The sequence below is a fragment of the Saccopteryx bilineata genome, chromosome X (assembly GCF_036850765.1).
Source record: "Saccopteryx bilineata isolate mSacBil1 chromosome X, mSacBil1_pri_phased_curated, whole genome shotgun sequence".
Taxonomy (NCBI): Eukaryota; Metazoa; Chordata; class Mammalia; order Chiroptera; family Emballonuridae; genus Saccopteryx; species Saccopteryx bilineata.
The window spans coordinates 29561513-29679855 of record NC_089502.1 but is presented as its reverse complement, the minus strand read 5'-3'; the positions used below and the strand labels follow the sequence as shown (position 1 = coordinate 29679855).

The 118343-nt window shown below is 46.4% G+C and overlaps 1 protein-coding gene across 4 annotated transcripts; it reads right to left on the bottom strand.

Moving 5' to 3' along the window:
• Positions 1 to 8808: 8808 nt before the first annotated feature.
• SEPTIN6 (septin 6) lies at positions 8809 to 89565 on the bottom strand. Of its 4 annotated transcripts, none has more exons than XM_066249697.1 (11): positions 82993 to 83056; positions 72172 to 72286; positions 63660 to 63855; positions 46080 to 46266; positions 41965 to 42126; positions 34759 to 34855; positions 33518 to 33686; positions 22983 to 23115; positions 20567 to 20757; positions 18296 to 18340; positions 8809 to 9847 (listed from the first exon to the last, which is right to left on the bottom strand). In XM_066249697.1, exons 1-10 carry the CDS (start codon positions 83050 to 83052, stop codon positions 18337 to 18339), a joined length of 1314 nt encoding a protein of 437 aa, XP_066105794.1. In that variant the 5' UTR covers positions 83053 to 83056; the 3' UTR covers positions 8809 to 9847; positions 18296 to 18336. The 4 variants fall into 4 exon arrangements, with proteins under 4 accessions (XP_066105794.1, XP_066105793.1, XP_066105792.1 ...); XM_066249696.1 differs by lacking the exon at positions 8809 to 9847 and adding an exon at positions 12272 to 12655; XM_066249693.1 differs by lacking the exons at positions 8809 to 9847; positions 18296 to 18340; positions 82993 to 83056 and adding exons at positions 19591 to 19764; positions 89069 to 89168; positions 89547 to 89565.
• Between the last annotated feature and the right edge of the window lie 28778 nt (positions 89566 to 118343).

Below are 118343 nucleotides of genomic sequence, written 5' to 3'. Positions count from 1 at the left end.
ATGGGTTTTACACTTTTTAAAAAATGTTAGCTCTCCTATGCTCCTTTTCTTCAAAGGATAGCTTGAAAAGTTATGTGCGTTGTGCCTCATTAGCTTTGCATTCATTCTATTGTGAAAACATGGAAGATGAAATACTTAAAGACGCCCATCCATAGCGCCACTCCTCCAGTCAACCACTTTTTATCGTACATGCGCCATTCCTACTGGTGACAGCGACACCATGTTTATACAGCTCTGATCATGATTGTAAGTAAATCAGCATTTTCTGTGCCAATTTAAAACGTCCATAATATTACAAAGTGGCAAAAGGGGCCCCAAGGAGACTCAAAAACTGCACAAAACAAATGATAAAATTACTCTGCAGCTGAACATATCACTACTGTAGAGTTCCAGGTAGTTCCCTTCAATCCCAGTCTGTCAACCTGTGTTACTAAAGTTGTAATCAGCGAGTGTCTGTCAGCTGGAATTTACACAGCACCTACTGTGTGCCCAATAAGTATACGAGAAAAAGGAAAAAGAAACTGAGTTTTCACGGTTGTCCTAGAACTGATTAAAATCTTGGTGGAGAGAAACAGCCTGGCATTTCTCAGTGTCCCATTGTCAGCAAGATCATGGGATGAGGTGGCTTCGACCTATTGCCTTAACTTTTTAATGGCATATTTCCATTATAAGACACATCTTACATGTAGAGATGTATTGGACTGAGAAGAGCAGAAGATAGTAGCATCTCTTTTCACACTGTTTTATAATGATTTAGTTCCATGTCTGTCTCACCCATTTTGTAGTGAGTGTTTAGTCTTTGACCCTGTGGTAGGCATTCGTGTTCACTGAAGTACTGGCAGTCTCTGAACCATCAAATCAAAACATGATACCAAGTAGGAAGCTTGGAGATCATTAATTCCAGTCATCCTTGTGTGAACAAGAAAATTAAGGCTGGAGAGGTGACTTGCTGAAGACTAGAGAACTAGCAAAGCTGAGATCATAATCTAAGTAACCTGGCTCTGCATTCAGTGCTTCCCCAGCCATTTGCCATTACACTGTCCTGGGGGGTTTTGTTTGTTTGTTTGTTTTTTAAATTTTATCATCGTTTGAACTTTTTAAAAAACAGCTTGACTGCCCTTCTCCCCCAAACCTGGTGTCAGGTCCATGAGAACAAGAAATCTTGCTTTTAGTACCTATGCCAGGTTACTGTGGGTACTCCATATACATACATATATATATACATATATATATATATGTATATATATATATATATATTTTTACAGAGACAGAGAGAGAGAGTCAGAGAGAGGGATAGATAGAGACAGACAGACAGGAATGGAGAGAGATGGGAAGCATCAATCATTAGTTTTTTGTTGCGACACCTTAGTTGTTCATTGATTGCTTTCTCATATGTGCCTTGACTGAGGGGCTACAGCAGACCAAGTAACCCCTTACTCAAGCCAGCGACCTTGGGTCCAAGCTGGTGAGCTTTGCTCAAACCAGATGAGCCCGCGCTTAAGCTGACGACCTCAAGGTCTCACACCTGGGTCCTCCACATCCCAGTCCGATGCTCTTTCCACTGCGCCACCACCTGGTCAGGCCATAGATATTTCTTGAATTAAATGACTGACTTAACGAATGAATGAAGGCTCTTCCCATTGTCCCACTGTTAGAAAATTTATTTTCTTGGAGCCTACGTTTTAAGCTAATTTTTTATAATTTTTATTTTATTTATTCATTTTAGAGAGGAGAGAGAGAGGGAGAGAGAGACAGAGACAGGGGGGAGGAGCTGGAAGCATCGATTCCCGTATATGCCTTGACCAGGCAAGCCCAGGGTTTTGAACCGGCGACCTTAGCATTTCCAGGTCGACGCTTTATCCACTGCGCCACCACAGGTCAGGCATATTTTTTAAAGATTTTTTTGATTGATTGATTTCAGTGGGGAGGAGAGTGGGAAGCATCAACTCATATTTGCTTCTTGTATATGCCTTGACCTGGCAAGCCCAGGGTTTTTTTTTTTTTTTTTTTAGATTTTTTTATTTATTCATTTTTTTAGAGAGAGGAGACAGAGAGAGAAGGAGGGAGGAGCAGAAAGCATCAACTCCCATATGTGCCTTGACCGGGCAAGCCTGGGGTTTTGAACCAGAGACTTCAGCGTTCCAGGTCAATGCTTTTACCCACTGCACCTTGCAGGTCAGGCAAGCCCAGGGTTTTGAACCAGTGACCTCAGCATTCCAGGTCGTCGCTCTATCCACTGCACCACCACAGTCTGATTTGTTATTTTACAGTTGGATTAATTTCACCCTGAGCTGCCAGCCTTCATCAATGACAGCATTACTATCAGTAGACAGCTTTCCTAGAAAAAGATTTGAGGAAATAAAAATTATATCCTCTCGCCTGACCTGTGGTGGCGCAGTGGGATAAAGCATCAACCTGGAACACTGAGGTTGCCGGTTTGAAACCTTGGGCTTGTCAGGTCAAGGCACATATAGGAGTTGATGCTTCCTGCTCCTCCCCTTTCTCTCTCTCTCTCCCCCCCTCCCCCCTCTAAAAATCAATAAATTTAAAAAAATGATATCCTCTCAACTTGGATGAAAACTTGTGCATCACATAGGAACAAATAATTACAATATGACTTTTGAACTTAGACTACAAAATGGAAGGCAATGAAACTGATGTTAGAGTCCATTTATGGACTCTTGCTATATAATTATTATATATAATAAGGTCTATATACGACCTTATTTCACTAGAAATTCTTTTTATCAAAAAAATCCTACAGTCAACTTACCTGAGCCCATTCCCTTCTCACAAGCCACAGATCAGTGGTCCTCAACCTTTTTTGGGCCACGAACAGGCCTTTAGGGTGGGACGGATAAATGTATCACGTGGCCGAGACAAGCGTCAAGAGTGAGTCTTAGACGGATGTAACAGAGGGAATCTGGTCATTTTTAAAAAACGAAACATCGTTCAGACTTAAATATAAATAAAACGGAAATAATGTAAGTTATTTATTCTTTCTCTGCAGACCAGTACCAAATGGTCCACGGACCAGTACCGGTCCACGGACCAGGGGTTGGGCACCACTGCCATAGATGACTTCTCAGTGAGCAAGAATGGAAGCCCCTAAGCAGAAGTAGATAATCTAAAAAATGGTTGAAGATAGGCACAGGGTGGAGTAAGGGCATCCACTGCAATCTGAAAACAGTCCTCCCGTAGCCATCCATCCTCCTCCCCTCTGTCAACTTTCTCTGCTAGGAAACAGGCTTCTGCCACTGTCTTTACACTACACACACACACACACTCACACTCACACTCACTGACAGCTCTGAGCTGCCTGCCCTTTCCTTTTCTATGGAGGAATCAGTGAGTGATCAAAGGAGGAAAACTTGGAGTTTGGCTAAGCACTACCCCTATAAACTAGCCCAGAAATTAGATCACCAAAACTACTTTAAAAAAAATAGACATCCTAAGTTATATGATCTTTCTTTTAAAAAAATTTATTTTGATTGATTTTAGAGAAAGAGGAAAAGAGAGACACAGAGAGAAAAACATCGATCAGTTGTTCCACCCACCCATGCATTAATTGATTGATTCCTGTATATGCTCTGACCGGGGGATCAAACCCGCAACCCTAATGGTATTGCATGACACTCCAAAAGTTCTTGACCAGAATAGTCTCCACTACAATATCCTCTTGAGGAATGTTTACTAACAGATTAAAAACAATAGCCTCTATTTACAATACAATATCATGTGTCAACTGGTAAATATGAACGGAGTGCTGGAGTTGGAAAATCCTCACTTTGTAGATTGCTTCAGGCAAGAATTATGAATAGATACTAAATCTAGTGGGAATTTTTTGATGAGGAGTCAGATATTGCATGGCTTATAGCTTCTCCCCAGAGATGGTCTATTAGCAGCAAAAAAGAAAAAACAAATAAACAGTAATTACATAGTGTGGAAGTTGAGCAGCACCTTGACCCAAAATGAGCACAATCTATTTTATTAATGGGACTTCAAACATATCAATGTCATAAAAGACAAAGAAAGGCTGTTCCAGATTAAAGGATACTAAAGAGAACATAGGCCATAGGCGGTGGCTCAGGTAGAGTGTAGGCCCGGTGTATAGACATCCTGAGTTTGATTCCTGGTCAGGGCACACAGGAGAAGGAACCATCTGCTTCTCCCACCTTCCTCTCACCCCTTTCCCTCTTCCCTTCCTGCAGCTGGTGGCTCAGTTGGTTTGAGAGCATGGGCCCCAAGTGCTGATCGGTTGATCCCAGCAAGTCAGAATCAGGTCCTAAAAATAGCTCAGTTGATTTGAGCATTGGTCCCAGATGAGGTTGCCAGGTGGATCCTGCCCGGCAGGTGTGCATGCAGGAGTGTGCCTCACTAGCTCCCCTCCTCTCACCATAAACAAACAAATAAATAAATAATCAGTGATCCTAACTCAGATCCTATTTGGCAAGAAAAAACTGCTATAAAGCATATTAGTCAATTGATTAAAGTAGTATAACAATATTAAATTTACTGAAGTTGATAATGGTCTGTGGTTATGTAAGGAATATCCTTATTACTAGGGAATAACCACTGGAATATTTAGGGGTAAAGGGCTGTGATACATGTAAATTACCTTCAATGATTCAGAAAGAAAATATGTACATCTCTCTATCTATAATCTATCTAGAAAAGAGGGGGAAGCACAAACGATAAAGCAAATGGGGAAAATGCTATCAATTGGTGAATCTGGGTCAAGAGTATGTGGGTAGACTTTGCACTATTCTTTTAACTTTTTATTTTATTTTATTTATTTTTTACAGAGAGAGTGAGTCAGAGAGAGGGATAGACAGGGACAGACAGGAACAGAGAGATGAGAAGCATCAATCATTAGTTTTTCATTGCGTGTTGTGACTCCTTAGTTGTTCATTGATTGCTTTCTCATATGTGCCTTGACTGTGGGCCTTCAGCAGACCGAATAACCCCTTGCTGGAGCCAGCGACCGTGGGTTCAAGCTGGTGGGATTTTGCTCAAACCAAATGAGCCCACGCTCAAGCTTGTGACCTCGGGGTCTCAAACCTGGGTCCTCTGCATCCCAGTCCGACGCTCTATCCACTGTGCCACTGCCTGGTCAGGCTATTCTTTTAACTTAATTTCAAAATTAAATGCTAGTAAAGTGCAATAGTTCCCTACATTGGTGAAGAATCTCAATCTAGTTGCCTCTTTTTTTGTGTGGCAGAGACAGAGAGAGTCAGAGACAGGGACAGACAGACAGGAAGGGAGAGAGATGAGAGACATCAATTCTTTGTTGCAGTTCCTTAGTTGATCATTGATTGATTTCTCATATGTGCCTTGACTGGGGGGCTTCAGCAGAGCAGGTGACCCCTTGCTCAAGCCAGCGACCTTGGGCTCAAGCTGGTGAGCTTTGCTCAAACCAGATGAGCCTATGCTCAAGCTGACAAGCTCAGGGTCTCGAACCTGGGTCCTCCTCATCCCAGTCCAACACTCTATCCACTGCGCCAATGCCTGGTCAGGCTCTAGCTACCTCTTAATTACCTTTGTTGTGTGTCCAGCACTGTACTGGGCCCCCTAGAGGGCTGTAAATGATGTTTCTCCTCTTAGGAAGCTTGATGTCCATTAAGGAGTGAAGTCCCTCAAACAGAAAGCAGATTATAAAAGTTCTACTAGGAAGGTCAAAAATGGAGATGAGATCAGGATAGGTAGATGGGAGTGAAGAAAGGCTTCAAGGAGAAAGTAAGGCCTTAGCCTCAAAGGCAAATTTAAATCACTAGAGGATATTTCAGACAAAGTCTACAAATTATTTGTGTGACTCAGGGAGAAGCCCTTGCAGAGACTGAGTGTACTAGAAGGGAGACTGGGTATCCAGAAGTACTGGAAAATGGAGTTGAGTAGTCGTCAAGATGGGGCTAGTCTCTGAGTTCCTCAAAAGCAGCGTCTTACCAGATCTCATGCAAAATATCCCCCACAGCATAGGGCACTGGGCCAAACCCATGGGAGATGTTCAATACTGTATACCCTTACTGTTTGATTAAGGAAAATAATTTGATTAAGCTCTAAACCAGGGGTCCCCAAACTATGGCCTGTGGGCTGCATGCGGCCCCCTGAGGCCATTTATCTGGCCCCCGCCGCACTTCCGGAAGGGGCACCTCTTTCATTGGTGGTCAGTGAGAGGAGCATAGTTCCCATTGAAATACTGGTCAGTTTGTTGATTTAAATTTACTTGTTCTTTATTTTAAATATTGTATTTGTTCCCGTTTTGTTTTTTTACTTTAAAATAAGATATGTGCAGTGTGCATAGGGATTTGTTCATAGTTTTTTTTATAGTCCGGCCCTCCAACGGTCTGAGGGACAGTGAACTGGTCCCCTGTGTAAAAAGTTTGGGGTCCCCTGCCCTAAACGGATATAAGGAGTTTGTCCCCAGTCTTATATGTAACAGATATACATATAGTTGCTTATAGGTATTGAGCCCAGAGAAGAGACTTTCTAAAGCTCAAGCCAAACAAGCTGAGGTAGTGGAGGACTTGAATGGACACTGATGGAAGGTAGGCCTAGGTGAGAAACTACTGTGAGGCACTACTGTTCAAATGCACAACTCTTTGAAGGAGTACCCAGATTTTAAAAGAACGACCTGACCAGTGGTGGTGCGGTGGATAGAGGGTCAACCTGGGACGCTGAGGTCCCAGGTTCAAAACCCCAAAGTCTCTGGCTTGAGCATGGGCTCGCTGGCTTGAGCATGGGGTCATCAACATGATCCCATGGTCGCTGGCTCGGCTGGAGCCCAGTGGACAAGGCACAGATGAGAAGCAATCATAAACAACTAAAGTGCCACAACTACAAGTTGGTACTTGTCCTCCCTCTCCCTTCCTGTCTATCTCTCTCACAAAAAAATACATACATACATACATACATAAAATAAAGGCCTTTCAAGAAAGCTGTCCTTTCAATAAGGGATGAATCTTCTGAAGTGGGGCGTTTCAGAAAGGGAGAAAAGGCTTAACCTCAGAGCTTAAACAGGAGCCCTGGGTGTTGGGCCTTTGTGAGGCTATTAGAGTCTTCTTCCTAGAAGTAGACAGCATTCTCACCAGCTCAGCGCCCTGCCCCGAGCAGCTCTCCTCCACACAGCTGGCCCCTGCCATCTATGCATTAGCAAAGCTGTGTTGCAATTTTAACCAAGCCCCGCCCCCCACCCTCAGCCCACCCAACTTGCATGAAAACTTCAGCCATTTGTCTCCCTTTCTGCGTTCTTTGGCCCATCCAGTCGCTTCTAACACCTTCAGAGTGTTGATGCATCAACAAGCACTGAAATGCACTAGAGGTGGGGCGAGCCAACCGCGGCCTGCAGGCCCGATCCAGCCCCATGGCCTGTATTTGTATGCCCCTCCTGCTATGCATCTTTTTTACTTTTTTAATGTTGAAGTGAAACTAATGTGTGGATGTCAATTTCAGTGTCCGGAAATGAAGTTTTACTGGCGCAGTCACACTCATCCTTTTACATACTATCATCTATGCTTTCGGGCTTCAGTGGGAGTTGAATGGTTGCAGAGACCATATGGCCTGCAAAGCCTAAAACACTTCTCAGCTGGCCTTTTACAGAAAAAAGTTTGCTGACCCCTGGTCTAGAGCAATGATTCTCAACATGGGGCTGTTTTGCCCTTCAGGAGACATTTGTCACTGTCCGGAGACATTTTTGGTTGTCATGTCTGGAGGAGGGATGGGGTGATACAGACATCTAGGGTACGGATGCAGTTCAACATACTACAGTGCACAGTTCTCTGCAACAAATAATCTGTCCTCAAATGTCGGTAGTGCTGAGTTTTAAAAACGACAGATTAGAGGAACCTAAGATATTTCTAGTAAAAGGGAAAATGCATCCTTAATAAAGGGTACTGTTTAAGGAACATCCAGATCTTTCATTGACATGAGCTTATATAGCATGATCATCCTGCCAGGGAGTTACTGATATTCTCTTTTTACAGGGAATTTTTTTTTTTTTTTTTTTTTTTACAGGGAACTTTTTAAAACACAATTTGCCCACAGCGCACACGTCTGGCAAAGGTTTCTGGCTCCAGAGACTGTATTTTTCCACACCTCAGTGCCTGCCGCTACTCAGTGACGTCACAGGCTATTGTTGTGTCAGGCGCTGCCCCCTAGTGTACAACCTGTGCAGACGCAGGACATTGTCATTTCCTTCAGGCCTGGGTACCAATAGGATACAGACCACTTTCCTGACCCCAGCGTCTGACAATTTGGGAAACGAAGCCAAGGAAAGCAAACCTCACCTCGATCACAAGCAGATTTATGAAAACTGACCACTCTCCCTCTTGCCCAGTTTAATGCTGTGGCAACGGGGCGAGGACAGGAGCTTCCCTCCCTGGTAGGCCCAGGACACAAAATACTACTTGCTATCTTTAGAATGCCTTTTGAGTTGTAAAGAACGGTCATATCCATACATTTTCGGGATGTTTACACCACAGGATTAAATGAGAGGAGGATCTTGTTTTGTAGGATCTGGCAGTCCACTTCATCTATCATCCCAGATGATAGTCAGCTCAGCAGGTCGGTTCGATCTATGCTAATGAAGGGAAAGTAGTATCTTGTCCACCCCAATCCTTCCCCACCGTGGGAAATTCAAATTCAGACGGAGGAAGGAAGGGGCACCGCAGCCCACATAGGGAGAATGCACATGGGCTGATGGTGCCTCCCGGAGCCCCTCAAAGCGTCTACTCCGAAGGCAGCCATGCACTCCTAAGACATTCCATGGTGGGCCACATCACCTAATGGTTTAAGATCAATTCACACAGCCACTGAGCATTTCTTTGAATTTTATTGAAAACTGACATGGATATTAGAAAGGTATCGAGCTAAACAGTGCTGGTTTTGGGATGTCTCTGCTGATGAATGAAAGCCCCAGAGAGGGGTAGTGACTGGTCACACCTCTGAGCAGAAAGAATAAAGGAGAGGAAAAGAAAAACACACACAGAGTCTGAAAAACATGCAGAGGCTCTCTCAAGAGACACTGGCTAGTGGGATGGCAACGGTTGTAGGGATATACGGGAGTGAGCACACTCGCATGGTATTTTGATGCAAGTTAACCCAATGGATTCAAGGCAGATTTATCAACATTAAAGCTCTCCGGCCAGATCCCAAGTTGAACAGATTTCTCTCTCAGAACACCAACTAGCCTTGGAAAGGTGAAGGAATTAATTTTGCTCTCACTAAGTTTAAATCCCTCCCGTGTTTTCTTTCTCCACTGAGTATTAGTGGCTCCATTTCCCCCCTTGCTTGGGGCCTGCAGAAGGTCTGTGAATGCCGGAGAAGATTCAAATGTCGCTTGACTTTCTCTTCCATATTTAGAAATGGCTAATAGTTGCTGTAGACAGTCAACCTCTTGAACCAGAGAATTTGTATTTAAAAAGAAAATAAAAACTCAAACGAAAACTTGTGCACAGCACTGCCACACCCACAGCTGAGGTCTCCTGCCCCAGTCACTTACACTTGGGTGAGTCGTCCTGCAGTTAGTTGTCTCTCTGAGGTTACACTTGGTCCATTCTCCAGCTCTGACGGCTCTTTTCCTGCCTTGTTACGTTAGGACAAGACACTTCCATTTAAAATACCATGTAAGCCAGGAGAGAGCTTCTTGCCTGGACACAGGGACACATGAACACTTGCTGAGTGTGTGGTGTGTGTGTGTGTGTGTGTGTGCACGCACGTAAGTGCACACAGTTTGGGGAGACAGGGAATTGGTTGGTTTCTGGTTTGAGACAATGTGGAGCCCTAACTCTTCTATAATGGCAGTCTTCTCCTTTAGACTTAGTGCAGCTGCTGAAGACAAGATTAAAAAAAGCTGGAGAGGGAGAGAGAAAAGAGAAAGAAAACATGAAATTAGCCAAGGAAAAAGGACATTCAAAGTAAGACAGGGCAAGGGCAGGGGGCAGTGTGAGGCAGAACAGATTATACTGGCAGAAGACAGGTTAGAAGTGGGGTCACCGATGGACTATCACCACTCGGAAATCTGCTGAGAGATTTTAAGAACACCACACACTGGTTTCAAGTTTCTTGTTTTAATTCAAAACAAACACATATTAACAGCCACAAGGGAATGCCAGATGATTAAAACAGGAAACAAAAACAAAAGTGATTTGCACTACCCCTAGGAAAAGCCAACTTCTTGGCTTAAGAGAAATGGTGTGTGTGTGTGTGTGTGTGTGTGTGTACACATGGGGATGTTTCAGGAAAACCATTCCATTCCAGTCTGGAAAAATAAAAGCGTGGACCATTTCTAATGACTGGTTTTGTTTCACCAAAAGTAAACAGAGTAGTTAATGTAGTATTTTTTTTAAATGGCAAAAAAATTGTACTCATTAGAACACCTTTTCACTGAAGGGGGAAAAAACTTTCTGTCCTCAGTGAGAAAACTACCATTAATAGCACCCCAATAAATTTAACACAATAAAAAAAACTACCCAATAAAATAACTTTAATTCTTTTCATAGAGTTAATTGACTTTCTAAAGGTTTTATGCTTGTTTACCAAACTTTCTTTTTTTGTTTGTTTGTTTTTTGCATTTTTTCCAAAGCTGGAAACTGGGGCGCAGTCAGACAGACTCCCGCATGTGCCTGACCGGGATCCACCCGGCATGCCCACCAGGGGGCGATGCTCTGTTGCATCCAGAGCCATTCTAGCACCTGAGGCAGAGGCCACAGAGCCATCCTCAGCACCTGGGCCATCCCTGCTCCAATGGAGCCCTGGCTGCGGGAGGGGAAGAAAGAGACAGAGAGGAAGGAAAGGGGGAGGGGTGGAGAAGCAGATGGGCGCTTCTCCTGTGTGCCCTGGCCGGGAATCGAACCTGGGACTCCTGCACGCCAGGCCTACGCTCTACCACTGAGCCAACCGGCCAGGGCCTCCAAACTTTCTTGATGGTAAGCATTGTCCAGGGCACCTGTTCAACATATGCATGTGTGGGAGACTGCAAGCTGGCAAAGCCCTCTCAGTTTAAGGCTTAAGCTAAAGGCTAAGCTCTTTCCCCACAACTCCATATTGGCTATGAAGCTGAGTATTTATACTTGTCCCATCCCCCCACCTACTTGTTTAAGTTGCTAGAGGCAACTTACATGCCCTTCCTCTCACCCTTTGTTTGTTCTGATGTAGGTTGATTTCAGTTATGCATGGTGGGGGGATTCCTGTTTACGCCTTAAATGGATTCCTGTTTACGCCTCAGATGTGTGACTTTGTATGGGAGACTTCCTTATTTGCATGTGGCTCTGCACTATGTAATAAAGCTGACCCGGGGCTTTGTTTGGCTCTTGCAAGCTTCCTGCCTTGCAAAGAGACCTCCCGATCCCATCCGAGTTTATTTCTTCATTCCGCAACATTCTCACTGAGGACATGGACAATTACTAGCCGCGCTGGTCCACCGCATGCGTGCCTGGGCTGACCAGCTAACAGGTGCTGGTGACCCTACTGTCAGCAGAAGCACTCCGTTCACGAGCTGGTCTGGAGTCTTCGACTTTGCCCACACCTACCCACCCATCCCTTGGATGTTCTTCTATGGGAAAAAAACCCTCAAAGGCCTTCTGATACTATTCTCTGAGCATCAAAGACCTTGTCTCCGGCAACATATATGAACAGACTGAATCCTTTTGTGAAATGGATCGGGAGTCACAAGCCACTGAGTTTGGCCTGGCTTCTGCCACGAAACAGGACTGGGACCTCTGGCAAGTCCCTTCACTTTTCTGGGCTTCAATTTTTTTCTTACAAAAAGGGTGGGTCATGGCTGTCTTATGGACCAAAATTTCTCCCTTAATGCAAAATTCCTGCCTAGTCTCTGAAATTCTCTCAAAGACTGCTTGGTTCTAAAACTTTTGAAGTTTTCAGAGCTCCTCAAGTACTTAATCTGTAAACAAATGTGAATGAAGGGGCTCAATTTGTGATGCAAATAATTACCCGGGGGATGGAGACCAGTCCTTTGTTTTAAGTCAGGGATGCGTGAGAAGCAGCTGTGAAACTGGACAAGGAAACATCAAAGCTGCAAATCAGATGCCTTTTCCCAGAAGACTTGACAGCCCTAATTTAGCATCTCTCTGAGTTACTGGCCAAGTGTCTAGATTATTTTTTTTTAAAACCCCAAAACTGCTAAGCACTGGTTTTCCTAAAATAACCCAATCTGAGACAAGGGTCTTTCCAGAAACTAGTGTAACCTTTGGCGGCAACCCCTTCGTCCTTGTCTCTGGCCACTACTAGCAAATCAACAACTACCAACAAGAAAAGATAGTATGCATGTTTGCTTTTATTGTTTCTACTATTTGCTTTCTATTTTTATCTATTGTTAAAGAGAGGACAACCCCTCTGCCCATTCTTAGCACTTCAAAAAGGCCTGAATGTTTAGCACAGCCTTCCTAGACTGTGTTTTGGAAAAAAAAAAGTAACAACCACCAAAAAAAAGGTAACGACTTCCTGGTCAGTGCCAGTGACACCAGGAGGCAGAACTCAAAAGAAGTGGTGGGACTTGAAGTACATGGCAGGGGCAGAAGACCCAGCTTCCTGGCGCCCCGAAGGAAAGCTGTCAGTTAAAAAGGAACTTTGGCTTAAAAGGCTAAATGGAGTCCAGTCCAGCTGTAGCGGGGAATACTATTCAGTACACAGCCATGGGTTACTGCAAAGGAAGGGCAGAGAAAGGGCGTGTTAGCCACAGATGATCGCCAGCTCACCTCCAGCTCTCACTATCTCACTGGCCCAACACCAAAGACCATTGGGCATGACAATGGAGCGCTCTATACCTCAGACGGTTTCCCAAAGTCATTGTCAGGTGGCCACCATTATCGATACAAGGATGAAATATTTATAAAATATTAAATAGTTAGACTGGAGATAAAGTTAGGGACCTTCCGAGGAATAACACCTCTTTCTTCTCCAGTTAATAGTGTCACCTCTTCATATGGGGAGGAGGACACGTGTAAAATACAAGTTAAAACTCATTATCACATTCACCAAATAAATAGACCAGAAGAGTCATCGAACCAAAACTGAAAACACTGATTCTTTGACCACTCAGTTTGGCAGTTTATGACACGGGATTATCATACCTGGTCCTGGCCCTGCCTTTTGAGGATGGTGTGGAGCCCGGAGGGAGATTACAGAGGAGGATGCCTCCGAGAATTTCTTAAGCCCATCATTCCAGACACTAGGCTGGTAATATACGTAGTAATATTCAGGTTTATTTCCCCTTCTGCAGGTGTGGGGTGCCCAGAATTATAGAGACAGGAAATCCATGCTATTGTCTTCAGCAGTTGTGTTGTCTGGGAGGGACTTGGTGGAGATAAATTTATTCTGGATTTTTAACACAGCTTAAAGACAGTTACTTTGAATGAATCAAAATTGGAAAGGGCTGGGCTGAGAGGCCAAAAGGAAAAGGCACCAAAAGATCTCCTTCTGGAGGTCTCTGAGAAGGCACTGTGGCTCTGTTAGGAGGTGGAGGGCAACTAGTGAAGAAGGGGGAAAGACTTGTTGACTGGTGCCCAGACAGCCACGGTAGATGCAGATACCTCAGGGAAGCAATCAGCTGTCAGAGCTCGAACAGGGCCGCTGGTGGTGCAGAGTAGCAGATGAGCCCCTGAACATGGTACCGTCTGGGAAAGATGGAGACGGGGAGTGGCTAGCTAGGGACCCTGGGAGGGAAAGTGAGACGCACGGTGCATCATCTCTAAGCCGCATGACTGCTGGCTTCTTGACCGGAGTCCAGACACCATTCTCAGACTCTCGGGCTTCTACAAACTTTGGCAGGAAGAGAGGGGAGGGCACAGGTTGTGTGCCCTCAGTCGTGTCAAGGGGTAATTAAATAAAGGGAGGCTCAGCTCTGTTGTGCAGGAAAAGGGCGTCTACAGGAAGCCCAAACTGAAAATAAAAGGAGAAGTTGGGTTAATGAATGGATGGATTAATATTAGAAAAGGTTAGAAGAAAACTGTCATGATGACTAATGGGTAAATTAGAATATATAGGTAGCTATGTCAGGTGGTCTTAAGGTCCTATATTGCATTGGTTGCTGGGAACATGCTTTCTTGCTCATACACCCACACACACCTCTGAGGGGCAGCAGTAGTGGTATTAGATAGCAAACTAATTATCAACAATCTCAAAGATACTTTCCCTCTCTTCTTAATTACTAGGTCCTGACTAAGGCCCCTAATCTTGTGTAGGAATACCTCCAGCAAATGTCCAGGTGGTGTCAGGTCACTGGAGTGATTGCCTTAGGGAAAGCAGGGGAGGTTGAGCTTTGTCACCTCAGGCAACCTTTGGAACAGTGCCAGACAGCTACGCAGGCACCCTGGGGCAAAAGCAGTCCTAATCAGCTAAGAGGTACCCCCGGGCGAGAGTTTTTAGAGAAGCCTCTGGTTCAGACAACAGTTCCCTGAAAACTTGAACTACAGAAATCCATTATCAGGGCATATCCACACAGCACTCTGACCTTTCTTTCCCTTAAACTTCTGGCAACACAAACAGGACAAGTAGTATCCATCCCCATCTGACGTAGGAGGAGACTGAGGGACACGGGGAAATAAACGGTCTTCCCAGATCACAAAGAAAAAGACACCGCCAGATTTACAGCCTGAACCCCTGGGCTGTTGAATCATACCACAGTGTCCTGGAGGACGCTTGGCCACGGAGCGAAGGCCCTGTTTTTTACCTGAAGAATACATTTATCTCATTAAATAAAGACTATTAGATATTTGGGAGGGATAGTTAAAAGCATATGCATATGTGAGTGCGTTTGTATAGTCACTTCCTCAGAGTGAATACGTTCTTACACCTACGCACACACGCATGTGGACACATGGAAATTTATACTATGAATTAGGAGTTCTACATTCTTGTTCCAGTTCTGCCACCAACTCACTATGTATCCTTGGTTAAGTCTCTTAAATTCCTCCCTTCTCCACTTACTCTTGTCAACTAAAGATTATTTCTTCCCTATCTCATAGGACTGTTGTAAGGCGAAAATGAGATACAGTGGTACCTTGAGATACAAACAGACCAACATATGAATTTTTAAGATACGAGCTGCGACTCGGTCCGTATTTTTGTTTGCGATCCGAGCAAAATTCCAAGATACGAGTCGTGATTTAGGAAGCTGCCGCTAGTTGGTGCGTTGGCGCACAGGTCCAGTATTGGCAGTTTGATATACGAGTTGACTGACTTACGAGTTCGGTTACAGAACAAATTAAATTCATATCTCAAGGTACCACAGTATATGGAAAAGCACTTTGAAAACTATTTAGAATGTCATATGAATGCTCATCTCTTATTTTATTCTTTGTCTACTGCCTAGAGAAAGGACTGCAACAGCCTCTGTTCTGGGCTTCACAGGAGGACTGACGTATTTTGCTACATGTGCACTTGTGCACTCCTCCATTTACTGTGCGCTGCCCAAGTGTCAGGGGCCCGTAACCATTGAGCTATAGTATCTGTAACTGTGTACGGGTCACAGAAGAATTATCTCTCTTACCGTTTCAGGCACACAATAGTGCCTCAAGCAACTTCAAGACCAGTGAGGAACGGTGAGCCTCACTCCAGTTAATGAGAGGTGGCCTTTGTGATCCCCCCCATGAATGAGGGCCTTGGGGAGGGGACAGTTTGCCTTTCCTGCTTTTGGATCCCAGGGAGCCAAGACCTCTCCTCTATTTGCTTTGGAACTGCTCTTGTGGTCCTCTGGGGAGAAGCCTGCCAGCAAAACCCAAACTACTAGAGTTGAGGTTGGCTGTTCCCGCAGTTTGTCAATTTGCCTTTCACTTATCAAGTAAGGTTTAAATTATAGTTTTTCCAGAATTCACTTTAGTAAGGGCCACTAACAATGATTTACTCAGGGAAAGCTGAACCAGATCATGTCAGACCACATTAACTCAGTTTCATCAACTGAAATCTAACTTACTAAAATTGATCTCTTCTACTCTCCTCATGGAAAATGGAGAAACAAAGAAGATACACGTGAGCTGAGCTTCTACGGGTGTCGGATACTTTGCAAGGCACTGGGACCACAGAAGAGGACAGACGCTCTAGGAAGTGGCACTCTTCCTGAGTGGGACTCTGCTGTGTAATTCCAGTCAACTAATAGGGCTCTAAAGACTTGCCTTTGAGCTAGACAATAAATCTTTTCATTGTTCTTTTATGGTTGTTTCTTTTGGCCCAATTTCATGAGCCTTATGTTTTGGAAGCCTCTATGGACTTCCTCTTTGGGACTTGCTTGAAAATAGGATGTTTCGCCAGCTGCCCAAAGTCTCCAATGTAATAGCTGTAGCCATTGGTTTGGTGGTGAACAGCAGGCTCTCTATTTAAATCATAACTACATTGGTGAGTAGGGAGAAGCCCTCTCAATATTTTATATTCTCTGATCCAAACAAAACAAATGCAAAGGCATTTATGAGACAATTGGAGTATTCTGAACACTGACTAGGAATTTTATGTTAATGATTTGTTAATTTTGTAGGTATGATAATGGTGGCATTGTGATTATGTTTTTGTTGTTTGTTTTAAGAATCATTATCTCTCAAAGACCCGTGTTAATGTATTTACAGATGAAATAATGGGGGTTTTGCTTTATAATAACCCAGCAGGTTTGGGGAAATAGGTGAAACAGGATTGGCCTGTGTTGACAGTGGTTGGGGGCTGGGTTGTGGGTACCGGGGCTGCACTGTGCTATCCTCTCTTTGCATCTGTTCCTGTTTAAAGGTTTCTATGGTAAAGTTAAAAAAAAAAAACAGTAATAAGCTTAGCCCTGGCCGGATGCTCAGTCGTTAGAGCCTTGTCTGAAAACACAGAGGTTGCTGGTTTGATCCATGGTCAGGGCACATACAGGAACAGATGTTCCTGTCTCTCTCTCCCTCCCTTCCTCTCTCTAAAAAAATCCATAAAAGAAATATTTAAAAACATTTAAAAATAAGTAAATAGGCCCTGGCCTGTTTGCTCAGTGGATCAAGCATTGGCCAGGCACACAGATGTCCTGGGTTTGATCCCCGGTTCTCCTTTCACGGGAGAAGTGACCATCTCACTTAAAACAATAAAAATAAATAAATAAAATTTAAAAAATAGCAATATGCTTAATTGTGTAAGTTAAACATATTTATGTTCCCAGTCTACTACCTGAGTCTGGTAGAACAGCTACAAGGTGCTTAATCATTGCTATAATCAACCTATAAATTATGTGATGCCAGGGACTGCTTTCTTTTCTTCTGTAGCCCTCAGGAACCCATCCTACCAAAGGTAGGTGTTTATGAAGCTGGTACCTGTAGAATTAAATGTAAGGAGCTCTCTATAATATCTGAAAGCTCTTCAGGTTCTTCTGCTTTCATTATGGATTGGAGGGATTACATAGCCAAAGGGAATTTGAGAATTTGAATAGTTCTGGTAAGAAATAGCCACCAGGGGGAAACAGAGGAACAAGTTCTGTTTAGCTTGGAACTATCTGAAACCTAGGAGTCCATGCCACTGTGGGAATTGCAGGACAGGGCTGCTGAACCCAACAGTCGCCCTCCTCACTACTGTTTAGTTTATTTTGAAAGTAATGATTAAGGCTCTTTAAGAAAAAAAATGGCCAGACTGACCAGGCGGTGGTGCAGTGAATAGAGTGTAGCACTGGGTCGCAGAGGACCCAAGTTTGAAACCCCGAGGTCACTAGCTTGAGCGTGGGCTCACCAGCTTGAGTGCAGAGGTCACTACCTTGAGTGTGGGATCACAGACATGACCCCATGGTCACTGGCTTGAGCCCAAAAGTCGCTGGCTTGATCCCAAACTGGCTTGAGTAAGGGGTCACTCGCTGTGCTGTAGACCCCCAGTCAAGGCACACATGAGAAAGCAATCAATGAACAACTAAGGAGCTGCAACAAAGAACTGATGTTTCTCATCTCCCTCCCTTCCTGTCTGTCTGTCCCTATCTGTCCCTTTCTCTGACTCTGTCTCTGTCAAAAGAATAAAAAAAAGGAAAGAAAGAAAGAAAAAAAGAAGAGAGGAAGAAAGAAAGAAAGAGCCAGAACTGAGCCTCCAATATTGATCCACCGATGCTACCCAGCTGTTCCAGCAGCAGACATCTGAAAATACCCCGTTTTTAATCAGGCAGCAAACATTCCACATGTATGCTTAAAATCACACCAGACTATTTCTCAATATTCTAAGTCACAAGAGGAAACCAGCTAGGACAACAAAGCAGCTTCTTTTAGGATTAGATATGTGTGTTGAGGGGGTTGGGATTTGGGGAGATGTGTTCTAGAAGCCACTGCCAGTTCTATTTAGAGTTAATAAAGCTTACCGGGACCCTGGGTCTCATGCAGCATGCAGCAAACAGCAGAGTTAACTGTAAAACAGTAAGATCTGATGAAGGTGGAGTGAGCTTGAGGAGAAACCAAATATTATGAGTTCACACAAACAATGAAGAGTTAGAGGTCAAAGGAGATATTAGGGGGAATAAGAAGGGAAGAGGGGAGGGTGGGCTGGTAGGGATCCCGATACACAGGTCCTCTTTCTTAACCTCTTTAAGGGCAGCCAAAGGAAATTCTCAGTATGTGACAACTACATCCAACCACCATCTCTCAAGAGAAAATGCCACTATCACTTCTACCCTCCTACCCCGTCACCACCATCATCACTATGGGACCAGAGTGACACAGGTCTCATGATAGGTCTTACAGAAATCAGCTAACTTTGAAAGGAATTATAGTAGAATCCCAGGCCTGGGGCCACTTACGCATCTGGAAGTATGAAACAGAACAGTCTGTTTTGTCAGGCTCTTATTGCTAATTTGAGGTGCCACATGCCAGTAAGGTTGTCACCCACTCAGAATTGGAAAAGGGTACTGTCACCAACCCCAAATACTCCTGGAGACTGGAAAGATGATCTTCTGACTGGGGTTGGGGAAGGGAATCAAGTCATCTGAAGCAACTGGGAGCAAACCTGGTCTGGGAGAAACTTCCACTGACATCAAAGTCGAGAATATTTAGTTTAGTGTCTGTCAGTGGGGTCTGAACAGCGAATTTTCTAATTCCTGCAAGCAGGTTGTGAAACTAGCCCAGGGGCTGAGTAAATAAAACCGCAGGGCTATGAAGGCAGCAGGTTAGAGCTGGAAGACAAATTTAGACTTTTCTGATCTTAAAAATAGGAATCCATTCCTGCTGGCTCAGCTAACACACCATGAGAGATCAGTTAATACACAGTGTTTCCAAAGGGCCTTTTTTTTTTCCTGATGGCTAGTTCCAAATAATACCAGAAAGAGTGAATTAGTGAATCTGACATAGTTTTATGGTTCAGTAACATAAATATCTAGACTACTTGGTGAAAAAGTTCAAATTATACTTTTGAATAAAGAATAATGGGATTGCAAAACTGAGTGCCTTCAAATATAAAATATTTTAATACTGTACAAAAGTCACTGTTTCATTCCTAATTGATAAAGCCAGGCACAGGGGAAAAGACATTTCCTGCTTCTGGCAAATATTCAATAGTTGAGTCAGGAACAAGTGGCTAAGAACAGAGTGCAGTACTGACCATGGACATCTTTCAGATCCTCAGGCCCCTTTAGTAAGGACATTGCCTACCACTCCTTCGGAGGGCTTCCCGAGTCACCGCACAGACAACTACAGAGCACAAAGGACCAAGGGGTTCTGTCCTGCTGTTGGAGAGGTCCCGTGAGAAATGCTTCTCTCTTCTCTGATTCTGGGATGAGGAATGGGTTGGGTCCGGATAACTGGCCCACGCGGTAACCACGAACCCACGCTCTCCTGCCTTACCAAATACCAGGGGGAAGAGAGATTGTAAAATCACTCCCCCGGTTGCGGATGGAGCACCTGGAGTGCACCAGCAGCTGAGGGCTTCCCACCAGGTTCCCCGTACCCCCGGCTGGGAACAGCGGCAGTCAAGAGGATAGACAGCAAAGGGTGAGGAGTCCAAACTGGGCTACAGCTGTCAGCAGCAGCAGCTGGGCCTGCTGCCAGCAGCTAGTGAGAACTGAAGCGGAGAGTGGCTCAGCGGCACGGAGAGGCAGGCGCCGCAGGTGGGGAGCAGCGGGCAGGCCGGGAAGCCCAGCGGGCAGGTGGGGAGTAGCGGCCAAGCCGGGAAGCCCCGCGGGCTCCAGCCACTCAGGGAGACAGCGCGCCCAGAGGCTTCTGCACTTCTCTCTCCCACTGTCCTTTTTGTTCATCTCTTTCTTATAACTTTGCAGCTCTCATCGTTTGCGCCCCTCGTCTTTCTACCCTCTCACATTCCTTTTGCTTTCTATTTCACGTTCCTTCCTTTCCTGTCCTTCCCTTCCCTCTCCTTCTGCAGGAGTTTGCAGGACTTCATTAAGCAGGCTCAACAGAGGGCTGGGCCTCCAGGGTCTACCCTCAGTTCCCGAAGTTCAGGAAACCTGAAGGTCCCACGGGGACACTGAATCCAGTGACAGGTCCCCAAAGCGGGCCAGTGGCCCCCAGCCACCTCTGCTCACCACCCCGCAGCCCCGCAGCCTCCAGGCCGTGCCCTGAGGGGGTAAGCGGGGGGGGGGGGGGGGGGCAGAAGGAAGCCCCACCCAGCGCAGCCTCCCACTTACTTTTTCTTCTCTTTGTCCCTTTTCAGAGTCTGGGAGCCTCCAGCCTGGGAGCCCTGGGACTGAAGCAGCTCAGCCGCTGCCTTTCTCTGTTTGAAAGCGTTCATTTCATCATCCAGGGTTTTCTTCTTATCCTCCAGCTTCTTCTTTTCGTCCTGGTGCAGCTTCTTCAGACGGTCAAACTTCTCGTGCAGCTGGTAAGAAAGCACGGAGTTTGGGGGGAGTGCCCCGTGGGCAGCTCCCAGCCCAGCCGAGCCCAGGGGACAGGGGACTGGCAAGGTTGCGTCCCTGCAGGGCTCCAGGACCTTAGGCGACATTTCTGCCAGAGAGCTATGATGGCACCGTGTTCTCGATAGTCCCCTTCTGCCTTTTTACCTCAAAGTTTCTGCTCCTGAATATGGTCAGGGAACCATGCATTCTGCTTAACCAAATATTCTATTTCAAAGAGTTACCAGACATGGTTAGTAATAATATCAGTGATAATAGTATAGCATTTATTGAGTGTTTACTGTAGGCCAGGCGCTGACTTTTATAAGCACTTTATATGTATACTGCTCACAAAAATCAGGGGATATTTTATCGCTTCATATTCATTTTGAAATATCCCCTAATTTTTGTGAGTATATGAAGTCATTTAATTGTCACAACACTCCTATGAGGTAGATTCTGTTATTATCCATATTTTATGGGGAAACAGAAGGTGAGAGAAGTTAAAGAATTTGCCCAACCAGGGTCCACCCATTCTGTAGAGGGTTATACAATGGGATCCCCCTACAAGTTAGAGGTCCCTGCCGTTTCTGGTCCCCTCCAATCTGGGAGAGGCACCATGGACCACAGAGCTAACTTCAGCAATGCCAAACCTGGTCAAAGGAAGTACTTGTTCTTGGACATGAAAAGAGAATTTTTAAAGTTTTAAAAAATGGAATGAGTGTGGAGACCTCAGCCTTGACTAAGGGAGGCTTAGTACCCAGCCCTGAATGGGGCCAGAGACCAGCAGGAATGTCTTGGACTGTCATTGTGGAAGTGGATGCAGAGGACCAGGTGGTGACAAAGTGGAATGTGACCAACTGTCCGGAACAGCAAGAGCAGACCAAGCATCATTTTACTTCTTTTGAGGCTTCAGGAGACAATTTAGTAATCTGCAGCGCTTGTAGCATACCGTGAAGCGGGCCAGGTCTCTGGATCCTAGAGGTATTTGGGGCCGCCACTTAGGGGTGGTGAAGGACAGACTTGCAGGGTAAGCCAGTTTTTTCTGGTCCCTCGGGGTAGGGTGGTGGAGGCACTACTTATCAGCTGCTTTCCCCTGGCTTTGTCCTTTGGCTTTTCATTCATTTCTGTTTGAGATCCCCTTACCTCTCCTCTTAAAAGTACCAGGTGACATTTTTGTTTTGAAATGTGAAACTGAAAAAAAAAAAAATCAATACCCTTGTCCTGAGCTTTGGAGAGTCACAGCGGATTACGGGGAAGGACACTTGGGAAGTAACGGAGTGCCTCCCTTCATCATGGCTTTCGAGGCCCAGAGGGGTGGAAGCGGTTGTTGAAGCGGTCGGAGCTGGAGCTGAGGGCGTGTAATGTGTTAGCAGTGAGGGAGCTGCTAGGGGCACCCGGACGCAGGGTAGAGGACTGACTGCACTCTGTCAGGCACGGCTTACGTAGAAAACCCCAGAGGGACTGTCAAGCCTTAGTTTAAAAACTTGCTAGAGCTGCCCAGATGTTTCTTTAATGCCACCATGAAATGGAACAGAATATTCAAATGACTAGGGAAATGCCCCAGCTGTTATTGCTTTAGACTTCAACAAGGTACCCAGGACTGCCTTGCACCATCTTTCGCCATAGCCATCAGAGCAGTTGGGATGTGGCCCAACAGCCAAGACAGTCATCAACCGTCCCTTCTCAGCTGCGAACTCCCAGGAAGAGAGAAAAGAATCAGTTCGCACCTGACCTCAAGGGGCTGCGTGAGGTCTTGACTCGAGCAGTGCTGCCCGGCAGAACTTTCTGTGGCGATGGAAATGTTCTACCGTGCTGTCCAATATGACAGCCACGAGGCACATGAGAATTAAGCATTTGAAATGTAGCTAATGTGACTGAGGAACTGAGTTTTAAAGTTTATTTAATTTTAGTTAATTTCAATTTAAATAGCCACATGTAGCTAGCGGCTACTATATGGATAGCGCTACTCTAGAGAATTGAGTAATGTGAACTGAGAAAACATCCCAGCCTTAGGGAATGAAGGATCAAGAAGACACAGATGTCGCCCAGCTTCTTCTGTGGCAGCCGCAGCGGGGCTACAGATTCTGTGCCCCATTCCTGCCTGGAGGCTGCAAGACTCTGGCTGGCTGTGCTTTTGGGGCAGAAGCCCCGGCCTTGTCCAAGCTCAGCTTCCTTTCCCTTCTCGCCAAACACATAGGCTCATATTTACCTCTTTCTCTGCCTCTTTAAGTTCAGCTTCTTTCTCCTTGACTCTTTGGACAAACATCTGTCTCATCTCTTCTTCTTTTTTCTGGAGCTCTCCTAGGAACTCATTCCTTTTGGCCTCATACGTCTCCTGTAAACTGTGAACATGGTCAGGTTAATTCCCCTGCCTTTGGAATGGCTCCTATTTGATAAAAACTGGCCCCAAGAATCCTCCCTTCCCCAGTTTTGGGAGAGGTGTAAAAACAGAACCACAAAGCTGTAGGCAGCTGGGCTGGCATGTGACAGCAGAATTACAGGGCTGTTTGAGGCTGACGGGTGAACTGGAGAGGTACTAGAACTAGGAATGACTTAGAACATCTGCTTCTATATTCCCATTTTATAGGTGAAGAAACAGGCCCAGAGAGGTTAGACAACTTGGTCAAGACCACACAGCTAGTTAGAGGCACAGCTGGGACCAGAAGCTGGTTCTTTTGTCTTTTATTCTGGGCCTTCCCACTCCACTCTGCTGCTAGGTTCTGGCTCTGAAACTGACCACATTTGTGAACCATTGCAATAAACAGTTGATGAGACTCCACCATGTGCTAGGCACAAGACTCAGTGACACTAATGCTGGTCACTCAATATCTAGAGCCAATAGCCTCTGTACCCGCCACTCAGGAACTCAGTCTAATGGGAGATGCCTATGCTAAGTCTTGCTGCTGCCAGCCTGGACTTAGTTTTAAAGAAATAGGAGCCTTGGCTGGTTGGCTTAGTAGACAGAGCACCAGATTGGTGTATGAACTTCCTAGGTTTGATCCCCAGTCGGGGCACACGTGAGAAACGACCATCTGCTTCTCTTCCCCTCCTTCTACCCCTTCTCTCTCTTTTCCCCTAGCAGCCAGTGGCTTGGCTGATCTGAGCATCAGCCCCAGATGGGGGTTGCTGGGAGGATCCTTGTCAGGGTACATGAAATAATCTACCTCCCTCCCTCTGACTTAAAAATAATTAATTAATTGATTTAAAAAGATAAATAAGAAGTATTCTGGTAAAAAAAGAGGAGGAAATATCCTCCAAAGAGAGCAGCATGTTATAAGGCACATGTGGACAGAGACTGGAATACTCGGGAGCCAGACCCAGTCTGACGGAGCTACAGAGTATGCCGTGTGCTGCGGAGTGGTGAGGGCTACAGAGTCAGCCGTGTGCTGCGGGGTGGTGAGGGCTACAGAGTCAGCCGTGTGCTGCGGGGTGGTGAGGGCTAGAGTCAGCCGTGTGCTGCGGGGTGGTGAGGGCTACAGTCTGCCGTGTGCTGCGGGGTGGTGAGGGCTACAGTCTGCCCTGTGCTGCGGAGTGGTGAGGGCTACAGTCTGCCGTGTGCTGCGGAGTGGTGAGGGCTACAGAGTCTGCCCTGTGCTGCGGAGTGGTGAGGGCTACAGTCTGCCCTGTGCTGCGGAGTGGTGAGAGCTACAGTCTGCCCTGTGCTGCGGAGTGGTGAGGGCTACAGAGTCGGCCGTGTGCTGCGGGGTGGTGAGGGCTACAGTCTTCCCTGTGCTGCGGGGTGGTGAGAGCTACAGAGTCAGCCGTGTGCTGCGGGGTGGTGAGAGCTACAGTCTGCCGTGTGCTGCGGGGTGGTGAGAGCTACAGTCTGCCGTGTGCTGCGGGGTGGTGAGAGCTACAGTCTGCCGTGTGCTGCGGGGTGGTGAGAGCTACAGTCTGCCGTGTGCTGCGGGGTGGTGAGAGCTACAGTCTGCCGTGTGCTGCGGGGTGGTGAGAGCTACAGAGTCAGCCGTGTGCTGCGGGGTGGTGAGAGCTACAGTCTGCCGTGTGCTGCGGGGTGGTGAGAGCTACAGAGTCAGCCGTGTGCTGCGGGGTGGTGAGGGCTACAGTCTGCCGTGTGCTGCGGGGTGGTGAGGGCTACAGTCTGCCGTGTGCTGCGGGGTGGTGAGGGCTACAGAGTCGGCCGTGTGCTGCGGGGTGGTGAGGGCTACAGAGTCGGCCGTGTGCTGCGGGGTGGTGAGGGCTACAGTCTGCCCTGTGCTGCGGGGTGGTGAGGGCTACAGTCTGCCGTGTGCTGCGGAGTGGTGAGGGCTACAGAGTCTGCCGTGTGCTGCGGGGTGGTGACGGCTACAGTCTGCCGTGTGCTGCGGGGTGGTGAGAGCTACAGTCTGCCGCGTGCTGCGGGGTGGTGAGAGCTACAGTCTGCCGTGTGCTGCGGGGTGGTGAGAGCTACAGTCTACAGTCTGCCGTGTGCTGCGGGGTGGTGAGAGCTACAGTCTGCCGTGTGCTGCGGGGTGGTGAGAGCTACAGAGTCAGCCGTGTGCTGCGGGGTGGTGAGAGCTACAGTCTACAGTCTGCCGTGTGCTGCGGGGTGGTGAGAGCTACAGTCTGCCGTGTGCTGCGGGGTGGTGAGGGCTACAGTCTGCCGTGTGCTGCGGGGTGGTGAGGGCTACAGTCTACAGTCTGCCGTGTGCTGCGGGGTGGTGAGAGCTACAGTCTGCCGTGTGCTGCGGGGTGGTGAGGGCTACAGTCTGCCGTGTGCTGCGGGGTGGTGAGGGCTACAGTCTACAGTCTGCCGTGTGCTGCGGGGTGGTGAGAGCTACAGTCTGCCGTGTGCTGCGGGGTGGTGAGGGCTACAGTCTGCCGTGTGCTGCGGGGTGGTGAGGGCTACAGTCTGCCGTGTGCTGCGGGGTGGTGAGGGCTACAGTCTGCCGTGTGCTGCGGGGTGGTGAGGGCTACAGTCTGCCGTGTGCTGCGGGGTGGTGAGGGCTACAGTCTGCCGTGTGCTGCGGGGTGGTGAGGGCTACAGTCTGCCGTGTGCTGCGGGGTGGTGAGGGCTACAGTCTGCCCTGTGCTGCGGGGTGGTGAGGGCTACAGAGTCAGCCGTGTGCTGCGGGGTGGTGAGGGCTACAGTCTGCCCTGTGCTGCGGAGTGGTGAGAGCTACAGTCTGCCCTGTGCTGCGGAGTGGTGAGGGCTACAGTCTGCCGTGTGCTGCGGAGTGGTGAGAGCTACAGAGTCAGCCGTGTGCTGCGGGGTGGTGAAGGCTACAGAGTCTGCCGTGTGCTGCGGGGTGGTGAGGGCTACAGTCTGCCCTGTGCTGCGGAGTGGTGAGGGCTACAGTCTGCCGTGTGCTGCGGGGTGGTGAGAGCTACAGTCTGCCGTGTGCTGCGGGGTGGTGAGAGCTACAGTCTGCCGTGTGCTGCGGGGTGGTGAGAGCTACAGTCTGCCGTGTGCTGCGGGGTGGTGAGAGCTACAGAGTCAGCCGTGTGCTGCGGGGTGGTGAGGGCTACAGTCTGCCGTGTGCTGCGGGGTGGTGAGGGCTACAGAGTCGGCCGTGTGCTGCGGGGTGGTGAGGGCTACAGTCTGCCCTGTGCTGCGGAGTGGTGAGGGCTACAGTCTGCCATGTGCTGCGGGGTGGTGAGGGCTACAGAGTCTGCCCTGTGCTGCGGGGTGGTGAGGGCTACAGTCTGCCCTGTGCTGCGGAGTGGTGAGGGCTACAGTCTGCCGTGTGCTGCGGAGTGGTGAGGGCTACAGTCTGCCCTGTGCTGCGGAATGGTGAGAGCTACAGAGTTGGCCGTGTGCTGCGGGGTGGTGAGGGCTACAGTCTGCCCTGTGCTGCGGAGTGGTGAGAGCTACAGAGTCGGCCGTGTGCTGCGGGGTGGTGAGGGCTACAGAGTCTGCCGTGTGCTGCGGGGTGGTGAGGGCTACAGTCTGCCCTGTGCTGCAGAGTGGTGAGGGCTACAGTCTGCCGTGTGCTGCGGGGTGGTGAGGGCTACAGTCTGCCCTGTGCTGCGGAGTGGTGAGAGCTACAGTCTGCCCTGTGCTGCGGAGTGGTGAGGGCTACAGAGTCTGCCGTGTGCTGCGGAGTGGTGAGGGCTACAGAGTCTGCCGTGTGCTGCGGAGTGGTGAGGGCTACAGAGTCAGCCGTGTGCTGCGGAGTGGTGAGGGCTAGAGTCAGCCGTGTGCTGCGGGGTGGTGAGGGCTACAGTCTGCCGTGTGCTGCGGGGTGGTGAGGGCTACAGTCTGCCCTGTGCTGCGGAGTGGTGAGGGCTACAGTCTGCCGTGTGCTGCGGAGTGGTGAGGGCTACAGAGTCTGCCCTGTGCTGCGGAGTGGTGAGGGCTACAGTCTGCCCTGTGCTGCGGAGTGGTGAGAGCTACAGTCTGCCCTGTGCTGCGGAGTGGTGAGGGCTACAGAGTCGGCCGTGTGCTGCGGGGTGGTGAGGGCTACAGTCTTCCCTGTGCTGCGGGGTGGTGAGAGCTACAGAGTCAGCCGTGTGCTGCGGGGTGGTGAGAGCTACAGTCTGCCGTGTGCTGCGGGGTGGTGAGAGCTACAGTCTGCCGTGTGCTGCGGGGTGGTGAGAGCTACAGTCTGCCGTGTGCTGCGGGGTGGTGAGAGCTACAGTCTGCCGTGTGCTGCGGGGTGGTGAGAGCTACAGTCTGCCGTGTGCTGCGGGGTGGTGAGAGCTACAGTCTGCCGTGTGCTGCGGGGTGGTGAGAGCTACAGTCTGCCGTGTGCTGCGGGGTGGTGAGAGCTACAGAGTCAGCCGTGTGCTGCGGGGTGGTGAGGGCTACAGTCTGCCGTGTGCTGCGGGGTGGTGAGGGCTACAGTCTGCCGTGTGCTGCGGGGTGGTGAGGGCTACAGAGTCGGCCGTGTGCTGCGGGGTGGTGAGGGCTACAGAGTCTGCCGTGTGCTGCGGGGTGGTGAGGGCTACAGTCTGCCCTGTGCTGCGGGGTGGTGAGGGCTACAGTCTGCCGTGTGCTGCGGGGTGGTGAGGGCTACAGAGTCGGCCGTGTGCTGCGGGGTGGTGAGGGCTACAGTCTGCCGTGTGCTGCGGGGTGGTGAGGGCTACAGTCGGCCGTGTGCTGCGGGGTGGTGAGGGCTACAGTCTGCCGTGTGCTGCGGGGTGGTGAGGGCTACAGAGTCTGCCGTGTGCTGCGGGGTGGTGAGGGCTACAGTCTGCCGTGTGCTGCGGGGTGGTGAGAGCTACAGTCTGCCGTGTGCTGCGGGGTGGTGAGAGCTACAGTCTGCCGTGTGCTGCGGGGTGGTGAGAGCTACAGTCTGCCGTGTGCTGCGGGGTGGTGAGAGCTACAGAGTCAGCCGTGTGCTGCGGGGTGGTGAGAGCTACAGTCTACAGTCTGCCGTGTGTTGCGGGATGGTGAGGGCTACAGTCTGCCGTGTGCTGCGGGGTGGTGAGGGCTACAGAGTCTGCCCTGTGCTGCGGAGTGGTGAGGGCTACAGTCTGCCCTGTGCTGCGGGGTGATGAGGGCTACAGTCTGCCCTGTGCTGCGGAGTGGTGAGGGCTACAGTCTGCCATGTGCAGCGGGGTGGTGAGGGCTACAGTCTGCCGTGTGCTGCGGGGTGGTGAGGGCTACAGAGTCAGCCGTGTGCTGCGGAGTGGTGAGGGCTACAGAGTCTGCCGTGTGCTGCGGAGTGGTGTGGGCTACAGAGTCTGCCCTGTGCTGCGGAGTGGTGAGGGCTACAGAGTCTGCCGTGTGCTGCGGAGTGGTGAGGGCTACAGAGTCAGCCGTGTGCTGCGGAGTGGTGAGGGCTAGAGTCAGCCGTGTGCTGCGGGGTGGTGAGGGCTACAGTCTGCCGTGTGCTGCGGGGTGGTGAGGGCTACAGTCTGCCGTGTGCTGCGGGGTGGTGAGGGCTACAGAGTCTGCCCTGTGCTGCGGAGTGGTGAGGGCTACAGTCTGCCCTGTGCTGCGGAGTGGTGAGGGCTACAGTCTGCCCTGTGCTGCGGAGTGGTGAGGGCTACAGAGTCGGCCGTGTGCTGCGGAGTGGTGAGGGCTACAGAGTCGGCCGTGTGCTGCGGGGTGGTGAGGGCTACAGTCTGCCCTGTTCTGCGGAGTGGTGAGAGCTACAGAGTCGGCCGTGTGCTGCGGGGTGGTGAGGGCTACAGAGTCTCGTGTGCTGCGGGGTGGTGAGGGCTACAGTCTGCCGTGTGCTGCGGAGTGGTGAGGGCTACAGTCTGCCGTGTGCTGCGGGGTGGTGAGGGCTACAGTCTGCCGTGTGCTGCGGGGTGGTGAGAGCTACAGTCTGCCGTGTGCTGCGGGGTGGTGAGGGCTACAGTCTGCCGTGTGCTGCGGGGTGGTGAGGGCTACAGAGTCAGCCGTGTGCTGCGGGGTGGTGAGGGCTACAGTCTGCCCTGTGCTGCGGGGTGGTGAGGGCTACAGTCTGCCCTGTGCTGCGGGGTGGTGAGGGCTACAGTCTGCCGTGTGCTGCGGAGTGGTGAGGGCTACAGAGTCTGCCGTGTGCTGCGGAGTGGTGAGGGCTACAGAGTCTGCCGTGTGCTGCGGAGTGGGGAGGGCTACAGAGTCAGCCGTGTGCTGCGGAGTGGTGAGGGCTAGAGTCAGCCGTGTGCTGCGGGGTGGTGAGGGCTACAGTCTGCCGTGTGCTGCGGGGTGGTGAGGGCTACAGTCTGCCCTGTGCTGCGGGGTGGTGAGGGCTACAGAGTCTGCCCTGTGCTGCGGGGTGGTGAGGGCTACAGTCTGCCCTGTGCTGCGGAGTGGTGAGGGCTACAGTCTGCCCTGTGCTGCGGAGTGGTGAGGGCTACAGTCTGCCGTGTGCTGCGGAGTGGTGAGGGCTACAGAGTCTGCCGTGTGCTGCGGAGTGGTGAGGGCTACAGAGTCTTCCGTGTGCTGCGGAGTGGTGAGGGCTACAGAGTCAGCCGTGTGCTGCGGAGTGGTGAGGGCTAGAGTCAGCTGTGTGCTGCGGGGTGGTGAGGGCTACAGTCTGCCGTGTGCTGCGGAGTGGTGAGAGCTACAGAGTCGGCCGTGTGCTGCGGGGTGGTGAGGGCTACAGTCTGCCCTGTGCTGCGGAGTGGTGAGAGCTACAGAGTCGGCCGTGTGCTGCGGGGTGGTGAGGGCTACAGAGTCTGCCGTGTGCTGCGGGGTGGTGAGGGCTACAGTCTGCCCTGTGCTGCAGAGTGGTGAGGGCTACAGTCTGCCCTGTGCTGCGGAGTTGTGAGAGCTACAGAGTCGGCCGTGTGCTGCGGGGTGGTGAGGGCTACAGAGTCTGCCGTGTGCTGCGGGGTGGTGAGGGCTACAGTCTGCCCTGTGCTGCGGAGTGGTGAGAGCTACAGAGTCGGCCGTGTGCTGCGGGGTGGTGAGGGCTACAGAGTCTGCCGTGTGCTGCGGGGTGGTGAGGGCTACAGAGTCTGCCGTGTGCTGCGGAGTGGTGAGGGCTACAGAGTCTGCCTGTGCTGCGGAGTGGTGAGAGCTACAGCCTGCCGTGTGCTGCGGAGCCAGACCCAGTCTGACGGAGCTACAGAGTCTGCTGTATGCTGTGGAGTGGTGGGAGGTGTGGTCCCTGAATCTGGCAAGAGAGAGCAGTCATTGGATGTCATATTAGACTTGGACATTTATCCACTCTAAGCTTTTAAGCAAGCCTGACTTGATCCAATTTAAAAATGAGAAAGAGAACTCTGGCTGTTGCATAAAGTGTTTTTCTTTTCCTTTTTAAATTATAGTTATTGATTTTAGTAGGGGGGGAGAGAGAGAAAGAAATAGAGAGAGAAAGAGAGAGAGGTACGATGATCTGTCCCTGCATGTGCCCCAACCAGGATCGAACCAGCAACCTCTCTGTGCTTCAGGACAGTGCTCTAACTAACTGAGCCATCCAATCAGGGCTTAAAGTGGTGTTTTGCAACCACCAGTCCATGAATTGGTCTGCCAGAAATTTCATGCTGGTCTGTGAAAGAGTTAATCACCCTGATGTTGTATGGAGATTATAGACCTAATAATCTTAGGTGAATTAATTTATGCTCAGGATCATTTCTGCATTAGTGGTCCCCGGAATAATTCTCCTATTTTCACTGGTCCCCAAATGTAAAAAGGTTGAAAACCAATTGCATTAAGGACAGACTTTCCAACAATCCAAGTAAAAAATGACAAGATCTTCATGTTAAGAGCTGGTTGGTTCAGTGGTAGAGCAGCGGCTCGGCATGTGGATGTCCCGGGTTTGATTCCCGACTAGGGAACACAGGAGAAGTGCCCATCTGCTTCTCTACTCTCCCCCTCTTGCTTCCCTCTCTATCTCTCTCTTCTCCTCCCCTCCTGCAGCAATGGCTCTAGTGGAGCAAGTTGGCCCCTAGCGCTGAAGATGTCTCCATGGCCTCTGCCTCAAGAGCTAAAAAATGGTTCTGGTTACAATGGAGCAAGGGATCCAGATGGGCAGAGCATCGCCCCCTAGTGGCCTTTCTGGGTGGATCCCTGTTGGGGCACATGTGGAAGTCTGTCTCTGCCTCACCTTGTCTCACTAAATTAAAAAAAAATAAAGAGAGCTGGTAAGGAATGGAGGACCTGAGGGTGAGTAAGGAAAGCAGAAATCCCAGGACCTGGGAGGACTCAAAGATTATTTCAGTTTTTTGGGCTTGGGCAACAAGCTGAGTGGTGGTCCCACGAGCTGTGACATGGAACATTGGCAAAGAAGTATGGCTCAGAGGGAAGAAGGTAACTTCAATTTTAGACAACCCGAGTTTGAAGTGTGTCACCTCTGGAATGTCTGAGCGAAAACATCCAGTATGCAGTTAAATCAATGGGTTTGGAGCTCAAATGTAAGATTTCAGCTTAGGTGGCAATGAGGGCTGCGATAAAAGGAACAAACAGCTGCAAAGAGAATAGAGAGTGAAAAGAGCAGAGACCTAGGAAAGAATCCTGGGGCACCACATTTAAAAGAATCAGGTGAAGAAATATGCCTGCCACCCTGGCTGACTGGCTCAGTGGTGGACCGCTGGCCCAGTGTGTGGATGTCCGAGTTCAGTTACCCAATCAGGGCACACAGGAAAAGCGACCATCTGCTTCTCCCCCCCTACCCCCCCCTCTTCTCTCTTCTCCTCTTCTCCTCCCACAGCCATGGCTTGATTGGTTCAAGCACATCAGCACCGGGTGCTGAAGATGGCTCCGCAGAGCCTTTGCCTCAGGTGCTAAAAATAGGTTGGGTGCGAGCATAGCCCCAGATAGACAGAGCCTCGGCACCAGATGGGGGTCGCTGGGTGAATCCCAGTTAGGGCCCATGCAGGAGCCTGTCTCTTTATGTCCTCTCCTCTCAATTGGAAAAGAAGAAAAATTTAAAAAAAGGAATGAGCCTGCCTACAAAGCTGAGAAGGAATAGCAAGAGAGACGGGACTAAAACCAGCCAGACCAGTGGTAGAAAAGCCAAAGGCAGAAAGAACTTCAGGAAGGAGACATCAAAGAAGGGTATCAAAAGGTGAGATTACAAAAAAAGAAAGATGGGAGTTAGAGGCCACGCTGTAATTGGTCATGAGTGTGTGTTTGTTGACCCTGGAAGGAGGCACTACAGTGGTGTTGGGGTCAGAAGCCAATAAACACAGAGCAGTTTTCTCCTTTCTGTCAGTCAAACTTCTTGACAGGGCAGAGGCTGGTGGGGAGGAGGGGGTAAGGGTGAGTTTCTTTAGGCTGCGAATATTTGCATGCGGCACAGGGAGGAGACAGCAGAGGAGTGCAGAGAGTGAAGGCGCAGGTAACAGGTGGTCAGGATGGAGCAAGGCGCGGGGGAGGGAGCTAGAAGAACAGGCAGAGGCACACCTCCTCCTCCACAGATGCAGAGTGAAGCTGGCGGAGGGAAGGGTAGAGAAAGCCATGAAGGCACCCACTGGAGAGACAAGCATGCCTTGCTCCAGCCCCAGGAGCTCCAGGGGTCCCTGTCCATGACGGGGATTGAGTCTGCCCCTCTGGAACCAGGCAGCCCAGATAGACAGTCTGTGTTTTGCCCCAGGCTGGGTTTCCACCATGAGCAGTGCGAGCAGGTACTGTGGCTCTCAAAGGTCGTCCGACAGCCTTCCCAGCCCACATGCCTCCCCTCACTTGCTTATTAAGGCCTGACATTTCCTGAAAAGAGACTCAGTCCTGGTAAAGGGCACCACATGGCCATCTAAAATGTGAGGCTTTATCAGACATCATGCATACAGACCAGACACTTATACTTGGCACACTGCTCCTTTTAAGCAGAGTAAACTGCTTTCAGAAAATTCATCTTCTCCGGAAGCTTCTTAGATTCTGATTTAAGAAGTATGTCAATGACTATTAATATCCTGTTAGCAAAACAAACTTTGCACTTGACAGTGAATGAAGAGCCTAAAGTTCATCAGTACATGTACAATGACTGTTGCCTGATCCCATCTGGTCTTGATCATGGGCAGGAGGGTAAAGAACACACTGGACACCAGACAGAATAGCAGGAGTCTGATGAAGACAGTGAGGCAGAGGACAGAAACAAATGCCACAGTGGGAAGAAGGCCCCAGCTCAGGCCCCCTCCGGGATAGCTGGCTGTAGCTGCCGGGAATGCGCACTTGGAGCAGTGAGACCGTTGGCCTTGCTGGGCCTCTGGGCCTTCTTCCCGGCCCAGTTTTACCAAGACCGCCTGGCCACAGCTCCCCGGGGAAGGCAGAAAGGGACTGACAGGTGAAACTGGCCAGTGGCTGAGTCCTGCTGCTCCTGGTCTCAGCACCTGCGGCTCACTCCCTTGTGGAGGCTCCAGGATAAGGTTTCTACACCCCCGGGGCTGGCTGGGCGGAGCTGGGCTGGGTTGGCTGAGAGATACCTGAAGGGCTTGCTGTCGGGGTCAGTGTCCTTGAAGCCCATCTCCTCCAGCTTGCAGCGGCGGTACAGCTCGTAGTGCCGGCTGTGCGTCTGCTCCCTGAGGTCCTCCATGTTGACCCGAATCAGCATCTCCCGCAGCTTCACAAAGTCGCAGTGGGCCTCGTTTTCAACTGAAGAGCAGGGTTAGGGGATTGAAAGGATATCGAAAGGAACACCAGAAAGAGCAGAAATGGTGAAACGAGAGGCAAAATGTCTTGCAGCCACATCGCCTTTCGATTTGTATATAGAACCTGCAAATTTGCCTTTTGGGTTTTTTTTTTAATCGATATGGAAAATGAAAAGTTACAAGAATGACAGTAATACCAAAAAAACAAAGAAAAAAACCACACAGCAATACCATTAAAAAAATCCACGAAAACATTTAGTAACATCTCAACCCCAATTCACCAATTAGACATCCCGGGAGTGTTTGCCCCCATCGCTTTTAGGACAACGGGACACGCATATTCAGCCACCTGTTTGGTGAGTATTTGTGGAATCTCAGTTCCCAGTTTTGTATGAGGCACTGAGAATTCAGAAATGAAGCCATGGAGTCTTGCCTTCAGAAGTTTAGTGGAAGAATAGATTAAAAATAGACAAATACAACATGATGCAAAAATTACAGAAAGAAAAGTATATAACCGAGGTGCAATGAAAACCCAGAAGAGGGAAGCCCAAGACCTCATGGGAGACTGAACATTCTACCAGAGAGGTAACTGCTAAGATGACTCTTGAAGGAAGACAGGAATTTATCAGGCAGAGGAAGGAATAGTTTTTACCAGGTCTCAGTGAAGTGGGGCAGGTTATATAGCTAGGAAGTTGTAGGGTTAGGATTGTAATCTAGGTCATCTAAACCAGAGGCAAAGGTCATAACTAGCTGTCAACTCCTAGTTGTGGCACCTTAGTTGTTCATTGATTGCTTCTAATTCGTGCCTTGACCGGGGGGAGGGGCTCCAGCTAAGCCAGTGACCCCTTGCTCAAGCCAGTGGCCTTGGGCTTCAAGTCAGTGACCTTTGGGCTCAAGTACATATGTTTTTTAGGAGAGCTTTCTATATTAGAGACAAAGAGAGCCTGCTCATGGCAAGCCCAAGCTGAAAGAGTCGAGACTGGGAACAAGTTAAGGACTGGTCACACAGTGGCTGGTGTCAAGCAGAGACAGACAGAAGGAGCGCCCTTCTCCCTGTCTCCCGGAGACTCACTCACCCTGCACCGTGCCCCAAGGGTACTGCCGGCCCCTCACCATCTTGTCGCCTATCATGACTTCTTCTGTGCTGCCAACGACAGCAAAAGGCAGGTGGGCCTGAAACGGAAGGCAAACAAAGCCTCAGCCTCCAGGAGAAAGGCAGAGCTCCCACAGTATACAGCTGCTGCTCATCTCCTGGGCCTCAGGCCCTCGCGCTGCAGTGTCCCTCCAGGTTGTCAACATCAAGAGGCATTTCTTAAACTCCCTAGCTGCTGGAGATAAGAAGCTCAGTCCAGGCTTCAGCTGTTCAGAGATTCACAATAAAAGGTAACGATGAACAGCCGAATGCATAGGGAACAAAGATAGAAAATCAGATTAATAAGCAGACTCACAGAGTAGCTAGCTCTTCAGTGTTCACAGCTGCTGAGGGCACGAGCCTTTGGAAGGTGGGTGAGTGGGATGAGGAAGGCTGTGTGGGGATCGAGAGGCTAACGAACAGGCGTACTGGGCCTTGCCCCCGCCCCATGGTGTGAGAGCCCCAAGAACAGGTGTGGACTGAAAGCACACTGCCGACTGAGGTGTGCGGTCCTGTTCTCGTCCTTCCCTGGAGGGGAGCTCACACTGAACTCCTGAGCCTACAGGTCAAGTCCGTAAGCACTGATCCACATATCATGACTGTGCTGGGTTCTGTTTTAGGTGCTGTAAGGGAGACAAAAGCAATACAAGACATACTCCCTCCTCACCCTCTAAGAGCTTACAATCTTGTTGGGGAAGCTCAATTTATATCCCCCAGACTGTATACGACGGAGTATGACCAAGGGCTCAAATATATGTTCTGGTGCACTGTACACAGTAGGTGCTTCATAAATACTGCTTGAATGGCAGTGGCAAGGTCATAGAAACAGGAGAGAGGAAAGAAAGACCAGGTATAAATGGGCCTGAGCTTGGTGCTTACGGGGGTAATCAGGGCTGAGGCCTGGCTCATGAAGGCTGTGTGGGTCAGAGAAAAGGCAGCTGCCCCCAGTTCACGGTATGGGGCCTGGGAAAGTGCCTTTCGGCAGGGAGCTGGCCAGGTCATAAGTACTGAGTGACCATGGGCCAAATGGAACTGCTGAATAAATATAGTTTACAAACCAGGTGATACTGGGCCGGGCTTTACCCAAAAGGACTTTACAAGCACAAGTAAAAAGTCCACTGGAGCTTTCTTAGCCTGCCTGGCAAAACAGGCTTCAATCGCAGGTATTTTCATCCATTGCCTCAATATTCCATTCTAAAAGTATTTACGGAGCTCCTGCTAGACATTAAAAAGAATACAACATTGAACAAGGTCGGCGCCTGCGCACAGAGAGTGCACAGTCTGGTAAGGGAGAGGCATGCCAACAACGATAATACAGTAGGGTCAAGATTATAAACAGAGGCTCAAGGGCTGAAGGAACACAGAGCAGGTAACTTCATGGGAAGTCAAAGCGGGCTTCACAGAGTGGGCAGCAGCATTTATACTAACAGTATTGTAGCTATAGAACTAATATTAGCAGAAGCAATTCACTTCACTCTCTCTACTCCATACCAGGTGTTCTATATTGCATTATCTCATTGGCTATTCATAACAATGTTTGAGGTAGGTATTTTTATTATTCCATTTTACAGAAGAGAAAACTGAGGTTCGGAAGGCTAAGTGACCTACCAGCAGCACACAGTAGTAAGGGGCAGAGTAAGAGGTGGAATACAGGTCTCTCTGACTTAAAAGGCCAGGGTGGACTGGTTGTGCAAAGTCAGGTTATAAGAGGCACTTCAATTCTGGGAAATCCACCACAAATGTGTTTTGTTTGTTTAATCTGTGCACTGATCTCACAACCAATCCTTCCTCTCCATTCTCTTCTAACTGCACCCCAAGAATGTTGTTCAGAGTGAAAAACACAGGACTTCATCAGGAGCTCAGCTCCAGGGCCTCTGCTAATGTCCCCAGGTGCTTGGCCATCTAGCAAAGAGGTGCTCAGAATATCATCTTGGTTCACCCCTCCCCCTCCTCTGACCATCCCTGAAAGAGGGACACAGGAAAGAGGGAAAGAGAAGGTTATGGATGTGGAAGGTGGGGAAGGGGTAGAGGTAAGAAATGTTTCATCAGTCCTAGAAGGGGGATGAATGATCAAGAGGGTCGTTGGGCTTGTGACACATGCGGCATTAGGGGGACAGTGAAATCTCAAAAACTCTGCCCAGTGGTCAGAGATCTCTGAGCTCTGCCATCTAGCTTTGCTGAAGGTCATCTGGGCACAATTCGTTCCTACTCAGGGACCTAAGACATGTCGGGGGCCTCCAATTCACCCTCAAACACTTTCCGGTCCAATGTTGCCCTTCCTGCAGAGACCACAAAGCTTTGGCCACATGACACAAAAAAGCCAGGGGCAGCAATGGCAAAGGGCTGGATGAAGGGCCAGACTGAGGGAGGAGGTGAGAAAGAGAAACTGCATTGCATCATTCTCATATGTCCTGGGCTCTCAACTGAATGTGATGGAGGAAGAGGCTGTGTGAAGTGGGAGGTATTTCTCTCAGCTCAAGAGAAACGAAGAAAAAAAAGAGAAAGCATAAAAAATATCAGTATTCCCTTAGGCCTATTATTTTTATCTCCAAAGGACATTGTTAGGCTGGCCTGTGGTGGTGCAGTGGATACAGCATCAACCTGAAATGCTGAGGTTGCTGGTTCGGAACCCCGGGCTTGCCCAGTTCAAGGCAGATATGAGAAGCAATTATTATGTGTTGATGCTTCCCGCTCCTCCCCCATCACTTTTATCTCTCTCTCTCTTTCTCCTCTCTCTAAAGCCAATAATAAAATCTTTTTAAAAAAGACGTTGTTAGAACGACAGGGTTACTTGCTTTCCCTCTTCCTGAAAACTGCTGTCATGTTATCCCCTTATTCCAAATCACACAGCCCAGGCAGTTCCAGAGGGCTCCAGAGACCTCCCACGGCCCACTCCCGTGCAACTGGCATCAAAGTCTGTTCTGATAAGTATGTGCAAGGATATAATCTCCCAATGCTCCCCGGCAGATTTCACTGGATTCTCACAACAGTCCTACAGGGCAGTTATTATCAATATCAACCCCATTCATAATGTGGGAGAGTTGGCATACAGAAAGATTAAATGAGTTTCCCTGGTCCTTAACTCTTGTGCCCAAATCTTCCCAGGGAGTACCAAGGACACCGTGCTTGAGATGCCAACCTCCTCCAGTCACCCAGGACGGCCTGTACCCTGCCTCCTGGCTTAATGGCATTTGCTGCAATCCTGCTAACCATGAACTGCAAGCAATCTTGGGGACAGGCTCTGGCCCTCCTTCTGCTGCTCTTTAGAGACTGATGACTATGACAACCAGAATGGAGTCAAGAGCAGAGAGAAGGTACCCTCTGCCATCATACCTTGAGGGGTGACACTGGTATGTGTGGGCCCAGGGAGGGAACTCTGAGAGATGCAAGGCAGTGCAGCAGCATGCAGCAGCAGACTCCTCAGGGGAGTCTGTGCAACTCTCTCACCCGGAAGACCTCTGATGAGGCACTCCCAGAGGTCACATGCCCCAGCCTCAGAAACTACAGATAGCTTCTAGCTTCATCTTGTGAGTCTAATGCCAGATTCACTACCTTTCCTGTCTCATGTCTACCTTAAATTCCTCTTGGTGCTTTTCAAAGTGTTTGATGATCTGCCCTGGCTGGATAGCTCTGGTGGTTAGAGCAACAGCCCAAAGTGCAGAAGTTGCCGGTTCGATCCCTGGTCAGGGCACATACAGGAACAAATTGATGTTCTTGTCTCTTTCTTTCTCCCTTCCTCTCCGACTAAAATCAATCAATAAAATTTTTTTAAAAAACTTAAAATAAAGAAATAAAGAAATAAAGTGATGATCCAAGTGGCATGAATTATTCTATTCTGGTTCCGCTACATCCATTATACTTAGGGAGGGTAGATAAACGTTCCCCTCAGCCCAGTGAAATCGAGACTGTCGGGCCCCTCTCTTCTCACCTGACAATATCCCATGTGGGTGTGGCTTTCTCTCAAGGCTGAACAGTGTCTCCCAGGCGTGCTGCTGGTTATGCTTGCCCCATCTCAGGCTCCTACTGGTGACTGAATAAGAGAATGGCAAGATTCTCTCAAGTCAACCCTAGGTGATTCCCACAAAAGCATGTGCCAACAAGGGAAATGGCACTGCTGCCTCAGAAGAAGGGACAGGCTTGTGCCTGTGGGTCTCCTTGTGGCCCTATCAGTCACCTATGTGATCGAATGCCTTTAGGGGGTCAAACTCAAGACCTCACAGGAAGTCAATCAAGTGAGCCAAGTAGAGTAATTGGACCTATTGCCTGGTCCCTAGTCATGGTTTGAGCCGCTCAAACAACAACATTTAATTTGAACAACACAGCAATTTTTAGTATTAAAGTCTACAGCATTGAGAGTTATGGGTTGAGAGTTATGCCACAGATCTCTCACTCCCTCGACTTGCCCGTTCAATTTGAAATCAGGGTTTTCAGAGCTACCCATTCGTCAAGGGGGAAGTTGAGACCTCATTATTTTCATTTCCTGCCATGAAAATCCTTAGTGGTGAGTGGCGGGAGGGTTGTACAGTCTTCTCCACTTAGGCAAGAGGTTTCTTCCACTCTTCTAATCCAGTTCCCATGATAAGCGGCTGGGGTGACTGAGGCTGTGGGGCTGGAGTCAAATCCAGAATTGAAATACCAGCACCCATTCCTCCTACCACCCAAGCCCAGATCTCTGATGATGCAGCTTCATAGACCATGGCTTGTCCAAAGACCCTGTGGACTTCTGACACAGTTGTGACGGTGGCGGACAGGTGAAGGAACCCTGTATGTGCATTTTATAACGGCGACTCCCTATCCTGTCCACCACTGCAACACATATAACACGTAGCACTGGCATGCATGCCCCTGGAGTCCAGGCCCACTAACCGGAGGCCAACCCTCTCTTTCCCACTCAGAAAATCATGGTGGAATGCCAGGGAATGAATGATGAGTGATGTTTTTTTTATAAGGATAACTAACCCTTAATCCACTAAACTACCAGTTATGAAAAAAAAAAAAAGAATCACGATGTCATGTACAGCATAACAAAATAATCAATATTATATTAATAACTTTGTATGGTCAGATGGTTACTAGACTTATGGAGGTGATCACGTCATAAGGAATATATATGTCGAATCACTATGTATGTTGTACATGTGAAACTACCGTATTTCTTCATGTATAAGACGCACCTTCTTTCAAAAAATTTGGGGTCTAAATACTGGGTGCGTCTTATACAGTGGTTGTAGTTTTTTACTTGCATTTCCTGCTTGTTTGAGCTTGCTGAAGAGTTGTATGAATTTTATGATGCATAAACATTGAATTCAATAATTTTATGTAATACAATTGTTTTCAAATTTTGGGCCCCAAAATTAAGGTGTGTCTTATACAAGGGAGCGTCTTATACATGGGGAAATACGGTAATATACTTGAATTTTGAAAATGGAAAAATACTTAAGTTTTTCAAAGTGAAATACTGGCAAACTTCGGACTACTGTAGGACCAGACCCCAAATCCTTTCACAGCCCAAACAGTGTGGTGAGAACTGCTGCTTCCGAGCACAGGACGTTTCCAACCCTGAGTTTGTGCCTGCCCTCGGTCCAAACAGGAGGACGGAGCTGAGCTGAGAGCACAGGCCAGAATGACTGTCGATCCTGACCCACAAAGCAGGGAGATGTAGTGCTGCGTGCCACCTGGAGATTTCTGAGAACTCTCATCCCCTCGCCACCCTCAGCAAAGCAAACTGCAAGCCTGAACGTTGCCTGGTGACTTAGGGAATTCAAGTTTGAAACTATCCCTGCGGCCCTATATTCTGAGGTGACAGGCGCCTCCAGACATCAGTGCCAGTGACACCAAATAATGCTTCTCTCTAGGGTCCCATTTTTCTGCAGGCTACAACCCTTTCAGCTTTTCTCATTGTAACAGAGCCTGGTTTCCATTTAAACATTCTGGCTTCTTGAGAGAATAAACACTAATCTTTTTTTAATTTACGACTGGTCATAGGTATAACTTCACCTAGCATAATACATATTGCTGTCCTCTTGGGCCAGATTTGTCAAAGAGGATGAGGGGCTTCTAGTAGCAAATATATCTCGGATGTACTGATAGGCAGGAGGTCAGGCGAGACCGTGACTGGCTGCCTCACTACGCTGATTGGTCTGCCGCTTCACAGAGGTGGCGGCTGCTGCTGTAATGATAACTTACGGGGCAGCGGCAGCAGGAAAGTTTCTAAAAATTGCTTTTATTACAAGGCTTTCCTGAGTTTGGCGATATCCAGGCATTATGTCATTAGGAAAAAACGGATGCCTTTCAGTAGAAAAAAAGAAATCTGTTCCCAAAGCAGAGGCTTTCTGAAAGCTTCTAGCTGTCTCCTTGAATCATAACATTGAAGATTTCACAGCAACAGCATCAACACATTGGAAAGAAGCAAGAGGAGAGGTTTGAGTCCTTGCCTTCTTCATCACATTCCAGTGGGAGGGAGTGTGGGATGAGCGGCAAGATGGCAAGTCGTTTTTTGTTTTTTGTTTTTGATTCATTCACACTTAATAAACCAAAGCATAACCCTTAAACTTAAAAAAAAATAACATTCCTCTAGTCATCAGAAAAATTGGAGGCCATATATCATTTTTTCTCCCAGAGGCAGAGGGCTTGATTATCTAAGTACAGATTATACTTGAGTGTCCAAAGCCAGCCAACTTTGTTCAGCCTTTCCTTCTTTCACTGCATCAATTGCCGTGGCATTGTTTTGGTCAGAGACAGAGAATGTTGGCATTCTCAGCAGTCCCCTGGGGGCTGCCTGGCATAGACCAGAGCCGCATCAGAGAGGAGGGTGGAAGGACAGGTCTGAATCCCTCCACCTGACGCCAGACTCTTCCTGGAGTCAGCTTTTCCCTCTTTCAGTCTTTGGCTATTAAATCTCTGCGCCCCTGAGGCTTTGAAGCAGCCACCACTAGAAAACAGGAGCTGCTTCGTTCTAGATGGTCTCTCCCCAACACCTGAGACTCAGATAACCAAGAATCGATTACACTAAAATGGGTGGTGAAGATGTCTGACAGCTGTTTCGTCAAAGAAGAAGAAGAAGAAGAACAACAACAACAACCACAACAACGACAACGACAAGAAAGGGCAAACGGCCAGCACACGGAATCCCTGTGCTCCCCCCACTCACGTTCATGGTTCCGTTGATCTCTGCCACTGACTCGTCATCTGTAGGAAACTGGTAGATCTGGACTCCATTGCTGACAAGCTCGCTGGTGATTTTGATTTTGAACTTTGCTAGCTCATTCTTAGAAATGGAATCTGCTTTGGCAATGATGGGAATTATGTTCACCTAAGGAAGGGAGGAGCAGAGTGGGAACATGATTGGCAATCTACAACTACAATAGCAGCACAGCTCAGGACTTTCACCAGCGGCCAGAGGGGCAGCTCAACCCAGCACTCTAGGAGTGGCCACCTCTGTAGCCAAATCATAATATAATCAATGACAATGAGTGCTTACCAAGTGCTGGGCACTGAAGTAAGTGCTTCACACAGACTAACACAATCCTGACAGTAACCCTCCCAACAGGCATCATTACCACTATTTTACCAATGAGAAACTGAGGCATAAAGAGGTTAAATAATTTGTCCAAGGCCACAGAGCAGGTAAGTAGCAGAACTGGGATCCAAATCCAAGTTTAGCTTTATGTCCAACCCCACAGTCTTAACCATGAGCCGTCTACCAGCTCACATCCAAATTGATGAGCTGTGTGATATCTCTGTGTGTGTGTGTGTGTGTGTGTGTGTGTGTGTGTGTGTGTGTGTGATATCTTAATACCAAGGTCACTGCTCTGGTGATTTCAAGTAGAAAGATGACAGTTGGAAATCTGTGGTTGACAAGGGGAAAGATAGCCACTCCTTGCTAACAGTAAACTGTTCCAACCCATCCAGTGCATGCTAGCCCCAGCCAGCATGACAGAGACCCACAGGGCATGGCAGGACGGGGAGGCCACACGGAGCTCAGTGAACATGCACACCTGGACCTCCCTCTGGCAGCAAGCCCTGAGGAATCAGCCCAGTTAGATGAAGACCCTCTCAGTTACCAATTTGATCTCAGACATATTAAAAAAGAGCTATGCTGCCCAAGTCTCATAATTTCTGAATGAAGAAAGCAAGCATAGTCCTGGCTGGGAAGCTCAGTTGGTTAGAATATCAATCTGATACGCCAGGATTGCAGGTTCAATCCACGGTCAAGACACATACAAAAATAACCAATGAATGCAGAAATAACTGGAACAACAAATCAATGTTTCTCTCTCTCTGAAATAAATAAATAAAATTTTAAATAAAAAAAAGTAAGATGCCTGACCAGGCGTGGCACAGTGGATAGAGTGTCGGACTGGGACGTGGAAGACCCAGGTTCGAGACCCCAAGGTCACCAGCTTGAGTGCGGTCTCATCTGGTTTGAGCAAAGCTCACCAGGTTGAGCCCAAGGTCACTGGCTCAAGCAAGGGTCACTAGGTCTGCTGTAGTCCCCCCCCCATCAAGGCACATATGAGAAAGCAATCAATGAACAACTAAGGTGTCTCAACGAAGAATTGATGCTTCTCATCTCTCTCCTTTCCTGTCTGTCTGTCCCTATCTGTCCCTCTGTCTGACTCTGTCACAAAAGAAAAAAAAGGAAGAAAAAAAGTCTGCTCAGGCAGTGACGCAGTGGATACAGCGTCAGCCTAGGATGCTGAGGACCAAGGTTCAAAACCCTGAGGTCACCAGCCTGAGCGCATGGTCACCGGCTTGAGCGTGGGATCCTAGATGTGATCCCATGGTCCCTGGCTTGGGCAAGGGGTCACTCACTCTGCTGTAGCCCCCCGGTCAAGACACATATGAGAAAGCAATCAATGAACAACTAAGGTGCCGCAACAAAGAATTGATGCTTCTCATCTCTTTCCCCTCCTGTCTGTCTGTTCCTCTCTTTCTCTCTCTCGCTAAAAAAAACAAACAAAAAAACAAACCAAAAAATAAGCATAAATGCCTAATTTCAAACAGCAACTTCTGCCCCCAACTTCAAACCATCTGAACCTTGATCCTTAAAATTCCTCCAGAAACGAACAAGGCTTTTACTGGCAGATGATAAACTTGAAATGCACATGGTTTAGTGGACAGAGCACCCCTAAGCTCAGGTTCACAGAGAGAGCACAGTCACTCCTGCCAGCAGCTCCCCTGGGGCGCGGACAGTGCTGCGGCCCTGAAAAGAGATCTGAAAGGGGGTTCTGGGAGCTGTAGGCTTGGAAGGCAAATTTTGCCTCCTTTGTACTTGCCTCAGGAGAGCCTCTAAAGACTGATATCACTCAGGGTTTCAGGTGCCAGGGCAAGGTCTGTGGAGGCGCCTTTTTTGAAATCTTTTTTGGGAGGGTTGGGGGTTCCCCCAAAGCCCTTGCCAAGGGGGAACGGCAGGCAGAGACAATTCTCCTCATTGCTTTTCATCGTGTCTCCATCGGCGCGTTATAAACATATGCCAAAGGCTGCTTACTTAACCTGCCCACTCACCAGGCCACCAGCCGTGAGGCGCTCTGCCGCCCTATGAGGGGCGTGCAGGGTGTGGCGACATTTCCAGAGCAGTCCGTTAGTCATGGGCAGTGAGCTCATGGCTGTGAAAAATGAAAAATTGCTTCTATTTTGATTATAGCTGAAATTCAGCTTTTATAGCGGAAGTGCTACTAAATAACTGCACATACAGGGTGGGGCAAAAGGAGATTTTACAGTTCATTTGGAAAATAATACAATAATTAATAAATAATAAATAACAAACTGTGCTTCTCATACTCATAATTGCCTACCTAGCTTTGCCCCACCCTATAAATTAGTTTAGTAAAACAAAACAAAACAAAGAAACAAACAAACAAAGAAACCCTGGCGTCAGAGAGAGTTCAGTCTGGACCCCGACCCATTACAAGCTGTCTAACACTGAGCAAGATTTTTGACTCTCTGTGCCTCTGTTTCCTCGTGTGTACAATGGAAATACTAACAGTATCCACCACACTGCGTAATTATAAAGATAAGATAAAATAACACATATAAAATGCTCATCACAGTGCCAGGCACCTATTAAATATTAGGGGAAAATGTTCTAGTAATTAGGTTTTTCTAAAGAATTTCATGGTTAATTCTTTTGTACAGCACATAATCCTTAAAATGAAGAGTCGCTATCTAATTTATATCTGGAGTGGGATTTGCATTTTTCCTTTTCTTTTAAAGCAGGACATGCTTGATCCCTGCAGCTATCTCGCTCAGGTAGGGAGGCAACAGAATATGGTGCCAGAGATCTAAATTCCAATCTAGACCCTACCAATACCCAGATAAGTGACAATGGGTAAGTCACTTAACCTCTCAGAGCCTCAATGTTCTCCTCTGTAAAATGGGGGATAACGACAGTGTTTGCTCATAGGGTTGTGAGGATTCAATGAGATGCTCCATGAAGTTATTAGCATAGTTGTGGCCCATGAGAGTGTAACAAATGTTAGCTGCAATTATAAAAAAATCAATATTGATACTAAGAATGGTAACTTTTGGCTCTGGCCAGCTGCTTCAGTGGTAGAGTTGAACCCAGCATGTGGATGTCCCAGGTTAGATTCCCAGTCAGGGCACTCAGAAGTGACCATTTGCTTCTCCACCTCTCCTCTTCCTCCCTTCTTTCCCCTCCCGCAGCTATGGCTCAATTGGTTCCAGTGTCAGCCCCAGACACTGAGGACAGCTCTGTGGAGACTCCACCCCAAGTGCTAAAAATAGCTCCATTGTGAGCATGGCCCCAGACGGGCAGAGCATTGGCCTCAGACAGGGGTTGCTGGGTGGATCCCAGTCAGGGCGCATGTGGGAGTTTATCTCTCTATCTCCCCTCCTTTCACTTGGAAAAGAAGAAGAAAAGAATAATAATTTTATAGTCAATTTTTCAAGTTTAATTTTAGTTCAGCCAAGTTAACATGGGGACAAAGAAAAAACACCTTTCGATTGCCAAAGCCTGAGTCCCTAAACCAGGTCAGCCATCTTGTTTGCATGCACGCTTATGCTCCAGAGGGTCAGGGCAGAAAGATGGCTCAGGGCAAACCTATGCCTTGTGCTGGGAAAACACAGTATTTGGCACTGGTTCTGGATCAATAGAAACATCATTATGGAGGGAGAGAGGATGGAAGAGAGGATAACGAGGCCATAAAACTTCTTCTGCAACCTGGCTTCTACTTTGTGTGAGAGAACAGTAAGAGTGATATGGCTTGCCCAGCCTCCCCCCTGCCTTCTCCCACACCTCCATACCTTACTATCCAGCTTCTTCATCGTCATTAGGTCCAGAGACTTCAGGGAATGGCCCGTGGGGGCAATGAAATACAAGCAGACATGGATGCGGGTGTCATGATAGTCGTGCAGGGCCCTGCGGATCTTCAGCTCCTCCTGCAGGTAGGCTTCGAATTTGTCATCGATGAATTCCACAATGGGCTTGTAGCTAAAGGGGAGAGTAGGAAAACGGTTCAATCATTTCAAAAATGGGGAATTTGGTACAGTCCCTTGTAGAAGTTGAAAATGTCCTTGGTAATCTGACTCTTCCTACCTAGCTGGATTTCTCATCTCTCATCAGTGGGCCAATCCCATTAGATTGGTTACCTCCTTGGTCCCCACAGGAGCCAAACTTATGCCCATCTGTGCGCCTTCCCTCTGGAATGTCCATTTCTCTCTTTTCATCCTAATCTTGCCCTCCCAGACCTCAGGGCTCAGCCGAATGCCCATCTCCTCCATACAGCCTTCCCCAATTATGCCCGAAATCCTTTCTGTGCTGGGCACCCAGTGGTGGCCAGGTCCTCTCCTTGACCCCGCTCCTGGGAAATCTGGTCAGAATGCTCTGGGTCCTACCCAGTCTTGCCAGGTTCAGTGGTGCTACCCACTTGGCTCCCCTAAGGTCCAGATATTTTTCCAGTTCTCATGTCCTCCAAGATTGTGACTTTAAAATCAAAGCACTTTGGCAAAATTTGACAAAGATACTTCCCCCACCACAGCCTTTATTGACATATACACACACCCAAGCTCACTGAGTCTCTACACACAGCCCCATTTGCAACTCTCAGGTCTCTTCAGGACTTCTTGATTGATTGATATGAGATGGAGAGACAGAAACATTGGTCTGTTTCTGTATGTGCTCAGACTGGGGATTGAACCAGTAACCTTTGCATATTAGGTCACTGCTCTAAGCAACTGCTATCTGACCAGGACTCTGCAGGACTTCTTAAACAACAGTCAATCAGTTCTGGGCTCCTCCCTGTCCTGGAAGCTTCTCTCTCTGCCCAGGGCCATTCCTGCGGACCCGGCAGCCTCTTTCTGCCCTCCCCAGGTCAGCTTCACTTCAGCCCTGCCTCTGTTCTGAGCTCTCCGTCTGCTGTCTCTGCATCTGGGGCTTTCTCCCTTCGGGCTGGCCTGGCAGTGAATTTCCAGGTCCCACTGCCAAAGGGAACATGATCAAAGGGGGAGCGGGACCCAGCCAGTGCCTCCTGCCTGCAGGAACCCCTAATCTGAGCTTTTTAAAAAGATCCCCTTTTAGAGAAGGGAAAATAGCTTTTTAAAAAAAGAATCACAGAGTCCTGGATTCCGGGAGCTACATAGAGAGGAAAGGTCCAGGCACAGGGTACTTCTGGAGCCCAAGGCCAAAATTTAAAAATACGCTTCTCTCTTTCTTCTATTGATCCCTCTGAGCCCATCATTGCTCTGAAGGTAATTACATCAAAAAATCTTTGGGTTGCAGGGGTCCTTGGAAGATTCCTGAAGAACTGGGAGTAAGGGTGGGGTGTGCATCCCTTAGACTTACCTAATTAATTTTTGGATGATTGGCTGGTTCGAATTCCCTAATCATGGCGCTGCTTATTTTTTTCTCCATTACATAACTTTTTTTTTTACTTCAGTAACTTGCTTTCCAAAAAGGATCAAAGAAAAGTGTACATTTTTAGCTTTCTTCTTCCCAAATCTCCAGTGGGGGGCCTATCTTTGTGCTGCTGCTTCTGGCTCTTAGGGTCTCTGGGGAGGTGTATGAGTCAGACCAGCCAACCAGCCAATCAGCTGATAGGATTTGGTTCATCTAATCCGAAATAGGTGACTGACTCATCTTTGTCTCTTCAGTGTCCAGCATGGAATCTGGAATATAGTAAGGGTTCCACCTCCGTTCCTAATGTCTCATCATCCTACTCCACTCTGCTGTGCTCACTGGACTCCAGTCTGAGGTAAATAAAAGCCCGTACTTCCATAGGCAATCTCTTCCCAAAATGCTTTCTTCCACTAAGTGACAGCTGTCCCCTGTTCATAGGTGTTGCTTCTCCCATATCCTTCTCAACTGGAAATTGCTACTTCCTTCACAACCAAGTTCCATGAGGGTGAAGGGTAGACAGGGAGCTTTCTTCCAGCTAGTTATTCCCTGGTTTACTATGATCTCTTCCATCTCCTACAAAACCCAGCTCCAACACACCCTGCCCCTCGCCATTATTACCCCTCCCCATTATTACTGTATATCTTTTACTTTTTAGGAAGCAGTTCTTAGACTGGGACCCACAGACCTCTAAGGGGTCACTGGATAGAATTCATAGTATCTATGAATTTGTGGGGTTTTCTTGTTTTTTTTTTGTATTTTTCTGAAGCTGGAAACGGGGAGAGACAGTCAGACAGACCCCCGCATGCGCCCGACTGGGATCCACCCGGCACACACACCAGGGGGCGACGCTCTGCCCACCAGGGGGCGACGCTCTGCCCTTCCGGGGTGTCGCTCTGTCGCGACCAGAGCCACTCTAGCGCCTGGGGCAGAGGCCAAGGAGCCATCCCCAGCGCCCGGGCCATCTTTGCTCCAATGGAGCCTCGCTGCGGGAGGGGAAGAGAGAGACAGAGAGAAAGGAGAGGGGGAGGGGTGGAGAAGTAGATGGGCGCTTCTCCTGTGTGCCCTGGCCGGGAATCGAACCCGGGACTTCTGCACGCCAGGCCGACGCTCTACCACTGAGCCAACCGGCCAGGGCCAGTATGTATGAATTTGGACAGGAAAAACAAGCACACCTTTTTCAATAAGCGTTAACTAAAGTTTAGCATTTTCTTGAGGTACCAATGTAGGTAACAATCTCCAGTAATTTCAGCTGTACCTGCGATTTCATAACCAAAAGAAATCACTGATATTTGTTTCCTATTACAGTTTTAGCAAATATCGCAAAACGGCATATCTACTCATCAAACTTCTAAATTATAATAGTTGTTTATTAGATCAGCTTACAGATATTTTTATTTCAGGAATTAATAGAGAAGTACATGAATTGCTAAATCACAATCTTAATATATTTCAGTATATGTATTTTTGGTATAATTGGTGTATTTTAGGCATTTAAAAATGTTATTCTGAGAATGAGGTCAGAGGACTCTGTAGGTTGTTAAAGGGCTCAAAGGCACAAAACAACCACTGTTCTGGACGTTACTTCTTATTCAGCTCAGTTAGCAATATTTAGTATGAAGACAATAAAATAGGATAATAGGATAAAACGTGACTCAGAGTTCAGCTTCTTTAAATATAGTGATCAGGGAAGTATGTGACATTTGTGCTGCAAAGATGAGAATGACAGAGCCAAGGAGAAGCTGGGATGAGAGCAATGCAGGCAGAGGAACAACAGAGGTCACGGGGCCCTGAGGCAGGTTTGAACAATAGGAAGAGGGCAAGGGAGCTAGGAGTTAGTGAAAACACTTCTCAAGAACAATAAACTATTCACAATAGCCAAAAGGTGAGAACAACCCAAATGCCCATCAACTGATGACTGGATAAACCAAATGCGGACTATTCATGCAATGGACTCTTACTCAGCCATTTAAAGGAAGAAAGAAAATTCTGATATGCGTTGCTTCACGGATGAACCTTGTAAATAGCATGATGAGTGAAAGAAGTCAGTCACAAAAGGACAAACATTGCCTGGCCTGTGGTGGCAGACTGGACAGAGCGTTGACCTGAAATGCCGAGGTGCTGGTTCAAGGCCCTGGGCTTGCTTAATCAAGGCATATACGTACAATGAACAATCAATGGACAACTAAAAAAGTGAAGCAACTATGAGTTGATAGTTCTCATTCCCCACCCCCCATCCACTCTCTCTCCTCTCTGTGGAAATTATTTTTATTATTAATTTTAATGGGGTGACATTGATAAATCAGGGTACATTATGTTCAGAGAGAACATCTCCAGGTTATTTTGACATTTGAATATGTTACATGCCCATCACCCAAAGTCAAATTGTCTTCCGTCACCTTCTATCTGGTTTTCTTTGTGCACCTACCTCTCCCTCTACTCCCCCCGACTCCATAACCACCACACTCCTGTCCATGTCTCTTGAGTCTCATTTTTATGTCCCACCTATGTATGGAATCATATAGTTCTTAGGACAAATACTGCATGATTCCATTTATCTGAGGTCCTAGAATACTCAAATTCATAGAGACAAAAAATAGAATAAGGGTTACTGTGGCTAAGGGGAAGAGAAAATGGGGAGTTTCTATTTAATGGATTTCCTTTTGGGGTGATGAGACTATTTTGAAACTAGACAGAAGTTGGTGGTTGCATAACATTGTGAATGTTATTAAATGCCACTGGATTGTTCACTTTAAAATGGTTAATTTTATGTTATGAGAGTTTCACCTCAATGAAAACAAGAGTAATAAGAGATGAAGCCAGTGACGCAGCAGAGGAGAGATGACGTGGGGTCTTGTGGGTAGGGTACAGTACAGGGTTATTATTATTATTATTTTTTGCTGTGAATGGGGTCTTCTGTTCCATAATGTTTTATAATTGGTTATTGTTCATTGATAAAATGTCTATGGCTATCTGCATGTTTATTTTGATATTGGCTACTGACTGAGTTCATTAGAATTGTTCTTAGTTGATTACCTTGGGTTTGCTAAACAAGCACATTATAGAAAAACAATAATTTTATCTCTCAGTGAACACTTCAGTGTTCATCTTTCTTGAAAATGTGGATCAGTCCCTCCTTGAAACACTCTCCTCTGGCTTCACTGCCACCGTCATGTTCTACCTCTTCCCTCTCACTCGCCTTTCCTTAAATTCTTGGCCTGTTTCTGAAGTTCCATTCTGAACCATCTTCTGTTGTCCTTCTACTCATTACATACATACTGTCTCCGGGTGGTCTCACTTCCTCCCATGGCCTAACTTACCACCATCTTCCTAACCCACTTAGTAGACACCTGGAACTCATCCTCCTATCCCTCCTCCCCCATGTGCCAGCTTTCTGCTAACAGAGCCATCGGAGGCTCCATGTTGGACACCTACAAGACCTGGTCACAGATATTGTACTTGAACACCAACCACCATCTCAGGAACCAAAGTCAGATCTATTGGAACAATGCCAAAAGTGACAACAACTACTTCACTCTATCACCATCGTTCCAGTCACTTCCTCCTCCCTCTCCAGTCATCTCTATTCTGCTCTATTTTTCATGGACTTATCCTCTTCTACCTGTCTTCAAAACATGCCCACTGTGCCCTCTGACACCCCTGAACCATGATAAAATTGCCTGCATGTTTGCCACTCAATGTATGAGAGTATAGCTCTTGGACTAGTAGCCCAAGTATCATCCAAGAGCTTGTCGGAAATGCAGAATCTGCAGTGCCCAGCCCAGACCTACAAGATCAAAATCTGCATCTTATTAGGAGGCTCCAAGACTTGGAGGCAACATTCAAGTTTGAGAAGTGTTACGAATTTCTTAATGGTTCGGGCTCGTGAGGCAAAAGACACACCAGATTCAGATAACTGGGCAGAGGGCTGAAAAACTTAGGAGGAATCAGCCCAGAGAAAATTGCCACTGCATAGTTATTGAGTTCCAAAAGCTCAGCAGATAAAACTAGAAAGTTACACAAGCCTTTTTTCCCATCCGTTTCATCCCCAACCCTGCACGTCTACTGTTTCTTTCATGAACAAGGACAGGAGAAGAGTCAGAGTCCCAGAGCTTATCAATCACAGAGGACATCTGGTTCTTGGAGGCATTCCTCCAAAAATCCTGCGTACTTGCATTCAAGTAACCCAGGCCAGAGTCTCTCCATGGCTAATATACTCCAAGATCTCTTGTCTCCAAGTAACCCTTGCTCTGCAGTTAACTGCTGTTTATATTGGTGCGGGGTCGTCTCCTACAGAGAAGTACTGGCCTATATCATCTGCTTCTTTACAGAACGTGCCTACCTCTTTGCCTTAATGGAAATCTTTCTTCACTGAGAATACCACAACCCTGAGGACGTCAATACCTGGAAGCCCCTTCAGTGCGGGTGTCTCATTCTCCCACAATCGGTGTGCCTTGGTGTCAGTGGGGTGGGCACAAAGGCTCGGAACCACTTTTAATTTTTTTTTTAATTTTTTTTCTTTTTTTATTTTTATTAATTTTTAGAGAGGAGAGAGAGTGAGTGAGAGAGAGAGAGAAGGGGGAGGGAGGAGCAGGAAGCATCAACTCCCATATGTGCCTTGACCAGGCAAGCCCAGGGTTTTGAACCGGCGACCTTAGTGTTCCAGGTCGACGTTTTATCCACTGCGCCACCACAGGTCAGGCTCGGAACCACTTTTAAATTATTACTCCTTTTCCTCAGTATGAAGCCATTTCTTCATCTGAGACCTCTTTCATCCTCTTCTGGTGGCATCTGACCCACAGCCTTTCTCCCCAGTCTGGGTGACCGCACTTTCAACAACCCATCAACCTTCGGCCTCTACTCCTTGACTGTCTCAACCTCACAACCTTCAGCTCCCTCTCCTTCCACCACCTCCACACCTTACCACTAGGCAGACCAGTTTCACCCAAGACAATCTCTCTCCCACGCTCCACTAACTGACCACAATCTCACATTTTCCAGCTCTGTTTTGCCTTCAAACTTCCTAAACCTGATCTTTCCCCCATTGAGTCCTCTGGTACCTTGACTTCTTTATCTCAGAGGACATAAGCCTCTTCCTGGCCTCAGCTCCTTCTCAGCTCAGGCTCAACTCCAAAATTGATTACCTGAACCACTTTTTTTTTTTTTTTACCAACACCCTCATTTCCATTGCACCCCGGCCTTCTAGACTCCTTGCCTAGCAAAACTGCTGTGCTGAATGAATAAACTTTAGGATCGGCTCTCTCCGCTCCTACACCACTGCTGAAGTTGGCTAGAAGCAATTGCAAAACTATGAGTCTTGGCACCACTACAAATTCATGGCCTTCAACCTCATATGGCTTTTAGAGCAAGGGTTGGGAACCTATGGCTCGCGAGCCAGATGTGGCTCTTTTGATGGCTGCATCTGGCTCACAGACAAATCTTTAAAAAAAAAAATAACGTTAAAAATATAAAACAGGCCCTGGCCGGTTGGCTCAGCGGCAGAGCGTCGGCCTGGCGTGCGGGGGACCCGGGTTCGATTCCCAGCCAGGGCACATAGGAGAAGCGCCCATTTGCTTCTCCACCCCCCACCCCCCTACTTCCTCTCTGTCTCTCTCTTCCCCTCCTGCAGCCAAGGCTCCATTGGAGCAAAGATGGCCCAGGCGCTGGGGATGGCTCCTTGGCCTCTGCCCCAGGCGCTAGAGTGGCTCTGGTCACGGCAGAGCGACGCCCCGGAGGGGCAGAGTGTTGCCCCTGGTGGGCGTGCCGGGTGGATCCCGGTTGGGCGCATGCGGGAGTCTGTCTGACCGTCTCTCCCCGTTTCCAGCTTCAGAAAAATACAAAAAAAAAACCCAAACATTCTCATGCATTACAATCCATTCATTTCCTACCACTCATGTTCATGGTTGCGGGTGGCTGGAGCCAATCACAACTGTCCTCCGGGACAACACCAAATTTTTATTGGATAATGCGTTTGTACACCAGTCGTTGTATGGCTCGCATGGAATTACATTTTAAAATATATGGCGTTCATGGCTCTCTCAGCCAAAAAGTTTCCCAACCCCTGGGTTAGAGCAACATGCCAATCCCTTTACTTGGCTTTGATTGGCTCCCTTCCCTTTGCCTTCATTGGCCATTCCAAACTTTTACCACTTTCTTCAAGCTCCAAACCTTATTCATAATCTCTTCAGTCTCACAAGAGGCTTTTTACCTATTTTACCAACAAAATTGAGGCCAGTAGATTCACATTACCCCAACTCCCTGCTTTACTCCTTCCCTCTAAAAATGAACGAACATTTCCTGGTTTCTCTCTAGTCTCTGAGAATACAGTCCTTCATCCTGTCAAGGGCCAGTCACCCCTGTGACCTTGATGTCATCTTTTCAGGTTCTTAGAACCTTGATTTATCTATCAGCTCCTCACTTCTTATTGACTCCTTTTCAACTTATAAACATACTTAAGTCTTCTCTCATCTCAAAAACAAACAAAAAACAAAACAAAAAAAAATCTTTCTTTAACCTGATCCTCTTCACTCACACATTTCTCCCCAAATACTCCTCGATGTTGTTTTTTACTTTAACAGCCAAGTTTGTCTTCTACACCTACCATAGGGCCTGGCTTATAATAGATGCTCAATAAATAGTTAATGGATGGATGCAGATGTTTTTCAAAAGAATAAGCTATTCTTTTTAAAAATGTACTTCTCATTCACTGCTGACACATTATTGATGTTTTCTACCTTTACCAGCATTCTACTTAACACATTCATTGAATACTTTTGTTTTTTTTTTTACAGAGACAAAGAGAGAGAGTCAGAGAGAGGGATAGATAGGAACAGATAGACAGGAATGGAGAAAGATGAGAAGCATCAACCATCAGTTTTTCGTTGTGACACCTTAGTTGTTCATTGATTGCTTTCTCATATGTGCCTTGACTGTGGGCCTTCAGCAGACCAAGTAACCCCTTGCTTGAGCCAGCGACCTTGGGTCCAAGCTGGTGAGCTTTGCTCAAACCAGATGAGCCCACGCTCAAGCTGGCGACCTCGGTATCTCGAACCTGGGTCCTCTGCATCCCAGTCCGACGCTCTATCCACTGCACCACCGCCTGGTCAGGTGAATACTTTTGGTTTTGAATGATGAAAATTTAGAGGCATTCTCTTTAGTGTTTTATTTTTTCTCATCAATGTATACATTATTCATTCATTTGTTCATTCAACAAACATCTACTGAATAGCCACTATATGCCAGCTGACTAACTTACACTCAGCCTACATAACTTCAAGACTTAGTCGAGCCATTCTTGATCCGCTCTTCTTTCCTTTCAGCAACCTCTACCCTACATTTCCACCATCAGGCTTGGCCAGTTGTACTCTTCCTATTCCCACAGCCCCCTTCCACATGCCTCTGTTATAATATTTACACTATGTTAATTTGCATATGTATTTGACCCCTCCTCTGAATTACGTGATCCTTAACTAAAGACTGTGCCTTCTTTCTTAGTATTCCTGGCACTGACACTGTACCTGGCACAGAGTTGACATTTAGTATTTTATAAACTGAATCACACCCCCATCTCAATTTGGTTACTAAGTCTTGTGGATTGTTTCTCTCGCACATGCCCCCTCTGCTCTATTCTTAAAGCTCCTGCTCCCGTACAAGCCTTCGTCATCTCTCCATCCTTAAAAATGTCATTCCTGACCTCGTCTCCCCCGGACATTGCTTTTCCCAGTTCAGAAAAGCTTCTTAAATAAGCAGTCTACACCCACTTCATCACTTTATCTGTTTCTTCTTTTTAAAACTTTACTCTTTCTTATTTTTAAGTGTGTGAGCAATACATGTACTTATTCTCCCCTCCTCAGAGGTCACGACTACTTTTAGTTTGTTGATGATCCTTGCAGACCTTTTTATATGCCTTTATATACACACACACACACACAGAGAGAGAGAGAGAGAGAGAGAGAGAAAGAGAGAGAGAGAGAGAAATGTTTGTTTTATTGGGAAGGGGATGATTTACACAAACGACATCATAATCAATCATATCCTGCAACTTCTTTTTTTACTTAACCACATGTCCACGTGAGTACATATAGATCCATTTCATTCTTTTAAACTTCCAAATAGAATTTCATGGTATAATTTGTACAATAGCTCATTCAGTTGCTCTATTGATGGAAATTAGACTGTTTAATTTTTTTAAATTCCATGAGTCCCCTGGCCAGTTGGCTCAGTAGATAGAATGTTGGCCCAGCATGCAGATGTCTTGTGTTCAATCCCCAGTCAGGCAAAGCTACCATCTGATTCTCTTCCCCTCCCTCTCTCGCTTCTCTCCTTCTTCCCCTCCTGCTGCCGGTGGCTCAAGTGGTTTGAATGTCAGCCCTGGGCACTGATGATAGTTTGGTTGGTTCAAGTATTGGCCCCAGATGGAGGTTGCTGGGTAGATCCCAGTTGAGGTGCATGCAGAAGTCTGTCTCTCCCCCTCTCACTTAAAAAAAAATCCATGATGAATGCTACCATGAACATCTTTTCTGTATGCTTTCCTCCCTCCCTCCCTCCCTTCCTCCCTCCCTCCTTCCCTCCCTCCCTCCCTCCTCCAGCCCTCCTTTCCTTCCTTTCCTTCCTTTCCTTCCTTCCCTTCCTTCCCTTCCTTCCTTCCTCCCTCCCTCCCTCCCTCCCTCCCTCCCTTCCTCCCTCCCTCCCTCCCTCTCCTTCCTCTCCTTCCTCTCTTTCTCTCCTTAAGTGAGAAGAGGGGAGGCAGACAGACAGACTCCTGCATGTGCCCTGACCGGAATTCACCTGGCAAGCCCCTACCAGGCAATGCTTTGCCTATCTGAGCCACTGTTCTGTTGCTCAACAGCCAAGCTATTTTAGCACCTGAGGCAACACCATGGAGCCATCCTCAAGACCCGGGGTCAACTCACTCCAACCAATTGAGCCATGGTTGCTGGAGGGAAAGATAGAGAGAGAGAAATAGCGGGGGGGCAGGGAGGGGAGAAGCAGATGGCTGCTTCTCCTGAGTGCCCTGATCAAAATCGAACCTAGGACTTCAACATGCCAGGCAGATGCTCTACAACTGAGCCAACTGGCCAGGGCCTCTGTATGCTTTTCATGAACACATGCAGTTGTTTTTCTAGGCTGTATACCTAAAAGAACTGCGGGATCATAAGGAATAGATACTGTCAAATCTGCCCTCCAAAAAATCTACATCAATTTACACTCCTAGCAAGATGAATGAAATTACCTGGTGTTAGTGGATACAGGGGGCGTTTAGGTTATGACAGTCTCAATATACGACATTTTGAGTTTATGATGCTCACTTTCATAAAAACTTTAAAAAATTGAGACATGAGTGTTTCAGCTTACGCTGTTAGTGTCATACTTATGACTACGTGGGTGAACTAGTCTGGTTGCGTGTAGCAGAAGAATACTACAGTATATTTATGTCCTTTTCCTTTTTCTGCGGCTTAGTTGTGTTTTTATGTTCTAGATTATGATTTTACAGCTGTGTTAGGATACGTAAGTGACTTTGGCTAGGGTATGTTTTGACTTATACCAAAATTCGGGTTATGTCACTGTTGTAGGAATGGAACTGTGTCGTAACCTGAAGACCCCCTATATTTTTATCCTTAAATTTTGCAAATCTGATGCATAAAAGAATTTTTAGTTTTTCATTTTGCATTTCCCTAACTGTTGGTAAGCATCATTTCATATGCTGATTGGCCGCTTGTATTTCTGTTCTGTTAATGACTGGTTTATTTCTCACTGAATTGTAGAAGATTTTTACATTTTAGAAAAATCTTTTGTCAGTTACATAGGTTGCAAATTTTTTCTCCACATCTGTAATTTGTTTTTACTTTTGTTTATGGTATCTTTCAATATACAAAGAGGTGGGGGGTTTATTTGTTTGTTTGTTTTAATGAATTTAAATTTGTAAGTCTTTTCTTCTACGACTTTTGGATTTCGTGTTACAATTAGAAAAGACTCCTAAGATATTCCCAAAGGTATAAAAATATTCCCCTATATTTTCTCCTTATATTTTTAGAACTAGTTTTGAATCCAACTGGAATCTATTTTTGTGAATGATGTTTGTGTGGGTCTCTTCTTATTTTTTCCTAATGGATAGCCTATTTTCTCAGCATATTTTCGTGAATAGTCAATTCCTTCCCTGCTGACTCACTTATGCTAAATTCTCACATACACATGACTTTGATCTTGGATTCACTTTTCTGTTCTGTTACTCTTTCTGCTATTCTGATGTCTTTACTTCCTTCCTTACCTCCCATTCACTCATGGCAATCTAGTTTCTATTCACAATTTCCCTGGAATTATTGTCCTTAAATGTGTTAATGACTTTCTTGTTGCCAAACGCAATGGATATTTTTCAGTCCTTATCTTCCTTGACACCATTTATCATTTCCACCCATACATTACACGAGACAACTGTCCCTTGACTCTTCTACCAATAAAATCATGATCATAACAACATTTTCTGTTCATTAGTTACTCTGTGCCAAGCACTCACTGTGTAAGCTTTTCATACATGATACATGTCAACTATGCCTCACCACACCCTCTAGGGTAGATAAGTGTTATCATCATCCACACTTTACAGGTGAGAAGACTGAGAGAATTTGTGTCTTGTTGTTTTCTTTTTTATAATGCAAGGCCCTGACTTAAGCTTCAATTGCTAAGGCATCCACTTCAAAGTCAGCTATCTAAATAAACACATCACCAGCCACTTAAAGATAGAGAGTCAGGATGCTGTTACCCCCACCCCAAGCTCCTTTACTTTAGGAATCTTGGTTGATTTTTCTAACTGCACTTTTGTACCACTACTTTTTTCTCTTCCTGAACATTCAATTCTTGCCTTATGTTTTAAATTCACCCATGAAGAGTGAGCACACACAAAACCTTGGCCATACCCTCAACCTCAATTGAAGCACAACTCCAGGCCCATGCTCTCTCTCTCTATCTACAACACTACTGTGTGACCGCTATCATGCACTTTCCAGGACCTGTGAATAATACCCCCCAGGTTTCCTGGTGGTTAATGTTGAGGGTATCTTCCAATCATACTAAGGACCTCAAGGACTAATCCAGCCACGACTTTGATGCTGACACTGGCACAAAACATTTGTCCAAGATCCTTGGGCTAATAAAAGGCAAGATGGGATTTGAACCCATGTCCATCTGAAACGAAAGCCTAAGTTCTTAAGTACACCCCATTCCAGCCACTCCTTCTGTCTCCTTCTCGAGTCCCTTTTGCTTCAGCATCTTTTCAGTGGTGGCTTTCTCCAGGGTATGACATTGACCATTGCTCTTCTCAAGTTAACGCGTGCAACCTGGGTAAAGCAGATGTGCTGACGCTCTGTGTCATGCAGCTGTGCTGACATATATATGCCCAAATGATCCGGTCACTATGGAGAAAACACTTTTTTTTATTACAGACCCCTGAGCTTATTCTGCCTCTGCGCCCCAGCCCAGTTTCAGGGAGGCTTTTTGTTTCTACTTATTTGAGTTTTTATTACTGGAGTACCCCCTTATCCACAGGGCATACATCCAGAACCCCCAGAGGATGCCTGACACTGCGGATAGTACTTAACCCTGTACATACTCTGTTTTTCCTACACATACACACCTGTGATACTTTAATTTATAAATTAGGCACAGTAAGAGATTAACAACAGCCTGATTGGTGGTGATGCAGTGAAGAGTGTCAACCAGAGACACTGAGGTCCCAGATTCGAAAACCTGAGTTCGCCAGCTTGAGCGCAGGCTCACCAGATTGATCGTGGGATCATCAACATGATCCCAAGGTTGCTGGCTTGAGCAAGGGGTTCACTGGCTTGACTGAAGCCCCTTTGTCAAGGCACATATGAGAAAGCAATCAGTGAACTAAAGTGTCACAACTACGACTTGATGCTTTTCATCTCTCTCCCTTCCTGTCTGTCTGTCTCTTTCTCTAAAATAAAAGATCAACAACAGTAACTAATAATAAAATAGAACAATTATAACAATATACCATAATAAGTTATACAAATGTGATACTTCTGTCTCTCAAAATATCTTACTGTCCTTACCTTTGTACTTTTCAGTTTCTCTCTGGTATATCCAAATTGCCAGCATCACTATTCTTGTGTTTTGGGACCATTATTAGGTAAAATAAGTATTACTTGAACACAAGCACTGTCTAAGTGCTTGTGACTACTAAGTGACTAATGAGAGGATAGCATATACATAATGGATACTCTGGACAAAGGGATGAGGCAGGACCGAGTGGAATGATGGGACATTACATCATGCTATTCAGAATAGTGTGAAATTTAAAACTTATGAATTGCTGCCTGAACAGGCAGTAGAGCAGTGGATAGAGCATCAGCCTGGGATGTTGAGGACCCAGGTTCAAAATTCCGAGGTTGCCAGCTTGAGTGTGGTCTCACCAGATTGAGCATGGGGTCGCCAGCTTGAGTGTGGGATCATAAACATGATCCTAAAGTCATTGGCTTAAGCCCAAAGGTTGCTGGCTTGAGCAAGGGGTCACTATCTAGACTGGAGCCCCCTGCCCCGAGTCATATGAAAAGCAATCAATGAATAACTACGTTGCCACAACTATGGGTTGATGTTTCTCATTTCTCTCCTTTCCTGTCTGCCTGTCTTTCTGTCTGTCTGTCTCTCTCATCACAAAAAATTAAAAATAATAAATAACTGAAGTTTATGAATTGCTTATTTCCTGAATTTTCTATTTAATATTTTCAGACTGTGGTTGGCTGCGGGCACCTGAAAGTGGCAAGTGAAAACACAGATAAGGGGGACTACCATATCTGATTTTGTCTGAGTATGTACCATATTTATAATCAGGAAAGACAATAAGGACGTTACAGATATAATGGGAGTAGATTAGCCTCTAAGGGGCTGTATCATTTCAGTCCTCCCAAACCAGTACAAGACGTTTCAGCCTGACCAGTGGTAGCACAGTGAATAGACCGTCAACCGGGAACGCTGAGCTCCCATGATCAAACCCCAAGGTTGCTGGCTTGAGCAAGGGGTCACTGGCTCGGCTGGAGGCCCCCCTTTATCCCATCAAGGCACATATGAGAAACAATCAATGAACAACTAAAGTGAAGAAACTACAAGTTGATGTTTCTCATGCTTCTCCCTCTCTCACTCCCTTTCTCTCTCTCTAACATCTTTTTTTTTAAATAAAAAGATGTTTTTAATGTTAGACGTGCTGAATGTATATTATAGAAAACTGAGAGAAATTTAACTGAGGTGGTCCTGAGCAATGAGCAGTTCAGATCAAGCACTCATATTGTGACCCAAATATCTCCTCTCCTAATTGCCTAATTAATTCTCAAGCAAATAAGATTTGCACAAAAAACAAGCCTATATAAAGCAGGGGTGTCCTTTGCTTAGAATTTCAAACAGAAAACAGCAATCAGTTTAATTTTTAAGAGGGTAAATATAAATACACTTATTCATTATAAGGAAATGAGTGTGGCTGTTGTAACTTTAACGAATAACTAGGAGAATTGAGGATACCGTTCATCTATGAAGGAAGAGAATCCTCAAAGAATGAGTAGACACTTTGCTCAAAATGATGAATGGCATTTTCTGGGAAGAGCACGTGTGATTACCATGTGACATCCTGTTAAATGCAGATGGTGCCTGACCCCCACCCCATCCCTGGCCCCAGCCCACATCATATCCTCATCTCTGAGCTCTCCCCACCCCTCATTCACACACCACTGTCAAACACCTCAGACCTCCTCTTACTTCTCTGCTTATTCCTGCTCTGCCTCTATTTAGGATGTCTTTTCTTTCACCTACTGACTTAACATCCCAAAGTTTTTGTCTTTAGCCTAGTGTTCATATAACTCAACTTTGATTCCTAGGTGATCTTTCATGTATCCACAGTTGGGACATATCATCAACACCTTGTCAACTGAAATCTCTATTCCCAGCCCAGACGGTCATCATGTATCTTGATGGTCCATAGACAACTCAAACTCAACATGTCCAATGCAGCGCTGATTCCTTCTTCTTTTTTTTTTTTACAGAGATAGAGTCAGAGAGAGGGATAGATAGGGACAGACAGACAGACAGGAACGAAGAGAGATGAGAAGCATCAATCATCAATTTTTTGTTGTGGTACTTTAGTTGTTTATTGATTGCTTTCTCATATGTGCCTTGACTGTGGGCCTTCAGCAGACTGAGTAACCCCTTGCTCAAGCCAGCGACCTTGGGTCCAAGCTGGTGAGCTTTGCTCAAACCAGATGAACCTGCAATCAAGCTGGAGACCTCAGGGTCTCGAACCTGGGCCCTCCGCATCCCAGTCCGACACTCTATTCACTGCGCCACCGCCTGGTCAGGCAGAGCTGATTCCTTTAAAAGCTGGTTTTCTTATCCTCTCTTACTGAATGCCTCTACCATCTGTTACTCTTCAAAGCTGGAAATCTAGCCTCATTCTAGATTCCTATTTGCCTTCACAACACCACTCCAAGTCCTATTGATTCTACTGACTCAACATTTTTTTTTTTTTTGAGAGAGAGAGAGAGAGATAGGAAAGGAGAGAGATGAGAAGCACAGATTGCTTCTCATACGTGTTTTGACCCAGGGGCACCATCAAGCAATGACTCCTTGCTCAAGCCAGAGACCATGGGGTCAAGCCAGCAACCATGGGATCATGTAGATAATCCCAAACTCAAGCCAATGACCATGGGATCATGTCGATAATCCCAAACTCACGCCAGTGACCATGGGATCATTTCGATAATCTCACAGTCAAGCCAGTGACCCTGCGCTCAAGCTGGTGACCTCAGGGTTTCAAACCTGGGTCCACAGTCTACACACTATCCACTGCACCACCACCAGTCTGGCTCTACCTACTCAATGTTTATCAAATCTATCTCCTTGTCCCTATCTTATTACCTGATTCACCTCTGGCCTAGTCCAATTGGTCCAATAGTCTTCTAATTGATCTTCTTACTCTCCAGTCTATCTCAAAGTACCTTCTTCAAAGGCCGATCAGATGACATCATTCATTCTACTTCTTTAAAACTTTCAGTGGCTCCACCTGTGCACCTTCTACAAATCCCTCCAGGAGCTGGCTCCTGCTACATCTTCAGGCTCACCTCCCTCCTTTCCCCCAGCTTACTCCAGGCACTAGCTCAGGGGCAGACCCACATTTTGTGGGGTCTTAACCTTATATGAATTGAAGGGCCCCCTAAGAAAGATAATATAACATTATGACTAAAAATTAGTTATAGGACTTTGAAAGGGGGCCTGTGTAAGGGAGGGCCCTGAAGCTTAAGTTTCATTGCTTTACAGTAATTCTGCCTCTGGTCTGGCCAAACAGAGCAACCTTCAGTTCCCTAGAATATGCCACAATCTTCTACACCTCTTTGCCTTTGTACAAGCAGTTTCCCCCACCTGGGATGCCCTCCCCTCCTTGGCCTTGTCTGTCTGGAAAAACAGCTCATTCTTTAAGGGCCAGCTCAGGGAACACCTCGTTTGTGAAGGTTTCCCTGACCTTCGCCACAAGGAATTGACTGTCTTCTCCTTCATGTTCTCATTGTAACTTGTTCTTTATCTTTGTCCTTTACAGACCATATCACACTCATTGTAACTGATTTGTTTAGAACCAGTATTTCCTGTGGGTGCCTCAAGGGCAGAGACAAAGTCATTGTTTTTCAGATTGTTCAGAGCACAGCAGTACCTGACACAAGGTGGGAGTTCAACAAATGCCTGAAAAATGGAATGGAGACCTCACTGGCGCATGCTGTAAAGACAGCCTTCTTTTGGCAAAATGCAAGGAGTAGAACAGTTGCTATAGCAGGGTGCCCAGGGTGGAGATGGCACTTACGAGGGAATCTGCTGCCCACCCACATCATTCTGAGAGGAGGTCTAGGCAGGGCCATGGCATCTGTGATCTCTGGAGGACCGCTGTGGTGAGCTACTCCCAGTGGCCTCCCACCAGCCTCCCCATCCCACCCGCTTCTTACCTGTCTTCTTTGTTGATCTGGTCACCAAAGCCCACCGTGCTAACGATTGTGAGCTTCAGCCCCACATTGCTCTCTTGGAGGTCATAGGTATTGGACTGAAGATGGACACCTGGCTCTGTGTGGGTGGCCGGCTCCCCATCGAACTTAGTGTTGAACAAGGTGTTCATGAGTGTGGACTTGCCCAAACCTGTCTCTCCTGAAAAGCAAAAGAATGGATTACGGTCCATTCGCACAGTGACAGTAAAGCTAGTCCACATCACATTTTGGATGCATATTCATTAACATGAGGAAGAGGACATGATAAGACACTAAGTAAAGACCATATAGAACTGCATGGATTGTTTGATCTCAGATAAGTGAAACAAAACTGGAAGGAGCTGCATCAACATATTAGCAATAGTCATCTCAAGAGAGTGGGATTGGAGTAATTTTTTTTTCATTCCTCATTTTTCATTTTTTTTTTATAGAGACAGAGATGAGAGAGTCAGAGAGAGGGATAGTTAGGGACAGACAGACAGGAATGGAGAGAAATGAGAAGCATCAATCATCTGTTTTTCGTTTACCTTAGTTGTTCATTGATTGCTTTCTCATATGTGCCTTGACCGGGGGGCTACAGCAGACCGAGTAACCCCTTGCTCAAGCCAGCAACCTTGAGTCCAAGCTGGTGAGCTTTGCTCAAACCAGATGAGCTCACGCTCAAGCTGGCGACCTCAGGGCTCGAACCTAGGTCCTCCGCATCCCAGTCCAATGCTCTATCAACTGCGCCACCGCCTGGTCAGGCCATTCCTCATTTTTTTTTATTTGACAGCTGAGTACACATTGCTTTCATAGTTAGAAAAAGAAAATGTTAGGCAATGATTGAGAGGCAGTTATGATTAGAAAAAGACTGGAAGGAAATACAATATATTTTTACCAATGTTTATGTCTGGGTAGTAAGGTTATATGTGGTTTTCATTTCTTTCTTTATGTTTTTTCTGCATTTTCTGAACTTTCTAAGAGGAACATGAATAGGTTTTGTAATAAGAAGTAAAAGTTGCCTGACCAGTGGTGGTGCAATGTTTAGATGAGGTCCCAGGTTCAAAACTCCAAGGTGGCCAGCTTGAGCATGGGCTCATCTGATTGAGTTCAGGGTCACTGGTTTGAGTGTGGGAACATCAAAATGATCCATGATCGCTGGCTTGAAGCCCAGAGTCATTCGCTTGAGCCCAAGGTCGCTGGCTTGAGCAAGGGGTTAAGGGGTTGGTAGGAGCCCCTGGTCTAGGCACATATGAGAAAGCAATCAATGAACAACTGAAGTGCCGCAACTATGAGTTGATGCTTCTCATCCCTCTCCTTTCCTTCTCTCTCTCTCTCTCTTGCTTGTTTGCTAAAAAAAAATAAATTGAAGACTTATTCTAAATTTTAAAAAGAGAGGGACATTAGTCCTTCATCAAATAAATATCCTCTCAGTCACCATGTCACCTCCCTGCCAGGACCAGACAGCACTCTGCAAATGCCCGGACGTGTACCCCAGTGGGGAGACTGTGTGGCCCTGGGTTCTCCTCTCAGGGGTTGAGCAGTCGGTGAGACGGTTTTCTAGCTAATAGGGTGAGAATTCAGCAGGCTACAAATTATTCTTCCCCTTAAATTCCAAACAAGGCAGTCATTTGATTGTTTAACTAATAGGCTGCAAGGTACTAATAAATTAAACCAGTGGGATTTCAAAAGTCTTGACTTTCACACTAAAGAGACAAGTAGGGGAATGGCCGTGGGGGACTGCTGAAGGTTTGGGGATGTTATTTCTGGAAGACCTAAGTGATGTCAAGCCACTGCCATAAGCAAAGGAGAGTTCAGGGAATGAGGACATTGGAGGGAAACTGGTGGCATGAAGTTAGACATCAGATGTGAGGCCACAAGCTGGGCTGGGCACTGTATCTGCTTACAATCTCCTCGGATCCAGACTGTGTCTGAGTCCCCACCCCCATCCCAAATGATTCAGGAATACAAGATCCAGAAGTCAGTTACTTTGGAGTGCCCTTCAAACACCCAAACTACCCTGCCATCCTGCCATCATCACCCTTCGTCTCCCCTCCTCCTCCCAACACTTGAGAAGTGAGTGTTGGCTATCTTTCCAGTCAATAGTGGTTTGCATTGGGTGATCCCCCCTTATGACTGACAGCGCATATCTGCAAGGCAGCCAGGCCTAGAGTGAGAGCTCTACAATGTGCAACTGCAAATGGTCCATCTACCTTCCACCCTCTGGGTATGTCTAGTTTTGCATCTTCCATATGTCCTTTCTCCCCCCAAAATAAGCTATGAATGCAGGAGGTGCTTTCTAAAATATCTGTTAAAGATGAGAGCTTCTGTGTGTGGAGAGATTGGTAAGAGACAGAACAAGGAGAACATTCAATTCTGCCAGCTACCCAGCCCTCAACCCAATTTTCTAGCTAGGTCTGACTAACGGGGCTGATTGTCAGGGTGCAGGAAAATGGTTCTTCACACAGATCATGTTTCCAGCCAGGGTCTGCTATACCTATTAGCAGCAAAGATTCTACCAGAAGAGGCCCCTTTGTTCCTCCCTAAAGGAACAGGAAATATTTGGGTCCCAAGAAAAATTGGTGAGGTGAGGCCTTTGCAATGGGAGGTGACAGACTTGGCCAAGCAACGGAATGTATCACCCCTCCTCGTCCAAGGGGGGGTGCAACTAACTGCAAACGGGGCCAGCATCTCTGAGGTGGAAGCAGAAGGGTGGCTCCTTCACCCTAACCCGCCTTCCCGCTGGTCGCGCAGGTTCAAGCTTCACCTTAGCTTGTCTTCGAAGGCAACAAATGAATTTTCCATCTCCACACCCTCTTCTGTTCCTGAGCTCTTTGCTAAACGCCCTGCAGCAACCAGAGAATGGTGGGGCCTGCGCTACCCCAGCACCCAGAGCTGGCTCCCTGGTTCTCCGATCTTAAGGATTCTCAGAGAGCAGGGGAGGGGACAGCTTCTTGTACTCCAGAGAGTGCCCAGCACAGGCTCATACAAGCCTCTGGAGTAGGACTGCAGAGTGCGGGGCCCACCCTGTTTGCTCAGCTGAAGAAATAGAGGCAGGCAGGCAGGCAGGGCGGGGCCGCAGGGAAAATGACCATCCCAATGCCTGCCAGCACAAAAGGGCTGTGGAAACTAGATGCCCAATGACGAATGTCTGGAAGAAAAGAACCCGTGGGTGTCTGGGGAATCGTGATAAATGCAACATGAGGAGAGGGCACAAAATCAAGTGAGCTCGGCCCATGGCTATTGAGTGCTCCCATCCAGTTCTCCATGAATGTGGAGCCTAGGGGGGGAGGCAGCCTCCTCTCTCAGTAGCTGGCACAAGCTCAATCTGGGCCTAGGATGCTGTCCCTTCCCAGGGAGGGCACATGTGGCCTAATTCAGATCAGGTCAGCAAATTCCACACCCTTGCAGGAAGGTGGGGACTTGGCAATTGGATTCCGCAGGAAACCTGAGGAGTCCCCAGGGGTCAATTTCTCTCTGCTCCTCCCTCCTCATAATGGAGCAGGGTTTCTTAACCCTTCGGAAGCCGTCACCACCAGCCAAGAGGGTTCCAAGTCACTGTGCTGAATGCAGATAGTATTCTGGAAGCGCCAGATTTTTAAAAAAGAGTTGCAGTGTAAAACACATACTATGAAATATGCCTTTTCAAATTATACTTCCTAGGATAGTCCGATGCTGACCTCTGAACCCTGAGTTAAAAACCACCATAACAAAGAAAACCTTAGCACTTTTCCTCCTCTGCTGGTAACATTTGTGTCCTCTGGCACCTTGTGCAATAAGCCCTTGCCAGTGATGAGATGCAGGGTTCCAGCCAGGTTATCACTAACTGTGTGACCTGAGCAGAGCCCGGTCCCCTCTCTGGGCCCCGTCTCCTTTCCCACAGATGAGCAGGTTAGAATAGTAATAACAATAGCTCTCATTTAAGGAGCACTTACTATGTGCCAGGCACTGCTGTAAATACTTCATTTTTTTAAATTTAATCCCCGAAATAAGCTTAAGAGGTAGATATTATGGTCTTTAATTTACAGATGGTTTAACCAAGCCACTTCCTAGCCAGGTGCATTTTCCCCTGTTCTCAACCTTTCTGTGCCTTCCCTTCCTCATCCATATAATGTAAATGAAGCACCGGCCCAGGGTTACAAAGTAGTGAGTGGCAGAGTCAGTGCGTGAATCAAGGCAGTTTAACATTGAAACCTCTGGTGCTATATCTAGGATCATGGGATCCTAGCAATTTCTAATATGCTTACAACCAATATGCCCCAATGCATCCCATAGGCATGATATATTGGTTCATTCTGTTATTCAGCAAATATTAACAAAGCCCATGTTAGGAGCCAGGCACAGTTTTAGGGGCTGAGGATACAGCAATGAACAAGACAGTCCCAATCCCTGCTCACATAAAGCTCACAGTCACATGGAGCTAAAGTCCCTCCCAGCTCCGGATGTTGGAATAAACCAAAAGAAATGCCTCTGAGTTCAAAAGGGAGGTGTCCAAACGGAAATGCTCCAGGAGCTCCGTTTGGCCAGAGGAACCTATGGACAGGGACAAGGTCATGCCTGGCTCAGTGACCTTGCCTTCTCCTTCTTGATCTTACACTGCCCTGGCAAACTGCTGTGCTGGGCTGGCTTGCCCAGCTTCCTGCAGCTCTTCCCAAGCCCATGCGCAGTGATGTCAGGTTGGCAGCAAAAAAACAGCTACCGTGGGAGAAAAGAAGAAACAGCTACAGTGGGAGAAAGGACGCTATGGAAATAGGCAAATGTTGCAAACTGTGGCAATCCTTCTCCTGCGTGCAGATAGTGAGACACCGACCGGCATGCCCCTCCAATGGACCCCTGACCTTGACAGAGTGCTAGCTACCCTTCCACTGCTCCTTTAGTGAACTTCAATCCTGATTCTCTTGTGCAGGTCCCCCCTCCAAGTTCCACAGAGCACAGTTGCGCCTCGAATCCCAAGCAGCTTCAAAGTATATTATCATTATGACCCTTCGTGCTCCTCGCAGGCATGACCACTGCTGGCACATTCGGAGGGCTGAGTCTCTGGGGCTCTTTCGAGCAGAATATTTGTCCTGCTGACTCTGGAGGCTCCTCTGAGGCCTCCAGTGCTAAATCCTAGGATCATAGATATTTCCAAAGGTACGGGACTAGTAGACATTTTTATGTCGGGAGGGAGACCTCACCCCACTCAGTAATTAGTGTCAACCCTAGAGAATCTATTGGAGGAGTTATAATATGCTTATGCCCGTGTGCCTAGCCCTTTAAAAACAGTGATTATAGGTGGCATTTATTGGTACCTTGACATATAAATCGGGCTCTGGATTCATAAAAATTCTCTTTCCCAATCCCAACATACACATGTGCCCATGCACAGGCCATATACACATGCACGTGCACCCAGGTACATACACACGGCGGGTACCCACTCTGCTGGGCTTGTGCCTAAGCCCAGCAGCTCAGCACCAAGAGAAATAATACTGTGCTAAAAGTAGCCTAGGTCTCTGTTAACAATGGAAGCTAATGCTACCATAATTTTGCGCTTAAAATGCCCTGTTGGAAAAGAAAAGAAAATCCTTTGAGGGAACATATTCTATACCCAAACAGTCATTAAGGGAGTAAACCTGACAGTTATGCACAGGTGGTAGGCAGGCAGGAGAGCGTGGTCACTGAAAGTCCTATGAGAGAAAAGATCACCTTCAGCAGCCAAGCTACGGACTGTTTGCCGAGTCAGCAATAGGAGCGAGCCCATGGCTGGGCTGAGAGTGCAGCCTTAGAGCCGCTCTCAGCTGCGTGTGACCGTGGCCCAAATTGTGGGTTCTCTGAGCAATCACAGGGTTGTAAGCACAGTCGGAGAGCAGACTGCATGAGTCGTAGTCTCTTTTGTATCAGGGATAAAGAATAAAGTTAAACCAGTCCAAGCTGGTACATCTAATGGTTGTACCTGCAAGGCTGAGAGGGATGCTATTAGGGCAGCTATTTTCTGAAACTTGACATGAGGAGAAAGAAAGAGACAGGGTGACTGCGTGTGGATGAAGGTCTCCTTCGTAGCCATCCCCTCTTGGAGGGTCTGTCCCAGGAAGCTGAGCAAGGCCATCCCAGCAGGTACACGTTGAAGCAGCCACAGCTGTACGATGCCTGGACAGGAACTCAAGGATAAGGGTTTCTCCCACTCACTCTGCCATGAGCTTGGCGGCCTTTTCTTCTGGGCCGTAGGGGCGCCAGTGACCTGCATGTCCAATTATTCTACACATCCCCCCTCAGAGAGCTATTCTGGTTTACACGGCCTCCCTCCGAAAGCACTACCAGCCCACCCGATGGGTCGACAGGTTGCTTTGTGTGGGTCTGTCATTTCACTTCTCATCTATCTCCTCAACTTCAGTATAGGTCACACAGAGCTCTGGGAGGGATGCCAAGAGAATCCAGTACGCTTGCGTGGAAATTTTCGCTAATCAAATACTATGTAAAATAAGTGGGGCATCAGCCAAAGATTGGAGAGATCTGGCAGTGCTAATAGATGTGATCGCATTCGATCTGGATGTCAATCATCATGACTTCTATTTATTTTGTATCCTTCTCGAGACTAGTAGCAACTCGTCATAACCACCAGAAGATTTCTGGCATCTGATGAATTAACAGCCTAGATCTGGACTCTAAGGCCCATGATATGAAATTGTGTGAAGCACATATTTTCATTTCATAGGTTCCAAAGCTGGTGTGTGGGAGTTAGTCATTTAGCTACTGAGTGATCCTAGCTGACTGCCTGCCATCCAGACTTAGAAGGGACTTCACTGTTCCCCACTTGCCCTTGACTGTGCAGGTGTCTCCTACAGGAGATGATCTAGAACAGTGCTGGGAGTAGGGAGAAGAAAATGAATGACCCTTGTTAGAAAACAGAACTTTTAACTACATTAAAAAGTAAAATATCCTATTCAGAAGTGGCTCAGATCCTCAACATGAACAAGTGCCCCATACGCTCTTTACAAAAATAAGAAAAGGCAATTAGCAGAAATGTCTGAGTGTTTCAACCAGCATGAAAATTGCTTTTATTATGGTATTATGTAATTATTAAGGTTTGGAAGTAGGTCAATGAAAATATGCAGGTATGCGTTACTGCACTGTATAATGAAAATTATATGCTATAATCGTGTTTGCAATTTGGGGATTTTTTTAAGGTCCAAGGAGAAATTCTTAAAGAATGTCAAAGAAAAAAAAAAAAGCCTGACCAGGCAGTAGTGCAGTGGATAAAGCATTGGCCTGGGATGCTGAAGACACAGGTTCAAAACCCCAAGGTTGCCAACTTGAGCTCAGGTTTGCCAGTTTGAGCTTGGGATCATAGACATGACCCCATGGTTGCTGGCTTAAAGCCCAAGGATGCTGGTCTGAACCCAAAGTCGCTGGCTGAAACAAGGGGTCACTCGGTCTGCTGTATTCCCCCTAGTCAAGGCACATATGAGAAAGCAATCAATGAACAACCAAGGTGCCAGAACTACAAGTTGATGCTTATCATCCCTCCCCCTTCCTGTCTGTCTGTCCTTCCATCCCCTCTCACTAAAGGAAAAATAAAAAAAAGAATGTCAAAGAACTTCAGTTCCTCATATTTGGTTGGTGCTTGAGTTTCCAAAATGCTTTTGTGTTCTCCAGACGTGTTCCCAGCAGCAGTTAGAGAAGCAGAGAGAGGGACAAAGGGTCAGCCAGGCCTGGGTACTTATCTCCACTTATCCTCTGTTGCTTCAAGTAAGTCCCTTACACTCTCCAAGTTTCTGGGTCTCCACCTGTTCGTTGTTGATACAAACACTACTCACTGCTCATTTCTCAAAGCCGTAGTAAGGACCCAAACTGATAATACGTATGAGATAGTGTTTGAGAAGTGTAATAAGTGGTTCCTGTGGGATTAACTCCTTCATTCCCTTCACATTATTGAACTCTCTCTGGGCTATGATTAGCGTATCAGGCATGACTAAGATGTGGTTCTCACATGAGACTAAAGGTACAGGCAGAGATATACTTAAAGGCAATGAAAGAAATTTACACGCAGCTGTGTGGTCCCTGAACTTGAGCTCCAATTGTAGCAAGCACAGCAGGGCTGCAGAGGAAACAGAGAGACCCAACCCACTGCCCACAGCTGGTAGGCAGGCATCTTTCTGCAGCCATCGCCTCCCTCCCAGTTCTGCCCTGGCTCCTGTCTTCTGCGGTCCAAATGAACCTGGCAGCTAGAGCTGAGCCAGCCAGCTCCCTCGCAGAATTTCCACTGGGTGTCACACAGCTCAGTTTCCCCAAGTTATGACCCCATATTCTGGTCTGACCGGGGTGGGGGGGGAAACGTCATTATAGCCAGCTGTTTACAAGAACAAGCAGAGCGATAAAAGAAGAAAGGAGGTGGGGGGAAACATTCTTGCAAGTAGGTAAGAATAGCATAGTATTTAACCTAATTACCTGCAAAACCACATCTAGCTTTTAAGGATCCATATCTTGTAATAGGATTATCTGCTATGGAAATACTCACCCACACACAGGATGTTGAAGCAGAAACCTTGGTTGACTGACTTATTTACCAGCTGGTCAGGCAAGCTGTCAAACCCCACATGTCCATCCAGGGGGACAGTTCGGCAATCTTCATCCTAATTTGGAAGGGGAGGGAGTAGAGAAAATTAAACTGTGCTTACAACCAATCTGGGCCTCACTTCTCCATCCAAATAGTCTCCGTGTTAAGAAGTAACACCATCTAGGCTCCATAGTGAATGTCACCATAGTTTCAGACAAAGCAAACTCCAGGGAGGCAGCGGGAGAGTAGGCTTAGGGTATGAGACCGCTGGCATCGGAGGCTCAGAGACTTGGGTTGACTCTCAACGCAAATCATTTACAAGCCGGGTGACCTCTCAGAGACTGTTTCCATCTCTTGTCTGTCATATGAAATAATATTACTTATCTTACAGGTGATTGGGATATTCACATATGCTCATACATGTAACAAAACATAGAACAATGCCTGGTACGTGCGTAAGTGTTCAGTAAATATTACAAAGGGATTTCCGTTACTCTTTTCTCTAGGGCAGGGATCGGGAACTTTTTTGGCTGAGAGAGCCATGAACGCCACATATTTTAAAATATAATTCCATGAGAGCCATACAACGACCCATGTATGTTATGCATTATCCAATAAAAATTTGGTGTTGTCCCAGAGGACAGCTGTGATTGGCTCCAGCCACCCACAACCATGAACATGAGCGGTAGGAAATGAATGGATGGTAATACATGAGAATGTTTTATATTTTTAATGTTATTATTTTTTATTAAAGATTTGTCTGCGAGCCAGATGCAGCCATCAAAAGAGCCACATCTGCCTCGCGAGCCATAGTTTCCCGAGCCCTGCTCTAGGGCATTTTAGGGATCTACAATGGTGGTACTGTGTAAAGGTCAAGGGTCTAAGCTTTGACAAGATATGGAAGCAGCCCGAGTGTCCACCAGGAGACGAGTGAATAAAAAAGTTGGAATACACAATGGAATACTACTGAACTGTAAAAAAGAAGGAAATCTTACCCTTTGTAACAGCATAGATGGACCTGGAGAACATTATGCTCAGTGAAATAAGCCCGTCAGAAAACACCATATGATTTCACTTATATGTGAAATCTAATGAACAAAACAAACAAGCAAAATAGAAACGGACTCATAGATACAGAGATCAGACTGACAGCTGTCAGAAGGGTGGGTGGTTGGGGGCTGAGTGACAAAGGTGAAGGGATTAAGCAGTACAAATTGGTAGTTACAGAACAGTCACAGAGATGTAGACCACAGCATAGGGAATAGAGTCAATAATATCATGATAACTATGTACGGGGCCAGGCAAGTACTTGAAGCAGGGGGGGGACACCACTATGTAAATGATATGATTTTTTCTAAACACTTTGCTGTACATCTGAAACTAATACAGACTAATATTAAATGTAAGTTGTAATTGAAAAACATTTAAGTGGGGGGAAAAAGAGACTAAGCTTTGAAATCAGGCACGTCTGAATTAAGAGTCCCATCTCCTTGACCTTCTGACTTTGGACAAGTTATGCAACTTCTCGAAGTGTCCCCATCGGTAAAATCAGGAGGTAGTAGTTCCTACCTCACAGGACTGGTGCGAGGATTACATAGGACAATCCTCCTCAAGCACTCAGCGCGAGGTGAGCGCCCCATCACCAGTAGCTGCTGTTCTTTTTTTTTTTTTCAGATTTTATTTATTCATTATAGAGAGGAGAGAGAGAGAGAGAGAGAAGGGGGAGGAGCAGGAAGCATCAACTCCCATAGGCGCCTTGACCAGGCAAGCCCAGGGTTTCGAACCGGCAACCTCAGTGTTTCCAGGTTGACGCTTTATCCACTGCGCCACCACAGGTCAGGCAGTAGCTGCTGTTCTTATTGCTTTGGGAGGTAATCCTTCCAATCGGACTTCCCAAATAACACGTCATGTCATGGCATACTCAGGGCTCACTCCAGGAGGAGGGACTGCCTCCTTGTTTCTCTGGTCCCCTTGTTTCCTTTGGACCAGCCAAGCCATTTGCAGCCCTGGAAAGCAGAAGGTCTTTGCTTGCCTGCATGTCCCAAAGCTTCTTACTGTTAATGGTTTTACAAAACAGAGAACCTCAAACTGGGGCAGGCTTCCAAGGTGCCAGGGGGAAGGACAAAAGGAGCCTGCATGTACTAAAAAAATGTGCGAACTGCCAACGGCAGCAAGGGAGGGGAAGAGGGAGGAGAAAGAAAGCTGGAGACAGCGAGCTGGACAGACAAGAGGGGTGGGCTAGGGAAGCCGTCAAGAGTTTCTGTTGAGTGGGGCCACACCAAGATTTCCATAACCAGAAAAGTGCCAAGAGTAATCCAAGAAGGGCATGGTTAGTGCCAGGAGATCTGTGCCAAAGTGCCAGGCTGTTAGAAGGCAGCTCTGAGCCTGGACTGTACCTGCTTTGACTGGGTCCATAAGGGTGTGCCTTCACACTGGGAGGGGTGGGCCACATTGGTGGGGGAGTCTCACAGCAGCTGACATTGTCAGAACTGGTTCTCAGATAGCCCCTTCATCCAGCTTGGGATCCCACCCCCATTAGTGCCATTAGACACTCCAAGAGTGAAAGACAGGGCTAGGTGCCAGTGACTGTCACCTGGCAAGTTCATTCCCCTCATACATCTCACCCTCCACACATTCGCAGTGCAGTATCCTTGAAACACAACCATCTGCCATCATTCAGTCCAGACTGGAGTATTCTGGGTCCCAGTGGGGCACCTGAGGACAGCTGGGTTTCCTGAGTGGCCCACATCGCTCAGGGCTTGTTCTACATTCAGCCATTTGCACATCCCCTCACTCCTTTCTCCTTATTCTTTTATTAAAGCCCACAAATACAGTAGATGTAACTTTCCCACTGTTTGTTCTTAGTCAACACTGCAGGAACACAAGACCTATAAGCCAATATGCATTTTTGATGGAGCCTCCTACATAGTAGGCATCAGATTTGAAGTTTCCTGAACATTTTATCACCCCTGGATGCCTTTTCCTGTCTCCAAATGCAGCACCGTGAAACTTCAAGTGCTCCAAGGCCTCTGCTCCAAGTGCCAAAAGGCAAGGAAAAGGAATTTTCAAATTCAAGACGGTGAAGGGCAGTGGGGAGAACACCACGCCTTATTCTAAAAGATTTACTTCATTGTCAAAGACTTAGCAAGCACCTCCTATGTGCCTGCCTATTACCTCCCACCTAGCACAGTGCTGGAAAGAGCCCTAAAGAACAAATCAAAGGTATGGGCTTTACTCCCCAGCCATGAGGTTTAGAACATGTTTGAGTGCTTTTGAAAGATCTTTCCAGAGGCAGGTGCTTAATTGATCCAAGGAGCGAGAGAGTAGGGGCAGCAAGACATATTAGCATATGGCTCCAATAATGCTGAACTGGCAGAGTGGCATCCAGGCATTGTAACAATAAATGCTGGTTGAAGTGAACTGATCTGACTTGGGACTCAAGAGGGAGGAGCAGCTTTGAGAGACGTCCTAAAGAAGGGATGAGACTCGCCTGACCAGGCAGTGGCGCAGTGGATAGAGCGTCGGACTGGGATGCAGAGGACCCAGGCTCGAGACCCCGAGGTCGCCAGCTTGAACACAGGCTCATCTGGTTTGAGCAAAGCTCGCCAGCTTGGACCCAAGGTCGCTGGTTCAAGCAAGGGGTTACTCGGTCTGCTGAAGCCTCATGGTCAAGGCACATATGAGAGAGCAATCAATGAACAACTAAGGTGTCGCAAAGAAAAACTAATGATTGATGCTTCTCATCTCTCTCCGTTCCTGTCTGTCTGTCCCTGTCTATCCCTCTCTCTGATTCTTTCTCTGTCTCTGTAAAAAAAAAAAAAAGAAGGGATGAGACTCAGTGAGTGACTGGCAGAGGGAGTGAGGAAGAAATCAAAGCTCTGAGGATGTTCTAAGCCTGGGGTCTTGAATTGATGGCACCATGGCCAGAAAGAAGGAAGCCAGGAAGGAAGGCTTGTTTAGTGGGGAAGTCCAGTAGTCTAGTTTTAAATAAGCTACTACTAAAAGAAATCACATTTATCAGGTTTTTTATTTTATAAAAGTGATCAATATTCACTGAAGGTATTTTAGAACATGGAAAATCATAAAGGAGAAAATCACAATCACCCATAACATCACTGCCCAGAAATAATCACTGTTAACATTTACAGGTATTCCCTCTAGTCTGTATATCTCTTGTTCCTGACAAAATAGGGATAATTCTGTATACTTCTTTTCATAAACTGACTTAATAACCTGACACTCAATATAGTGTGGATTTTTTTGTCATTAAGTATACTTCTTTTTTTTAATGTTATTTTTTAATTACAATTGACATTCAACATTATTTTCAGATGTACTGCATGGTGGCCAGACAACAATATAATATTAAGTATACATCTAAAACATTACTTTTTGGTCAAATACCATTCCATTGTAAGAATTCACCAGATTTTCTTAACTAGTCTTCCATTGCTAGACATTTAGCGTGCTTCCGAGTTTTCAACAACATAGACAATAATTCTTGTTCTTACAGATCAGCAGATCTCTCATTATTTCCTTAAGTTAAATTCCCAGCACTGAAGCCCATTGGGCCCAAGGGCACACACATTAGAAAGACTTTGGTACACACTGAGAATGACTCAACAGAGAATAGTACAAATATCTATTTCCATCACCATTATACAAGAGTGTCTGTTTACCCATACATAAACCAACACTGAGTTTCTGAGGCTTTTTAGCTATTGTGAACTGAACCACTAAAAAATGACACGTGTCATTTAATTTGCATGTTATTATTATTTTTTATTGTTCAACTCTATGTGTATATTGTGCATGTGTATGATTTTATGTGAGTTTCCTCTACATGTCTTTGCCAAAAACACTAGACAATTGCCTTTCTCTTCTGAATTTGTAGAAATGTTTCCTATACAGTGGTCCCTCATCTATTGTGGAGGTTTGGTTCCAGAACCCTTTGCGATAGGCAAAAATCCGTGATGTCACGACCTTATATTTATTTTTATATATATTTTAAGGCTTTATAAAACCTCCCCACACTCTTATATACCTTTCCCACACTGTTATTAACCTTCTCTAGACTTATTTTGCTTATTTTACCGCAAAGATAATAAAACTAATAAATACATAAAAATACCTATATAACGCAAAATCCCGCAATATAGCAAAACAGTGAAACCGTGATATGGCAAGGGATGGCTGCATTAAGGAAAATAAGATAGTTTTGATTTTATGTGAGATATCTAGGAGAAGAAATTTAATAAGTTCTTAGTAAGATGGAATTTTAGGCTCCAGGAGAATTCCAGACTGGCATATAAATTTAAGAGTGAGAGGTATAAAACTAGACGTGTTCTCCAAGAGACAGGACAGGGAGAGAAGAGCTGAAGATAGAATACAGGAAGTGGCCGCTAGTAGGGAATGGGAAGATGAAGAGGGCTCTTCCAAGAGGAGAACATGGTCAGATAAGGAAGAGATGACCCAATAGCTTTCTTTTTTCTTTTCTTTTTTTACAGAGACAGAGAGAGAGAGCTAGAGAGAGGGATAGATAGGGACAGACAGGAATGGAGAGATGAAAAGCATCAATCATTAATTTTTCGTTGCACGTTGGGACACCTTAGTTGTTCATTGATTGCTTTCTCATATGTGCCTTGACCGTGGGCCTTCAGCAGACCGAGTAACCCCTTGCTCGAGCCAGCGACCTTGGGGCCAAGCTGATGAGCTTTGCTCAAACCAGATGAGCCCGCACTCAAGCTGGTGACCTCGGGGTCTCGAACCTGGGTCTTCCGCATCCCAGTCCGACGCTCTATCTACTGTGCCACCACCTGGTCAGGCGACCCAATAGCTTTCTATCACCAGAGGCCAAGACTGAAATCAGGAACAATTACAGAGATTTGATGAAGGTCACTGGTGACATTTAACAATCCCTTAAGAACCCTTATTTCTTCTGTAATTTTTTTAACCTAGTGTCCAATGTAACTAAATTAACTGGAAGGTATGGGGACTAGGGAACATGGGGTCATGTTTTTCTGTTTTTGTTTTGGGGAGTTGTTTTTTTGAGCAGCAGGAAACTTTTTATCTCAATGCTTGTAGTTGAGAAAGGTTCAAAAATGTAGTATTTGTATATATAGTTCCTGCTTTAGGCAATCCTGTCTAGCAAACACCGTTCACTCTTGTTTTGATGCATCTTATAAAGCATGAAGGTCATCATTATGAACATTAGTCATAGCTCAGAGCTAAACATGTAGAAGTAAAAAGGAAAGGACACCGGACGAAATGTACACGGACCCCAGGACAGCCCCTGGAAGTTTCTTCCCCTCCCTCACTAAACCTCCGAAGTCTTCTCTCCCTCTTTCTCCAGAAGGTGGCCTGATTCACTGAGGTCCTCACTACTTTGACTACAATTAATTAAATGTTCCCTGGATTACAATGTTCATAAGAGGAGATGGATGGAACTAACAACTTGGCCCAGCATGTCTGACACCCAGTTATCATTCTGAGTAGCAGGTGGTGCCATGTTCAACGCTTGAACTGAGATGCTGGAAAGGCCACAGTAACCAAAATGTTAAATGGTCTGTCTCCAGTAACCGTAAATCCTCCCAAGAATGTATTCTACAGGAGCTCATACGTCTGTACAAAGATCCATGTACTACAAGGAAATTCATTACAACACTGTTTATAGTACTAAAAAACCAGAAAAAAAGTAAATGTCCAATAGTAGGAAAATATTCAACTAAATTATGACACACGCTTACTCTGGAATATTCTGAAGCCACTAAGAAGAATGAAGTTAGTGCACAACACAATCAACAGTTCAAATGCTATAGAAATGTTTTCTTGAAACATGTTCTGTTCTTAACCAATGTCACCCCATTAAATTTAATTTTTTAAATAAATAAAGAAGAAGAATGTGGTCACTCTATAAGTACTGATGTGAATATCTTTAAGACACACTATAATGTAGATAAAAGAAGTTTTAGAACAATAAGCACAGTATGAGCCCATATATACCAAAAAGCTCTATACCGTGTATATATGTGCACCTGAACATAAATGTACGTAGTCCATAGAAAGGGGACTGAAAAAAAATGCCACCAAACCAAGAACCATGGCTATCTCAGGGGAGGATAATGGAAACAGCGGTTTCTCAGGGGATAGTCAGTATGCTTCTGTATTGTGTGATTCTTTTATCGCATGAATGTATTCACACATTACCTATGCAATTTAAAAACATTTTTAATACAAGGCAAGAGAGTTCTCACTCAGCGCTGCAGCAGGGATGATGAAGAGGCAGAGTCTTTGAGGAGCTAAGAGGCAGGCAAAATGAAAGAGCACTCCTGAGTTCTGGGAGAGCCCCACTCCCTCCCCAATTACACTTCCTGTTTTCTCCTCATCTGCAGTCACTTGTGGTTTTGAAATCCGTTATACCACATTTCATATCACTGGCAGAAACACCACTCTCTTTTTCTTCTGCCCCCTCCTCTGAGGATACACCAATTTCGTTTTCTAATTGAATAGTCAAGGTTCATATTATGAAGAATGAGTAATGGTCATTCCAGCTGTCCATTTTTCTCCCATTGCTGTTACTCTGAAAATAAAGAGTCCCATAAGCATGCAAGTGGGCAAACTCTGTGCCCCTCACTCTCCTGCTCCCTTCCGATCTTAGTGGTCTAGTAAGTACACAGTATTTGAGGCCTCTGGGAACTGAGCATGCGCCTATCTGTGTCAGCAGAGGATCTCCTGCCTCCATTTAAAACTGAGGAGGCTGATGGGGGCTGGTGGCTGGGTGAAAACGGTGAAGAGAGTACGCAAAGAAGAAAACCCAGTAGACATAGACAACAGTGTGGCAACTACAGGAGGGAAAGGAGGCAGGGACGGAGGAGAAGGTAAAGGGGATACATGGTGATGGAAGACTTGACTTGGGGTGGTGGACACACAATACAAATATGTTACAAATTTCTTTACAGTTCGGGTTCGCGAGGCAAAAGACACACCAGATTCAGATAACTGGGCAGAGGGCTGAAACTCTTAGGCGGAATCAGCCCAGAGAAAATTGCCACTGCATAGTTATTGAGTTCCAAAAGCTCAGCAGATAAAACTAGAAAGTTACACAAGCCTTTTTTCCCATCCGTTTCATCCCCAACCCTGCACGTCTACTGTTTCTTTCATGAACAAGGACAGGAGAAGAGTCAGAGTCCCAGAGCTTATCAATCACAGAGGACATCTGGTTCTTGGAGGCATTCCTCCAAAAATCCTGCGTACTTGCATTCAAGTAACCCAGGCCAGAGTCTCTCCATGGCTAATATACTCCAAGATCTCTTGTCTCCAAGTAACCCTTGCTCTGCAGTTAACTGCTGTTTATATTGGTGCGGGGTCGTCTCCTACACAAATATACAGATAATGTCACATAGAATTGTATACCTGAAACTAATATAATTTTATTAGTGTCACCCCAATACATTCAATTAAAAAATAAATAAATAAAACCGAGGTGACTAAGTTAGTAGCTGTCATTCTAAAGGATGAGACCAAAGCAAAAAGTCATTGTTGATGACTGGGCTTTCCCTAAACTTTCTCCTCTAGCCTTTGCATGTTGATGTTAGGAAAGGACAGAAACACGGAAATAAGACTGTCCCCATGTGTCACTCACTGGTGGGCCTTATCTCTCATACCTGCCCTTCCCAGACCTGAAGACCAATCTATGATAGATCCTGCAAATCTTCAAACCGATCAAAATCAATGAATAATTCAATGATGCATGATAGAATCTTAAAAAGCTGATAAAAGCAGCTTCTAAGAATATTTAATAACGCGGGGGAAGGATTACCGAATACTATTACAAAAAAAAACAGTATAAACAGGATGATCCCAATCATTGGGGAGTGGTATATATGCATTCTTAAAAACTTCAAAGAATACAACATGTTGGTGACAATGGTTAGTTTGGGTGGAGGGGCTGTAGTGGTGTTGCTTTTCTGTGTTTTCCAAATGTTCTACAATAGACATATTTTACTTTTATAATCAGAATAAAAATGTTTGTTTTTTTTTTTTTAAAAGCTCCATGATACTTTCCTACACAGAAAAGTGGCCTCAGATATTATAGCAAACATTCAACTACAATGAAAAAGGTGCTTTAAATACAGATAATCAGAAAATTCAGGTGAGTATTCAGCTTTCAGGCAGTTTAACTGTAATATAAAACATTCATTTTACCAGTGATACAATAAAATTCTACTATTCTCCTTATTATAATAGCATCATTATATATACATAACATGATTATACAGTGTAACATTTTTATAAATATTCACGTGAACCGGAAGTAAAATCACATATCCTGAAACGTAGTAAAAGGTCTTGACACAATCAGGTGGGCAACAGCCCTATCTGCTGCCTCCATTGTTGTCAAAGGTGTGATCGCCACTGTATTATAGGCCATAAGAACCACAAAAGCACTGATAAGTTCCCAGAGGTTAAAAAAAAAACCTCCAATGTGCCTCATATATCAAATGTCAGAATTTCCTTTGGGTTGATGAAGACAGTAGTATTGACACCCTGAACTGGGAGAGAGTAATCTGGGTGCTTTGCCAAGGAGAAGTGAAGCCCGCAAATGCTGGCCCCAGATATGGCCTTCAGTGAGAGAGCACCTTAGGGGCCCCTGGGAGATGCACGGAGACCATCCTCCCCACACAGGGAAAGGGCCCATGTTGGCGAAACCAGCAGAAGGCTGAAACTCTGGATTTTAATTCACCAGATCAATTACAGAGTGGCTTTTCATTCTATAAAAGGGCTCACAGCAAGATTCCATTAAACAGCCAGCTCTCCTTGTGCCTTTAAAATAGGACTCAATAGACAAAAAGTCAGCAGGCACGTAGCTTTGTAGAAAGACAAGGGCTATATACACCTACACGGACACACAGTATCTGGAGCGTTGTTTCTAATCCACTTATAGAGACTCTGCTGAGCTAAAAGCCCAGATCTGCCTTCTCCCCAACTCTCTCCCCACCCAGCTCAAGGAGTCTGAGCAAGGAAGGGGTGGAGCAACATGCTGCCACCTCATTCAGAAGCAGAAACAGACAAGGACCAAAGAGAAATTAGGCTAGGGAGCAAGGAAACATAAGAGCCATACAATATTCGAGCTTGAAATGCCCCTAAAGATCACCTAATCCAATCCGCTCTTTACAAAAGGGGAAACAGAGACTCAGAGAGAGGAAATGACTTGTCCCGAGTCAGAGTGATTTAGTGGCGGAGCGGGGCTAGGATCCAGGGCCCTGCCAAGCAGACTGCCACTCTCAAATGGAAAAGCTGCCTCAAATGGCAGATATAGATTTTTATGCTGTGAAATTCCAGGACATTGGGTTTGTGGCTTGATGCTTAGTTGGAGGGAGAAGGGTCATGAAACATGACCTGGAAGTGTATGGGCTCACCAAGGTGGCTGTGGCCCACAGAAGGCAACTGATGTAGTAGTGGGTGTCATGGAGAGCCATTTGCTCCTCTTCCGCATTCTCTCTCCCATTTCCCTCTCTTCTGACTCCGACCTAAGCCTTGGCCTGGCCAACTGCCTAGCTCTGCTCAAGAACCCCAGGGCTACCTGACCCAACAAGCCAAATTCTTAAGAAAAAAATATATCCTCCTCAGTCCAGGGACGACTCCCTGCTCAGAGTGGGTCAACTTTCCCACAAAAGCCAGACAGATTCCCTTCAAGCTAGGCTAGTTAAACAGAGTTTTCTAGGTGTTCTGGACATTGTTATCTCCAATCTGTAAAAAAAAAAAAAAAAAAGGTTTACTCACAGGCCTCTGGACGAAAGCCCGACTGTCCTCTGGGGAGACTGAACTTGCCTCTGCCTCCATCTGGTCTCGTTTAAAAGGGATCTGAAAAAACCTAGTTCCTGCCTCGTCGCCAGTGCTCCGAGCTGGGGGCCTCTGCTGCGAAAGGAAACCCAAGGCTACCTCACACCTCATCAAGGGCCGTGAGAGCAGAGCTCTGCTCCTGTTACCCCAGGGCCTTCGTTAGGGGTCAGAGAGGGCCATGGCGGGAGAAACCTGAGCCCTGAGTCTTATCCTCGAGAGGAGGCCCGCAAATCTCTTCCCCAGTTACCTTTAAGTGAGTGGAATGGATGACCCAAGTCCAGGGCCACTGAGAGCACACTGCATAATTCAGCAGATGGCTGCCTCTAACAAGAAGACACTGAAGGAGAGGATAACATTATGTCTCACCCTCCTGAGCATGTGGCCTCCTTCCTCTGTGCAGGCAACAGAGAAACCCACGGTTCCAAATCCCAAACCGTGGCAGCAGAAGCCTCCTCCTGCCAAACCGAGGAGGAGGGGTCTGTGTTCCTAATTTATTCTGCCCCCCCTTCCAGTTGTTACTTAAAATAATCCATCATTACATAGCTGGTGGCTCCAAGACTTATTCAAAGCAATATGGGGGGAAAAAAGAAAGAAAATCCCATGACTGTGCTATTTGTATTTAAGCTGAGAATCTTCTTAACATCAAAACTCTTCAAAGCACCCAAGTATATTCTCCTCTGACCCCCCCTGAGTGTGCTGGGGCGGGGAATCCCATGAAAAAAGAAGAGAGGATGGGGCAGGATTTTTATTTCTTAGAATTATCATGAAAAGACCAGGGCTTTGTTTTCTGTTTTGTTGTTTTTCTTTTGAATGAATCTGTGTCATCTGGTAAGTGTTCCGTCGTCTTACCCACTGACCAGCGATAACACTTTGGACTAAGTCACTTGATCTTCCTGGACCCATAAAATGAAGAAGACAGTAATACTTGTCCAGGAAGCTGTTGGGGGAAAGCACAGTCATACAGATGGAAGCATTTTGAAATTGCTGAAAGAAACATGTTACACTTATCCATGGTATTCCTTTTCTTTGCTCTGCTCTTTCTTTCTTGAATACGCTTTTAATGTTCACGCGGTAAGAGCCCTTCTCAATTGTTCAAGCTAACATGAAACCCCAGCTCTGATAATCCAGAAGCCCAGGCAAGTCCAGCAATCAGTCCCATTTCATTCTGGAATACTTTTTTCCAGGGGACTTAGCTTCCTAATTATCCTAGTTTTGCTCAGGCTAATACAACTGGTACGCTCCCTTACAGCACAGAATGGGAGGGGCCGTGCTGAGTAACAAAGCCAGCAATTAACAGAAAATTTACAGTAGAGACTCCACAAACTAAATGCTGTGCACATGACTGCAGACCAAAATCTCATTGTACTATACAGACAAATCACTCAGCAGCAATGCAGTTTTGGAATAAGAGCACTGCTAACACACATTTCCGGCATTGAGGAGGGGGAAAGGAAACGGGGCTGGCTCCCGCCCCCCAGCTGGAAGCTCGGCGAGGGCAGCACCCTATTTGCCTCGGCCGTACTAACCTGGCCTGGCACAGGGCTGGGCAGAGTCGCTGCCCAGTGGACACATGGTGAAGAAATGAATGCCAATAAAATTGTGTGAATTAACAAAGGAAATGTTCCTAGCCCAGTAGCAGAAGCAAGATCTCACCATCTTCACACCTACCCTTTTCCGAGTTGAAACCCTCAGGAAGCCTCCCTTGTCACATACCACCCGCATCCACTGCTGGATGAGGGCCCTTTGTAATGAGTTCTCATGCAGCGGCGGCTGCGCCGCACTTACCACGTGGCGGTTATTAGTTATTGGTGTGGGCCTCTGCTACCAGATCGGAAATGCCCTGAGGGAAGGGGCCATGTGCATTTCGAGGGGGCGTGCACTGTAATGCCCCCCCAACTTTTTTGGGATTTTTAAAAAGATGTTATTTATTGATTTTACAGACAAAGGAGGGTTCAGCAAGAAGTATCAATTCATAGTTGCTTTACTTGATTATTTTTTAAAAGATTTTATTTATTTTACAGACAAAGGAGGAGGGTGGTACGAGAAGTTATCAATTCATAGTTGCTTTACTTTGTTATTCTTTTTAATGTTTATTGTATTAATTTTAGAGGCAGGAAGGGAAAGAGAGGGAAAGAGATAGGAACATCCGTTTCTTCCGTCCCTGACCGAGGATTGAACCAGCAACCTCTGCGCTTCTGGACGATGCTCTAACCAGCTGAGCTATCTGGCCAGGGCTCCATACCCCCCCCATTTTATTTTGTAACATCTCAAAAACATAAAGTTTGGGGAATAGTACAGTAATCATCCATATACTCTTGTCTTAGATTCAAGAAGTTTGAGCCTGACCAGGCAGTGGCGCAGTGGATAGAGCATCGGACTGGGATGTGGAAGGACCCAGGTTCGAGACCCCAAGGTCGCCAGCTTTAGCGCGGGCTCATCTGGTTTGAGCAAAGCTCACCAGCTTGGACCCAAGGTCGCTGGCTCCAGCAAGGGATTACTCAGTCTGCTGAAGGCCTACGGTCAAGGCACATATGAGAAAGCAATCAATGAACAACTAAGGAGTCGCAACGTGCAACGAAAAACTAATGATTGATGCTTCTCATCTCTCCGTTCCTGTCTGTCCCTGTCTATCCCCCTCTCTGACTCTCTCTGTCTCTGTAAAAAAAAAAAAAGAAGTTTGAATATTTGGGGCTATATAAATTTTTTTCAGTTGTATATCTCCAGTAGACGTATGAGTGGATATTGGGGTTTGTTCTCCCTGTTTAGGGTACAATATTACTTTTAGTGTGAGGTGGTGGAGATGGCTGAGGGATAAAAGGAGAAGTGCCATTTGATAGCAAGCCCAGAGTGCAGCCACCTGTGGACAGTTGCCCCAGGCCAACCCCAGCTGGGGCCAACCTGGCCCCTGCAAGCTCTTTCTTTAGGGAGAAAGACCATCACCTGGCTACTACTGGAAGAAAGCATCATTGCCCATGTTGTGGGAGTATTTCAAGTCAGAATCAAGGTTCTTTCTATAGGCCAGCACTTAAAGTCTGTAACTCAAAATGCTACACTGAAAGAAAACAGTACAAGAGCCAGGAGATGCAGCCTCGGGCCGACACTGAGCCTGGCTGGGTTACCTTGGACAAGTCCTGTACTCTTTCAGAGTATGTATGTATATTAATAAACCACCTCACAGACCGGGGGTGGGGGTGGGACCATCGCAAGAATCTGCTGTAGTTCTCTAATTATTGTGTCCATAATTTGTCTCTCCAACTAGACTGTAAGCTTAAAAGCCAAGAACTGGGTCTACTACTTTTTTTGTATAGTTGACCAGGGCTAGCCATTGTGCTGGACACTTAGTCAATGAAATAAACACTTGTGGCCACAATAGAGAAATCATTTTGTCATGCAAAATCTTTGTAGTGTTTATTCAAACAGGATGGGATTGTGTTATGTTCAGGAGAACAAAACTTGCAAGTTGCATGCATGCCCAAATAAGGACCCTACCCAACAACTCTAGGGACTGTTATAGTCTAGCCAGAGTGACCCTCAACTGACTCTGGAAAGGAAGGACACACACACACACACACACACACACACACACACACACACACACCAGAGGACTACTTATATGGCACCATGTCTCAGAGCTCACGAAACAGAACTCTTAAGCCAGGCACACTTAGGTTTACTATCCAGTCTTCTCTTCCCGAATCCTGGATTCATGTTCCCAGGAAAAAAACAAGCTACAACCAAACATCCAAGGTCTCCTGAGTTAATTCCATCTTCCCCTGGTGAATTACAACTTCTTGCAGACACAAAGGAGAACAGAGAGACAAATGACACATTAAACAAGAGTTTCACTGGCTGGGGCTGGGGGGCATGGGGAGTGATGTCAGTGTTCCCAGAAACCCATTTATCATGATAACAAGGTCTCAAGTGCTCAGGCTGCTCTTGGAGCTTCAGAATCTGGCGTGCAATTATGTTCTTCATCATACAGCACAGCAAGGCTGGCCAGAGCAAGCTGGACCCATGCGAAGCAAATCATACAAGCAAATCATACGGCCCTAAAACAACCCTCCCTCATCTGCACAACAAAAGGGATCTCTGGGTTGCCAACTGAAACACAACGTTCTAGAATGTTCGCCTTTGCAACAACTATGCTGCAATCCTAATCCAGGCAAGCACACTGGTGAGAGAGTACAGACAGGTCAATGCAAATTAATTAGCTGACAAGAAAAATCATTAACATCCTTTTTGGTAACAAGAATGGGGTAAATGTAATCCAGGGGACTAATTCTTCTACTTAAGCCATGCCATTTCTAAAATGCAGGTAACGAGGAGGAGAAAAGCACTCTGGGAACCCTCAAAACACTAAAGTGATAAATATTACTGTGCCAATCTGGGGGAGAAGAGAATTCGCTCAAATTCCATCGTGCCAGAGCACCCTATCCGCTCTGAATCCCTCCACACTGTGACTGTATACAGAGCTCAGTGCTAGGCTCTGCCACAGTCGGGGGAGTTTCCAAAGAAATCACTCTGCCCTTCCAAACAGAAACGAGAGGGTGGGATAAATTCATGCTTATCCTGTAGAGAAAAATACTTGGATTCCTGTTTCAGATTTTGAAAACAAATCAATTTCAATTACATGAAATACCTAGAAGCTATTTTTTCCTCACTGGAATTGCATTGCACAGACTATTTCCTTTAATAAATAAACCACAAGGTTTTAAAACATTTGTGCGTGTGTGTGTGTGTGTGTGTGTGTGTGTGTTTCGTGATTTTCATCAAGTAGTATATGATGTCACGGGATTTGACATACCTCTCTCTACTTCTCTACTTCACTGTCCCTCCTCGCCTCAGGGTGCTGGTAACTGTGGGCTTCTAAAAATTCCAGAAACCCATGGATGCATAGAAAGGCTAGGTTGTTTCCCCAAATGGAATCATCCCTTCCCTTTGCAACCAAACTTCTCGTCTGAAAAAACAAACATGGAGCCTCAGGTCACTTCAACATGATTTCTCTGTATATCTCAGGCTGGAAAACTTCAGCTCTTTAAACGAAGATTTTTTTTCCAGAGTCTGTTGCCAACAAAAAGAAAGACGGCACTGCTTTTGCAAACCTCACAGTTATTTTCCTGAGTCCCAATAGAAAGAGCTAGCTCCACAGGTTTTGACTCATTAGCTCAGTTACACTGAACACGCAGCATTACAGACCCCGGAGGCCCGCGCAACCTGGGTCAGGTGCTCAGAAACCTGCCAAAATACGCAGCCAGCCACCTACAGGCCAGCGAACTGCACCCCACACGAACGCACGAAGGGGACCCAGAGGCACGCAGCACAAGCAGAGAGGCGTCTGGACACACACCCTGGAGGTGCCCACACTCAGAGAAACTGGCAGACTCATCTCGGGTCAGAGAGCAGCCGGGCGCCGCCGCCCGCCCGGGAGGCACGGGTGCGCGCGCGTGCACTCAGACGCACACAGTGCTCCACACTCACAGACGCAGTCACATATGTAATGCATATGGAGAACCCCTCCCCCAGCTAGTCACCTCCCCGCCCCTCTCACCACTCGCAGCCTCCTGCCGCCCGCTAACCCCAGCCCCGCGCCCCTCTTCTTACTGAACTCGGGTCGCGACGAGTGGCTGCGCGCAGGGGCGCGGCCCCGCGGTCTAGGAAGGCTAGGGTCCAGGGACGCGGTGGGCTTGGCGGCTCGTGCAGCCATTCATTCGGCAACGCCCCAACGGCCGGACCGCGGCTGCAGCGAGGGAAGCGGCGGCGCTTACTGCAGATCTTGGGCAATTCAAGTTCAGCCGCCCGCCCGAAGCCGTGGCCAAGCCCCCATCCGCCCGCCGCCGCCGCGGTTCCCGAGGACAGGTTGGGGGACTGAGCCGCTGATCGTAGGCGCGGGAGTCCCGCCGCGCCTTCGCTCCAGGGTGCTGCCCACTGCCCTCCTCGCAGTGGTGGTGGCGGCCGGGTCTCCTCCGCCCCGCCCGGGGCCCTGGCCCGAGTGCTGGCACCCAAAGCCCGCACTCACCTCCTGGCGAGCTCTGTCGCTCGCTGCCATCGCTCCTGCGTCCGCCAGGGCTGCCACGGGCGCCGCCGCAACCGGAGCTCCAGCACAGGAAACAGTGGAGCTCCTCCGACAAAGAGAAAGTGTTACACTTCGGGCGCGACCAAGTCCGGTGGGGGAGGTGCAAGGGAGGAGCCCCCTCGCTGCTGCTCCAACCCCAACCTCCCCTCTACCGCCCACCCCCTTGGAGGTAGGGTCTGGGGAGGAGACAGATTTAAAGCTTCGCTTCCCTACTAGCCCGCCTCCAGTTCTCCTTACAACCTCGGTCGCTGGCCTTTGAAGGGGGGCGGGGGCTCCCCCCGGTGACCACGTCCTGCCCCCCCTTCCCTGGGCTCAGTGGTATGTCCCGACCTCTGCTGAATTGTCACACCCCCCTGCTATCGCCTTACATCCCCGAGTCCCCAGACCCCCGGAGGCTAGAGCGGAGCCCCCGCCCCTCTACCTCCCGCGCGCAGCCGGGCGGCTGAGCTCTGCAGTCCTCCTCCCTCCTCCGGGCCCTCTGGACCCCTCTCCTTCTTCACCGAGATGTCAGGGTGCTGGGATGCGAGCGCCTGCCGCCGGCTCTCGGTGCCGCAGCGCACCTGCCCCCGCCTCCTCGCGGCCCGGGAGCGCTGCTGAGGCCAGAGGGGGGCAGCTGCTGCACCTGCCGCTCCAAGGGGGAGCGTAGAAAGGGGGCGGTGGGGGAGCCGCACTGCGGCCCCGCAACCGAGCTGTGACACAGGGAGTCCAAGGCCAGCCGTCCTGAGACAAAGCGTCCCTTCTGCCCTGAGTTATCTGAGCCTCGGGTGTCTTGGGCTGTAAATTTCGTGGAGCCGAGCTATCACTGTCGCGTACTTAATCCAGACAGGCCCGTGCCTCCTCTTCCCACTCAACCCTGGCGCTCAGCTGGGAGCTGAGGTTCAAACCGCCCCCCGCTTCTCTCGTCCGGACCGCCGGAGAGTCAGAGGAGGGGCTTGGGGATGAAGACCCCCAGCTCTGTGGAGTGGGACAGTGGGGAGTGAGAGGTAGCTGCCTCCAGTGGCTCTGTCCCGCCCCTAATTGTCCCTTAACCTTGTGTGAGCCTGGGACTGGCGGCGGGCGGTGCACAGAGCGGAGAACCCCGAAGGCAGAGGTTATGCCTGTCTGATTTCCTTTTCCTCCGGGCCAGCCGCCGCCGCCTGTCCCCCCCTGCCCTCGGCACCTCTCCGCCTCTGCAGCCCCGACGCCCTCTCCCTCCTCCTCCAGGACTGACCCCTCGCTAGTTCCCTGGGACTGGTGAACCCTGGCAGACTTGACGTGCCCGGGGCCCGAGGGAGCGGGACACTCCATTCCTCAAAAGGGCAGTTGCCTTGCTCCCGAAGGGAAACCCAGACGTAGAGTGGCGCCCGGGAGCGCGGGCGGAGGCAGGCCTGTGGGCGAAAACCCGGTCTGCAAGGGTCCGGCATGGGGGCGCGGGAGACGGCCCCGAGGCAGCCCAAGGCCGGAGTGGCTGGGAAGGACGCAATAGGGAGGAAAGCAGAATAAAGAAAACAGGAGCCGGGGAGAGAGGAGGAGAAGGGACCCGACCCAGTAGCCCGGACCTGGGGAGAAGGAAGGGAGACAGAGAAATGGTGCGGCACATGAAACGCTTTCCTGGCACTTGACTCCACCTGCCGGGACAGCGCTCTCAGCCCCGTCTCGGGGGGCTCCTCGTGTGCGGAGCGCAGAGAGCATCCCGGGTTCCAGCTCCGGGCTTGGCACTCAGGACGCGACCACTGAAGCGCGCCCTGAGCGGGGATTTGGATGTGGGTGGGGGGAGTGCAGAAGAAAGAAGAGACACAAAGAGTCTGTATACGAGGACTCGCTGTAAGGCTGGGCCGGGACCGGATGGGGGCGGAGAGTCAGAGTTGACCGACCGCTTCCAGGATGAGTGACTGGGAGAGAGACCGGTCTTCCTTGGCAAAGGCTGGGGTGGTGGATGGGGACGGGCCCGAGGTTACTAGGTCTGTCTGGACATTGGCCTCGGGTGGTGGCAGGACCAGAAGCATACGTTTGGAAGGCAGAACTGAGAGCTGATGCCCAGAGCTGGGGAGAGCCTGCGGAGCTGGGCAGGCGGAGTCCGTGGCTTCGAGGAACCTTGCTTGCCTCCGATGCTCTGCCCTCCCGCCTAGCGCTCCGCGACGACCATGCCCAAAGCCCCGGACCTTTCCGCCCAGCACCTTCGCGTGGAATCTTTGGTGGCCCGCCAGTGTGCCCCACTCTGCCCATATGTCGTGTGTGGCATTGTGTGAATGTGTCCGGGTGTGTATGTCAGTGTGGATACGGTGCGTGGAGAGAGGTGTTAGCTCCTATGTTCTGGACTTCACACACCTTCTCTCCATGAAGTGGGCCAGTGGCTGAGAGGTGTGGATTGTAATGCTTCTTTCAACAAAGACACTTGGAAACGCACTGGGTTTGTGTCTCCCAGTTTTTGGTGATGAGCAGACAGCAAAGTTCTCATGAATGGTCAATTTCTTCCTTGAATGTCTGTCCCCCACCCCTTAATGAATGGGGCCAAAAGATCCACTTCATGAACAGATGCTGTGTACCCCCAGGCACTGCCATGAACCTGTGTTGGTGTTCTGTGTGTCCTAGCGGGGTCCTTGACCCCAGCACGGTGACTGGCAGGTGCTCAATCAAGTTTGTTGAGTGAATAAATGAGCGGAAGCCTGTAAATGTGGTGTTTCCAGTGTTTTCACTGTCAGTAAGGAAGCTGGAGCAAGCAGCAGACTTCCCAGAGCCAGCAGGTGACTGTCATTAGCATGCTGATGTTTGTGGAACCGGACTCCCTGGGGAGGGGAAATGACTACCCCTGGTAGATGGAAGTGGGCCCTACCTGCAACGGAGCCTCAGGAAGGTCACTGACTGCTGCAGGAGGAGGTGCTCAGACTGGGTGGGGGAAGCTCCCAGTGGGCAAAGGACAGTGAAATGGAGCTAACAGCTCTGGAAAGGGTTTTGTCCTGAAGTCATGCATTTATGAAAGGAGAAAGAGAAGGATAGTTGAGTTGATCTAAAGCAGTGGTAGTCAACCTGGTCCCTACCGTCCACTAGTAGGCGTTCCAGCTTTCATGGTGGGCGGTAGTGGAGCAACCAAAGTATAAATAAAAAGATAAATTTAGCCCGACCAGGTGGTAGTGCGGTGGGTAGAGCGTCAGACTGGGATGTGGAAGGACCCAGGTTCGAGACCCTGGGGTCACCAGCTTGAGCGCAGGCTCAACTAGTTTGAGCAAAAGCACACCAGCTTGGACCCAAGGTCGCTGGCTCGAGCAAGGGGTTACTCAGTCTGCTGAAGGCCCGCGGTCAAGGCACATAATGAGAAAGCAATCAATGAACAACTAAGGTGCTGTAAGGAAGAATCAATGCTTCTCATCTCTCTTCGTTCCTGTCTGTCTATCCCTCTCTCTGACTCTCTGTCTCTGTAAAAAAAAAAAAAAAAAAAAAGATTTAACTATAGTAAGTTGTTTTATAAAGATTTATTCTGCCAAACTTAGCGAAAATCCAACATAAAGTACTTGGTAAGTAATTATTATTATAAGCTTTAACTTGCTGTATCTCTGCTTTATAAATTTTATAAAGTAAAGTTACTTCCCTACTTTATAAATCACCATTACTGTGGAACCAGTGGGCGGTTAGAAAATTTTACTACGAACAGAGATACAAAAGTGGGCTGTAGGTATAAAAAGGTTGACTACCCTGGTCTAAAAAAGAAACTCTAAGAACAATCTGAAAAGTAAGATCAGAAGAAAGTGGGAGGAGGAGGACAAGGTGAAGAGGGAAAATGATTAGGGATTAACTAGTTGCTGATAGAATCTGAAATTCAGTGAAAGGGCTGAGCCCAGAGAAATTAAGGATTCCTTCGTGCACTACTGCCTGCTGCCCTTGCTTTTACATTTCTTTATTCCTGTAGGTCTCACAATGTAGTCCTTGGACCAGCAGCAGCAGCACCTGGGAAGTTATTACAAACGCTCGTTCTCAGCCCCACACCCCAGCCTACTGAGTCAGATCCTCCAGGACTGGGACCCGGCAATTTGTGTTTGAACAAGTCCTCCAGGGGGTTATATTTTGTGTTAAGGTTTGAGAACCGCTGGTTTATCTGAAATCTAGCCCCAGAGGGATGAGACACAGGACTGGTTTGGTAGGATGTCAAGGGAGAAGTTTGAAGCCTGAGCTGTAGCAATAATGATAGAACCCAGCAGATTTCTACAGTGGGCTACATGAGGGTACGGAGTGCCTAGGCCTGGGAGAGGGGTACAAAAAGATGGAGAGGGAACCCCTGTTGGAAGCTGTGGGCTTCTAAATGTAAACTTCGCAACCTTTGCAATTTTACTTACTTATTTCACAAATATGCACTGAGTCCCTGTTGTACATCAGCCTCTGTGCTAAGTGCCAAAAAACTCAAGAAAAAAATGGATGACAAGAACCCCTACCATGACCTAACAGAGCTCCTAGACCAGCTTCCAGATAGTTCCACAATAACTAGTATTGTGATCAGTGATGTGATCAGTCAGGAGCAAGACCTTGAGAAGGTGGGAGCCCAGAGAGATGAGGGAAGGCACTCGAAGTAGAGTCACTTGGATTGAGTCTCGAAGTATGAGTAGTTTATCTGGCCAGCAAGGGGGCAGAGGTGGGGGACAGTAGAAGACCAGCATGTATAAAATCACAGAAACAAAAAAGGACAGAAAACCTTTAGGGAATTCTAAGAGTTGCCCTGCCAGAAAGAGGGGTGGAGTGAGGGACAGTGGCTGGAAGGGAGGCTGGAAGAGAAGATGGGATCAGATGTGGAAAGGCTTAGATTTCATGTCCCAGAGTAGGGCTTCTCAAGCTGTGCTCTTCGGGGACAATACCTGCGATGGGATGGATTTTCACAATGATATATATATGTATATATATTAAGAATGCTGGCTTGTGGTGGTGCAGTAGATGAAGTGTTGACCTGGAATGCTGAGGTCCCCAGTTTGAAACCCCGGGCTTGCCCAGTCAAGGCACATATGAGAAGTAACTGTGAGTTGCTTCCTGCTTCTCCCACCTTTTTTTTTTCTTTCTCTCTCTCCTCTCTCTAAAAATCAATAAATAAAAACTTTTAAAACAATCAGTTAATGGGTAGAAATCTCTGTCTTAACTTTTTAACCATACATTTTTCCTAAATCTTTGACAGATGCTCCTGTGTATCTACTAGCAAGCAACAAAACGAACGAACGAGTAGCAAATGAATATTAAACAGACAGTCCCAGTGCTGATCATGCTTAATTCAACAGTTTAGTTTCTCATGGACATCTGTGCTTATGGACATGATTTTATATTGCACACACACATAATGCAGACATATTTTCTGCTAGCAGAAGTGTTCTTTTGAAGAGCATTTTATTTCATATGGTGTGATTTAATTATTTCACGGCATTCTGGAAAGAACATCGTGACATGCAGATGCTATACCACCTGAACCACTTGGAGAAATTAACTGTCCCTTAGATGGCGAGGAGCCACTGAAGAGTTTTGAGCAAGCGAGCGATAGGAACATATTTGCAATTTTGAAAAGTCACTCTGGCTCCAGCTTGGAGAAAAGATTGGTGCAGAGAGCAATTAAAGCAATTAGTACTCAAAAGTTGAAGACTGTTGTAGCAGTTTAGGCTAGATATGATGGTGACCGTGACATGGGAGTGGAGTGGCATAGAGAAAACAGTCAGCAGGAGGAAGGGCCACCATTAAAGACCTTCTGTGCCAATGCTAAGGATGCTGATGTTTCAAACTTAAGGAATAAAGAGATTTTGAAGCTGTGTTTCTTAGTGGATGATAACCTGAACCAACAGCAACAGACGCTTCTTATAGATGCACAGGCCCTGATGCTGCCTTGGGACTCCGGAACCAGAATATGTCGTATGGGAGTAGTAGAGGTTTGTAACCAGCGTCCCAGGCAGTTCTGAGGTCCATCACAGCTGCAGAACCACTGCGTGACTAGTTTTTGAGCAGTCTTATGACACAGCAAGATCCATTTTTACACAAATTACAATACTTGTCATCACATGAAGAACTGATTGAATGAGGGCAAACTAGAGACAGGGAGACCAGGTAGGAGGCTACTGTGATAATCCTAAACTGGCTTTGTACACTGGGCACTCAAGAGAGGCTGGGCTTGCCCTGGCTGAATAGTTCAGTTGGTTAGAGCATTGTCTTAAAGCACAGAGGTTGCCAGTTCGATTCCCAGCACACATGAGAAGAGACCATCTGCTTCTCTTCCTCTCTGTCTTCCCTACTCTCGCTTTTCCCCTCCTGCATCCAATGATTTGGTTGGTCCAAGCATCGGCCTCAGGCACTGAGAATAGCTCTGTTGATTCAAGCATCAGCCTCAAACAGGGGTTGTCAGGTGGATCCCATTCAGGGTGCATGCAGCAGTCTGTTTCTCTGTCTCCCTTCTTCTCATTTAAAGAGAGAGAGAGAAAATTTAAATATGCTATTTCTAGTGGTTAAGACAACTGTGATTAAGCTTTAAATATGATTCTTAGCTTTCTGGCAGCCATAATAAAAGGAGACTGACCTACTTTTAAAGATTTTTATTTATTGGTTTGAGAGAGAGAGAGGGAGGGAGGTGGAGGGAAGAGCAGGGAACATGAACTCATAGTAGTTGTTTCTCGTATGTGCCTTGACTGGGTAAGCACAGGGTTTTGAACCAGTGACATCAGCCTTCTAGGTCGATGCCTTATCCACTGCACCATGACAGGGCAGGCTGAGAGTGGCCTACTTTTTAAATTTTTCTATTTATTGATTTTAGAGAGAGGAGAGAGAGAGAGAGAAAGGGGGGAGTGGGAAGCATCAACTTGTAGGAATTGCTTCTCGTGTGTGCCTTGACCTAACTAGCCCGGGGTTTTGAACTGGCAACCTCAGCATTCCAAGTTAATGCTTTTTTTTTTTACGAGAGAAAGACGGACAGACAGACAGTGAGGAAGGAAGAGAGATGAGAAGCATCAACTCATAATTGCAGCCCCTTAGTTATTCATTGATTGCTTTCTCATACGTTCCTTGAACAGAAGCTCCAGTTGAGCCAGTAATCCCTTGCTCAAGCCAGCGACCTTGGGCTTCAAGCCAGTGACTTTTGATCATGTTTAGGATCCCACGCTCAAGCCGGTTATCCCACACTCAAGCTGGTGAACCCACACTGAAGCCCGTGACCTGGGTTTTCAAACCTGGGTCCTCAGGTTTCCAGGCCAACACTCTATCTCAGATTGATGCTTTATCCACTTCACCGTCACATGTCAGGCTAGCTGGCCTACTTTTATGTAATTCCTATACACAAGGATTACTAAATGATTTATTAATTCCACAAATATTGAGTATCTATTTTGTGTCAAGTCTTAGACTACGTGCTGAAGATCAATGGTGAGCAAAAACAGACTTGGTCCTCGCTTCATGGAGTTTATGGTCTAGTAGGAAAGGCAGATAATAATCAAATAATCACACATATAAATGCAAAAATATAACTGCAATAAGAGCAATTAAGGAGACATTTACTGTGCCCTGAGAACCTATAATGATGAAGGGGGAGCGAAGATTTGACTCAGTCCAGCATGTCACTAGAGAAGGCTTCATGGAGGAAGTGATGTCTGAATTGAGATCTGAAGATTAAATAGGTGTCAACAAGGCAAAGAGAGAATAGAGTATGAAGAGCATTTCAGGCAAAGGGAACAGCATGTTTGAGGGCTCTGTTCTAGGAACAGTAAGAAAGCTGGTGTGCCTGGAGTACAGAGGAACTGGCGTGATATGAAATGAAGCTGAAGACATGGGCATAAAGCCAAATAATTTAGGGCCCTAGGCCATTGTCAGGAGTTCCCCCCTCCAAGCAATGGAAAGCCACAGAAGAATTAAAGACAGGAGTGTGACATGATCAGACTCCTGTTTTGAAAAGTTCCCTTGAATTTCGTGTGGAAAGTGTATTGAAGGCGGGAGAGAATGGATGCAAGAAGACCTGTTTGGAGGCTGGTTCAGTAGTCTAGCTAAAAGGTCATGGAAAAAAGAGAACTCATTTGTGAGATATTTAGAAGGCAAAGACAGCCCAGATTTGGTGATGTGAGAGATGAGGAGTACAGAGATGCCAAAGGTGAGTGCTAAGTTTCTGACTTATGTGGTGGTGCATTATATTGAGATGGGGAACACTGGAGAACCTGTGGTTTGAGGAAAAAAGAGAAAGCATTTGGTTCCAGTTTGGGAAATGTTGAATTTGAGATGCTTTTGAGACTGTGGGATGGTGTCAAGCAGGCAATTGGAGAGTCCAGTGTTGGAGATCCAAATCTAGAAGTCCTTGGTGTATAGGTAATGTTTAAAGCCATAGGGATGAATGAAATTACTTAGGTAGAGAGTAGAGTAGGACTCAAGACTAATTTATGGAAAATGCCAACATTTAGAGGTAGAAAATAGGAAGAAGAACCTGATAAGGGAACTGAAAAGGGAAAGCTAGAGAGGTTGGAGGACTCCCAGGATCATGAAACCCAAGGGCAAGAAGAGTTAAAGAAGGTAATGGTAAACAGAATTGAATATTGCCAAGAGGTCAAGGAAAATAAGGGAAAATTGTCCGTAGAATTTAGGGTTTACAGAACTCATAGAGATCAACAAGAGCTGTTTCACAGGAGTGGTGGTAGAAAAAAAAAATAAAGGCCTTAAGTGTGTTGAAAGATGATTGGGAAATGAGTTAATGGATTTAGCAATTAGAGTCAATTTGTTGAAGAAGTTTTGCTGTGAAAGAAAACAGAAATGGTATGGTAGCTGGAGAAGGATGTAGGGGTTGGAGTTTCTTTAAAGATGGTAAAGACACTTGAAAATGTTTAAATGTAGTTAGAAAGGATCGGGGCATGAGAGAGTGATTGAATGCACACTGTAGTGTGCTGATAAAAGATTAACAACAGTCTCTCCGAGAAGAAAAAAAAGTTATGCGACACCTACTGATTTCTGTTGTGTAAATATTTTCACCACGACTGATTTCAAAGCTATCAATATGACATCTCAAGTAGGCTCCAGCACACCACTAACAGGAGAAAGAAGGATTGAAATGTTCAGTTATCAGTCAACTGTATTTTTTTCTTTTATGAATTTCTGTGCATGTCCTTTGCTTACTTTTATATTGAAACTCTTATTTTTCTTGTTAATTCATATGAGCTCTTTATATTACATGGATATTAACCTATTACCTTTCATTTTATTTATGATTAACTTTTTTTTTTTGTATTTTTCTGAAGTTGGAAAAGGGGAGGCAGTCAGACAGACTCCCGCATGCGCCCGACCGGGATCCACCCAGCATGCCCACCAGGGGGCGATGCTCTGCCTATCTAGGGCATCACTCTGTTGCAACCAGAGCCATTCTAGCACCTGAGGCAGAGGCCACAGAGCCATCCTCAGCACCCGGGCCAACTTTGCTCCAATGGAGCCTCGGCTGCGGGAGGGGAAGAGAGAGACAGAGAGGAAGGAGGGGGGGAGGGGTGGAGAAGCAGATGGGCGCCTCTCCTGTGTGCCCTGGCTGGGAATCAAACCCGGGACTCCTGCATGCCAGGCCGATGCTCTACCACTGAGCCAACTGGCCAGGGCCTATGATTGACTTTTGTTTAAGCCTGGGCCCTAGCCAGTTGGCTCAGTGGGTAGAGCATCAGCCCAGGGTGCAGACATCTCAGGTTCGGTTCCCAATCAGGGCACACAGGAGAAGCGACCATCTGCTTCTCTCCCCCCTTCCTTTTCCCATCTCTCTCTCTCTTCCTCTCCCACAGTCAGTGGCTCAGTTGGTCTGAGCATTGGCCTCAAGTGCTGAGTATAGCTTGGTTGATTTAAGCATTGACCCCAGATGGGGCTTGCTGGTGGAACCCAGTCAGGGCACATGTGGGAGATTGTCTCACCATCTCCCCTCCTCTCACTTAAAAAAGAAGAAGAAAAAGAAGTTTAAGCCTGGCCTGTGGTGGTGCAGTAGGTAGAGCATTGACCTGGAATGCTGAAGTCTCTGGTTTGAAATCCTGGGTTTGCCTGGTCAAGGCACATAGGGGAAGCAACCAATGAACAACTAAAGTGAAGCAACTATGAATTGATACTTCTCGCTCAGCCCCCCCTTCCTATCTCTGTAAAATCCATAAATAAAATCTTAAAAAAAGCTTAAACTCTTTATGCAGTCAAAATTTATCAATATTTCTTTTTATATTTTTTTCCTTGGTGTTCTGCATTTCTTTTGGAATTAGTAAATTGGCACTCTATTTTAATTGATGTGAATTTGACTCTTAAATTAGCTTTTCTGAGGCTGAGGTGTTTTAAATTGCAAAAGTGTAGAACAGATTGTGGATCTTAGTAAATTCACCAAAGTACTACCATTTCATGAGTTCTCTTCATGGCTAGGTAACACCTCTAACCTCATCTTCTCAATTAATTACTTCAAGTATTATAGTGGGACAAACAGCATTGCCAAGAGTCTGCCCTCCTCTTTTTAAATTTCTATTCTAATAATTTGAATATGCATTTCAATCACCTGAACAGATAGTCCCCCTACCATGGGAAATAGACATTCAGGGACATTTAGTAAGCTGCTTGACATGATTCTATCATTATCTCCCAAGAAAGACCTCAAAAGAAAATCTGTCTGGTATTTTGCACCTATTGTAAGTGTGAACCCCAAGAAGATGAATATCTGCCAAAATGGACTTCTTTTGGATAACCGGGCCCAAATTCATAACCAGAGTCTAGCAATCGTTGCTGGCAGAGGCCTCCCGTGCACGCTACAGTTCAGAGAAAAAGCCACAGACTGAGCTTTCAACCTCCTGTACTATACTCATGCTAGGTGAGTCCACTATTATGAGGGTTTTCTTATTGTGTTTTTTGACCAATGGACTGAAACCTGCCCCATCCAATCAGAACTGCACAATTTTATCTTCATTTACATCTATCTATCTATCTATCTATCTATCTATCTATTTATTTTAGAGAGAGACATTGAGAGAAAGAAGGAGAGAAAGAGAGGTTGGTTTGTTGTTCCATGTATTTATGCATTCATTGGTTGATTCTTGTATGTGCCCTGACCAGTGATTGAACCCACAAATCTCTAGTGTATCAGGATGTTGCTCTAACCAACTGAGCTACCTGGCCAGGTCAGAATCATATGATTTCACTCATATGTGGGATATAAAACTGAAACTCATAGACACAGACAACAGTTATGGTGGTTACCAGAAGGAAGGGGCAGGTGGAACGGGACCAAATACATGGTGAAGGAAGATAAGCTTACTTTGGGTGGTGGGCACATAATGAAATATATAGATTATGTATCATAGAAGTGTACACTTAAAACCTATATGATCTTATTAACCAGTGTCACCCCAATAAATTTAATTTTTTAAAAAGATGTTCAGTATCACTAATCATCAGAGAAATGCAAATTTAAAATCACAATGAGATATCACCTCACACCTGTCAGAATGGCACTCATCAATAAATCAACAAACAAGTGCTGGCAAGTATGTAGAGAAAAGAGAAAGCTTCTGGACTGTTGATGGGAATGCCAATTGGTGCAGCCACTGTGGAAAATAATATGGAATTAGCTCAAAACTTTATTTTTTATTTATTTATTTTTATTTGTTTTGTATTTTTCTGAAGCTGGAAACGGGGAGAGACAGTCAGACAGACTCCCACATGCGCCCTACCGGGATCCACCCGGCAAGCCCACCAGGGGCGATGCTCTGCCCCTCCGGGGTGTCGCTCTGCTGTGACCAGAGCCACTCTAGCACCTGGGGCAGAGGCCAAGGAGCCATCCCCAGCGCCCGGGCCATCTTTGCTCCAATGGAGCCTTGGCTGTGGGAGGGGAAGAGAGAGACAGAGAGAAAGGAGGGGAGGTGGAGAAGCAAATGGGTGCTTCTCCTATGTGCCCTGGCTGGGAATCGAACCTGGGTCCCCTGCATGCCAGGCCGACGCTCTACCGCTGAGCCAACCGGCCAGGGCCAGCTCAATACTTTAAAATGGAACTGCCTTAGGACATACCCATTCCACTTCTGGGTATATATCCAAAGAAACCCAAAACAATAATTTGAAATGACATATGCACCCCTATGTTCATTGCAGTGTTATTTACAATAATGCAAGCAACCTAAGTGCCCATCAATAGAAGACTGGATAAAAAAGCAATGGTATATATATATATATATATATATATATATATATATATACACACACACACACACACACACACACACACACACACACACACACATACACACACACACACACACAATGGATATTACTTAGCCATAAAAAAATGAAAGCTGGCCCTGGCCAGTTGGCTCAGTGGTAGAGTGTCGGCCTGACGTGCAGGAGTCCCGGGTTTGATTTCCAGCCAGGGCACACGGAAGAAGCACCCATCTGCTTCTTCACCCCTCCCCCTCTCCTTCCTCTCTGTCTCTCTCTTCCCCTCCCGCAGCCGAGGCTCCATTGGAGCAAAGTTGGCCTGGGCGCTGGGAATGGCTCTATGGCCTCTGCCTCAGGCGCTAGAATGGCTCTGGTTGCGACAGAGCAATGCCCCAGATGGGCAGAGCATCGCCCCCAGGTGGGTGTGCCGGGTGGATCCCGGTCGGGTGCATGTGGGAGTCTGACTGCCTCCCCTTTTCCAACTTCAGAAAAATACAAAAAAAAAAAAAAAAAAAAAAGAATGAAAGCTTACCATTTGGGGAAGAATGGATGGACCTAAATTGTGTTATGCTAAGTGAAATAAGAGTAAGACAAATATGATTTTACTTATATGTCGAATCTAATGAACAAAATAAACTAACAAAATGGAAACAGAATGATAGATACAAACAACAGACTGATGGTTGTCAGAGGGGAGGAGGTTTGGAGGACTGGGTGAACAAATGTGATGGGATTAAGAAGTACAGCATAAGGAATATTGCCAAAAATACTGAAATAGCTATGTATGGTGCCAGGTGGGTACTGGAAATGTCGGGGGGGGACACTTTGTAGAGTATATGGTTATGATTGTCTAAGCACTATGCTGGACGTATGAAACTAATACAAAATAATATTAAATGGAAACTATAATTGAAAAGAAAGATAACATTGCCTGAAACACTAAATAAGAACCAAGTTGCCCTGGCTGGTGGCTCAGTGGATAGAGCATCAGCCTGACTTATGTATGTCCCAGGTTTGATTCCTGGTCAAGGAGCACAGGAGAAGTGACCATCTGCTTCTCTTCCCCTCCCTCTCCCCCTTCTCTCCCTCCTTTCCTCCCACAGCCAGTGACTCAATTGGTTTGAGATGGCCCCAGGTGCTGAGGATAGCTCTGTTAGAGCACATCAGTCTCAGGCACTAAAAATAGCTTAGTACTAAAACATTGGGCCAAGATGGCATTGTTCGGTGGATCCAGGTCAGGACGCATGTGGGAGTCTGCCTCACTATATTCTGTCCTCTTACAAAAAAGAAAAAAATAAATAAAAGGAAGAAAAAGAACCAACTTATAAAACGAGTTCTGACAATAATTGTGAATATTTATTAGATAACTTCTACTTGCTTTCTTCCTCATTAAAAAAAGAGAACTGTATAGATTTCAAAACCTCATTTGTATGAGATTGGGCCAATTGGATAACTGAGAGAGAACTTTCTTTGTGAAAGGTAGCCTTCCCTTTGTCTTGCTGTAGCACATTTCCGGTTTCCCCCATGCTGTTTTCCCAGCTGCAAACTGTTCATGTGAATAAAGTTTCTCCTCCTCCTCACCTCTTGGGAATTTTTGTTGACATAAGTAATTAAGATAAAATTGTAAGCATTGACTTTAGCACATATTTTATGTACTCAATTGATCAATATTAAATAACTTTATAAAGTAGGATTAGTCACCTGGAGCGTATTGACTTGCAGCTAATTCAACCGAGCCAACTCAAGGAGAAGTCACATTACTTAAAATCAGACATTATATACTGTCAATCCCCACTTGAGGGATCAAGGAAGGATTTAAAAGGGTGGGTAAACCGGAGGGATGAATTCACTTATTTGTTTATTCAACAAAGGTTTGGGAAGCACTGCTGGGCACTGTACATAATGCTGGGATATGGCAGTGAACAAGTGCTATTATGGAACTTCCATTTTAGGTGGGAGTGGAGGGAGAGAAAGGTAAACAGGCTATTATACTACAGAGTTATGAAGAGAACAATGGGATGCTCTGGGACCCTAGGACGGGATGGGTACCTAATTCAGACTCAAGCAATTAAGTAAGGCTTTCCAGAGGTGGTAATAACTAAGTTGAGGTCTGAATGGCATTAGGAGTTGAATGAATGAACAAGACAAAAGAAATTTTCTTATTAGGATGAGACCTGAGAATAAAACACTAGTAACAAGAGTTTGAGAAATGTCAGATGGTCAACAAAGGCTCAGCAGTGGATTCCAAAGGTGTGAGTCCATTATGTTGAACGGCAGTCAAAAACTGAGGGTGAGCATGAATGGATGTGTATATGGGGGCAAGGGTAGGTTCCAGAAGGAAGAACCTACAGTTCTCCCTGCAGAGACATGAACTATGGGGACTTTGAAGAGATCTCTAAAGTAAGCAAAGCTGAAATAACCATGCTTCAAATGCAGAGGTGATCTTCTCAGAAGGAACTAACACCTTTTATTGAAGCTTGCTTTCATATGGTAGTCCCCATTCCTGCTCCTCGAAGGGGCCCTATAAAGCCCATGTGGCCTTTGCTGAGCTGGATTAGTATTGAGGGGTTTTATTTTGTTAATGACCAGGACAGGTTATTGGTTAATGCCATTCTCCATATTGTGAAACTCAGGGACTTGACAGAGCACTTTTTGACTCTGGCAAATAGTCAAAATAGTCAAAACTGCTTTTTAAGAAAGATCTGGGGCCTGACCTGTGGTGGTGCAGTAGGATAAGGCGTCGACCTGGAACACTGAGGTTGCCGGTTCGAAACCCTGGGCTTGCCTGGTCAAGGCACATATGGGAGTTGATGCTTCCTGCTCCTCCCCTTTCTCTCCCTCTCTCTCTCTCTCTTTCTCTCTCCCCTCTCTCTAAAAATCAATAAATAAAATATTTTAAAAAAAGATTAAAAAAAAAAAAAAGAAAGATCTGGGATTCAGTGTAATTCTTTCCATCGTCCAACTTCAGGGGTCCCTGTGACCTTCCATTTAGCTGAAACCAGAGGTGAAGATTCTCAATTTTCATAACAAAATCTCTACCAACCACAACCTCTATTGGTTTCCAAAATAAATAGATTAGCCTTCAATAAACAATAGAGATAAAATACCAGCTCTCTAAGCCCTTCTCAGAGATTACAGCAGGGGTCAGGAACCTATGGCTCGTGAACCAGATGTGGCTCTTTTGATGGCTGCATCTGGCTCGCAGACAAATCTTTAATAAAAAAAAATAACGTTAAAATATAAAACATTCTCGCCCTGGCCAGTTGGCTCAGTTGTAGAGCATCAGCCTGATGTGCAGGAGTCCTGGGTTCGATTCCCGGCCAGGACACACAGGAGAAGCGCCCATCTGCTTCTCCACCCCTCCCCCTCTCCTTCCTCTCTGTCTCTCTTCCCCTCTCACAGCCGAGGCTCCATTGGAGCAAAGTTGGCCTGGGTGCTAGGGATGGCTCTATGGCCTCTGCCTCAGGCACTAGAATGGCTCTGGTTGCAACAGAGCAACTCCCCAGATGGGCAGAGCATCGCCCCCTGGTGGGTGTGCCGGGTGGATACTGGTCGGGCACATGCGGAAGTCTGTCTGACTGCCTCCCCGTTTCCAAATTCAGAAAAATACAAAAATATATATATAAAACATTCTCATGTATTACAATCCATTCATTTCCTACTGCTCATGTTCATGGTTGTGGGTGTGGCTGGAGCCAATCACAGCTGTCCTCCAGGACAACACCAAATTTTTATTGCATAATGCATAACATACACAGGTTGTTGTGAGGTCAGGAAGTAAACTTCCCTCCTTTTAATCAAGTAGTCAGCTAGCTATTTGCAGAAACCCTTTTGATGAAGAAGATGGCTAAAAGAAAAAAAGATGAGTATCATACTTTTCAGCAGGAATGGACAGAGGAATTTGCCTTTGTGGAGAGAGCAGGTTCTGCAGTGTGTCTAATATGCAATGATAAAATTGCATTGATGATATGGTCAAATATAAAGCGGCACTTCGACACACACCATACTACATTTGCATCGAAATATCCAGTGGGGGACAGCAGGAAGAAAGAATGTCAAGAGCTACTGTGCAGAGTGCAAGCTAGTCAGCAGCAACTCCATGTTTGGACCCAACAAAGTGACTGGAATTAGGCTAGCTTTGCTGGTGCTTTAGCAATTGTGAGAAATGGAAAACCATTCACAGATGAGGAATGTGCCAAAACATTCATGCTTGATGTTGCCAATGAACTTTTTGACGACTTTTCGGATAAAGACAAGATAATCAAATGAATAAAAGACATGCCTCTGTCGGCAAAGACTGTTCACAATCGTACATCATGATGGCAAATCAAATTGAGGCAACACAAGTGAAGGACATAAATGCAGCACCATTCTTTTCTCTCGCTTTGGATGAGTCAACAGACATAAGCCATTTATCTCAGTTCAGCGTGATTGCAAGGTATGCTGTCAGTGACACACTACGTGAGGAAAGTCTTGCTGTTTTGCCTATGAAAGAGACAACAAGAGGGGAGGATTTATTCAAGACTTTCACTGAATTCGCTAAAGAAAAAAATTTAAGGATAGATAAACTTATTGCGGTGTGTACTGATGGTGCTCGTGCATGGTGGGGAAAAACAGAGGATTCGTAGCACTTCTTCATGAACATGAAAAGAGACCCATCCTAAGTTTTCACTGCATCCTACATCAGGAGGTGCTTTGTGCTCAGATGTGTGGTGAGTAGCTTGGTGAGGTGATGTCACTGGTCATTCAGGTGGTCAATGTTATTGTTGCCCAAACTTTAAATGATCGCCAGTTTAAAACACTGCTGGGTGAAGTTGGGAATAATTATCCTGGTCTGCTTCTGCACAGCAGTGTGTATTAGTTGTCAAGAAGGAAGGTGCTCAGCCGTTTCGTGGCTTGTCTGAGTGAAATCCAGACTTTTCTTGAAATGAAAAACATCGAGCATCCCGAGTTAGCTAACACTGAATGGCTCCTGAAGTTCTATTATCTCGTGGACATAACTGAACATATGAACCAGCTCAATGTGAAAATGCAAGGCATTGGAAATAGGTCTTATCCCTTCAACAAGCAGTGTTTGCATTTGACAACAAGCTGGAACTCTTCATCAACGACATTGAAACAGGTCATTTACTACACTTTGAAAAACTGGGAGAGTTTATTTTTTTATTTTTATTTTTTTTTTGCATTTTTCTGAAGCTGGAAACAGGGAGAGACAGTCAGACAGACACCCGCATGCGTCCGACCGGGATCCACCCGGCACGCCCACCAGGGGCGACGCTCTGCCCCCCAGGGGGCGATGCTCTGCCCATCCTGGGCGTCACCATGTTGCGACTCTCCTGGGTGTCGCCATGTTGCGACCAGAGCCACTCTAGCGCCTGGGGCAGAGGCCACAGAGCCATCCCCAGCGCCCGGGCCATCTTTGCTCCAATGGAGCCTTGGCTGCGGGAGGGGAAGAGAGAGACAGAGAGGAAGGCGCGGCGGAGGGGTGGAGAAGCAAATGGGCGCTTCTCCCACGTGCCCTGGCCGGGAATCGAACCCGGGTCCTCCGCACGCTAGGCCGACGCTCTACCGCTGAGCCAACCGGCCAGGGCCGAAAAACTGGGAGAGTTTAAAGATGCATGCACAGCAAGTTACCCTGCTCCGCATCTTGATCTCTAGCAGCTAGCAAGCTTCACATCTAATCTCCTGCAATCATTCAAGGTGCGCTTTGGAGAATTTCGTGAGCGCACTCATTTTTTTTTATTTTAATAATTTTATTTTTTTAATGGGGTGACATCAATAAATCAGGATACATATATTCAAAGATAACATGTCCAGGTTATCTTGTCATTCAATTATGTTGCATACCCATCACCCAAAATCAGATTGTCCTCTGTCACCTTCTATCTAGTTTTCTTTGTGCCCCTCCCCCTCCCCCTTTCCCTCTCCCTCTCCCCCCTCCCCCCGTAACCACCATACTCTTATCAATGTCTCTTAGTCTCACTTTTATGTCCCACCTACTTATGGAATAATGCAGTTCCTGGTTTTTTCTGATTTACTTATTTCGCTTCATATAATGTTATCAAGATCCCACCATTTTGCTGTAAATGATCCGATGTCATCATTTCTTATGACTGAGTAGTATTCCATAGTGTAACCAGGACATGGAAACAACCAAAAAGCCCATCAATAGATGACTGGATAAAGAAGATGTCACACTCATTTTTTTAAGTTCATCACCCATCCACACAAGTGTGCACTGGACAGCACTGACCTGAGTTACATCCCCGGTGTCTCCGTTAGAGATTTTGAGCTACAAGCTGTTGATCTGAAGGCCTTAGACATGTGAGAGAATAAGTTCAAGTCACTGGATGAAGATTTGGAAAGACTTGCACAACAGCAAGCAGAGTTGGCGAGCAAACACAAGTGGGGAGAAATGAAAAAACTTCAACCCACGGACCAGCTGATTGTTAAAACTTGGAACGCACTTCCCATCACATACCACACACTGCAGCGTGTGAGTATTAGTATTGCTGTACTGACAATGTTTGGTTCTATGTATGCATGTGAGCAGTCTTTCTCACATCTAAAGAACGTTAAGACCGGCCCTGGCCGGTTGGCTGAGCGGTAGAGCGTCGGCCTGGCGTGCGGGGGACCCGGGTTCGATTCCCGGCCAGGGCACATAGGAGAAGCGCCCATTTGCTTCTCCACCCCCACCCCCTCTTTCCTCTCTGTCTCTCTCTTCCTCTCCCGCAGCCGAGGCTCCATTGGAGCAAAGATGGCCCGGGCGCTGGGGATTGCTCCTTGGCCTCTGCCCCAGGCGCTAGAGTGGCTCTGGTCCTGGCAGAGCGATGTTCCAGAGGGGCAGAGCATCGCCCCCAGGTGGACAGAGCGTCGACCCTGGTGGATGTGCCGGGTGGATCCCGGTCGGGCGCATGCGGGAGTCTGTCTGACTGTCTTTTCCCGTTTCCAGCTTCAGAAAAATACAAAAAAAAAAAAAAGTAAAAAAGAACGTTAAGACCAACCTATGATCACGTTTAATGGATGGGAGTCTCAACACCTGCATGAAGCTTAACCTCACTATGTATCAACCAGACTACAAAGCCATCAGCAAAATCATGCAGCACCAGAAGTCGCATTAATGGTAAGAAGTACTTTATTCATCATTGGTTAGCAACAGCATAACAACGTTATTAAAAAGAATTCAGTCCTGACCAAGCAGTGGCTAGAGCGTTGGACTGGGTTGTGGAGAACCCATGTTCGAGATCCCGAGGTCACCAGCTTGAGCGCAAGCTCATCTGGTTTGAGCAAGGCTCACCAGCTTGAGCACAAGGTCGCTGGCTCGAGCAAGGGGGCACTCCATCTGCTGTTGCCCCCCAGGTCAAGGCACATATGAGAAATCAATCAATGAACAACTAAGGAGCTGCAACGAAGAATTGATGCTTCTCATCTCTCTCCCTTCCTGTCTGTCTGCCCCTATCTGACTCTCTCTGTCTCTGCCACAATAAATAAATAAATAAATATTAAAAAAAATAATTCAGAGACTTATTGTACTTTAAAAGTGTTGGTCTTACATAAAATGCACACATTTAATTGTATTTAGTGTTAAACATATTGTATGGCTCTCACGGAATTACATTTTAAAATATGTGATGTTCATGGCTCTCTCAGCCAAAAAGGTTCCCGACCCCTGGTTTATAGATTTAAATGACCTTACATTTAGTTCTGATTACAAATCTAGATAAGAAAATCGAACTTTTAGGAAAGTTTGTTTAAGGTGAGGTATCCATTGCCTGACCAGGTGGTGATGCAGTGGATAGAGTGTTGGCCTGGGATGCTGAGAACCCAGGTTCAAAGCCTCAAGGTCATTGGCTTGAGTGCGAACTCACCAGTTTGAGCGCAGGGTCATCATCTTGAACATGGGATTATAGACATGACCCCATGGTCGCTGGCTTGAAACCCAAGGTTGCTGGCTTGAGCAAGGGGTCACTGGCTTGACTGGAGCCCCCAGTCAATGCACATATGAAAAAGAAATTAATGAACTAAGGGGTCACAACTATGAGTTGATGCTTCTCATCACTCTCCCTTCCTCTCTGTCTGTCCCTGTCTGCTGTGCCTGTCTCTCTCTCTCTCTCTCTAAAACAAAACAAAACAAAACAAAGATAGATGGGGTATCCACATTTTTTTCCATTGTAGGTTACATAGTAAAAGATGTAAATATGTACAGACCACATAAATTAATAATAATTGTGAAATATGGTTTGTTGGCTATTCAACAATATGGATTGTAGGGACAGTAATACAAAAACATCCACCCAAAAGTTTTATTAACTATATTTCCTCAAAAGTGATATTCATAGACCTATTGTGGGTCATTGGTCAATTTCGATTGATTCAATGAAAGTAGAACACTGATATTTAACAAAATAAACTGCAACAGTGGGAGCTATTCAGTCTGGGCATGTCTCATTCTGACACCAGTGACAGACTCCCAATAGGGCTTCAGTTTTGGCAGCTTTAAGAAAAAGAACACACACTCTGGCCGGGTAGCTCAGTGGATAAAACATCAACCCGGGGCACCAGAAGTTGTGGTCAGGGCATCTAAGAGAAGAAATTAATGCATACACAACTAAGTGAAACAACAAGTTGATGCCTCTCTTCTCTCTCTCTCTCTCTCTCTGTCCTTTCCTCCCCCCAACTCTCTCATCAATGGAAAAAAAGTTAAATAAATAAACGAACAATAATAAAGAGAACACACTTTCAGTTTCATCAGGAAGACCTTAATCTTGTCCAGAGCTTGGCCATCCCACCCAAGAGCTTGGAATAATGTTTACCTGAAAAATTGGTGGGTCTAGTTAGCTGAGCTGAATGTTGACACAATAGTAGTGGGTTTGATAACTTAGTTGTAGGCAGAGTATAAATAAATAAATGACAACCTAATATTTGCACTCCCAAGGCAGCCATAAAATGTCTTTGAAATTATATACTTTTTTGTTTTTGAAAATAAAGGACTGTCTGTACTCATCCAAACCTATGAACCAGATGAACTGTGTGGTATGTGAATTATATCACAATAAAACTGTTACATTAGAAAAAAACAAAACCTATCAAACTGACAATCCCATCACTGTACCGGAAACTCAGTTGGACCCTCTGCACCTTACCACAGCTGCTATACAAAATGCAAGACGATCAACCCTGCCTGGAGCCTGCCAAGAACGGCTCAGGCCTGGAAGTTGGCTCTGATCTTGCTGTTATAACTCTGGTGTTTTTGATTTATAGATTCCTGGCTCTGCATGTCTAGCCTAAAGTAAGAGACTCCCTCCTGGGCTCTTGGGATCCCAGTTGTCCAAAATCTCCTCTACACCCCTCCCCCCACATCCAGAGAAGGGAATCCTCACACAACTGTAACTGATTTTCCACCAGACATAGTACAGCATTCTTCAAAATCTATGAATGCATCGAAGTCAAGACAGCTCCTCAATAGAAAGTGAGTGGTTTCCAGTTACCATCTGCCCAATCCACATGTCCAGCTGGAGTCTGAATTTCCTTGAACAAACCAACAGAGCTTTTGTTTGTCCCCTGCAGTTTCAAGTTCAATGTGCTCAGATGTCTTGTTGCATCCCTAAGAAAACATAATCCTGTGACTCACTGGAGGTCTAACAAATTGGATTTGGAGATTCTTTTATTCCAAAAAGTCCTTGATTGGAGATGGCAGCTCAGTAAATCACCGTACTTGGGATCAATCTCTTCTAAATAGCTCATAAACTGCTCATGATTAAAGACATGAGCACAGAGAAAATTCTTCATTGCTTTCTCCGTCACATCATGCGGAGAACTGGACCTACAAAATTCATAGCATGAGGCATGAGGCAATGACAGCTGGACTCACCAAATTTCTCTGACGGCTTGAATCCATTATATAAATTGTGTTTGCCTTTCAAAGAAGATGCTCCATATGTAGCAAGTGAACTTTTCCACGTTTAGAACTTTTAATTTATTTTCTTAACCGTTGCCCCCCCACCTCCACTCTCTTCCATGTTAAGAACTTTTAAAAAAATTTTAGTGAGAGAGGAAGGGAGAGAGAGAGAGAGAGAGACAGGAACACTGATCTGTTCCTGTATGTGCCCTGACCGGGGATCGAACTGGCAACCTCTGCACTTCAGGATGATGCTCTAGCTATCCGACTAGGGTTAGAATTTTTTATAAAATAATTTTTTAAAACAGATTTTATTTATTGATTTTATAGAAAGGGGAGAGAGAGGGGCGAGGGAGCAAGAAGTGTCAAGTCATAGCTGCTTCACTTCAGTTGTTCATTGATTGCTTGTCGCATGTGCCTTGACCAGACAAGCCCAGGGCTTCAAACAGAAGATCTCAAAATTCAAGGCTCACACTTTATCCACTGCTCCACCACAGGTCAGCTCAGGGCTAGAACTTTTCTTTTCCTGAAGTGGGAAGTGGGGAGGCAGAGAGACAGACTCCCACATGCACCCGACAGGGACCCACCCGGCATGCTCACGAGGGATGATGCTCTGCCCGTCTGGGGCGTTGCTCTGTTGCAACCGAGCCATTCTAGCATCTGAGACAGAGGCCATGGGGCCATCCACAGCACCCGGGCTAACCTTTCTCCCGTGGAGCCTTGGCTACGGGAGGGGAAGAGAGAGATAGAACGAAAGTAGAGGGGGAAGGGTGGAGAAGCAGATGGGAGCTTCTCCTGTGTGCCCTGGCCGAGAATCGAACCCGGGACTTCCACATGCCAGGTCGATCCTCTACTGCTGAGCCAACCAGTCAGGGCTCAGGGCTAAAACTTTTTAAAGTCTTTACTTTGAGCTGGTCAGGAGCTCCTAATTATTTAGGCTGGCCTAAAACAAAAACAAAAACAAACAAAAAAATACAGACTCTGGAGCCATACCCTTTAGGTTTTAAATCTCAGTATGTCTCTCGCTAGTTGTGTGATCTTAGGCAAAATGTTCCACCTCTTTTTGCTTTGAATTCTTCTTTCCCTGTAAGATTCAGATAATGATAATAAGAGTACCTATATTATGGTATTGTTATGAGTGTTAAAATATGTTTAAATTTATAAAATACTTAGGACAGTTCTGGAAAACAGTGGGTGCTTTATTTGTTAAGTACATTAGGTTATATTTTTGCTAAAAATCTACAGCAGGCCCCAACAGCTCCTCCCCCTTTCCCATGCCATGCTTGGGTCTGCAGGCTTCATGTTAAACACCCTGAATAAGGGATACACAGTCATAACCTCTCCTAAGTACTCTAAGTTCTATTCTTCAAATTAGACCACCTGTAGATTTGACAGACTTTGCAGGATCACCTTCCCTGAGTTTAACCTCAAATGCTATATGCATTCAGCTCTTTTCAGAGATCACTACAATAAAGAGTCGTGTGAAATGCTCTTCTGCTAACTATTGTCAAAGATAGTCTTGTTAAAGGCAATATCAAGGTAGCAAATGTTTGCATCTCCAGGCCAAAGCTCGCCTTGGAGCTCTGGCCTCATGTATCCAATTGCCCATCTGGTATCCCTATTTGGGTATTTCAAGAGAAACAAAACTCGGCCCGGACCAGTGGCATAGTAGATAGAGTATCATCCCAAAGGTCCTGGCTCAACCCCAAAGTCACTGGCCTAAGTCTGGTTTGGGCACATATGAGAAAAGCAATTAACGGCTATACAACTCAGTGGAATGAGTTTATGCCTCTCTCCTTCTCCCCTCCCCTGATTCTGTCTCTCTCTCTCTCTTCACCCTCCCTCTCTCTCAAAAGGAAATAAAAGAAACAAACTCAACCAATCTAAGAAATAAAACATCATCTCCTCCCCCCCTTAACCTTTAACCTGATTTTCATCACATGTTCTGCCTCTCAAGAATGGCACCACCACTTATCCTGTCCATATGTTGGAATCAAAGTAGCCACCCTTGATTCATTCCTACATATACACCCAAGAGAAATGAAAACATATTTTCACCCAAAGACTTTAACATGAATGTTCATAGCAGTATTAATCATAATAGCCAAAAAGTGCAAACAATCAAATGTTCATCAGTGGATGAATGAATGAAATTGGTATATCTGTACAACGAAATATTATTCTGCAATAAAAAGGAATGAAGTTCTGCCCTGGCCAGATAACTTGGTTTGTTGGAGCATTGTCCCAAAGCACAGAGGTTGCTGGTTCGATCCTGTATCAAGGCACATACAGGAACAGATCGATGTTCTTGTCTGTCTCTCTCTCCTTACCCTTCTCTCTAAAATCAAGAAAATAAACATTTTAAAAAAGGAGTGTGAAGGAAAAGACCCTGCACAAATATGAACGGTAGTTAACTTCGGAGCAGGGGTTACTTGGAGACAGGAGATCTAGGAGTGTGTTAACCATAACAGGAGACTGGCCTGGGGTTACTTGAATGCAAGTACGCAGGATTCTTGGAGGAATGCCTCCAAGAACCAGATGTCCTTTATGATTGATAAGCTCTGAGCCTCTGACTCTTCTTGTGTCCTTGCTCACGAAGGAAACAGTAGACGTGCAGGATTGGGGTTGGTATGGTTGAGAAAAAAGGCTTTTGTAGCTTTCTAGCTTTATCTGCTGAGCTGTGGCTTTTGGAACTCAAGAAATATGCAGTGACGCAGTTTCTCAGGGCTGATTCCGCTTCTGAGTTTCGGCCCTCTGCTTGTACCACTTTCATCTGATGTGTCTTATTCCTTGCGAGTCTGAACCATAAAAAAATCGTAACAGGAATGAAGTTCTGATACATGCTACAATATAGTTGAACCTGGAAAACACGATGCTAAGTAAAGAAAAAAAAAGTCACAAGACACCATATTTTGCATGACTCTACTTATAGGAAGTATCCAGAATAGGGAATTCTATAGAGAAAGGGAGGAGATTAGTATTGGCCTAGAGCTGGAAAGGTTGGAAGGGAGTTGGGAGTGACTGCCAAAGGCTATAGGGTTTCTTTTTGAGATGATGAAAATGTTCTAAAATTAGAAAGTGATGTTACACATATCCATAAAATACTAAAAGCTGTTGAATTGTACCTTTTAAAAAGGTAAATTGTAGGATATTGAAATATATCTCAATAAAGCTGTTATTAAGAAAAATCTCTGCGGTAATAGGCACAGAGAAGAAACTGGGGGCGGAGAGACTGGAAACCACAGGAGTGGCTGGTACATGGTCCGGGCGGGAAAGAATGAAGCCTGTGCTGGAACAGCGTTTATGGGATAGATTCAGAGACTCTAGACGGAGATAGGTCAGGACTTGATGATGATTAACTTTTGCTTGATTCTTGGCTCCCTAGTATCTGTCCTGATACTTACTACCAGAGTCTGTATCAGTGCACTACTCTTCATTGGAAAAACTACCACACTGCTTCAAGCAACCACCGCCATCACTCATGCCAGCTACCACCCTCTTGGAGGCCCTACCTGCACCCGCCCCTGTTCTCTGTCCATCTGTTCTCTACGCGGGAGCCACAGTGATCTTTCCATACTGCAAATCTGATCTGAACTAATAACCGTGAAAGTATTAATAGTAGTTGTTCTAGGTTGTGGAATAATGGGTGACCTTTATGATCTCTTTTTGCTTGCCTGTATTTTCTATAACTAGCATCTATTATGACAATTACTGTAATATGTTATGTTAATGTGCTCTCTCTCTCTCTCTCTCTCTCTCTCTCTCTCTCTCTGAGATAACCAATTTGATAACGAGCCAGTTACTATGTGACTAATAGGTAGAGAGTATATACTGTGTGGAGACAGTCAACAAAGAAATTATTTTTTTTATTTTTTTTTTATTTTATTTATTAATTTTTAGAGAGAGAGGAGAGAGAGAGAGAGAAGGGGAGGGAGGAGCAGGAAGCATCAACTCCCATATGTGCCTTGACCGGGCAAGCCCAAGGTTTCGAACCGGCAACCTCAGTGTTCCAGGTCGACGCTTTATCCCACTGCGCCACCACAGGTCAGGCTCAACAAAGAAATTATTCATGTCCTGGGTGGGAAAGAGTAGAACAATGTGAGATTTCATCATGCTATTTAGGATGGCATACAATGTAATACTCATGAATTGTTTATTTCTGGAATTTTCCATTTAATATTTTTGGACCACAGTTGACTGCGGGTAACTGAAAACACAGAAAGCAAAACGGTGGGTAAAGGGGACTACTATAACTCTCCATTAAGTTACAATCAATTTCTCGCTCTTCTTTCTTTAGGCCTAGAAAATGTTTTTCCCCCTAAAGTATTTTTTAATGTCTGATCTTATCCTATCCATCATATGCGAATTTTATTACTTTGAGGGAAGGATTGACCTGCAATTCTCCTACACAAATTTAAAGCTGCTTACCAACAGAGAGCAAACCATGTTTTAAATTTGTCATATACCCTCAGGGTCTATCACAACACTGTGCATGTAATAGGTGCTCAATAATAACTGAGTGAAATGAGGAATTGAATGAAAGCAGATACAATGATATAAGGACAACAGAAGGAAAACACTGAATAAATCAGTCTTTCAGACTTCTAGTCCTAAACTATAAATTTATTATTAATTGCACAAATAATACATGAACCCATTCTCATAAAAAGAAGAGGAAAGGAGAGGAGAAGAGAGGAGAGGAGAGGAGAGGAGAGGAGAGGAGAGGAGAGGAGAGGAGAGGAGAGGAGAGGAGAGGAAAGGAAAGGAAAGGAAAGGAAAGGAAAGGAAAGGAAAGGAAAGGAAAGGAAAGGAAAGGAAAGGAAAGGAAAGGAAAGGAAAGGAAAGGAAAGGAAAGGAAAGGAAAGGAAAGGAAAGGAAAGGAAAGGAAAGGAAGGAAAAGAGCCTGATCAGGTGATGGTGCAGTGGATAGAGCATCAGCCTGGGATGCTGAGGACCTAGATTTGAAGCCCCAAGGTCGTCGGGTTGAGCACAGGGTTGCTGGCTTGAGCGTGGGATCATAAACATGACCCCATGGTCACTGGCTTGAAGCCCAAAGGTCACTGGCTTGAGCAAAGGCTCACTGGCTCAGTTGGAGCCCCTCCCCCCCCATCAAGGCACAAATGAGAAAGCAATCAATGGACAACTAAGGTGCCACAACTAAGAATTGATGCTTCTCATCTCTGTTCCTTTCATCTGCCCGTCCTTGTCTGTCTCCTCTCTCTCTCAAAAACAAACAAACAAACAAATCAAAGAAAGAACAAAGTTCCCTTTCATCAGCCACCTCCAAACCTAAACTATTCCCTAGAGGCAACCTCTGTTTGACATACATTCTTCGAAAACATTGTTTCTTTATGTATATCTGTGTATGCACTGACATGGAGTGAACTCAAAGATATATTGTTAAATGAAAAAATATTGCAAAACAGTATTTACATTCTAGCACCACATATTTTTTTAAGCCATCATTAAATATTATTTCATTTCTGGACACAGTTCCCATGGTGGGAGGTGACTGTCCCACACCAGCGAGCAATTCTGAGATACCAGTAGAGTGACTGAGAAGTCGGCTCAATTTTGACACTAGCTGATAGTGTCACATCTCACAGGTTAAGAGTTCAAGCTCACAAGACTATCCCCCTCTCACTTCAGATGCCCATGGCAAGTCCAGGTTGTGTCCAAGTGCTTCTCACTGACCAGCCATTAATCAGAGGTTCCCACAACACCCTCCTCAGGTTCTGTTAAATTGCAATAGTGTATCATAGAACTCAGAGAAACATGCTCACCAGTTTATTAAAGAATATGATAAGGATACAGATGGGAGAAGTGTATAGGACAGAGTGTGTGGCAAAAGGCACAGAGATTCCATACCCTCGCCACATGCACCACTCTCCCTGCCCCTACAACTGTTCACCAACCTAGAAGCTCTCTAAACCCCACACTTTTGGGATTTGGGGGCAACTTCATCGCATAGGCATGATTTATCACTAATCCCATTTTCAACCCTTCTCCCTTCTCAAAAGAATATGGAGCAAGGCTGAAAATTCCAAGCTTCTATTAGTGGCTTGGTTTTTCTGATAACCAGCCCCCATCCAGAAGCCATCCAGAAGGTCATCAAAAGTTGACTCATTATGCCTGACCTGTGGCGGCACAGTGGATAAAGCATTAACCTGAAATGCTGAGGTTGCTGGTTAGAAACACCGAGCTTGACTGGTCAAGAAACATATGAGGTCCTGGCCGGTTGGCTCAGTAGTAGAACATTCGCTTGGCATGTGGAAATCTCAGGTTGGATTTCCTGCCAGGGTCACACAGGAGAAGCGCCCATCTGCTTCTCCAACCTTCCCCCTCTCCTTTCTATCTCTCTCTTCCCCTCCAGTAGCCAAGGCTCCATTAGAGCAAAGTTGGCCTGGGCACTGAGGATGGCTCCATGGCCTCTGCCTCAGGCACTAGAATGGCTCCGGTTGCAACAGAGCAATGCCCGAGATGGGCAGAGCATTGCCCCCTAGTGGGCTTGCTGGATGGATCCCGATTGGGCGCATGTGGGAGTCTGTCTCTGCTTCTCACTTCAGAAAAATACAAAAAAAAAAAAAGAAAAGAATCATACGAGAAGCAACTACTACGAGTTGATGCTTCCTGCTCCTTTCCCCCTTTCTCTCTTCCTCTCTAAAATAATAAGTAACATTTTTTAAAAAAAGAGTTGCCTCATTAGGGAAAAGACAATCTTATCACCCAATTCAATTACAAGGGTTTTAAGAGCTTTGTGCCAGGAACCAGAGGAAGAGGCCAATATACATTTTTTCTATTATCTCCCAACTATGAGTTCTACATGCCGCAAATGACATCTTCATGATATTGTCTTCTTATTCTGAACATGGTGTGTCTCTCCAAATATTCACATCTTTTACGTTCCTCAGTAACAGTACAAGTCTTCACTGTACTTAACACAATAAATAAGTGGAACACTATAAATGTTTGTTGACAATTATTTGATAAGAATATATATGAGGCCCTGGCTGGTTGGTTCAGTGGTAGAGCGTCGGCCTGGTGTGCAGGAGTTCTGGGTTCGATTCCCGGCCAGGGCACACAGGAGAAGCGCCCATCTGCTTCTCCACCCCTCCCCCTCTCCTTCCTCTCTGTCTCTCTCTTCCCCTCCCGCAGCCGAGACTCCATTAGAGCAAGGTTGACCCGGGCGCTGAGGATGGCTCTATGGCCTCT

Bases quoted from the DNA above. Each gene is read 5' to 3' on its own strand.
- SEPTIN6 (XM_066249693.1), bottom strand. From the start codon at position 89,098: ATGGCAGCGAGCGACAGAGCTCGCCAGGAG. The intron at 72,287-89,068 runs GTGAGTGCGGGC...CTTCCAAATTAG, and splicing joins GCGACAGAGCTCGCCAGGAG to GATGAAGATTGCCGAACTGT. The intron at 33,687-34,758 runs GTGAGTGAGTCT...CCTGCTCTTCAG, and splicing joins CCCTTGGGGCACGGTGCAGG to TTGAAAACGAGGCCCACTGC.